Source organism: Fringilla coelebs (genome assembly GCF_963513975.1).
Source record: "Fringilla coelebs genome assembly, chromosome: 23".
NCBI lineage: Eukaryota > Metazoa > Chordata > Aves > Passeriformes > Fringillidae > Fringilla > Fringilla coelebs.
In genome coordinates, this window is record NC_140049.1 from 5,396,087 (window position 1) to 5,536,121 (window position 140,035).

The following is a 140,035-nucleotide window of genomic DNA, read 5'->3' on the forward strand; positions in this document are numbered from 1 at the left end:
AGGGAGCACCCAGATGGAGACAAGCAAAAGCTTCACTGGACACACTCTTGCCCCAGATTTTGGTTATATAATGGACACAGTATCCATGCTCACCCTGAGGATGATGCCAAGCCACACCAATCGTTTAAGAATGGAATTCACAGAATGAGTAGGTTGAAAGAGACCCTCAAGATCTAGTCCAACCCAATTCCACTGGCAGGCCAAAAATTGTTGGAGGCAAGATGGATTTTGTGGCCACAAATGGCAGATCAGGTCTTTGCAGACTCCAGTTCATTGCTGGCTTTGCCAGGGTCACCCACTGCTCTGCCCAAACCATTCTGCCTTGGTGCCCTGCCCCAACACTTTCCAGTTGGGTCACTGGGAGAGGTGGCCAGAACTCAGCTTTTGTCAGAGCGAGCGGCGCCGCCAGCCCACGCTGAGCCCATCCTGACACATGCACATGAACACCACATCCCCTGATGGCCACTTCACCACCACCCCTGGCCCAGACAGGGCCTGGGACCTTGGCTCACTGGCACATGCAGAGAAGCCACCTCACCTCTGGTGAGCAGCACCCAGGGCTGAGGTGGCCAGGCCCTGCTCCTCACCATGGCCAGGTGGCTGTGACCCTGTCCCAGCAAGGACTGATGTGACCTGCTCTAGATACACCACTGCTGGGTGCCCTGCAGCCCTGCTCCCCAGAGGGCAGAGGTGGCAGTGCTGGAAGCCCAGCCCTGGGTCTCTGCAGTTGTGTCTGTGCCCTCTGTGGGACAGAGGCAGGAGCCCAAAGCACCTTGGGTTGGGTGTCTCCCACCACTGCCTGGACCATCTCCAAAACTGCCATGTGGCACTCGAGTCCCTGCCAAACCCTGGCCAAGCTCTAACAAGGAGGGAAATTTACATATAAAAAAGATAAAAAAGAAATGTTTTATGATGTGAGAGGTGAGGCTCTGGCATAGGTTACCCAGAGAAGCTGTGGCTGCCCCATCCCTGGAAATGTTCAATGTCAGGCTGGATGGGGCTTGGAGCAAACCAGTCTAGTGGAAGGTGCCTGTATGTGCCTGCCAATGGTAAGGGTGTTGGACAAGGCGATCTTTTAAGATCCTTTCAAACCCAAATCGCTCTGGGATCCTATTTCAGGAAAGCCACACTGTCCATTTTCCTTGGCTCATGTTGACAGAGCTTGCAGCAGCAAGACAAGACCATGCCTCACCCAGATTCTCCTCCTCTTCCAGGAATAGGGAGAAACCCTCCCAGAAAACCTGACACCTTCTGCATTATGAAGGTAAGGAGCAAAGACACACCTGTGGAGGGCCCAGGTGTGCAACTGGAGGCAGAATGAGAACCCACAGCCACCCCCCACTCACACTGGCCCTGCCAGACCCCACTCAGGGGGCACACCCAGAGCTCCTGGGAGAGGTGGGTGTCAGGACAGATCGGTGCAAATGCATCAGAACAACATCACCCTGCTACTTCCTCAGCACCTCTCTGCTCTACCTCCCCAGCAAACCCTGGACACCTTGCACACCTGGAGCTGCACGTTCCCTCCCAGGCTCATCCAGGGCACATCCTGCCCAGGTGGGTCAGCTGGCTGCCCAAGGGGTCAGTGTCTCTCTGAGGAGGGCTGGGAGCAGGTGCTGAGCTCTGCAGTCCTCTGAGCCACTCTCAGGCCATGCCTCCCCTGAGATCCCTGCTGGAGAGCTGGCACCTGCCCCACCATCCTACCTGGAGCCAAACACGAGGCTGATGTGGTTTCACAGGATGGGTCAGGCTGGAAGGACCACAGTGGGGCACCTGATCCAACCCCCCTGCTCAACCAGGACCATCCCAGAGCACATGGCACAGCATTATTCCCAGGGAATGTCTCCAGGGAGGGGGACTCCACACCCTCTCTGGGCAGCCTGTTCAGTGCACAGCCACTGCACAGGAAAGAAGTTCTTCCAAATGTCCAGGCAGAACTTCCTGGGCATCAGCCCCGTCCATTCCTCTTGCTCCAGTGCTGGGCCCAGGGAGCAGAGCCTGGTGCATCCTCTGACCCCTCTCTGCAGACATTGACAAAGGCCCCTCTCAGCCATCTCTTTTTGGCTGTTTGGCTCAACAGCCTCAGCTTCCTCAGCCTGTCCTCATAAGAGACATGCTCCAGTCCTGTCAGCATCTTCACAGCCTCCACTGAACTCACTCCAGAAGCTCCATATTTCCTCTTGCAGCACTAGTTTGAATCACTTTCCAGGCAGGGCTGAAGCACAGGATGGTGCCCCAGAGCCTCCACCACATGTCCAACACCCTGGCACTTGTGCCTTCACTCTCTTGGAAGGCTCTAGCACAGGTAGAAAGCACGTGATGCTAAAAAGTAGCAATGCTCTCTTGTTCTAACCACAGCCTGCACTGACAGGTTTTGGGCCCAGCACCTGCTGAGGAGCTCTCAACACCCTTGAGTTATCCATGGCACCACCAGATTGGACAAAAGGCAGCTAAAAGCCCACTAGCTTCAGGTTAAATCAAGACCAGGTGTGTATCTACAGTTTTCACTTCTCCTTGCAGGAAAGACTTCAAGCCTTACCTATCAACAGCTAGGAAAAGACAAAATAAGTCCTGAAAATCCAAGTTCCCACCCCAGGCAGGTGACCCAGGAGGAGTCACCCTGATCACAGCTGCCTTCAGCAAAGTCCTTGCCTGCCACAAGCACAGCCTGGCTGCTGGAGGGAGCCACCCACCTTCCAGGGAACCAGAGTGCACTTCTCAGTCAGGTGCAGCTACAAATCCTGCAAGAAAAGGATGGTGCCAAACCCCCAGAGCAGCTCCGGTCCCAGAAAGGACCTTCTCCCCTTCTTGTAACATTTCTCCAACACCCCAAAATCCCACACTTCTCCAGTTCAGCTTTTATCCCCCCACAAAACCCAAATCACAGCTAATTCCCCTTCCAACTACCCCACTGCAACACCCTAAAGCCAGGCACCTCCAGACCTTCTCAGGCAGTTCCTGTTGAGCTGGCATTTCCTGTGCCATTCTTCTATTTCACTGTGCCCAACAAGTCCTTCCTTCCAGGATGTCTTCTCAAAACTGGCTGCCCCTTTTTGTGTGCATCTGCCACAAAACTTGAACTTTCCAAATAACTTGAGAGGCCAAACTCAGCACCCTGAGCCTGACTGCTGTGTGAGGGTCACAAACACCTCACAACAGATCTGACAGACCAGCAGGCCATGGTGCCAACTTCAGCCACCTCAAGAGCTGCTGTAATTCCTCAAAATCCCTTCTCCCTGCACCAGCAATCCTGGCTAGAGAGAGTCCCAGTGCATGGGTCCTGCCAGCGGGGTTTTGCCCACAGTTAAAGTGCCAGGTACAAAGTATTTGCTCACAGAAGCAAACCCCACAAAGCTCACACTGAGCCCTGTCTGCTCCAGATGTGGCTGGAAAAGGAGGAGGCATGTGGGGAACACCAACCATCGGGGTTTCCAGCCCTGTGCAGGCAGAACAGTGCAGCAGGTCTGGGATAAAGCTCCATCACCCTTCACAGCTTAACTGGGTGATTAAAACCAACACTAAATTACTTGGCCATTTTTAAGGTAGCCTGGGTGCTCTTAACAGGCACGCACGCAGCACACCAAGAGCAGGAGCAGCTCACACGTGGCACTGCCATGTCCCACCCTGGCATGGTATTCCAAAAATTGACTATTAGACATGCAAATGGCAGGGAGAGGTCTCCCAAAAATAGGATTGGTGCTCAGGGTCACTGCCCCAGGGCCAAACTACTCCCTATCCCCAGATGCTGGTGTTGGTTTATGGGAGGAACCATAAACCAACAGGAGACTGGAGCACTGAGAAGTGACTTCCAGCAAGAGGGCAAGAGTGCCATCATCTCCAGGATGAAAGGCATTTTGGGGTGTCCTTTCTCTGCCCCTAGACCTTTCAGGAGGGACATTTTTGTCCCTCAGCACCTCTCAAAGAGCAATGCCACAGAGCCTCCATATGAGCTGAAAATCCCCTCTGACAGCCCAGCAGCTTCCAGCACCCTGAGCAAGCACCAACAACTCACTCTGCTTTGGAGCCATGGCAGGCACAGACTTCGGAGCACCAGGGGGCAGTGGGGGAACCAGGGCGGATCTGCATCCACCTCCCTCCGTGAAACCCTCGGGGGGGCAACAGCCCAAACCCACCCTTCAGGATCCTCCCGCCTTGCACCATCACTACTGAGAGGCCTGAGCAACCCAAAAAGCCGGAGGGGAGCCTGCCGAGCATCCCCACGGGTGAAGCCACGCCCTGGGCGTGGGGATGCAGGACACGCAGCTGCTGATCCTCTGCTGGGTGCAGGGACCCCGCGGATGAGCAGCGCGGCCGGGAGAGGCCGGGGCTGAGGGGCCCGGGGCGGGGTCGCTGCCCTGCCCTGCCCTGCCCCGCTCGGGCGCTGCTGCAGGAGCAGCCGGCACCCACGGGACGATGCCGTGGTGAAGCACCTCGTGCTTCCCGAGGAAGGTCGGCAGGCAAACACCTCCACCCCGGCCCGCAGGCAAGGAACCCCGGTGGCACGGAGCGCGGCAGGGCCGTCCTGAGGCCCCACCTGCGCGTCCCGGCGGCGGCAGCGACGATGACAAAGCGCCCGCTGCTACGGGTCGGAGAGCGGAGCTCCCGCAGTGCCCCGGGCGGCACTGCCCGGCCCGGGCACCGGCACCGACCGCTGACCACGGCCGGGGCTCCCGCCACAGGGCAGGGCCGAGCCGGACCCTGCCCCGGGGCCTGCTCCGGCGGCGCCCCGAGCACCCCCTCGGCTCCGGGGATGCGGGGAGCGAACGCTGCGGGCCTGCACCCTTCACTGAGTCCCACACTGAGCCCCACAGTGCACCTTGCACCCCACACTGTGCCCCACACTGAGCCCCACACGGCAGCCTGCACCCCACACTGTGCCCCACACTGAGCCCCACACTGCAGCCTGCACCCCACACTGTGCCCCACACTGAGCCCCACACTGCAGCCTGCACCCCACACTGTGCCCTACACTGAGCCCCACAATGCAGCCTGCACCCCACACTGTGCCCCACACTGCAGCCTGCACCCCACACTGCGCCCCACTGCTCCATTCCGCACCCCACCCTGTAACCCCACTGCTGCATCCCGTACCCCCAGCCTGCACCCCCTCCCCAAAGGCATTTTCAGGCTGGGGTGCGATAGGGCGGAGACGTTCAGAGAAATACCCAGGGGTGCGATGGGGACATGCAACGGGGATGCAATGGGGGTGCAATGGAGGTGAAATACGGATGCCGTGGGGGTGCAATGGAGATGCAATTGGGTTCAACGGGGGTACAATGGGGTGCAATTGGGATGCAATGGGGGTACAATGGGGTGCAATGAGGGTAGAATAGGGGGGTCCAAGGGTGAAGCCCTGGGTGGGCACGTGACCCGTCGGGGATGGGGCGATCGGGGCGTCCCCGGGCTCACCGCGATAACGTTGACGAAGGTGGTCTTGCCCGAGTACTGCAGCCCCACCAGGGTCAGCTCCATCTCCTCCTTCCAGAACAGCGCCCGGAACCAGTCCAGCAGCTTGTTGAAGAGCGCCAGCATGGTGCCGGCCGGGCCGGGCCGCGCTGAGCGGGGCCGAGTTGAGCCAAGCGGAGCCGAGCCGAGCCGGGCCGGGCCGGGCCGAGCGGGGCTGGGCCGGGCCGAGCCAAGCGGGGCCGAGCGCGGCCGGGCCGGGCAGGGCCGAGCGAGGCCGAGTGGAGCCGAGCGAGGTCGAGTCGGGGCGGGGCCAGTCGGGGTGGAGCCGAGCGGTGCCGAGCGGTGCCGATGGAGGCCGAGCCGCCGCCGGTATTGTCCGCGCGCCGCGGGCCCTGCTGCCGCACCGGGTGGGGCCCGCGCGCCGCCTCCCCCGCCCCGCTGCCGCGCCCCCTGCCGGCCCGGAGGAACCGCTGCACCCTGCGCCGAGCGGCCGGGCCCCCGGGACAGCCCGGACAGACGGGACAGCCCGGAATATCCCCCTGCCCTGGTCACTGCCGGCATCCCCGACCCTCGGTAACCCAGGGCTCCTCAGGTCACAGTACGGCCCGAGGGAGGGCGGTGCACGCTCGTACCGCTGCCCCGCACAGCCCTGCACATCGCCCCGAGCCCACCCCTGCGCCCCGACACACCTGTGCCCCAGCTCCCCTGCGGCCTGCACCCCGTGCCCCCTGCACCCCCAGTGTCCTCCCAGCTCCTCCTGTGCTCCCAGCATCTCTTCACCTGGTGCCCACTGCACCCAGCACCCAGCATTCCCTGTGTGCCCCCCGTGCTGGTCACCTGCACCCCTGGCAGTGCCCTGCCACAGCTGGCACCAGCACCTCCAGCCATGCCAAGGGGCACCCCCAATCCTGCACCTGCACCTGCACATCAGCCCCCCCCTACACCTGAGAGTGCCAGTGGGACCCCTGGCACACACAGCAGGACCAAGCCCTCCTGTCCCACTGCAGCCCGTTCCACTGTCCCCCCGGTGTCACCTGTCCCCCCAGTGTCACCTGCCATAGGTACAGCCACGGCAGCACCTGGCCAGAGGCCAAGGCAGGAGCTGCCCCTGGCCATGGGTGCCCCTTGCCCAGGGCTAGTGCCATCCAAAGGAGGGTGTGCCAAGGGAACACCAGGGGTGGCGAGGCCCCAGCAGGGCCCGTGGCTCCTGAGGCTCGGGGAGCACCGGTGGGCGAGGGGGGACCTGGAGCTCCAGCCCTGAGCGAGGTGCACCCTGCTCTGATGGGACCCCCACGGGCACACAGAGAACCTCATGCATCTGCTGTTTTCTTCAGTGCTTTGGTGCCTTTGGAGGCTGTGCTTGGCCTCAGGCCTCAGTTTCCCCAGGTGATGTCTGTGTGACGGTTCAGGTGCAGGCTGCAGTGGTGCAGGGGGCAGGGATGGTTCAGGTGCAGGGATGGTTCAGGTGCAGGCTGCAGGGATGCTGGGGGTGAGGTGTTTGAGGGGTGCAGGCAGTGAGGGCAGTGCTGAGTGGGGGAGATGCAGGGCACAGCGGTGTAGGGGTTGCAGAGGTGCTGGGGTACTTGAGGGTGCAGGGTGTGATCAGTGCAGGAGAACTGGGGGTGCAGGAGAGCTGGGGGCCAGCAAACAGGGTGGCACTAGGGTGCAGGGGTGCCAGGAGCCCTGAGCAATGCCACAGAAGCTGACAATTCCCACCTGGAGAATGAGACACAAGCCAAAGGCACAGTTCCCTCAAAGATGTTCCTGTGAGACCTGTACCCAGCCTGCTGCCACAGCAGCCTTCAGCCATCAGGTTGAGCAGCCTCAAAACCCTCTTGCTTTGGCCCAGCTCAGCTCTGCTGGGCTGGGGGGAGCAGAGCTGCCCCAGGGGTGTGCTGGCTGTGCCTTGGCTCTGCTGTGCTCTCCCACACCATGCTGAGCACTCAGGGCAGGGGCTGCCTGGCTGTGCCACTCCGACAGGGCTCAGTTCCATCCATGTGGGATTTAAGCCAGGCCTAAAGCAAAGACTAACACACCAGGCTGTTTGCAGTTCCCTCACAGCAGGTCCTTTATTGCAGCAGCTGCTGGGCAGAGCCCACGTGTAGAGGTTGCTGGTGCTCTGTGAGAGACAAAGTGCTGAATCCACTGCTGGGGCTGCCTGAGACAAATGGGTGTGCACAGGAAATAGGGAAACTGGGTTGGGGCTCAATTCACTTCACAGCCCCTGACAATTAATGGTGGGGAAGTTTCCCTCATGTGCTCTAAGTCACGGGGAAGCTGTGTTGTTGGAGACAGAAAGCATTTTGCTCTCCAAGCTGCTGCAGCCTGCTCAGGATCCCTGTGCTCCTGAAGGGAGGCCTGAGGAAGCAGAAATATTATTGTTTTCTGTAATCACCCCTTCAGAGCTCCTCATACCAGTGAAAAATTCATCATCCCCCACATCGTGCATGTAATTTCTCTTGAAGATTTTTTTTAATAGAATCAGAGGATTGTTCAGATAGGAAAAGTCCTCAATTATCTTTGAGTCCAACTGTGATCTCAGCACTGCCATTGTCACCACTGAACCATGTCCATGGTGACTCCACCACTGCCCTGGGCAGCCTGTGCCAGGGCCTGGCCACCCTTTTGGTGAAGAAATCTTTCCTAGTATCCAATCTAAACTGCCCCCAGTGCAACTTGAGGCCATTTCTTCTTGTCCTGTCCCTGTTCCCTGGGAGCAGAGCCCAACTCCCCCCAGCTCCCCTCTCCTGTCAGGAGTTGTGCAGAGCCAAAGGTCCCCCCTGAGCCTCCTTTTCTCCAGGCTGAGCCCCTTTCCCAGCTACTCCTGGTGCTCCAGCCCCCTCCCCAGCTCCATTCCTTTCTCTGGACATGCTCCAGCACTTGAGGTGCCTTTATTTTCATGTACCCAGCATTCAAGGTGGGGCCCCACGAATACAGGGGGAAAACAAATTTTTAATAAACATTCCAGCCCAAAGACTGTCCCTACACCAGTTTGGGGCTTCCCCCAGCATTCCTGTAGCACTGAAGCTGTTAGAGATTGCCCCTGGATGTTTCTGCAGTCCTTGCCACAGCCACTGCCCATCCAGTGCCCACCCATCACAGCAGGCACTACAGCTCAGTTGTTGACCAGCCCCACACCAGGAGACATGAATAAATGAGTAAAAATGATCATTTTCATGCACTATCCCCACTCCACCCACCCTATTTCCCTTATTCCCATCAAGGGGAGTCAGCCCTGACAGGTTTGGGGACATTTGGCTGTTTCCCACTGGTTTGAACAGGGTCCCAAGCTCTACTCCCTGCAGAGGGTCCATGGTGGCACCTGCAGGGGTCACACAGCAGATCTGGTCCCTGTGGCTGCACCCTTGCAGCACTGTCCCCATGGTGTCATCCCATGGTGTCCATGCCAGAGCTGGGGACTGGGCAGAGTTCTGTGCCAGAGCTGGCACCACCCCAGGGCCTCTCCAGACCTGAGACCCCCAGACCTCTCCAGAGCATGTTTGACATTCCCAGGAGGGTTTGATATGGAAGCTCAACCAAATTCCTTAAGGAAGCAGAGGTCAGGGCTGTGCCAGCCCATGTGGGTGAGGAGAGGCTTTTCCTGGTGCTCCCCTGGCTGAGTTTAACCCTGGCTTACCAAGGAGCAGCACCAAGAGCTGTCACTGCCATGTCCCTCAGTGTTCCTGGTGCTCCCATCCCCCAGTCAAGCCTTCCTCTGGCTCTGGGTGGGTGCTGCTGTGGGCCTCATCCTCCATGGGCTCCCACCTGCTGCAGGTGCTCCCATGGGGCCTTCTTGAGATCCTGGCACCCCAGTGCTGCCTGGAAATGTCAAAATGTGCCCTGAAATGTCTCCTTTCCAGGTGATTGTTTGGTCACTGATTACTTGGAGCCCACGGGTGCTGTTGGAGCCTGTGGTTACCATCACTCACCTGAGAGCAAAGCTGTTACTCATTACTCAAAATGCCGGATTTTGGCACATGCTCTGCCTTTCCAAGGACCTGCTGAAGCAGTGCTGTGATTGATGACATTGAAGCTTTCCACCAGCTGCAAGTGAATTTGGAGCATTCTGAGTGTACTTGCCACCACCAAAGCTGGTGTGTGCCACAACAGTGATGTGTGCCACGTGGCCACCATGTTTTGTTCTTCCTATCCCAGTGAGTTGTTGCAAAGGGAGGGCATGGACTACCAGCCTGGAAAACCTCATGCCAAAATTACAGTCATGTGCATAGGACAGGATCTTATATCTTTATACCTAATATATTTTCTTAGATGTAAGAAAGAAATGCTTCACAAAGAGGGAGGTGAGGCCCTGGCACAGGCTGCCCAGAGAAGCTGTGGCTGCCCCATCCCTGGAAGTGCCCAGGGTCAGGTGGACTTGGAGCAGCCTGGGATGTGGAAGGGGTTGGGACTAGATGGACTTGCAACCCAAACTGTTTCATAGTTGTGTGGAGGAAGGGCTTCTCCTGAGCCCTGGGGACATGGTTCTCAGGATGCTGCAACCCAGGGCCCGCAGCTCTGCCTGGCTGGGCTGTGCCTCCCATGCTGCACAGGAACACTGTGAGCAGGACAAGGACAGCTGGGACCACACCTGGGGTTCAAGTGGGGAACTGAGGAACAGCAGCAGTCTTGGCTGTGCTGACCCAAGTTCAGGGCCTTAATGCTAGCCCAGGGCATGGGAAAGCACAAGATTTTGGAGAGATTCCTTTCCTCTGTCTGCTGGCTCTTTATAGGCCTAAGGCAGTTTCTCAGGACACAGCCAGAGCAGCTCAAACCTGTCACAGCACATGTCACAGTTGAAATGGGCACAATACACAGAGTGTCACCATACAATGTCAGAAGGCTTCAGCCCATACAGAGTAGCACCACACCACTTCAGAAGGCTTCAAGAATTGGCCCTTCTTGTTCTTTAGCCCAACCTTTTACACCCTCATGATTCATGCAGTGCCCCTGAGTGCCCTCTGCTCCCTGGGTGGTTGCTCAGCACACCTGGGCACTCCTTGGCTCATTGCTGTCAGTGCTGCTCACCTGCTTTTCACAGCTGCACCCACTGGGGATGAGGCTGGGCCAGCCCCACTCCCCATCACCACAAACTGTGCTACACAAACCCTGCTGCACCCCTGGTGTGGGGTGAGCCCAGGGAGGGTCTGGCAATAACACTGGGGATGGTTCAGGGGGTCAGTGCACAGAGAATGGAGAGAACTCCCACAGGGGCCAGGTAAGTGTGGAGCAGATGGAGCTGGTGGAAACTGAGATCAAAAGGCAGGAAACCTGCTTAACTGATCATAATCTGCATCAGACAGCTGAGCTGGAAAAACTCTCAGCACCTGATGGGGAATCTGGGAGGAGGTGACAACACCCCTGGCCCAGCTGTGATCCTGGTGCTGCTCCTGCATGCCTTGGGAGACCCTCAGGCAGCCCTTGGCCTCAGCCTGCCCTGAGAGCTCTCCTCTGGACAGCAGACTGAAAGCATGAGGAAAAGGGTGTGTGTCCTGCTGTCCAGGAGTGCAGGAAATCTGTCCAGGTGCAGTTTGCAAGTCTTCAGCTTCTCCTGCCTGATGGCAGTGGGTGAGGAAAGACTTGATGAGGGGAATGCTGAATAAAGTCTGCCTCACAACTCAAACCTCTATGGGTGTCTCAGAGATACAAAGGCAACAGTGTTACACCAAATTACCTGAGAAGACAAAGTCCTGAGCCATGCATTGACCTGCAGGGAGCTTGCAGAAGCTCCACAGCCTCTCCAAGAGCCTGAGCATCACACAGGAGTCCCACAGAGAACACAATTCTCCCCCAGATCACCTGGCTGAGCAGGCTGGGGCATGAGGAAGGGCAGACCTGGCACTAGGAGCAGGGGGATTTCTCTGCAGGATGATGGAAATACAGCAAGTGAAAGGATGTCACTTGAGATCTGCTCCTTTTCCTGCTGCTGGGCCAGGAAGCAGATTTGTTCCTGGTGCCAAGGGAGGGAAGTGGGCAGGGAAGACCATTGGGCAGCAAATCAGCTGCATTTTGGGGAGCCATGGAGTGGGGAAGGGGTCATGCACACAGCCCTGAGTAGGGAAGCTCAGGGAGCCCAGGCAAGCTCAGACTCATTCAGCAGGAAGATTGAGCCTTTTCTCCCTGGATCTCACACTGGGTTATTTCAGAGCTTAGGACATGGGTGGGCACAGACTGGGCAGACCCCATCTCCCTCCCAGCCCTCACTGCCCAAGTGGGTGTTTGATGCCCATTGGCAAGGGCAGCTTTGAATACCTTCATAGTACTTCAAAATACTTCCCAGAGTATTTCCATCTCCATGCTTTACGACAAAATGTTTTCCCATCTTCTATCCCCCCACCCCAGATTTATCAGTTAAACAGACAACCTAATAAAACCAATTATTTTTTTCTGATTTAAAAAAAAACAAAACCCCAAGAATTCCAAATCCCCACCCTCATGTAACAAAAGGCAATTGGGAACATATCACTTGCAAATTGCACTTGGGAATCTCCCCTGCTAGAGAGAGGGGAGGTCTGGGTTGGATATTGGGGAAAATTTCTTCCCTGAAAGGTGCTCAGGCACTGGCACAGGCTGCCTAGGGAGGTGGTGGACTCACCATCTCTGGAGGTGTTCAAGAAACAACTGTACATGGCAATTCATGATGCAGTTTAGTGGGCTCAGTGGGGTTTGATCAGAGGTTGCACTTGATGATCTTGGAGGTCTTTTCCAACCTTAGCAATTCTATGATTCTTCTTTAAGGTGTTGGCTGAAGGTGGAAAGGAAAGCAAGCTGTGGAACACTGTTAGTGACTGTGCACCAAGCCATCAAGGTGTGTCTTTAGCAAGAAGAGTTTAGTGGTGCATATTTGGAGCAAGCCCAGCCCTGCCCACAAAGGATGCACAGCCAGGACAGAGGCTCTGTTTATTTCAGGGTAGTTCCACCAGTGCTGTGTCTGACAGGGTGGACATTTGTGTGCAGCTGAAAGGCAAACCACACTCCCAGCATCTGCCAGCTGCAGTTCCTCCACACAGCTTGCTCTTCTTGGTAAGGATCTTGCACCTCTCAAAAGCCAAAGCTGCTTTCTATGGGTGAAATCTGCCTGGAGCCAGCAGCAGCCAGTGCAGCAGCTCACCTTGCTCATCCCCAGGGTCCAAAGCCACAAAGTCGGGGTCGGCTGGGCTGTGCTCATCCCGAGGGATGCTCACCTTGCTGCTCTGTGGCCTGGCAGCATCAGGAGGGGTTTTGGTGAAGGTGTCCCCGAGGCTGGTGCAGGAGAGGTCAGAGCAGGGAGCCACAGGCCTGGTAGGAGCCCTGCACTAGTGGGCTGCCCCCTCTGGCAGCTGGGAAGCGTAGAGAGCCAGCGTGTGATGGAGGAACTGGTACTGCTCGCTCGTCTGGATCATCCCACCTCTGCAAGGGAAAGGCAGGGCCCAATGACACTTCACCAGACACAGAACCCTGCTCCTGTGCCCTGCTCCCAGGGCGCAAACATTCCTGCTTTACCAGCCACGTAAAGATGCCTCTGAAACAGGCACCAGAGCGGCCCAAAGAATAGAGGGGTTCAGAAGCATTGCTGGGCTGTTCAAAATGAGATTAGCAGCTGTTTTGGTGCTAATTTTCACCTGTACTTTTTGAAAAGTGACCTGGTGGAATGTTTCTGGATTTAGTGGCTGAGCGGGATGGGAGGAGCAGACGGCTGCCAGGTTCATTGCCCCTCTCCTCTCCCTCATGACAGAGCTACAACAGCTCTGACTGCAGAACCAGCCTGGCACTGGGAATTGTTTGCTATCCACACACCTGCATCCCCCAGGCCCCCTTCTGGTTTCCAGCAGAAATAGTGCCCGTGCCCCTTGGGATGCCCATCCCCATGTCTCTGCCACATCCCTCCCACAGCCCTGCTCTTAGGCTGGCACCCAGCAGGACCCTGCAGGGAGCCCCCTGCCCTGTGTACCCACCTGTCTATGCGCAGATGGCACACGATGCCAAGGATATCCACCTCCCCCGTGGCCTGCAGCTGCTGGCACCCGATCCTGGTGGCAATGAAGCAGCCGGTGCGGCCGATGCCCGCGCTGCAGGGCAGACACAGCTGTGAGCACCCTCAGCACCCACTGCCTGCACCTGCATTGCTGAGCTGGTGCACTCCTGGATTGTCATTTCTGCCTAGAGGGATGCTGAGGTCCTGGCCCCAGCTGCCAGACCAAGGTTCTGAGCCAGGCACCAAAAGCCACGGGCTGGGGTCACTCTGCCATGGCAGGGAGTTCTTGCTGTGTGGCACAGCCTGGCTGAGGCTGTTCTACAAACACAAAACCAGTCTTGGCCCATCCTTGCGCAGTGCAGGGGGCTCTGCAGCCCCTCCCCTCCCAGCTGGGCTCTAACCCCAGCACCAGGCTTGCATTCAGCCTGCAGCAGCACATGCTGCATGTTCCCTAGGGACAAACAGGTGCTCTGCTCCACTGTCCCCAGATTCACTCAGCAAGGAGAGAATAGGCAGAGGCCACCTCCTGCAGGGAGGGCTGTCTTGAAACATGGCTCCACATCCAAGCCACAGGCCATGCGGTGGCACAGGGAGCAGGAATGGGTCAGGTTCAAAGGGGCCAGCCACGGGGTCACCTGGTTCCATCTCCCTACTCAAGCAGGATCTTCTAGAGCTGGAGCTGTGGGTGTAGGGTGGGGCTGCTGGCTGGGTCCCAAATGCAGACCCTTCCTGCTCCCACCTTGCTGGACCCCAGTGCAGGATATGCCACTCTAATGCCAGGACAGGAGCTGCTGATTGGCACTCTGCTGGGGGGTGGCTGTGCCCTGGGATTTCTGCACCACTGTGGGACCTGTGCGTGAGGACTCCCGGGGGATTGACCCCGAGGAGGAGCACACACAGGGCTCAGGTGAGGGGCAAGCTCTTACCTGCAGTGCACCACAATGGGCCCTGGGCTGGCTGCAGTCTGCAGAGCCTCCTCCACCTTGGCCACCAGGTGCAGCAGGGGCTTGGCTGACTCAGGTGTCTGCTGGTCCGGCCAGGAGGGGAAGAGGATGTGCTTGACCTTGCGGCATTCCTTCCCAAGCTTTTCCAGCACAGGACAAAGAGAAATGGGGATGTGAGGGCACAGGCCAGATGAAACAGGGAGTTCAGCTCAGCAGAGCTCAAGCAGCCCATACCCATCTCAGCTACTCGCCTCCTGAATCCCTCTTTGAGCCTCAGCCAGACATGAGGGAGAGACCCCTGGGCCAGAGCCAAAGGATGTGTCCCATCCCAGAGGATGAGAACAGATGCAGAGTGCTCCAATTCTGCCACCAGAGTCAAGGCAAAGCAAACCAGATCCTTTAGGCTGGGGTCAGCCCAGGGTGACACATGGGGCAGAGCCCAATGACACAGTGCAAAACCACCAGGCTGGTGGGGCTCTGCCCAGCTGACCCCTTCTCCTTTGCACCCAGGGCTGGCTCCTGCTCCCTCCCAGTCTCCCCAGGCTCTGCAACCCCTCCTCTGGCAGGGCCCTACTGAGAATCATGAACCCTCCTCTTTCCTGTCACGGAGCATTGCCATCTCACCAGAGATGCCAGGGGTGTCAGGGGCACTGCTGGGCCCCAAGTCTCCCTCTGTGCCCCCAGGATGAGGGTCAGACCCACCTGGATGGAGAGATCCCGCTCCACGTACTCCACAGACTCGCTCACCCCCTGCACGTGGATGGTGAAGGGGCCATAGGTGCCCTCCTTCTCGGGCCAGTAGTGGACACATTTCTGGAGAGCAAGGCAGATTTGTGGCTGTAGAGATGCTCAAGGCACCCGAGGACCCTCCTCAAGGACGTTTGAACTGTGCTTGAGTCATTGCTCTTGAGAGGGGTCCTCACCTTGGGGGCAGTTTGGGAGTGGGGAAGGTGGAGGTAGAGTGATACAAAAAGAAAGCAAAGAGAGATCCCTATCCCTGCAACCTCTCCCATGCCCTGTCCTGACTTTCAGGCCCAAAGGATGTGTATCCCTGCTCAGCCCAGGAAGCTTCCAGATGCAGGAGGACCCAGGGCACAGGGAGAGAAGGGAGTAAGGACATGGCCAGGAAAGAGTTTCTAGCTCTCAGTTCCCCCAGGCAGGTGCTGTTGGCTCCCACCCCAGAAGCGGATGCAGTGGGCAGCAGTGCCCCTCTGGCCCCCCAGAGCTCTTCTCTGGGCTGGATCCCCTGGCTGAGATCTCTCAGAGCTCTGGGGGGCCAGAGGGGCACTGCTGCCCACTGCTCCTGCCCCATCCCTGGGGGCTGCCCTAAGCCCTTTATCCTATTATCCAGCTGGTAAAGCGTGCCCAGAGCACATAGCCCTGTGAGGAGGAAAACCAGACAGGGCACCGGGGCTGCAGCCCTGGGGATCTCCTCCTCCACTTGTGATTCATCAGGGAACCCTCTGAGACACAAGCAGAGTCAGAGGGCGCACAGCCCCACATTTGTCCTCACACAGCCTCCGCTGCCATCAGCACCCCCCTCCCGCCGTGCCCAGGGCTGGGCAGGCTCCGTGGTACCTCCTTGCGCTCCTGGAGCTCGGTGATCATGACGATGAGGGGAGCCTCCTCCTGCCACACCATCTGCCAGAAGTCGCTCACGGTGTTCAGCAGGGGGCCCTGTGTGGCGATGTACTCCCGAGGCCGCCCCGCGTAGCCCTGCCGAGCACAGCCCGTCAGGGACCCGGGCACTCCGAGGGCACCGGGGCTGCGCCCAGCTCACTCCAGCCCTCACCACGCTTTTCGCCTCCACGCTTTAGGGACTGAGCTACACGGGCTGTTTCCTACTGAACCTGTCCTTAAAATGCTTTTATAGATCAACTGAGGAGCCACCAGGCATGCCCCCCACCCCACTGGTCCCATCATCCAGGAGCAGGTCCATGCAGCTGGCCTTGCACACCCAAGGTCGCTATCAGAGTGCCAATAGCTGATGGATGCCTTGGCAAGGCAAAGCTCACACAAGGGGCTGCACTCCTCACTGTGGGAATTTCCACAAGGACAAGCAGGAATCCCTGCTTCACAGCTCCAGGCATCCTCTGTCTCCAGACACTTCTCCTGGTATAAAATTGCCAAAGGTATAGAAAATCCAGGCATTACCAGCAATCTGTTAATGGTTTGGTCTCACAGGAAGTTGCACTGGCCCAGCTAAGGGACAGGAATGTTTTCAGGAACATTTTGCAGAGCCCTATTTTCATGCCTTGAAATGATTTATTTTTCCTAGGAAACGTGATTTTCCATTCAGGAGTTTTGGGGGTGTCAACCCTGGGAATTCCACCTTCCTCCCACAGCCATGCTCAAAAATATTTCATGGAACACCTCAGCAGGAAGAGCATCAATTCCAGGAGGGGCTGATGTGATCAAACACCTGCAGAGCCCTCCCAGATTCCTGTGCCTCCCAGGCATGCCCAGGCAGGCTGAGTTGCCAATTTTCTGATGTGCCCACAAATTCCTGCACTGCTGCACCTCTGAGGAGGCAAGGGGAAGGAAGGGGTCAGGAAATACCAGCTGTACACAGGGGGGAGTGGGCACAGGTGTGTGCAGGTGTGTGTGCCACAGGGACAGGCAGTGCCTGTGCATTGCCAGCAGTCAGGTGAGGCAGAGGGCATGCAAAAAGAGGGGGAAATGTTTGAGTTCTGGATGCTGAGAGTTTTAAACTTTCTGTGCTGACAGGCACTGACCCCCAGGGGAACACTGGGGCTGTAGAGAGGGCTTCCAAAATTGATTGATAGCATTAGGATTATAAGTGTGTGTAGTTTAGTTAGCAGTGTGTAATATCACTGAGTAGAAAACTTAGAGTTTAGAGTTTTAGAATACAATAATATATATAGAACTAAATTAGAAGTTTTAAAGCAGTTACTAGTCCTTCTTCTTCGTAAGTTTAAGTAGTGTTTTGTAATTAGACAGAAAAGCCCACATTGTGGACTTTGAGTAATTATTTGAGTTATTGAGCTAAAAGTGAAAATAATTTAGGTGTCATTTCTTAATTAAATAGTTTAGCCTTAAAAGACCTTGTGAAGAAAAGCCCAGCATTCCTGGGTGTCCCACACCCCGGGGTGTAGGACAGGGTGGCAGTGTCACCTGAGGTGCAGCTGCATGCTGCCAGGCTGTCTCAGGAAGACACAGCTCCTCTGCTGCCCGTGGGCAAACTGCCCCTGGAGCTCCCAGCAGCTCTGGGCACAGTGCTCCTGTCTCAAGGAGCTTTCACCCTCCCTGCTGGGTGCTGCTGTGGGTCTGAGCCACAGGCAGTGCCAGAAAAGAAAAGCTCCTGACTGCCCTCCATCTCCACCTCCCAGGGGTTTGTGTGTCATCCCAGACAGCACTTTTTGTGGGCAGCTTTTCCAAGTCCTGCTTTCCCTCATTGCCTTACTCACAGCACCCACAGCCCCCACTCTGCTTTCCAGGCCCTGGGCAGCCCCAAGGGCAGGGTGCTGCAGTGAGATCAGTTGCTCAGCCAGAACCCTGCCTGCTGGGCAAAGCTGGCACCTGGCTCACAGAGATCCCCTTCTGGCAGAGGATGCAGCCTGGAAGGGTTTGCACAGGGATGGAATCAAAACTAGGTTGTCTAAGTAACACCCTAGGATCTGGGGATTTCTCAGTCTCTGGAAAGGAACCCTACCACGTGCCAAGCATAAGTCACACCCCATCTTCATTAGTTCCCTTCCTGGGAAAGTGCAGCAAGCTCCCTGAGCAGAGAGGAAATCCCAGGATGAGTGAGGTTTGAGGATCTCTGAGCTGCCATAACCTGCTGGCATAGCTTGCCTCCCATACCTTTGCCAGACAATGGGCCAGTGTGTGAGGAGCAGATGGAGAAGCCGCTGCAAGGGAGCCTTTTGGGGTGCTCAGTGCACCCAGGAGCTGAGAGCAGCTCCCTCGTGAGACTCTCCCACCACAGGAACAGCATACCTGCCCTGTGCAGATGGAGCCACATCTCCAGCTCCAGCAGGGGTGGCAAGTTAATTCTACTGCCCTAGGGCAGCCACAGGAGAGCAGGTGACAGTGCCCCAGCATGTGTGGCACCTGCAGTGACCCAGTGTGGCACCTGCAGCCTGATGCCCTGAGAGCCCTGGGCTGCAGCCCTGGGAGGACACTCACTGTGATGTAGTTGGCATTTATGTAGCTGTCTTCCTCCTGGCTCCCAGCCCTCCTGAGGCAGACCCGGGTCTCAGGATCTGAAAGATGTCACAGGTCTCACCCAAGGGACTGATCCTGCCCATCCTCCCTCCTCGACCTCCGGGGCTGGAGGCTGAGTCCTCCTGCTCTATGCCATGCCCAGAGCTGTCTGCACCCTCCCTCAGGCCTGTTCTTGTCCCCCTTCAGCCTCGCTCCCCTGGCAGGGCACAGCCCAAACCTGCAGGTGCCAGAGTGAGCAGGTGGGGTAACTCACCTGCAATGATCCCCTGGACATCCACAGAACCTTAAAAGATCTTGTAAAGAAAAACCCAGCATTCCTGGGTGACTAGAGCCCAGCTGAGCCCCTCCACAACACCCTCAGCCTTTACCCTCTCAGGACCATGCCCTTGGGACAAGGAAGGCCCCACGAGTGCTGCACACCTGGGTAGGAGCAGCTGCCCATGTACCTCCAGCACTGTGCACACCCCTGCAACACGGGCAGGAGGAGCAGCAACAGCACCCAGGGGAGCCCACCCCAGTGCCAGGGCTGCTCTGAGCCACCCCTCACCCACAGGCAAACGGGAGGCAAAGGGACACAGTGGCACCTACTGGGGAGAATGGTTTTGTATCTGTCCTTGAAAGCACGCCCAGGGATTTCCAGCTCCTCCGGACTCACAAAGTTGGGTGGGATTTTCTGCAGGGGGAGAAAACAGCCATGAGGAAAAGCCCATTGCTGCCACTTGTGTCCCCTGGTGGTGGCAGACCTGGCTGCCCAGCAGAGCAGAGCTGACCCTCACCCAGGGGCATCAGCAGAGATGCCAGCTCTGGGATGAGCCCTGGCTTTACTCCAGTTGTGGCAGGACTCCTTCTAGAGAGGCAGTGCTGGGAGAAGAGCATGGCATGGCAGGGCAGGACAGGGTTTTCCAGGGACCCCAACAGGAAACGTGTGCACCAAGGAGCAGGTGGCACCTGGGCACCCCTCCCCTCTGTCTGCCCACAACCCCTGCCCTCCCACTGGGGCTGTGGGGCACAGCTGGGCTCAGAGCCTGATGTTCACCCCGTCAGCCCCACCACTGCCAGCCCCTGACACCCCTCCTGTGAGGAGGGAGAGGGAAAATCATCATCATCCCACCGAGAACTCCTCTTGGAGCTGTGCCAGGCTCTGGGCGTGCTGCTGGAGCTCCTGTTTCCTCAGCACGTGGCTGGATGTCCTCAGAAACTTCAGTGTGATGTCCCGTGGCGTGCAGACAGGCTGGATGGGCTCCACGTTCGCTAGAGAGCTCATGTCCAGCACTAGTGACACATTGGAGCCCCTCCTGCAAGGCACAGGGGGCCCTGGCTGACCTACTGCCACCCTGGGACAGAAGGACAGCCCACCCCACTGCATCATCAGTTAAAACAACCCCACACTGAGCAAAGGCCAGATGGAGACCTCAGCAGATGGGGATATTGAGGAACAGGAGCTAGCTGAACATTTTATGATTGATAGCTGAACATTTTGCCTTTCTGCTGGGAAGAAAAGTCCCCTGAAGGACTGAAGGTGTTGGGATTTGTCCTGGGCTGGGTGGGGGCCAGGGCTGTCTCCACACTCAGAGCTGGCAGCTGCCTGTGCTGGCAGGAAGGAATGTCAGGGGAGCCCTGGGGTGAGCAGTGCCATGGGTACCCTGAGGCACACTCACCTCTCCTGGAGTCGCACGTGCTTCTTGGCAGGGGGACTGGGCTTGTCTGCCTTGTCCATGTCCTCTGCAGCTGTCTGGGCTGCCAGGCTGCTCCTATGAACTCTGGAGCACACCAAGCAGGCCTGGACCATGCTGCAACAACCACAGAGCCCTCGTCCTGAAGCACAGCAGGGCCACACAGGGGGCTCTCAGCTCCTGGGAGAGCATGGAGCCATCGGAGGAGAAGCAGCTGGAAAAGAAAAGTCAGATCTGAGAGACACCACAAGGCTGGATGGAGCCCCCACAGTTGGTCTGCAAGCAAGGGATGGATTTTAAGTGCTCAGTTGTCCTGGAAGCAGGAACCCCAGCCCCTGTATGCAGGCAGATATCCTGGAGAGCTGCCAGCACAGTCACCCTCGGGGATGCCTGCAGCACTGCAGCCCACACTGGTGACCCTGGGCATGGCACCAAGGGCCACCTGCCTTTCCTGAGGGGAGGACACCCACCCTGTGGTGACTGGCACAGTCTGGTTTGGGGGAGCCCCAGATGCTCCCCGCCTCCATGGAAGCACATGCCCTGTGTTCCCAGCCCTTCCCCATCACATCCCCCTGCTTCATCCTGGAGACATGGTGGGGGAATGGAAGCTGGAATGTCTGAGCACAGCAGTGACGTGAGGTGGCTGTAGCCACTGCACGGAGCCTGGCCATCTCCTGCTGCAGGGACACACAGACCAGGCACCCTCAACAGCCTCATGGCCTTGGTAAAGCCTCCTCCATCCTGCAGGTCACAGCAACGGTCGAGAGGAAACTGCTCTATCTGGGTGGTTGAGCAAAAGGCCATGGAGCAGCCCAGCTGGGGAAGGTGCCAGACATCCTCCATCACCAGCCAGGGGCTGGGGAGATGCAGGTGACACTGACTCACCCCTGGGCACAGCTCCTCATGGTGCAGGCAGCACCCTGGGATCCTGAGCCTCCTCCTCATCCCCTGCTTCCTCCATGAGCAGGAGACAGACCCAGAGCCAGGGAATGATGCAGGGTCAGAGCTCTTGGTGGGCAAAGATTGGGATCCAGGCAGCCCATCTGCTCAGGGAGGTCTTGTGGAGACTGCTGTCCACATGGTGGTTGGGAACACAGCTAGGGTAGGAGCTGCTCCCCAGGATTCCCTGCTGCCCAGCGGCATTTCTGGGAGTGGCAATGCCACCACTGCCACTCTCACCATCCCCATGCCCCTGCAGGGAGTTCTCAGTCCAGGCAGGACAAGAGCAGCTGCTGACCGGACACAGCCCAGGCTCCCATCCCAGTCCAGCCAGGAAACACCTGGGAGATGCCAGGGAAGCACCTCAGCTCCCATGGTGTGTCCAGCATCCCAGCCTGCTTGGCACTGCCATCCACGCACACATGCCCACCGCCCCTGGCACAGGCCTGGCGCTGCCCGGGGGCTCTCCTGCCCATCCTGGCACTGCCCGGGGGCTCTCCTGCCCAGCCTGGTGCCCTGGGGGCTGTCCTGGGGGCTCTCCTGCCCATCCTAGCACTGCCCTGGGGGCTCTCCTGCCCATCCTGGCACTGCCTGGGGGCTCTCCTGCCTATCCTAGCACTGCCTGGGGGCTCTCCTGCCCATCCTAGCACTGCCCTGGGGGCTCTCCTGCCCATCCTGGCACTGCCTGGGGGCTCTCCTGCCCATCCTAGCACTGCCCTGGGGGCTCTCCTGCCCAGCCTGGCACTGCCTGGGGGCTCTCCTGCCCAGCCTGGTGCCCTGGGGGCTGTCCTGGGGGCTGTCCTGCCCATCCTGGCACTGCCTGGGGGCTCTCCTGCCCAGCCTGGTGCCCTAGGAGCTGCCTACCTGCTGCCCCTGTGGCGAGGGCTCCTCGGTCCCGGCCCAGGCCCGCGGGCACCGCGCGCTCGGCCTGACAGCAGGGTTTGAAAGTGTTCAGGAAGCCGCTTATCAAAGGAGCTGCTGCCTCTGCTGCTTCCTCTCCCTCCTTCTCCCCCACCCCGGCAGCCGCCCACACACATACCGGCCACATCTCCGCCGCTCGGCCCTGCCCGCCCGGCCCTGCTCCCCCCGGCCCGCCTGCCCCGGGCACGGCCCGGCCTCCCCGGAGCCCCGGGTGGCTCCACACGGGGTGCTGGGGTGAGCTCCATGGCCTCTGTGACACGCCATGGCCAGCCCTGGTGCCACCCACGGGGCACGGAGGGATGGGCAGGAGCCTGCCATGGGGGCAGGAGGCGTGAGGCGGGTTGCTTGGCATGGTGCAGTGGGGCTGCTCTGGGGGCACCACACTCCACAGCCCCTCAGGAGGCCAGGACGAATCCTCCCACGCTGCAATGAATCCTCCCACGCTGCAATGAATCCTCCCACGCTGCAATGAATCCTCCAGCCTGCTGTCCTCTCGCCCAGGCCGTGCCCTGGCTGTTCCCCATCCCCCTGGCATGTGCCAGGGCTCGCTCAGTGCCTCCCACCCTCGGTGCCTGCCCGTGCGCTCCTTGTGCCACCCCACTGTCCCAGCCCCTGCCCGCGTGGGGACACCCCCTGCACCCTCCACCACCCCTGGGTACCTCAGGGTAGGACAGGTGGGCTCCCCCTCCCCAGCAGGGAAGGGCAGGGGCGTATTTGGAGTCGCAGGTCCCCGGGGCCTGGCTCAGGTAGGCCAGGTCTGCCCCTGGGACACTGCACATCCTTCCTGACACATCCCCACTGCTCTTCCTGTTTGCTCGTGCGGGGCTCTGCACGCTTCCTTCCTCCTCAGCCCTCACCCTGCCGTGCTGCAGCAGCTCCTGCTGCACCCCAACAGCCCCACGGACCCCAAACCATTCCCTGTATCTGCTCCAAGGGCTGCTCTGGCCACAGCCATGCCAGCCCAGCTCACTGAGATGACTGTGCTGTCACCTCACCAGAGAGCTGCGTGTCTGTGCACACTTCCCTGGGCAGCCCTGCCAGTGCCACCCAGTGCCACCCAGTGCCACCCAAGGGCTAGGATATCAGAGGGCCCAAGCTCCACAGCAAAGCGCTGGGCTTGGCCAGCAGCAGAACAGCCTTATCCTGGAGAAAAAGCCACCAGCACCCCTGGCATACCTGCAGATCCTAGAGTAGCCAGATGACAGACTGAAGAATTCTCTGTGCCGTGTGTAGGATGAGAGCACATCTATAAGACCTGGAGGCAGCCCCACCACACACTGCCCTTCCTTCCCACTGTCCCTGACAGAGCTCAGGAATTGCTGGGATGACCAGCACTGCAGGACTAAACAAGGTGTCTGCAGAAACTTGCTCCCAGTAGGAACCAGAACAAACAAACAAGGATCTGTGCTGGACCACAGGCTGCCAGACATGCAGACACTTCCTGAGGCTGAGACTGTGTCTGTGCTCTAAGTGTGGAGGCCACCTGTCCCATCTGGGTGTCTTTGAGCTTAAGGGGTTCCTGATGATAGAGTGTCTCAGGTTGGAAATAGGGGTGTGTGTTCTATCATCATCTGTCAGAGCTGGGCAGTTCATGGGGCAGTTTTCTTTATCTCTCTCACAGCCCATCCTCCCTCCAGGAGATCTCTTCTGTCCATGGCCACTGAGTGTCCCTGCAGGGCTGATCAAATTCCATCATCCCATGGGGAGATGCTCTGCCCAGGGCAGAGCCAAGCATTCCTACCTGGATACAATCTGAGATTTCAAGCATTCCTACCTGGATACAATCTGCCCTGGAACAGCACAGCAGCCTTTGCCCCCTGCATTCCCAGAGGAGCAGCTTTCTCCTGCCCTGCATTCCCAGAGGGAGAGCAGGCCCATCTCCAGCAGCCCTGTAGCTGCAGAGGAAAACTCCCCCCTTGTGCAGGATCCTGCTGCAGCAGAACCACAGCTGGCACTGCAGGAGGGCTGAGCCCCCATGGGATGGGGCTGTGCCCCTACCCTGACACACAGGGGGTCAAGTTGCATTCTGACTCTGGCAGCGGTTTTTCTTTGTTTTACTGCATTTGTATTTTTAATTTTCCTAGTAAAGAACTGTTATTCCTACTGCCGTATTTTTGCCTGAGAGCCCCTTAATTTCAAAATTATAATCATTCAGAGGGAGGGGGTTTGCATTTTCAATTTCAAGGAAGGCTCCTGCTCTCCTTAGCAGACACCTGGCTTTTCAAACCAAGACATTCCTCTTGCCAGGTGCTGCCTTGGTTATGAAATGCCCCTGCATGCTGCAGAAAAGATGATGATGCACTTCCTTTGCAAAATGGTTTATTTGGTTCCACTTGAATTTGGTCATGACACAGGACCCCACTCAAGGTAAAAAGGGGAAGCTGAGATGCTGGGATGCAGTGTATCCTCTGTCTCTGAAGCATCACAACACCAAGGTCCTCATGCTCAGTGATGTCCTCAGAAAAGCCTTGCAGCACTTTCCCTCTGCTTCTCACTGAGCTCCCCATGCGGCTGGCTTGGCCCTGCCAGTCACACACCTGCCTGTGCCAGCTGCAGCTAAGCAGGACACCCAGGATGTAGCCTCTGGAAACTACACCTGGCCCCTGGGGCTGCTCCTTATGCAGAAAACTTCAGTGGAGACTGAAGGTACTGTCCTGGGCATGGAAATCACCCAGGCTAGGAGGAATGCAGTAGGGATGTTGTGTGGGGGTGTGCCATGGCCCAAGCTCCTAGGAGCAGAGAAGATTTCCCTGCTGAAATGTCCTGACCCTTACACACCTCTGATGGTGCACAGCTGGAGCCCAGTGTGCTCCCACCTGTCAGCATGGCTGCTCTTCCTCCCCTCTGCCAAAGCACCGGCATGCTGAGGAGCTGCATGTGAAGGGAGAGCATGGGAGGGGACACAGACCTGTGGAGACCACAGCAGGAAAATGAAGGTGCTGGTGGAAAATGAGGCATGAGCTGGTAGAGAGAGACTGGATGTGAGGCAGACCAGGAGCAGAGGGAGTCAGAATACACTGCGTGACCCAGGGCATTTTTCAGTTCTCAGTGCCACTGGGCAGCAAGCTGTCCCCTGTGCCTTGCTGCACCCACCTAGGTCTGCTGCCCTCCTGGGACTGAGCCCTGCCCCTCCTGCCCGCTGGGCACACAGCAGGTGCACACCCACACCTGCAGGTGTCCCTGGTCACTCGTCAGTGCCCATCCCTGCTGGTGGGCACAGACCTCAAGCAGGGATGTCCAGAGATGCCCTCCCTCCTTCCATCCCTCCCCTGGAATGCACCTTTGGGCACATCACTTCTGGCCACCTCTGAGCCCCTGCTTGGAGCAGGATGCTGCCAGCTGGCTCCTCCTGAGGGACCTCCTGGCTGGGCTCACAGAGGGGTGTGAGCAGTGGGGAGCAGAGAGCTGGGAGGTGCTCTGGCCAGGACTGTGCCTTTCCTGTGCAGCCCTGCTTGTCCCATGTCACATCACCTGCTCTGTAGCAGCTGCATCAGGCTGGCCTGGGGAGCAGAGCTGCTGGATCCTACAAGCAGGGACTGCTGGGGCCAGGGTGGACCTGGCTTTGAGGGGAGACAGTGTCCAGGCTGGGGGCAGATCCCAGCCCAGGGTCACTTTGCTGTAAGAACAGGACCAGGACACCAGGACAGCCACTGCAGCCTGGTGTGAGTGAAAAGGAACATGACAGTGTCCAGGGACAAAGCCCAGGAAGCAGCACTGAAGGAAATGGCTCCAGGCAGGTCACTGCTGTGCCTCTCACTTTCCTGCCTCCCTCTCCTGGTGGAGAGGGACTGGTGAGGTCCCAGAACAGGAACATCCCTTGTCCCCCAGCATTCCTTTCTGCTCTGACCTTGGTGGCAGTGGGGTGTCAGGGGTGATGGTGATGCCCAGAGTGGTGCTGGGGGGGTTGCTGATGGAGGGATGCACATGGAGGGAAGAGTCCCAGCTGTTACCATGCCAGCCATTCACCCTGGCCCAACCAGGGATGTGCCAAACATGGGATCCCCTGTGTCCTCTGTCCATGGACATCTGTGCATGAGGATTATCTGTTGGGATGTAAGGACTAGAGAGGTCTGTGGCACAGTCTCAGGGGCCTTGAAGAGTCCTTATAGGTGTGGCTTTATTTTCAGCAAGATATAGGGTCCCTATGGAGTTGGTGCTCTGGAAAGGAAGATCTGGATTTGTCCCTGACTGGTGCTTGCTGTTTGTTCATTTGCATTTTAAAACTCCTCTTCCATGGGGTCATCTTGCACCTCTGGCCATGATTTCATAGCCAGTTCCCTCTGTGCAAAGAGCACCTTCCAGCTCCAGACTGGGACCTGTTTTCCCACTAATGACCAGCCAATCCTTATGCCCATTTCTCCCCCCCATCCTCCTGGGGGTGGGCTCCCTCACCCAGCCTCCCTGCCCTGATCCACGCCTCAGCACCTTTCCACCCTCTCCTCACAGCACTGCAGCCCCAAAGTCACCTCAGCCCGCGCAGGTACAGAGCTGGCACCCAGAGCACAGACACTGCCCAACACTTTCACTCCCCAGGGCTGCCACGGCTTTGTCCCACCAGGCCCTGTCACCTCTGGGTCCGGCGCTCAGGAAGGGACGGTTCTGCTTCCGTCGGCACGGCTGGCAGTCAGGATGTCCTGCAGGCTGCTGGAAATGAGCCCATCTCCTCCGCTGCCTGAACATCGCTCGCAGGCTTGAAGGTGAAGCAGCTGCCTGGGGACTGAGCAGGCTCTGTGCAAGCTGCCGGCAGGGCACAGGAGGAGGAGGAGGACGGTGCAGCCATGCCGAGCATCCCGCAGAGCCGCCCGGGGGGCAGCGAGCCCTCGGCACCTCACCTGTGTCCGTGTCTCCCGCCCGCCGGCCGGGGGCCAGGCGCTGCCCGGCGGCCGAGGGCAGCAGCCCCGCCGATGGCTTCTCCCGAGAGCCGCTTCTCGCTGTTCCAGCGTCCTCCGGGGGAGCGCGTTCCCAAGGACAGCCCCGCAGGAGCATCCTCCGGGCGGGCTGCGGAGCTCAGCGCTCAGCGCAGCGCTGCCTGCGAGCCCGGAGCCCCGGCATCCCCCCGGGACCGAGCTGATCCCGGCGGATCTGCGACCGTTCCCCCGTGGCAGGTGCCGGTCTGGGCAGAGTTTGGTCCTGCTGTGCCTGGCTGGAGCCGGGAGAAATTAAGCAATTGCTTGTTTGTTTTGCCAAGGCACTGCCGCTGGTGCTGCCAACCCCTGGGCTTCTGCCCTCTCCTCAAGGAGAACCAGAGGAAGACTTTAGGACCTGGATTTCCTGCTTAACTCTGGATTGTTTTCTTTGAATCACTCGGTTTGTTCAGGCTACAGAAGAGGAGACTCAGGGGAGACCTTGCTAAGCTCTTCAACATCCTCTTGAGGGGCAGCTCCAGTCTCTGCTCTCTCTGACCAGTTACAGGACTAGAGGAAACAGCTGGTTCTGTGTCACAGGAGGTTTAAATGATAAAAGGAAAAATGTTTTCACCTAAAGGATGGTTGAGCACCGGAGTGGGATCCCCTGGGAAGCAGTCCCAGCTCGAAACCTGTCTGAGCTCCAGGAGCATTTGCACAAAGATGTCAGACACAGAGTGGGATTGTGGGGTGTCTGTGCAGGGCCAGGCGTTGGACTTGATAACCCCGATGGATTCCTTCCAACTCAGCATATTCTGTGGTTCTATGCCTGCTGAGTAGAATCATGCTTGGTTCCTGGAATTAGGCATTCTGCCATATCTCCTGCAAACAAGCTGAGCTTTCCTCTAAACTTGCCAACAGAACAGCAGAGCTGGGCTGCACCAGCACCACTGGGCTGGGCTAACACTGATGCAGAGCTGGTGCTGCTGTGGACTAAAGAAAGTGCCTTGGCACAGGAACAGTTCCCCTGGGAAAGGTGATCTCCCAGGGTGAATGTGCCTTATATCAGCTTGGTTTGTTCCTCTCCTCATGTGGGAAGAAGCTTCCCCTGTTCATTTTACAGTGGATGACAGTTCCTAAGCCAGGTGTAGAGAATCAGGAAATGACAGAAACATTAAGGTTGAAAAATCCCTCTAAGATCATTAAGTCCAACCATTAACTGACCACTGCCATGTTCACCACTAAATTATGTCCCCAGAGGGTGAGGGTAAAGGGGATCTAAGCCAACACATGGCACCAGTCCTCAAAGGTGCTGAGACTTTGACACTCTAGCCAACAAATGCCAGTGGAGAAGCCACAGAGGGCCAGCAGGGGCCACAGAATGACCTGGTTACCAGGACAGCCTGCTGGGGACACACATCCATGTGTCACTTGAGTTTGTCCTGTGCCTTCCTGGGTGCCTCCAAGAGAGCAGTGCTTTTAGAAATGCTGTCTGGAAAATGCTGTGTGCTTTGGTTTGTCTTGGGGAGAGTAGGCCTTGCTTGGACACTTGTGGGCTGGCCAGGAGGCACACACATCCTCTCGGGAGGCTCCAGGACCCAGAACTGCCGGCAAAAAGAAGTCTCCCAGGAACAGGACAGCCCCCAGCTCCTCTCTGTCCTCACAGCACACAGGGCAAAGCAGGTCTTGTGGGAATCCATAAAATCAGAGGGTTTTGGGAAAGCTGCAAAAGGCAGGCCTCAGAGACAGCAGAACTGAAATTAGAGCTAAGCAGTAGCCATAAGGTTTGTTAGCAGAAAAATTACATGAGAAGTAGAAAGTGAGGACAAATAGAACAATGGTCTGTGTATTAATGCTTGTCTAGAATAACTCCCTAAGCTACAGAAAATCTATCTAGTGAGATATTAGGAAGTTCTAAGCTTAATAATGGAGCTCTGTGCATTGTGTTTTAAGGCTTACAAGCAGGTACTGTATTTGAAATAAGCAAGCATTTTTTTAACCAAAGGTACACGTGCTTATAGTGGGGGATAGAACTACTGTCAGTGTGCTTTTGCTTTGTGTGATTGGTCAAAAAACTTAAGATGTAAGTTGTAACACTGAGTTCTGTGTCTGCTGCCTGGGATGTGGGCTGCTGGCATCTTCTCATTGTCATAACTATGTAATGAGACTGATGCAGGAAAATAAAAAAAGCTTGAAACACATTCCTAGCAGTTTCATCCTATTTGTGATTTGTACATAGACCCCCTGACCAGCAAGAGGTCTCAGTGAAAAAGGCACAGAAAAGCCTGAAAATCCTCATCATGTTATTCCTGTCCTGGGTGCCTCGGCACGCTGCTGTAGCTGGATTCCCCCAGGAATGCTGGGGGACAAGGGATGCTCCTGTTCTGCCCTGCTGCCCCAGTTCCTGGGCTGCTTCCTCAAGGGGACACCGAGCCTGGTGACCTCTCAGCAGTACCATTATCAGTGACAGGAAACGAGCTGGGCAGGAGGGGCAGCAGACAGAGCCCCAGAGAGAAAGGAAGCGGTTAGACAGCTGTCACTGCTGCACGAGGAGCTGCGCCCACGCACCCAGGGGCACGGAACGGCGCTGCCCTGTGTGATGTGTGCTATCCAATAGCTCCTGCTAAAGGAAAGTAAAACCACGGCATCTTGTTGTTCCAGACTGCAAGGCAAGATGTATTCTATTACCATCTGTATGGCAGTTGTCTTGTGTCAAGTGGGCAGTTTGCCTTATCTCTCTCTGAGTGATCACAATCATTCCTCCCTCTGCGGGGGTGGGGGTGGGGGGGCATCTGCTGATAAGAGGCCATTGAATGTCCCTGCATGGCTGATAAGAGCCACAGCATCCCCCTGGGAGATGTGAGCCCAGAGGGAAGAGCCAAGCATTCCTACCCAGATATAATCTGAGATTCTGGAACACCAGCACGGCTTCTCCACTGGATTCCCAGAGGAACAGCAGCTGCCTCTGCCCCTGGATCTTCAGAGGCAGACTGCACCTTTCTCCAGGATCCCTGCTCCAGCAGAACCACCCCTGGCACTGCAGGAGGACTGAGCCACAATTCCAATGGGACTGCTGCCCACAGGGCATCAGGTTGTGGTCTGACTCTGTCAGTGTTGTTTTAGTTTACTGCATTGTTTATTTTATCCTTTTATTTTCTTCCCTATTAAAGAACTGTTATTTCCTGCTCCCATAATTTTTGTTGCCTGAGAGCCCCTTAATTTAAAATTTATAGCAATTTGGTGGGGGGGGGGTTTAATTTTCTCCATTTCAGGGGAGGCTCCTGCCCTCCTTAGCAGGCATCTGGCTTTCCAAACCAAGACACTTGTGTACCAAACCAGTGTCAGGCAACAAGCAGTAATAGACTGTGATAAAGAATGCAGATTCCAACACCAGGAGGACACTGTCTATGGGGATGTATATTTCAAGGGATTTCTTTCCATCTGACAGGACCTCAGCAGGAGGCATTTGATAGGCATCATCAGAAGTTTATCCCAGAAAGTTTTCACCTGACAGGATTCCAGCAATTATCCATTGGTTCTGGGAAACGTGGCAGCAAGAAAGAAAAACTACAATAATATGCTAAAATATGCTAAAGAAGAGCTCCTTCCAGAGCTCAAAAGACTGAATGAAACAGATCCCTTAGAAATGACATTTTGGAGACCCATGGGGACTTTGGTGTGATAGAGGCCAAATCCTGAGTCTCCCCGACCCTGATTGCCTGGCTCAGAGTTGAAGTTGCTTGTGGCCTTTTCCAAATTTATACTTTGATAATTTATTAATTTCCTAATTATTCATTTATAACACCCTGTTACAGTCATATTTTCTGGAAAAATCTCTTCATCCGGGATTTTCTCCTGGGAAGCTGAGAAGCCTCAGAGAAAAAGGAAAACAATAATTATCTGATTTGTTTCTCCTGTGTTTTGCTCGTTTAGAATATGTTTAGAGAATGCTTACTAACAGGTGGTTGTTTCATTAGTTTCATGTGAATTGTTTTGATTTATCGGCCAATTAGTGCCAAGCTGCGTCGAGGCTCTGGAAAGAGTCACGAGTTTTCATTATTATCTTTTTAGCCTTCTGTCTGTATCCTTTCTGTATTCTTTAGTATAGTTTAGTTTAGTATTCTTTAATATAATATAGTATCATAAGATAATAAATTATCCTTCTAAAATCATAGAGTCAAATTCATCATTCCTTCCTGCCATGAGACACCCCACAAATACAATCCTGCTCTCCTGCAGGCTGGGCTGCTCTGGGATCTCCAGGGAGAGTTTGTGATGAAGGCACACATTGGAACCCTGGCTACTGCTGAGAATTTCAGACTTTCTGTGCTGGCAGGCACTGACCCCCAAGAGAACTCTGCATTGACCTGAGGCCGTGGAGAAACTTCCAAAATGGAATGACAGAACTGGGATTGTGGGTGTGGAGTTTGGGTAGAAGTGTGTGATATCACAGGGTGGCAAACTTAAGAGTCTAAGGTTTTGGAATATAGTAATATAGTAATATAGATAAAGCAAGATGGAGGTTTTAAAGCAGAGGCTGTTCTTTCTTCTTCATCTTATCCTTCATAAGTTTAAGTAGTATTGTGTAATTAGTTAAAAAAGTCCACATTGCAGGCCACAGGTATTTAGTTATTAGTAAATGAGTTATTACTAATTAATTATCAATTATTATCAGTATTAATTATTAATTTTTATTAATTATTTTAAAAATAAAAATAATTTAAGTGTCATTTCTTAATTAGACAGGTTATCCTTGAACAGCCTTGTAGAGAGACAGGGCTCCATTTTTAGTTTGTTCGAGTGAAGTGCTGTAGAACTCAGGGTTTGTGAGACTGGGACAGAGATAAGAACTAATAAACATCTGAGTCCCAACAAAAAAATCACACATTTAATCCTGACCCTAGCAAAAAGAATTTAAAACTCAACAGGCACAGATGCTCTCTAGGCTTTGACAGCAGCTAGAAAGGTGCTTAAAATAGCCCATTCTCAGCCAGAGAATCTGCTGCAGAAATAGGTGTGGAGTCTGGCCAATGGCAAGTTGTGGGAATTGGAAAAACAGAAACTTCTACAGATACTGGAGGATTTGTTTTGTTATAAAAAGTTATTAAACTTAAAAGTTAAACTCTCATAACTTTATTAAAAGTTATAATAAAAGCACATGTGTATATCTGAGTTAGAAGCCCATTGAATAAAAATAGCAGTAATGCAATAATACAGTATAAGTAAGTAAAAGTGATGAGCTTAAAAAAAAATAAACCCTGTAGCAGCTATCTATTAGTTTTAAAAGTTATATATTACCTTATAACAAAGAAACTTGTGACTACTTTAAACTATAACCAAATACTTATTCCTTTAAAATCTCACAAACTCTGAGACTAATATTTATCTAAACAATAAATCATTCTTAACCAAAAATAATCCCATCCCTTCATTACTAACAACAACAACAATAACAAGTGAGTCACTGCTCAGGGGTTAAGATTCTTGACCTTGCTAAGGACAGAGTGCACATGATGCTCCCTGGGGCCAAAGGGCCACAGAGGATGTGCCAGAAGCTTCTATTAGAGGGAAAAAATCTTCACTGAAAGGGTGATCAGACACTGGCACAGCCTGGCCAGGCTGGAGACAAAGCAGGTCAATGTGGCTGGTGTAGATGAGATGGTGGCTCTCAATGGAGGGTGAACATTCTGTGTGTGTTAAGAGAAGTTTGTAGATGCAGAGTTGTGTTACTGTAGTTTGGCCTCCCCCTCACTGTTATCATGGGATGGCCTTGGTACTCTGGGAGGGTTGGCTCGTTACTATGGCAACACCTGAGCTCCACCCAAGGGGTAAGAAAGTGACCCCCACCCCTGGACAGCAAGGAAGGAGTTAACTGACAGGACTTTAAGAGAGGCTAGAGGTATAAAAAGCAGAGCAACCATTTTGAAGATGAGAACGTGGCTGGTAGTCACTGGGGCTCCCAGCACTGTGATTTTTCCTTATTTAGTCCTTTTGTTGTATTTTTTTGTTAAAGTTTAATAAACTTTCAAAAATTTTAAAAAGTGAACAGTCATTTCTCACATGGCACTTAGGGACATGGCTTAGTGAAGCACATGGCAGTGCTGGAGCAGTGGTTGAATTTGCTGATCTTAGAAGGCTTTTCCAACCTGAACAACTCTGAGATGACTTTTCCAACCTGAACAACTGTCTCTTCTTGCATGTGTGAAAAATGCATATTTCATGATTGGCTTTTTGCAAATATTAAAATGAATGTTATATGTGTTATGTTAGAAAGTTATGCTGTATTAATTTTCTTAAGTAGTGTGTTAGATATAGTTTTAGGCTATAACATAATGTTAAAATAGAAACTGTGTTGAGTAAGATACTTTTTTTGAAAGAGAGGAATGACATACTCCCAAAGGGCTAGCAGCCACAGGAAACCTAAATCTTTCAGAGAAAAAGAATTTATTTCTCTCTTATCAGGAGAAATGAACTTCTTCCTGCCTCGCTCAGCCCTGAAGATGCCATCAGGATTCAGAGGAAGAAGCTGACACTGCCCTGACAGAATCCTGTGTGTGAATGGAATTTATGCATCATGTATGAGGTGTATGAATATGCAACAGGCTGTTGCTTTTAAGGGTTAATCCTCTGTTAACATGGGTCCTTTTTCAGGCTTCTTTTGCCCAGAAAAGGTACCTGGATGTCCATAACTCTTTGTTCTTATTGTCTCATATTGTCTTAATCCAAATCGTCCAAATTTTTATTACTATAATCACATTACTATTTTTATAACCATTTTATTACTATTAAAATTTTAAAATTTTAAAAACAAGTGATTGGTGTTCTTCACAACCTTCAAAAATTTTAAAAAGTGCGCGGTTGTTTCTCACGTGGCACTTGGGGACATGGCTTAGTGGTGAGCAGGGCAGTACTGGGGCAGTGTTGAACTTGGTGATCTTAGAAGGCTTTTCCAAGCTGAACTCTGTGATGATTCTTGCATGGCAAGAGGCAGAGCCCTGGCAGGCCCAGGTCCCATCCCTGCAGCTGCAGGAGCCTGGCCTGGATAGGCAGAGGCAGCCAGAGGGCAGCAATGCAGAGCTGATAGATCTGCCCAATGCTGCTCCTCCAGCTCCCAGCCACACCAGAATGTGGGCCTGTCTGCTTTGAAAGCTGCTCTGGATTGTGCTTTCTGGCCTCAGAAATCCAGGGAGCTGCCAGGTTGGGCCATGCATGCTCCTCCTGTGATTCCTCTGAGTCCTCCTGGTATTGTGGCCGGAGTGTGAGCCACAGGAGCTTGCAGCACATGGGGTCTGCTTTGTCCCAGTTCCAGGTGTCAGAAATATTCCTGTCTGCTCACAGTGGGGAAGCCGTGGTGCTTGGTGACAGAGATGCCCCAGATCTGGAGGAAAAGCAAAGAAACTGTGAGCTTTTTAGTTTCTTTTCTCCTGCTGTTGGGGCTGAGAGGGGTCCCTAGCTGCTCCGGGGCTGAGAACACCTTTCCTGCCAGCAAGTCCAAGGATGGAGCCATGGAGCTTTCAGCACTGGAGGAGAAATGCAGGCAGCAGCTGGTGTCACCAGGGCCCCAGATGCAGCAGAAGTGTTTGGCTTCTTGCCCATGAGAGATGTGCCCTGCCAGACAGCAGCTGTACCACCCCCAGGGCTGCTGAGCACCCTGCCCTGCTCCTGCCAGCGGGGCACGGGGTCAGGGCTGGCACCAGGGTGGTGTTTGTGGTGACCCTGAGCAAAGCTCCGGGCCTCCCACCCCTGGGGGCAGCAGCAGATCACAGATGTGGTGCCTGGTGGGCAGTGCCAGTGGTCACTGTGCACTGCTGCAGCTGCTGGTTCACTGTCCTTCTACCCCCACACCTCACCTCTGGCTTTTGAGGGGCATTTTGGGGCAGAGTGGGTTCCTCTGTAATGCTGAGCCTACCTTGGTGCTGAGGCCCAGGTCTGTGGTAGCAGGAAAGGGCAGCAGGGGTCTGTGCTGCTGGCCAGTGGGGCAGAGGATGAGAAGCAGCAGCTGAGCACCCACAGGGCTGCAGAGGAAGGGCAAAGGCAGCCAGCTCTGCTCCCAGCTGGGGCAGGCACCCTGCCCTGCCGTGCCACCCCTGCCAGCTTGACATCATGGCACTGTGGCAGATCACATCCCACCTGGGCACTGCTCCTGCCAGGGGCACCTCCAGCTCCTGTCACAGCCCCCTGGGCAGCTCTGCCTGCCCCTCTCCTGGGAACCTCCTGAGCCTGTCCCCAGAAGCACATGGGGGGACACCTGAGTGAGCTTTGGGGTCGCTCAGTATTGGGGAGTCCAGCTGGAGACCCCACAGAGCCCTGATGCAGCAGCATCCTGGGCAGGAGATGTGTGGGGCTGGACCCTGCAGAGCTGCCTGGCTCTGGGGCTCTCACAGGACCATGTCTGCCTCTTGCTCCATCCCTGCAAAGGGCTGGTGCTGTGTTTGTGAGGTCCCCAGGATGAGGTGAGAGATGAAGAATCTGACTCCATGTTCTCAGAAGGCTGATATGTTATGCTATGTTATGTTATACAAAACTATACTAAAGAAAGAGAAAGGATACAGACAGAAGGCTTAACAAGAATGATAAAAACTCATGATTGACTCCTCAGAGTCCAACACAGCTGATGGTGATTGGTCATTAAGTAAAAACAATTCACATTAAACCAACCAAACATGCACCTGTTGGTAAACGAGGTCCAAACCACATTCCAAAGCAGCAAACACAGGAGAAGCAATCACATAACTATTTTACATTTTTCTCTGAGGCGTCTCAACTTCCCAGGAGAAGAAATCCTGGTGAAGGGATTATTCAGAAAATATCACAGTGACAGGCTGGTTCAGGTTTCTGTCATGGTCAGGGATGACTGAGCACATAAGGATCCAGGGCTGGACCCTGAGGAGGTCCAGATGGATCCTGTTTCCCATGAAGAGCCAGGACACATCCAAGCAGTGAAACGCTCCCTGTGTGGCAGCATCCTCTTTGCTGCCCCTTCCCCAGGGATCAGCCAGACCCCAGGGCTGACAGTGCACACTCTGCCGTAGCCCCTTTTAATAATGTGCACTAAAGGAGGGAAAAGGTTTGTTTGAATGGAGAAAATATCTGTGTGCTCACCTGCTGGGATGGTTCCAGCAGCAGCCCTGGTACCCTCCAGGGCAGAGGGGAGTTTCAGTGACAGGCAGGGAAGAAGCAGAAGAGCTGAGCAGAAGGCTCTGGGCTGGAGGAGAGGGGCAGTGGCAGGAGCTGGGTGGGCACCTGTTGCAGTACAAACTGATTTGTACTGAACATTTATCCTGGTATAAATCAGAAACCCAGCCCAGTTCCATAAACCTGCCTCTGGGCTGACTGACAGAGGTTTCAACCAATACCATCTCTCCTAAAATACAAGGATTTGGCTGGCTCAGAGTGTGGGAGGCGTGGGGATTAAACCAATGGCTGCTTAGAGCTGGGATCTTTGAATTACCTATAAAAGCAAGCCCTGAGCAATAAACCAGGCTGTTTAGCTGATGAACAACATCAGCTGTTGTGTGTTATGAACATCACCAGGCACCACTGGGCAGGGTGAACTTACCTGTGTGCACCCTGCAGACAGGAGCAGGGATGGAACAACACTGAAACTGCACAGGACCTGCTCAGCACCAGTCAGGGTGCAGGGCTGGCTGGAGCAGGAGTGGGGAGATGGAGACAAGAGGGGTGTGCCACAGGGGATGTGCCCTTGTCTCTGCCTCACCCTGCAGGGCTGCAACATCGAGCTGTTCCTGCTCCCCACAGCACCAGCCGGAGTGTGCTTGAGACATGGGTTGGGAATTAAAGGGGTATTGATTAGAAATAGATATTGAGATGAAATATTGTTTAATATTTGCTGCATTTTACTGTGCTAACTGCCTGTAAAGGGAAAACAGGGTATACATGAGAGACAGGGTATACGTACTAAAGCAACATGAGAGAATGCAGGGATGTGTGATAAGGGAAGGATGATGTTCATCAAAACAGGACAAAGTTACGAAGCTACCAAAATAAGAAAGCTCTTCTGGACCTGCAACTCAAACCAACATCAGATCAAACCAACCTCATGGTCTGGACTGTGACCAAAGGATCTGTTAGCATGCTCAAGAAGACAAGGGGAGAAAGTCAGCTTTGATGAAGACTATTTACTTCATCCCCCTGTGATCCCCAAGGACCCCCAAGACGACCACCAGACACAAGTACACAAGCACAAAGGACTGATAAGATAATTAACACACAAAGCAGAACAAGGGAGAGGCAGGAAATGAATATGCATTGATGTATTGCATATTGATGAATATGCATTGATGTATCATTACATGTGTATGTAACATTTTAGAGGATAAAAAAGAACACTAAGAACAAGTAGATGCATGTCTTTATAGAATTATCCCACATGCATCCAACCAAAAATACATACCTGCTTTGTAACTCACTTTGAGTTTTAAAGTTTTCCTGTGTATTAAACTAAGCCCAGGAATGGCACTGCCTGGGCTGGGCAGCCTGGGGAGCTGCTGGCCATGCTGAGATTGCCAGGCCATGGGAAGCTGTCCGTAAGATTCACCAGCCAGGCTGGCGCAACCACACATCCATGGATGCTCTTGGCCCAGAGGGGAAGGAATAGAGCTGTCTCCTTGTGTTGGTCTGAAGTACAGGTGTCTGCCAGGGAAGGTGGGAAGCTTCCTTGGAATGGACAATATGGCCCCCTTCCCTCTAAATTATAATAAATTTGAAATTATGGGGCTTTCAGGTGAAGATATGGGAAAAAGAATAACAGTTCTTTACTAGTGTGTATAAAAAAAAGACAAATGAACAATCACACACTGGCAGCAACAACAAACAGAACCACAAACACAGTGACCCAGACCCACAGCCCTACTGACCCAGTCCCAGTCCCATTCCCATTCCCATTCCCATTCCCATTCCCAGTCCCAGTCCCATCCCCACTCCCATTCCCATTCCCATTCCCATCCCCATTCCCATTCCCATTCCCATTCCCACTCCCATCCCCATCCCCATCCCCATCCCCATCCCCATCCCCATTCCCATCCCCATCCCCATCCCCATTCCCACTCCCATTCCCATCCCCATCCCCATCCCCATCCCCATCCCCATTCCCACTCCCATTCCCATTCCCATTCCCATCCCCATCCCCATTCTCATCCCCATCCCCATTCCCATTCCCCACCGGTCTCTCCCGGCTCAGGCCCTTTCCCCTCCGCTGCAGTTCCGGGTGCAGCCGCCAGGGGCGCTGCTGGCTCCCGGCAGGACGGGGTGGGGGCGGTGATTCCCCCGCGCCTGCAGGGGGCGCTGTGCCGCGAGCTCGGCCACGTCCGCCTCAGGTGGTGATGGCGGGCGGGGGAGAGGGAGAAGGGGCTTCCTCACACACCCATAGGGCAGCGAGGCCTGGTGCCCCTCCGGATGGCGGGAGAGAGATGGAGAATGGGCTCCCTCACACACCCACGGGGCAGCCGGGCCCGGTGCCCCTCAGGGTGGTGGCAGAGATGGAGAAGGGGCTCCCTCACACACTCACAGGGCAGCCGGGCTCGGTGCCTCTCCAGATGGTGGGGGACATGGAGAAGGGGCTCCCTCACACACCTATGGGGCAGCCGGGCTCGGTGCCTCTCCGGATGGTGTGGGACATGGAGAAGGGGCTCCCTCACACACCCACGGGCAGCCGGGCCCGGTGCCCCTCAGGGTGGTGGGGGACATGGAGAAGGGGCTCCCTCACACACTCACAGGGCAGCCGGACCCGGTGCCCCTCAGGGTGGTGTGGGACATGGAGAAGGGGCTCCCTCACACACCCACGGGCAGCCGGGCCCGGTGCCCCTCAGGGTGGAGGCAGAGATGGAGAAGGGGCTCCCTCACACACCCACGGGCAGCCGGACCCAATGCCCCTCAGGGTGGCGAGAGGGGCTGTGCAGGAGCCTCGGAGCGGCGGCTGGAGCGGCAGAGGCGGGCACACCCGGGGTGGCAAACGGAACGAGGCAGAAACTCTGAGCCGTAGCAGAGCCGCAGGTGTCCCGGCAGGCACGGGATGCTGCGTTAAAGTGTAGTGAAAAAACCCAGAGGAACGGCTGAAAACAGCGGGGCTGGGCAGTGGCAGCCGGGCCAGTAGACGGTGAGGGCCTTTTCCAGTGAGGTCGGTGTTAGTAAGGTCCCAGTTCAACGCCATTCTTACACCAAGGCTCACCCACAGTAAAGAAGCTGAGAGGAAAGCTAATGTCTTTAAAAACAGTTTGATAGGTGAAGGTATGGGTGTTAACATCTTTGAAATGGGTCTTAATGTAACTTTGTAAGTAACTTTGGGCAGCAGGTTTGTTGTAGAGCGCAGACAGCTTGGCTCCTGAAACAGACAAGTGTCTGCACAAGCCTGAACTTTTGAACTTTGGGGGTAAAATAGTAGGTTCAAGGGGGAATGTGCGGTAGGTGGCTCGAGAAGGCTGTACCTTCCTAGTACCTCGGCCAGTGAGGAAAGGAAGAGGCAACATGTGGCCGGGACTTTGGGATAAAAGGAGGCCGTGCCCTCCAAAATTCGGGAGCTAATAGCTTGCTGGTGGACTCTCTCCCTTTATTCGAATAAAGGTGCAGGACTCTTCTCTCTCCTCTTTGAACATAAACCTCTGGCATTTGTGGATTTTCCTGACAAAGCAGTACAGGGCTTGACTGTGGTGGCAGTGAATTCCCCCAACAGTGGCAGCAGCTCGACCGTTCCCCTCGGATCTGACCGCGAGAGGGCCAGGAACTGAGCCCAGCCCCTCACCCCCTGCCAAAATCTTGGGGTATCTCTGGCCTTCCCAAGAGAAACCCCCCAGCTAAGAAAGTAGCCAGCTGCACCCTTTCCCCCACGTTGGCCACTTCTTTTGTCTCTTAGGTACTGGTTCTTATCATCTCTTAGGCAACAGATGGGACAAAATTCCCTGAGAGAAAGAAAAAAAAAAAAAAAAAAGGAAAAATCCTAACCTCCAGCACTCCTGCTCTCCTGCTGCAGGTCTCTGGCAAAGGTCGCAGCCGATCTTTTGCAACCTCTTCCTCTGCCAGATGTCAAGCAGCAGAACTTGCCTCCCAGACAGGGGTCTGCTCTGGGACCAGGCTGTGTGCAGGCAAGTCCTCTGCCCCAGAGGTGCTGGAAGAGCTCCTTAGAAAACAGGAAACCACTCAACCAGAAGAAGCAGTGAAACATTCCCTCATTCTGCGATGTTTGTTGTTTTAGGCTCTCCCAGCCAAGTGGCTCAAGCTGAGCAGCAGCCCGGCTGATCCCTCTGAGCCTTGGGGCTGTTCCTCCAGGCCTCGCAGCGAGCCCAGCCCGACCCAACCCAGCCACCACCCACGAGGGATGCAGGACAGCGTGGCTTTGCAGCCCAGATGCCAAACATGCTGCTAATGACAGCCCAGGAGGGGATGAGGAGGCTCAGAAAAGCTTGCTGCATCACTGTTACCAGTCTGCTCTCCCTCCCCTCCAGCAGCAGAGCATCTCTGCTTCCAGGTGTGTGGATGGTAAACTGAGGCAAGGCACGTGTGTTCCAGCTCAGATGTGAAAATAGCTTCTGCCAGTGCTTTGGGTAGGAACCAGCACTCCAAGTTTGGCATCTGGGCAAGCCTCCAAGCCTTACAGATTCTCCATGCCCCCAAACCCTCAAATCAGAATGTCCAATTCAATGGACACTTTGTTGGGGACTCCTGGAGAGACAAGGCTGAGCTCTGTGTCACTATGGAGGAGCTAGTGAATGGTCCTACTGACCCTAGTCAAGCAGCAGAGGTTGTGGCTGAAAAGACAGACAAAATTGTCAGCAAGCAGCAGTGGAGGGTGCTGATCCTGCATCCCTCTGTGGCCGCCTCACCCCTGCTCTGGAACTGCAGCAGCCTCCGGCGAGGCTGAGCATGTGCCAGCAGAGCCTTTGGCAACCAGTGGCTGTGGGAGCTGTGCCTGTGGGAGATGTGTCCCAAGCAGCAGCTACTGCTGGGATGTGTGGCTGCCCACAGCAGTGCCCTGGGGAGGAGCCAGCCTGTGCCAGCCCCAAACGTGCCTCTGCCTGAGGAGAGTGGTGCTGGGGCTCCCTGCAGCTGGGCTGGGGGAGTAGAACCCAGAAGGGATCCACCAGCTCCTCCTGTGAGCCCCCATCCAGCTGGGGGCTGGATGCAGAAAGCACCAGGCACTGCTGACATTCTTCAAAATGGACTCATGTTGTGTTTGGCTTCAGGAGCTGCAGGAGATGCCAGGAGAAGTTGAGGAACTGCATAAGCAGGCACTGCCAGGGCTGCAGCCACACTGCAGGGACAGGAGCACCCCTGTGTGCCACGCTGCAGCTTCCCAGGACTGCTGCAGTGCAAAGGCCAGTCCCCATGCCCTGGGACACTCAAAGGTGTCACAGCCACAGGAACGGGTATAAAAAGCCCAGTCCAGGGCTTGCCACTGGATATGGTGGTGGCATTGGTGGGGGTGTGGGTGTTGGCACTGCACACAGGCCAAGGCACAAGGGAGAGAAAAGCAGCCAGGCACTAAGAGGGGACAATGCCCTGCCTGTGACCTGAGCTGCTAGGCAGATCTCCTTCCTACCCTGTGACATGAAAGATGGGCAGGCTTTGTGTTTACTCCTCTGAAAAAGAAACCTTCCTCCTGAAAACAAAACCTTTTGTGTGCAAATGCAGCTGTCTGTAGGTTTGTTTTTATACAGGAAGTTTTGAACTAGAGGCTGGGGCTGGTTTCATTTTGACTCGGGATTTTCAGCTCATGGCGATATTTGGAAACTGAGCTGCTTTCCAAATTTGGAGGCTGGGTTTTCACATCACTGTTGAGTGTGGCAGCAGTGTCAGGGGCTTCCTGTTGCTGTCCCTCTCCCTGTCTGCAGAAATCTTAGCCCAGACAAGGTAGGGATGGGTGCCCTTTGGGGGAAGGCTGAATACCTTGAGTGGCAGCTGAAATGTGGGACCCTCCTTTGTAGGACTGCCAAGGGTTGTGAAATAAATAGGGCAGGAGATCTTTCTCCTTTTATAATGCCTTTATTAAAAATCAGCTTGGGTGGGGAGGATCGACGAGTCGCACACACGCCGCTGCTGCTCCCAGGAGGGCATGGAGGAGGAGGAGGAGGAGGAGTGCAGCTGTGTCCGCTGGTGGGCAGGCAGAGCTGGGGCTTCTGTCCTCACAAGAGCACCAGGAGATTCCCCATTTTTCAGTTTGACATTCAAGGTCCACTTTAGAGCTGACATCTTTTTTAGGTTAGGGTGAAAGGTAAAAAGGGTCTTAACAGACACTGGATTCCGTTCCTCACATCTAGACATCACTTCAATCTCTAAATTCCATGGGGGTTCATTGTTTTAGGGGTTTTTCCTGCTAGATTTGGTGAGGGGTTTCCTCATTTGCATGTCAACCCTGTTGTCACCTCCTCCTCACTGTCCCGGGTACCATTTTCCAGGAATCAGTAGGGTGATACTGAACAAAGGGGGATTTCTAACCATCAACAACAGGTAATTATAGGAAAACTATTAACAACAGGTGATGGGCTCGCCCTGCCAGCCTCTGCCAAGGAGATGGGACCTGTGAGGTGCAGACCTTGCCCACAGCTGGGACTGGAGGAGACAGGAGTCCTCACACTCAGTGCCAGGGCTATTGCCCCTCCTCCTGCCACATCCACCAAGATGGGAGTAGGAGTGCCTTGGGACCTGCTCCCAGCTCTGCTCCAAACCCCCTGGCTAGACCCTTCTCCTTGTCCCCATGGACCAGCTGCCCCCCATTCACCAGGGTGAGGATAAGCGCCATTCTGGACAAGCTCTTGGAATGCTCTGCACCTCCTGAGCCAATGCATCAGCTCCTCCCCATCTTCCCTCATGAGGGACTAAGGGGTCAGGATGCCTTTGCTCTGGGATGGTGCCTGGTCTGATGGGACTCCAGGAAGCAAAGCCTTTGGCAATCACAACCCACAGACACCTTCAGGGCTGATGCATGGGCTGGATGCCTGTGCTGACTTCATCACTGTCCCGGGGCTCTCCCTGATCCTCTTTGCAGCAGAAGCACGAGGGGATGCTCAGTACAACCAAGATCCCCAGCACCGGGCTGAAACCACAGCATGTGGGACAAACTCTGCCAAGGTGCAGGGAGGAGTGAGCCATGCCCAACCTGCAGTGTTGGCACACAGCTCCTGCCCCTGGGGCGCAGACCCTTGTCCTCAAGGGGCCACGGGAGACATCCCTGTCCAGCTGATCCCTCCTCCCCAGCATCCTGCAGCTGAGAGCTGGGCGAGCCCAGGCGGGCCTTCCCGCCGGTCCAGCCCAGACTTGAACGTCAGGGCCGTGCACCAGCAGAGTAAACGGGTGAGTGTGAGCGTGCCAAGTTGACACCGCACGCGCCAGCGCGCAGGAACGGGCTGTGGACCACGCCAGGGACACCCTCCAGGTGAGGTACGGGTCCCATTCCTTGTCCCTCTCCCTCTTCCCAGACACCTGGTTGAAGCCAGGATGTGTGCACGGGGGAAAGGAGTGCAGAACCTCCTGCGCCCTGGCACGGTGCAGGCAAACCTGGTGCCACAGCCCCGGGGGGCGGCAGGGGAGGGGCAGCCTCTGAGCATGGCTGTGCCAGGAGCAGAGCCTGGCACTCGGTGGCTGTCCCTGCTCAGGGGGAATCTCGTGCCTGGGCCTCTCGCCCTGTGTGGCACAAGTGGGCACTGGGAGCTGCTTCATGGCTACTTCTCAGCTCTGTGTATATGGCATCCTTGCAGCATTGGGCACCCTTGCTGCCAGCCTGTGCTAGCACTGCATCACAAGGTGGGAGCAGAGCCCCACAGGATTCCACAGGCTGTTGGCGACAGGGTGGGTGATTTTGGAGCCAGGTGCTGCCCCAGCACTACTGTGCAGTAGTTCTGGGACCGGCACTATCCAGGCTGCCCTCAGCCCTCCCCAGTGAGTGCCTGTTGCCTGGCCAGGGGAAGCAGAGCCTGCTCAGCCCCAGGGGCGGCACCCACACCCCGGGGGTGCAGAGCAGGTCTGCCCGGCTCTGCCGGCTTTGGGCGCGCTCTGAGTCACCGCAGCTCTGCGCTCCCAGCTCTGCGAGGCGCCTGGCTCGCACCCGCAGGCATCCCGGCTCAGCTGCCAGGGCTGCGGCAGCGAGTGTGGGGAGCCAAGAGCATCACCCAGGTGATGGTGACACAGTCATTCCTGCCACTCGTCGCTGTCCCCCAGCCTGGACAGCGTGGCTGTGTCCTGCTCTGCAGAGGGGTGACGTCCCCCACTGCCTGCCTGCCCTCCCGCCTCTGTAAAATGGGAAGAGCTCCAAGGTATCAAAGCGTGGGTCAGGAGGCGGCAGCGGTGCTGGCAGGGCTCCATGTGGGAATGATTAAACGCTTGCCAGGGGTTGGAGAAGGAGCATCTCAGTGCTCTAGGGTGTAGGGTTGGAGAACCATGGCGTGTGAACTTTGGAAAGCGAGAGGTCCCATTGGCACCTGCATCCTCTGCAGGTTCTGCCCTGGGAGCAGCCTGTTTCTCTTGTTCCTCCCTTGCAGCCCTGGGCAGAAATCACCTCAGAGTATCAGAGGGGAGAAACTGTGGCCTGGGGCAGTTCACAGTGCTGGTAGGCATTGGGAGGGACTGAGGGACAGGGACCAAAGGGTTGGTGCTGGCCTGAGGCAGGACAGGAGCCCCAGAGCTGTTCCCAGCCCAATCCCAGGGGCATTAGAACCACATATCATGGGGCCCCTGGGCATATGTTGTTGTATGGTGCCAGGTTGAATGCACAGAATCCTGCCCAGTGAGGGATGGCAGAGCTCTCACAGGGCTGGACATCAGGGCTGTATGTCCAGACAGGAGTAGAGTCTCCTCTGTGCAGTGCCAGCATTGCCCACAGCACCAGGTCATGGCTGTGCCCTCGGAATGATGGGTTGAGCCCTTGTGGGAGTGTCCCCAGCCGCATGCTGTCCCTTGGCAGGGGCCCTGCAAGGTTCTGCCTGTGCCCCACCTTGGGAGCATCACCTGCCACTGTCACCTCATACAGACCCTGTGACACAGCTGGGACCCTTAGGTGAGGTGGGCACTCTGGTATCCACCCTGCGCATCCTCACCCCAGCAGGTGCTTCCCAGGGAAGCCTTGACTCCTCCAGGTGTACAGGACCATGCTCAAGTCAGGAGATGCCTTAGCAGGGACAAACCCAGTGCTGCCAGCTCCATGCCCAGGGCACCTGGAGAGGAGGCCAGTGCATGGAGTGCAATGTGGGTGGGCCCTGCCCTGCTCTGGGGTTGGCTCTGCTCGGGAGGACAGCCCAGAGCCTTTGCCAGGCAGGGCCTTTGCGCTGCACTGAGGCTGTTGTTCCTCACCTCAAGCAAGACCTGACACCACAGTGATGGGCATGCTCTCGGGGGTCCCCTTTCCCATCTCTGCTCCTGGGTGATTCCCCCGGAGCACAGGGCATGAGCAGTCACTCCCAAGCCGGGGCTCTGCCCCTTGCCAGAGGCAGTGGCTTGGCTACACAGCCCCTGTCCCCTCCCAGCCCTGGTGGGCTGAGCCCTGGAGCCATCCTGGTAGCCCTGGAGCCACCCCGGGCAGGGGGGTGTCCCCATCCCCCCGGGCTGCGGGGCGTCCCCATCCCCCTGCTCCTTGCGGTAGCGTTCGCTGCTTCGCGGAAAATGTGATGACTCGGCAGCCCCTGAGTTTCCAGGCCTGGTTCCAGCTGCTGGGTGGAGAAACTTCTGCAGTTGTCTTTAGGTTTGGCACAGCTGAAATCTTCATGGTCAGGGGGGACTGGAGGGGAGATCTAGCATCCGCAGCTGAAGGAGGGCTCTGTCTCTCTGTGTCCCTACCTGAGGTGGCACAGTATCACTGAGGTGGCTGTGGGGAAGGCAGGGCTGGCACAGGATGAGCAGCTTCTGTCCCGTGGGGAGGCTGCTGAACCCTGCAGCGCCAGGGACAGGGCCTCAGCTTGGCTCCCAGCAGTGCTTTGGGCTGTTTCCACTGCAGCCACAGCCCAAACTCCCTGAGCTGAGGGAGCACAGCCACTGGGACCCAAGGTTAAATAAGCGGGGCTGGTATATGTCCCCATGGCAGGGGGTGACAGGTCACTGTGCCACCAGGACATGCAGAGGCTCTGAAAGCTGCTGGGATGTCTTCTGGTCCATGCTCAGAGGCCAATACCATCCTGGTGAGCAGCAAGGCATCCCCCAAGCCTGTCCTCCTGCCGATTGAGGTTACCTCTCCTCCTGGTTGGGGAGATGCACAGTATGGCAGCAAGATCCAAGGGAACACTGTGTTACAGAAATCCCTGCTTGGCTGCCCAGCTCAGAAACCAGAACAGGTAGAACAGACCCTTTGCTCCTTGGGCAAGCCACTGTCCAGAGAGGCTGCCTCAGTGGGGGAACAGTGGCCCCATGCAGTAGCAGAGGTTGTGGCTGGAGGTGGAGATGGCTGGCTTTGCAGGGGCTGGTGCAGGGGCACCGAGGCTGTGGCCAGGCAGGTGCAGTAACCATGCATGGACTCGGATTCTCTCCAGCTGGGCCAGGCAGGCACAGCTCAGCTGGAGTGTCCCAGTGGCTGCGTTTGTCCTCTTGCTGGCCTGCAACTGCTCTTTGGTATGCTTGGAAGCTGCAGTAGCCCCACCTTGACTCTAGGGAAAACCTCCTCTTCATGCAACCACTGCAGGGACACTGCCTTTGACACTGGGGCATGCAACATCTTTTTCCAGGATTTTCCTTCAAAATCTAGGGTGCTTCCTGTCCCATGTCCATGGATCACAATTCTCAGCCCAGCAAGGCCCTCCATCCTTACCTCCAGCCCCTGCTTCATCAGCCAGGGGCTCCCTGAATTCAGTTCTTCCATCACCTGCCAGACTCCAGGGACATCAGAGTCCCCAGCACTGCTTGCACTGCCTCTATCCCAGCCACTCTGCAGGTGACCCTCCAGGCTGCTCATGGCAGCAACAACCCCTCGCTCCCCATCCACAGTGTGGTCACCTGTGCTGGCAGCCTGCACCCCACAAGGGACCTGTGAGGGGACATCCAGGGAAAGCCCCTTAGCAAACGTGTTTGGGGAGCAGCCAGCTGTAACCTCCTTGATCCTGCCTGGGCCCCCCGGTAAACCTGGCAAACCCTCCCTGCAGTGAGGAGCTCCAGCCTCCTCCCAGCTGGCTGCAGCTGCCCAGCTCTGGAAAGGGGCCTTTAAAAACAATCTCCAGCCCACTGGAGATGGCAGCAATCAGGCCCAAATCTCCCCCTGTCTCATTTCTGGGGAGGTACTCCATCTCGGGGGCTGGAGGACCTCACCCCAGTCCCTGTGAGCACTCACCTTGCACTAAATGGGGAGTGATCTGTGCCCAGCAAGCCGGTGCCCAGAAGCAGGAATGGGTATCCCCAGAACTGGCTGTGGCACTGGTTGATGGGTCAGCCTCATCACCCCAGGTGCTGGTGGATCTCAGTCCCAAGGCTTATCAGGGATCTCTAAGAGCCACAGCTGTTACCCTGGGCATCCATCACTTGAGCAGACGCACCCATGGCATTTTTGGCATGGAGCTGTGGGCATTAAAGGTTAAAAATCTTGCCTGTGCTGGAGCCAAGGCATTGCCTTCTGCTCCCACCCTGATCTCTGTGTTCAGGGTGCAGGGGAGGGCAGGGTCTGGAGTCAGTGACACAAAGAGGCTCTGGTGGTAGAACTGTACCTTTCTGCTGGGGGAACATCCGAGTCCTAGACAGAAGTGACAAACAGGCCCTCTCTGCTGGGCTGAGCTGCAGGGCCAGGGCTCCTTTATCCTCAGTCCAGTCCAGGCAGGGACCTCTACAGAGACGTGACTGTGACCACGGACCCAGACTCCTGGCACCAGTCCCATTTGGCTGGGACCTGGGAAATTAACTGTTGCCCGTGCAAAGGGAGGGGGATTCATGTTCCTGGTCCCCTTTTCCAGCTGACTCCATTAGCCTGGGGGTTGTCAGAAGGGTTGGGGTTAGAGATGCATCCTAGACCAGGTCCCCTGTGTCCCCCTTTCTTCTTAACTGCATACAAGAGCTGGAGCTTTCCCGTGTCCTTGTCCAGATACTGGGGGTTGTTCTGTCTGTCACAGGTCCCACCTGACAAACTTCTGAGCCTTTTGTCGAAGGATTCTGGTGTTCTAGAAGACAGGTGGGGGATGTGTCCTACTGTGACAGCTCGGTGGGTTGCAGTAATGAGCAGAGAGCTTGAATGGCCCTCATAGGTGGCCGTGCTGGCCACTGGGATAGACTCCCACGGCCACAAAGGCTGTGCTGGCTTCCGGACTGATGCATCACTGAACCTCTTCCAGCACTGTCCCAGATCCCCAGCGCTGATGTGAAGCCAATGGCATCTCTGCTCTGAATGAGAGCTGGCACTCTGCCACGCATTGCACAGACACGGCAGAGCACCGCCCTGCACGCAGCCCGGGGCACAGCCTGGTCCCCGGGGCAACCCCGCGAAGTACAGCGCCCTCCCACCCTGCACAGCTCGCTTCAGCCACCCCTCAGACGGGCAAAGCGTGGTTTGGGCACCTCTGTGCCCGTGAGATGCCACAGCAAGAGCCGCTCGGAGCGCGCACTGCCGCCACCGCAGCCTGCGGGCCGTCGTGCCATGGGCACGGCACAGAAACACCCCCGTGCCTGCCCTCGGCGTACCCAAACCCCCCTCCCCAGCCGCACCTGCGCAGCAATTAGAGCACTCCGAGCTGAAGGGTGCCCGAAGGTGAGGCACAGAGAGAGCAGAGGGTGCACAGCACTCCTCACTCTGCACTCGTGCCCCGGCTCCCTCCAGCACCCCAGCCCACCGCTGCGCCCTCCTTCCCTCCCTCCCCGCGCTGGGCTTGGTTCGGGCGCGCCCTCCCAGCCTGGAGCCGCCATCAGTCCAGTCCCGTCTCCTCCCCTCCCGCTCCTCCCGCCCCTCCCGCTCCAGCTCCCGGAGCTCCCGCTGATGCCAGAGCGGGCTCCTGCCCCGCAGAGCCCCCGCCGCAGCGAGGTCCCCCGAGAGCCCGGCCAGCAGAGCCGCCCACCCCGGCCGGCAGCTCTGCCCGCAGCCCGCAGCTGCTCTCCGCGGGCCAGTTGCGGAGTCACCGCAGAGGACACGGACCTGCGGCGACAACAGCAAATGCGCCTGGCGAGAGGCAGCCGCCCCCGCTGGGCTTCTCCCAGGCTGGAGGCGAGCTCTGCCCCCGCCCAGGGCCAGCGGGCCCGGCCGAGGTGCCACGCGCCGGCCGGTCCCCATTGATGTCATCCTGTCACCCGCGCTCGGAAAGCATGCGGGGACACGGCTCCTGGCTGCCGTGGGACAAGGGGCTGGCTGGGGACAGCCGCTGCTGAGAAACTGCCCCCCCACACCCCAACTTTGCCATCCCTCTGATCTGCTGCCACCAGGTCCCCATGAGGTCACTGCTGCTGCCGCTGCTGGTGCTGTGCGTGCCGCGGCTCCCGGGGACCCTGGCACAGGTAAGCGCTCGACTCCCCAGCCCCCGCTTTGGCTCCGCGGCTCTCGGCTGCCAGCTCGCTGCCGCAGGGCTGCCCCGCCGGCCAGCATGGGGGTGCCTCTCTGTGGCCGTGCTGCTGCCCCACACCAGCGGCTGCGCCATCCCCAGCGGCGCTTCCCCCGCTGCCCCTCGGCCCGGGACCTGGGCCCGCTGCCTGGGACCGCGGCGTGTCCCTGTTGCCGTGGCTGCGCGGCTCCTCGCCCGGCACTGGCCCGGCTGCTGTTCCCAGGATCCCCAGCCGCTTCGCTCTCCTCTGCCAAAAGCGCCGCGATCGGCGGGGAGCCGACACGAGTCTGCCCGCAGAGCCGAGGGAAAAGAACGCCAAGAAGATGATGGTTCTGCTGTGGCTTGTTGCAGGACAGGGAGTGGGCAGGAGACATTTCCTTTAACGTGGGGGGAACTGACGCCAGTCCAAAGCCGGGCACACCCTGCTGGGAGCAGGCTGTGAGAGAACGGGTGTTGCCGGTGCCGGGGGGGTGCCAGGGGCTCCGGGGATTCTGTTCTGCCCGTTGGCGGTGGCAGCTGGACTGAGGTCTGTAGTCCCTCCCTTCCTTTGATGGTGGGAAGGAGGTGTGCCTGCAGAGGGAATGAGATTGCCAGGCCCTGTCCAGAGCTCAATCCCTCCCTCTCTCTCCAGAACTTCTCCTGTGCCCTGGCTGGTTTGCTGGCCTTTTTCCCTGTGGTCATGGCCCCGTGTTGTTTGCAGCCCCAGGACCCCTGCAAAAGGCCAGGGCAGCCCACAAACTGCATCTGCCAAGTCTCTCTCTTTGCCTTGGCTAAGGGAGGTCTGAGAAGTGACTCAGGCTCTCCTAGGAAAAGGGGTCACAGCCCGCAGATGCCTTGTCAGGGTGGGAGCTGGACCTGGCACTGGGCACCTCTCCCAGGTGTTGGTCTCAGCTCGTCCTGCCTCTCACTTGACACTTTCAATCCCCCAGGGCGAGGGATGCAACCACACAGCCCAGGCAGGGCTGGAGGGCCAGGATACACGTGGTGAAAGAGGTGAGTCACAGCAAGGAGGTTCCTAGGCTGAGGAGGGCAGGATGGTCTCATGCCTGGAGGAGTGAGATGAGCAGGTGTGCTGGACCAGGACTCTTGGAGTTAAGAGTAAATATTCTGCTTTAGGCTAACTACAGGCTACAGGGAAGGGGGAGAGTCAGTCCCATCCTTCTCCAGCAACCAGCTGTATGGGGGCACTGTGAGAGATAGTCAAGGCTCCAGAGCTCTCTGCTTCCACAGAGCACCAGCTGTGCTCAGTGGCAGCACAGCCATAGGTGCCCTGCTCAGAGCCTTGGAGTTGCCTGGGTAAGATCAGAATGTGTAAAGCAGCCCCATGGCTGCTCTAGGCCTGGAGCCATCACAGTGCCCTCATGGCATCAGTCTGTGCCGCTGAGAAATTACCTGGATGATCCACAGGCACCTGTCAGGGCATGAGGTGCCAGGGATGTGCTGTCTGTGCTGTGGTTAGTGGGAACATGAGCAGTGCTGGGGTCACAGGCCTCTGGCCCATTTTAGGTACATTTGTGCTGCAGATGTGAGGAGGGTGACAGAGGGATGCAGGTGATGAAGCTGCTGGAAAGAGAAGCAGGGAAACATGGGCTGAGAACTCACACCTTCAGGAGATAAGAAAGAGCTTGCAGTAACAAACCATCCCTGCCTGGTGCCAGGCAGGACAGCAACCTGTGAGTTGCCTTCAGGTCAGCTCTGCCTGGTCCTCTGGGTGTCTGCTGAGAGCGAGGGTAGCCCAGGGCACCTGGCCCAGGTATAGACACCTCACCCATGGCACCCAGCTGCATTTAGTTAGCTAAATGTTACCCTGAGCTGGCTGATCCTAAATGTGCACTTGAACTTCTCAGGTATGACCCTGTGGGGCACTGCGTGCTCCTGTTCATGTCCATCTGATGTCCTCTGGTCCTCTTGCCCTCACCAGCAGGCTCCAAACCACAGCATTGCATGGAACAGAAGTTGCACATAGTACTGAAAGTTTTCAGCTCTGGCAAAGACACACACAGAGCTCCTGAGTAGTGCCAAGGGTGTCCCTGCCCCGGGCTCACCCCACACTGCTCCTCCCTGGCTGTGTAAAGGGTGCCCCATGGCAGGCCTCTGGGGCAGTCATTGTGCTTGGTTCCTGCTGTCTCCCTGTGCCAGACTCTATGTAAGCCTGTCATAACATGCTGCATGCCATAAATGTTATGTGCTCATTATTTCACAAATGTCTTATTAACACTAGAGCTGTTCTGGCATTTTCCAAAGGCTGAGTGCCATAGAAAGGTCATGGATGTGGCACCTGGGGACTTGGGTTGGTGCTGGACTTGGCAGTGCTGGCAGGACTCAATGATCTTAAAGGGCTTTTCCAACCTAAGTGGTTCCATGACTGACAGCAAGGCTGAGGGTGGGGGTGTGTAGCAATCTGCTGGAGACACTGTGAGGCAGAGATGGAGCCTGCCCTGGTCACACCACCAGCTTGGGCCTGACAGACAGGCTCTGCTTGGCTCATGTTGTGTAGGTGACTCCTGAGCAGCTCTAAGGGCAGGAATTCAGTAGCAGTTTCAGCCACTGACCCACCAATTAGGCCAAGCCTTGTATGCCACTTCCCTGTCCCCAGACACTCCATTGGGATGCCACAGCCCCAGTGCACTGTCCTCACTGCTGCAGCACAGCCAGGGCAGGGACACACCTCAGCAGGGGCTGGGGCCACTCTGCTCCCACATTTCCTCCATGCATGCAGTGTCCCACTCCTCCCATGTCACCTCTGAACTGGGCAGGATGGGGGTGACTCATTGTCTGGATCTCCCCAAAGCAGCTTTTGCCCCTCCTCTGTCAGAGTCCACACAGAGGCAGAGACTGTTGCAGGGAGCATAATGGTCCCCCTGCCATATCCATCCTGCCCCCTGTCTTGCCTCTCCATGGTGGACCCAGAGCCTTCAACATCTTTTTGGGGGGCTCAGGCCAACAAAGGTGATGAGCAGTGGATTATAGCCAGCCAGGGAACTTTTCTGCCTTAAACCAGGAGTTTCTGGACAAAGCCCATGGTGACTGATGCCTTCTGGTCTTTGTCCAGTGGAGCAGATGCTCCATGCTTAGAAGCATCTCTTTGACAGCTTTCTTTGACCAGTCCATGAAGGTTTCTGAACATTCTTGTGTTTCCCAAAGGCTCGTCAGAGCCCTTGGGGTCAGGGTGGTGGTGTAACCCAGCAAGGGGTGGTGGCTGGGAGCTGGCCCTGCAGGCTGGCACCCAACACCACCAGTCCCTGCTGAGAGTTTTGGATTTGCCTCTGCAGGCACCCTCCTGAATGTCAGTGTGAGTGACCATGACCGCTCAGACTCCCTCCTTCTGTCCTGGGATGAGCCAGAGGGAGGTGCCAGGGGATATTTCCTTGCCCTGTCCCCCCTGGGGTCAGGCATGCTGCTGCAGAATGCCTCTGCTGGACCCAACACCACCAGCTTCTGGTTCCATGGGCTGACTCCTGGCACACGCTACGAGATCGAGGTGACAGCCACGCTGGCCTGCATGGACACCACCAGCCAGACCATCACAGCACAGACAAGTAAGGGCTCCCCAGGACCTCAGTGCCCTTCCAGTGATTGTTGTGCTGTTGGGAGTCCTACTAGTTTTTGGGAGGTTGGGCTTTACCTCACTTTCACAAGAACTAGGGTCCTTCCTGGGTCCCCAGAGTCTAAGGGGTCATTCCCTCATCCTTGTGGAGGAAGGGTCCTGCCCCTGTGCCTTGTATGGGCTGGGTTCATGCTGTGCCTTCTCCTCCTAGAATAATGGAGGTAATGATGGACCAGCCCATGATGTGGCCCACAGAGAGCTGAGGGGTGGAAAATGTCATGCCTGGAAGTCTAGAAATAGCTACAAGGAAGGAGCATCTGCTCCACAATTTTGGCACATCTCTGTCAATCACTGCTCACCCCCAGGCCTTGCTCTGTGCCAAGGGCTGGAGAAGAGGGCAGGGCTGGTGGTTCTACATCTCAGGTGGGGATGGCAGCCCTTGCCTGCACTTCTCCAGAAGATCCTTGAGTAAATTGGTGCAGGTGAAGGTGGGAAACCTAGCAAAGGAGAGTAGAGCTGGAGGGAGGAGACTGGGCAGTGGAAGGGCTGGTGTCAGGCAGGAGTGGCAGAAGCAGAAGCTGGTTGTCACAGAAAGGCAGCTGGCAGGACCCACAGGGCCAGCAGGAACAGAGGACCTGTCAGCAGGTGAGCTTCCAGGGCATGATGGCTTCACCTTTATGTGTTGGGCCTGACCAAGCCTCCCTGCTCCATTCAGAGCAACTGCTGAGACTGATCCTGGGGATGGTGCAGCCACACAGCCCATAGGAGGCTGGTGAGAGGTCAGGGAGGTCTTGGGGCTGTGCTTGGGGAGTCACTGCTGGAGCCCCTCTGCTCTGGAGACAGGCTGAGAGAGCTGGGGTTGTTCAGCCTGGAGAGGAGAAGGCTCCAGGGTGACCTTGAAATGCCTTTTAGTACCTAGAAAGGATTTGAAAATTGAGAAATAGGGGCTATTTACATGCCCCAGATGGTGGCAGGACAAAAGGGAAGAGTTTTAAACTGGCAGAGGAGAAGTTTAGATCAAATTTTTTAAGAAGAAATTCTTCTCTGTGAAGGGTGGTGAACATAGGTTGCCCAGAGAAGTGGGCAATATCCCTGGAAGTGCCCAAGGCCAGGCTGGACAGGGCTTGGAACAACTTGAGCTAGTGGAAGGTGTCTCTGCAGAGGCTGCCCAGAGAAGCTGTGGCTGCCCCATCCCTGGGAGTGTCCAAGGCCAGGCTGGACAGGGCTGGAGGGCTGGAATAGGGGAAGGGGGAATGAACGAGCTTCAAGATCCTTTCCAATACAAACCATTCCACAGAAATGGATTTTTTGTGCTCTTTGGTTGTTGTCAAAGATATGTTGTGGTAGCAGCTGATCACCTCATCCTGTTGGATGTTCCCAACATGATGGGTGCTGTGCAAATACAGCCAAGGAATCCAGGAGCCTCTGGCAGGTCACAGTGAGGGCAGCCCTTCCAGAACCCACTATTGCACCATTCCCCCAGCCCACTCTCTGCTCTGGCCTCAGGCTGATGAGGAGGGTGGGACTGGATGAGCTTTAAGGTCCCTTCCAGCCCAAACCCTTCCAGGATTCTGTGACTGGGTCCTGTGAAGCTGTCTGGCAGCACCTCCCCAGGCAAAGGCAAGTTCCACCAGCCTGTGAGCAGCTTGCCAGCACAGGCTCTGGCAGAAGCAGCCAGCAGTGTCTGTCCCTGTCCCATGCAGGTCCCTCACCTGTGCTGAACCTGACTCTGAGCAGCAGCAGCTCCTCCTCGCTGCGCGCGGCCTGGGCGCACGGGCACGGCCGGAGGGACGGCTACAGCCTGGCGCTGTGGCACAGCCACTCCCAGAGCCTGGTGAGGAACGTGTCCCTCCTGCCCTCCACCTCCACCTTTCTCTTCGAGGGGCTCCTGGCGGGCAGTGAGTATGCCCTGAAGGTCAGCACGCTGGCTGGGCCCAGCCGGGCCAGCACCAGTGTCCACCAGTGGACAGGTAGGGAGTGATGGGTGCCCAAGGAGGGAGGGGTGGAAGGGAGGGTTTGGCAGGAAGGATGCAGCACATGTGCCGGGCTGGCAAGGGGAGCAGGTCTCCAGGCTTGGGAAGGGAAGCTTGTGAATGGTGGGGAGCAGCTGGAGTGTTTCACATCCCCACTGTGAGCTGAGTGCCTGGGCCAAGGGGAAAACTTTGCACTTGGGCCTGCCTTGCAGCACCCATGGCTTGGATTTGCCTGTTCCCAACAGAGAGGGGAGTCTGGTGATCCTGGATCTCCTCACTGCTGAGAGCTGCAGGAGTGCTGCAGTACCCAGTCTGCCACCCCTCTGCCCTGCAGCCTGAAAGAACATGACAATGTGGAGGGACCTCAAGGGCTCTCCAGCCTGTGTGGGAGGGGGCACGGGAAAGACATCCCTCAGTAGACCCCCACCAGGCCTTCACCCCCATTGCACAGAGAGCAGCTCTGGGCACAGGGGGAGGGAGGAGGCTCCAGGGACCACCAGCCCCAGTGCTGACCCTTGCTGTGTCCTCTCTTCCCCTCAGCTCCCTCCATCCCCACCCAGCTGAGGCTCAGCCCAGGTTCCAGCACCACCCTCGTCGCCTCCTGGGCAGGGGCTGCAGGGGCTGCCTGGCTCCACCTGGAGCTCCACAACCTCCTCACCCAAAAGGTCAGCACGACCCTCTCAGCCAGGAGGGGCCTCAGCAGCTACACCTTCCAGCATCTGCACCCTGGCACTCACTACTGGCTGGGGCTCAGTGCCACAGCTGGGCCCTACACTGCCCTGGGACCCAATGCCACTGCCTGGACATGTGAGTATCAGCCTGGGGTCCCAGCTTTCTCCCTTACTCTGGTCCAGCCTTGGAATCCAAAAATCCTTGGCTGCACAGGGTGATTTGCTTGGACCTGGCCAAAAGCTGCTCCAGAACTCACTGCTGTGGTGGGGTCAGTGAATCCCCTGTGCTGGCCTGCTTCTCCTTGGGATGCAGTGGGAGCAGCCTGTGGGCTCTCCCCTGGGAGGAGGATGGAAGGGCAGCAGATCCCACTGGTGTTCAGTGCTGCTGGGGCTGGGCTCTCATGTGCCTCAGGGCTGCACAAGGGCAGCAGAAAAAATGGGGCAAGGGGCAGCAGCTGAACTGGTTTGAACTGGAGGCCTCTGGAAGGGGCTTATAAAAGAAAAGAAAGACTTTTTTACATCGGCAGACAGTGATAGGACAAGGGGTGAATGGTTTTAAACTAAAATAGGAGAGATTTAGATTAGATGTTAGGAAGAAATCCTTGCCTGTGAGGGTGCTGAGGCCCTAGCACAGGCTGCCCAGAGAAGCTGTGGCTGCCCCATCCCTGGGAGTGTCCAAGGCCAGGTTGGACAGGGCTGGAGGGCAGGAATAGTGGTAGGGAGAATGAGTGAGCTTCAAGATCCTTTCCAATCCAAACCATTCCACAGTTCTGTGGTTCTATGAAATGGATTTTTTGTGTTCTTTGATTGTTGTCAAGGATATGTTGTGGTAGCAGCTGATCACCTCATCCTGTTGGATGTTCCCAACATGATGGGTGCTGTGCAAATACAGCCAAGGAATCCAGGAGCCTCTGGCAGGTTAAAACAGTGAGGGCAGCCCTTCCAGAACCCACTACTGCACCATTCCCCCAGCCCACTCTCTGCTCTGGCCTCAGGCTGGTGAAGGCCTTGAACAAGGGGGACTTTGCTGGTGACACCATGTCCATAGCCCAGTAAAAAGTTCCAGTCCTGAACTGGCTCTCCCAGATGTTTCCAGAAAAAAACAGGAGGGAAATGAGGAGGGCAGAGCAGATTCACTCTGAACACCAAGGTAGCGTTGGCCCTCACAGGATGGAGTTGCTGTGGCCAGTGACTTGTCCTGGCCCTGGCCAAACACTGCTCATGTGGATGCTGGGAGGAGCTGGGTGCCACCAGGTGTCAAATCTCCAGCTCTTTCCTGCTCCACCTGCCAGACTGGGAAGCTGGAGCCTGCTCTGTGCAGATTTTGGAAGGCCTCCAGAGCTCCAGCTGGTTTCTTTCTGCTCTGGAGTGAGGCTGATCCCTGCTGTTGCTGTCTGCAGCCCTGACCTGCTCCACTGAACAAAATTCCCCCATGCCAGACACACGAGCCAGGGGCATCTGGCCAGGAGTTTGGTCCAGGCCAGTTCCTGGGAATATCAGCAAGTTCATGGTGGGGTGTGAATGGAGTGGAAGGAGACTTTTAGGAATTTCTCAGCAAGGCTGCCAGCTTTGTCTGGACTCTGTTAGTCCAGGAATGCTTGTGCTGGGGAGTGCAGATGGCTCACTCCAAAAGGATGTCTAAGGCTGGACGTAACCCTGCAGGAATGAGGCTCAGGAGAGCACGGGGTACAGAGTACCCCCCAACCCTGACTCACACAATCCTATTCCCTTCCAGACCCCCTGAGTCCTGACAATGTGACCCTGAGCAGTGCAGAGGAGCAGAACTCCTTACAGGCTCGCTGGAGTGTCCCAGGGGGACACAGGGACTTCTACCTGGTGACCCTGCAGGAGGGAGAGGACAGTGCTCCAACGAGGAACATCTCCGTTGGTGGGGACAACGACCATGTCACCTTCCACGGGCTGAGCCCTGGCCAGCAGTACTCTGTCCAGGTGGTGGCGGTGGCAGGGCCCTACAGGGCATCAGCACAGAGCACAGCAGCCTGGACAGGTGAGCAGAAAGCTCATGTGTGGCTCTTGGGGCTGTTCCTGCTGCCTGGAGGGGGCTGGGGGTGAGGCAGGCACCGGGAGAGGCCACCTGGGAGTAAGTTGTGGGTCAGAGCAGGAAATTCTGCCTCCCCACAGCTCCTGGTGAGGGTGGGCTCAGAGGTCTTGGGCAGGCTTGTGCCAGCAAGTGTCAGGCACAGATCAAGAGCAGATCCTGCTTTGTGCCTTCTGGATTCTGCTTGGCAGGTTGCAGGCAGCTTCCTGCCTTCTCCTCGGCACAGCTGGGTGGGTGGGCAGGGAAGCACCCCCAGCCCCCCAGAGGGGGCATCTCCCTCTGCTCAGCCTTTCCTGGGAGACCTTGGAGCCACAGCTGGTGCTGTCCCACAGCTGCCACTCTGGGAAGGGACAATTGGAGCTGCACACAGTGTGGGGAGGTACCCACCCAACCCATGGTGCTGAGGGCACTGAGAGCTCTCCCTGCAGCCCCTTCTGCCCCTGTGTGGGATGGAGACAACTGCAGAGTCACAGAATCACAGAACTGCTAGGGTTGGAAGGGACCTCTGGAGATCATCCAGTCCAACCCCCCTGCTCTAGGGTCACCTAGAGCAATTTGAAAAGCAGAAAATATCTTGTGAAAGCCATCTTCCTGCCTGATGCACTGCCCCATGTCATGTCCTTGTCCCTTGCAGAACCACGAGCACCATCTGGTGTGAGCCTGTCGAGCCAGGGCAGCCCCCACAGCCTGCTGGCCAGCTGGGAGGAGGCCACAGGGGAGGGCTACCTGCTGCTCCTCAGCCTTGCAGAGCACCCTGTGAAGAACAGCTCCTTGCCCAGGGGTGTCACAAGCTTCACCTACGAGGGCCTCCAGCCTGGGAGCCTGTACACCTTTGAGGTCAGCACTGTGGCTGGTCCCTACACATCCTCACCCCGCTGCATCTCCAACTGGACATGTGAGTGCCACAGCCCCTGATGTTGGGACTAAGCCTTTTGTCCTTGGGTGTGTGTGGCAGCCATCTCAGCATCTTCAGTGTCATGCTTTTTATAAGCTACAAGAACGTTGAAGTTTAGTGGATGATTAATTGATGATTTGTGATCATGATTTATATTTTTGTTTGGTTTTCTTTTTGCGGGGGGGAAGAAAAAGAAGGGGTTGGGTTTAGGATTAGTTCTGTATTTGTTTTGGGGTGATTGTGGAATGATGAGGATTGATTGTTTAGTTTTTAATACTAAGAAATATAGAAGAATCCCTTTCCCTGATGTCACACCTCAGGGCACTGACAGCACACGTCTTCCACAGCTTAATCCAATAACTGGGCAAAAGACTCAGCAGGAGGCAGAGGTGCTGCTGATGTGTCTGACAGTGCTGTTTACCAGTCACCAGGCACAAGGGGAGCTGAGCCCAGTGCCCTTCTCCTCCTTCCCCTCAGCCACCCTCCTGTGGCACTGCTCAGGCTGTCACTGCCTTCAGCCACCCTCTCCACCACCCACCACCTCCTCCAGCACCAGAACAAGTTTTTCTCTGCCAGTCTGAGCTGTGCTGGCCCAGTCCCTGCCAGACTGGTGTGTGGGTGTCAGCTGGGGTGGCAGAGGTCCAAGCACCTGGATGCAGGTTTTCCCAGGGAAGGGACTCCTGCCCCAGCACATTTGGAGCTGCACTTCTGCCAGGTGATTCTAGACCTTTCCTTTTCTAGACCCTTTGCCCCCAGAGCAGCTGACCCTCAGCAATGGGGGCCACAGCACCTCTCTGCAAGCCTCCTGGAGAGCAGGTTCCTCTGGCAGCACTGGCTACACAGGGACCCTCTGGGAAACCAAGTCCCAGGAGCCGGTCAGGAATGTGACTGTGGGGAGTGACTGGACCAATGTCACCTTGGAGAACCTGGTCCCTGGGCGGCAGTACACGCTGGAGATGGCTGCTATGGCTGGGCCTTACAGATCCCCGGTGAGATCAGCCACTGACTGGACATGTGAGTGTGACAGTCCTACCTCACCTGCTGCAGGTCACAACTGCCACCTGCCTCTGAGAGCAGAATGCTCAGTGTGGCTCAAGTGTGGGGAGGTGGGGAATCAGAGACAGGGGTGCATAGGCAGACAGAATGGATGATCAGCTGGAGCCACATTCAGCCATGTTGGAAGTGAAAGGGTCTGCAGTGCAGGAGGAGCTCATCACTGAACAGGAAACGTTCCCAAATGTCACCCAGGGGAAGGTGGGGACCCACTCCCGTGTCTGCTGTGGAGCAGGGGCTCTGGCTGCTCTGGGTTTGGTGTGCTGACTCCTGACCTAGGCCCAGCAGGCACAGACAGGGAGGGTGCCCAGGACAACCCCACAGCGCAGCACAGCCTCCTCTCACTGCCTGGCTGTCTCTTCTCTCTCAGACCCCCTGGCTCCCTCCGGCGTGACGCTGACCAACACCCGGCGCCCAATGGGGCTCTCGGCCTTCTGGGACAAGGCTGCTGGTGATGTGGACCAGTTCCACCTCCAGCTCTACAGCAAGAGCCATGCAGCACAGAGGAACACCTCCGTGGGGCCAAACACCCACAACTTCACCTTCCTGGGGCTGTCCCCTGGCACTCAGTACTTCCTGAAGGTGACTGTCCTCGCTGGCCCATACAGATCCTCGTCGCACTTTGCCACTGAGTGGACATGTGAGTCAGAAGTATTCCCAGTGTCTTGCAGGGATGGGACATCCTGGCACTGCCTGTAAGACTAGCAGTGACACAAACTTGTCTGGGTGGAGGGAGGGCTCCAGTGAGACCTGCATGCTCCCTGTCCTGGAAGAAAGAGCACGTGTCATAGGTTAGGTACTGTGTGTTGCGTCCCAAAAGACCCTTTTCCCCAGCTTAGGTTTTCCCCAGTCAAGTTGAACCTTCTGCCTAGATCTCTGGTGATCTGAAGGTCAGCCAGGGACTGGTGGGAGAGGGATGTGAGAGAGGAAGCACAGAGACCTGTATAGGCTTGCTGCTCCCGGTCTGTGGAGCAGAGCAGCCCACTGGGAGCTGGGTGCTCTCAGCACCTGCCTGTCAGCAGCACCCTGGGGACATGCACAGGCAGCTTGCATGTCCCCCAGGAGAACAGGAGATGCAGTGGTCAGGTGCCCCCACTTCTCTTTCAGCCCTGTGCAGAGGTGCAGGCTGTGCCCTGGCTTCTCCAGGTGGCTCCTCCACCACCTCATGGGTGTCCATGCTCTGCTTCCTTCCAGATCCCCTGTCCCTGGCTAACGTGAGTGTGCAGCCTGGCCGGGAGCCCCAGGAGCTGCACGTGAGCTGGGTGGAGTCCGGAGGTGGCAGAGATCACTTGGTGCAGCTCTCAGTGGCTGAGTCCCTGTCCATCATCAGGAATGTGTCTGTCCCCCGTGGAGTGACCCAGCTGGCCCTGGAGGGGCTGGTGCCAGGCTCCCGGTACCGCGTGGAGATCATTTCCCAGGCTGGGCCTCATCGCATCTCCTCTCAGACTGCCATCGGCTACACTGGTACAGCACAGCTCCCCTGCTCCCATCCACTTTGTGCATGCCCACAGTCCTGCAGCTCCCAAGCTAGAGTCAGTTCTGCCCAGCCCAGGTTTGTCCCAGTGACGCTGTTTCTCTCCCACAGTCCCACTGCCTCCTCGTTCCCTGTCTGCCAGCCCTGTCAGCATGGCCCGGGCTCTGGCTGTGCACTGGGAGGCTGCTCCTGGGCACAGGGATGGATACCTGCTCAGCCTGCTCCAGGAGGGCTCTTCTGCACGGCCAAGGAACCTGGAAGCGGGGAAGGACAGCACCAATGTCACTGTGCCACAGCTGGAACCAGGAACATGCTACCTTGTGAGGATCTGGGCACTGGCTGGGCCTTACCGCTCCCTCCCTGAGAACATCACCGGCTGCACAGGTCAGCAGCTGACAGCCACGGGTGATGGCATCAGTGTGGGCACCTGGGGAGAGGAGAGGAGAAGGAGAAGGGGGAGAGGGAGAGGGAGAGGGAGAGGGAGAGGAGAAGGAGGGCACCCTGGCCTGGTTCCTGGTGAAGCTGACTTGTGGTCACATCCTGCCTCTCTCAGTCTCTGTGTGCGAAGATGGCTGCATGTTCAGAAGTGGATCTTTACCTCTCTGACTTGTGTGTCTTGTTTTTCCTCACAGTTCCTGCTGCACCTACAAACCTGAGCCTTACCAACCCAGGCAGCTCCTCAGAGCTTTACACATCCTGGAATGAGCCCCCTGGCAGGAGGGACCACTACCATGTTACTCTGTATAGCCTCAGCACCCAGAGCAGGATTCAGGTCCAGACCTTGAGTCCAGATGCCCTGAACGTCACCTGGACTCAGCTGGAAGCAGGCAGCAAGTTTGCTGTGCAGGTCACTGCTGTGAAAGGCTCGTTAGAAGCCTCTTCCATCAACGTCACCCAATGGACATGTGAGTCTGACTGGCTGGGTTGGGCACCCCACTGTAAGCCTCCACCTGATCTTTCCAGAGCAGCCACCGCCACCTTTCCCATCCCAAGCTGTGCCTGCAGCTTCTGTGTGATGGTCCCACCTTTCTGCTCACTGCTCTCACTCCATCCTGGACACAGAGCCAATCCCCCCATCCACCCCAGAGGCTCTGGTTATCTCCCCTGCCACATCCAGCAGCACACCCCAGGGATGATACTCTCAAAGCCATGTGCCCTGCCTGGCCCTTTGTGCCCAGGCTTCTCTCCAGAGGATCTCTGCTCCAGCCTGCCTGGAGGAGCCCTGGGCACAGCAGCCAGCACTGAGCAGGAGGGCTGACTGTCTCCCTGTTGCCTTGCAGATCCCTTGGCCCCTGTGAACCTCACCCTGAGCAGCCCCTCAGGCTCAGCACTGGTGGTGTCCTGGGCAGTGCTGGGCCGAGGGGCAGAAGGCCTAGTGGTGGATGCCCATGACACAGCATCTGGCACTCCTGTGGGGCACACACTGCTGGGTGGGCATGCCAGGAGCCACATCCTGAGGAGCCTGAGCCCTGGCACCCGCTACAGCGTGGCAGTGAGGGCCACAGCTGGGCCTTTCCACGCCAGCACCCCCAACCTCACCCACTGCACACGTGAGTGTGATGCTCTCCTCGCAGTGTTCTTCTCCAGATCTCCCCAGTTCAGTCAGGGACCATACTGGTGCAGCTGTCCTGCTTACCTCTGCCACCCATGCAAGTACCCAGTGCTTGTTCTCTGCTGATGCAGCATGAGGAGTCTGTGCCTGTCCCTGGTAGCCACCCACAGCCAGCAGCCAGGCAGGATGCAGCTGCCACAGAGCCACAGCCAGCCTGTGGCACCCTGCTGCTGCCCCAGCTCCTGCAGCACAGCCTGGCACAGACGTGGAGCCTGTCCCTGTGCTGAGCCCAGCCGTGGCTGCTGGCAGTGACCTGTGTTTCCTCCGCAGGCCCGCTGCCCCCGGCCGCCGTGCGCCTGCTGAGCACGGGGCACCCCGACAGGCTGAGCGTGGCCTGGGGGGCCCCAGCTGGGGGCAGGGATGGATACAGCCTGAGCCTGTTCCGGGCACCCCTGGGCACTGTGGCAGCCACAGCCTCGCTTGGCAGAGACAGCCACAACTTCACCTTCACGGGGCTGGCCCCGGGACACGAGTACTCCCTGGAAGCCACTGCCACAGCTGGACAGTACCAGGCAGCAGCACCCAGAATCAGTGGCTGGACATGTAAGTACCTGAAGCAGTGTCCTCTGCAGAGGGGTGGGAAATGTCACACCCCTGGGCTGTCCTGGGGAGAGTTGGGAGGTTCATGGGGGACCTGGTGGCTTTGGAGATGTGCAGACATCTCTGCACAGGTGTGACACTCAGCAGTTAGTGCAGGGACCTGGTGGCTTTGGAGATGTGCAGACATCTCTGCACAGGTGTGACACTCAGCAGTTAGTGCAGGGCCACACTGCAGGCTGCATGGCAGTGGCATGTTCACCTGTAGGCTTGCACAAGGGCATGCTGATGAAACAGTAATGCAGCCCCTGCTGGGTTTCAGGCTATCCCCAGGGGCTGCAATGGATCCGGAGAGCCCAGCCCTGCTCAGCCCAGCCTGTCCCAGTTCCCAGGCAGCTCCCAGCCACAGCCACCTCAGCAAGTTTAGGTGATCCCAGCTCTAGTGATGATCAGCTTGTTGTGATTTCAGCTCTCAGCTTGCTAAGTGCCTTGGGCAGATGCAGGGAGAGAGAGAAGGCTGTGTGAGCTTCCACAGGAGTGTCTTTATTGAATCTTCTGTGAAGGGTCTCAGGGACAGCTCTTCTGCCAAACTGGGCAAAAGTAGAGGTTTTTATAGGATACAGGGGTTTTAGAAATTGTCCATTAGCAAGGGTCAAAGGAAAGTGACCTGTAGTCTTACAGAGAGATAAGCCCCTTCTGAAGGCAGAAAAAGGGGCTTCTAAGGTCCAGTCATCATCACCAGGCATTTCCCATCTTGGGCTGCTGAACACCATGGGGACGTTGCAGGCTCTGGGCCTGCTACAAAACAGGGCTGCCCAGATGTGCCTGTGCTGGGACAATCCCTGCCTCCCTGCCTGTGCTGACCCATCTCCCTGTGTACAGGGCAGCTGTACTGTACCTGTGTACAGGAGGCTCACCGAGTCCTTTCCCACAGGCAGAAACCAGCTTACCATAAAGGTTTGTGAAATGAATCAGTGTAGTACAAGAAATCACTCTACAGTCCTCCCAGGAGAACAGGTCTTTGCTCTGGAGATGGGCTAATCCAGCTCTTCTCCCTACCCAGAAAGGTTCTAGGGCTGCTCAGAGAGCAGAGGCTGTGTTGTGCTGTACCTGCACAGCAGCTGGGTGTGGGAACACACCTGTGCTCATGGCAGCATGCAGGTGTTCCCACTGGGCTGTGGGAATGAGCGTGGCCTAGATGAGGAGGGCTTGGCATGTGAGGGACCAGTCAGGATGAGCATCATTAAAGGTGAGGTGAGATGGGAGTGCAGAAAAGTGAGGATGAGGAGGCATTTCTCAGAGGGGATCCTCCCTCGGGGAGCACCTGTCCTGCTCCATCAGGTGTGTGTGTGTCCTGCTGCTGGGTGTCCTGTCCCTAACACGAGGTGTGGTGGCTCCTCAGCTCCTGCAGCACAGCCTGGCACAGACGTGGAGCCTGTCCCTGTGCTGAGCCCAGCCGTGGCTGCTGGCAGTGACCTGTGTTTCCTCCGCAGGCCCGCTGCCCCCGGCCGCCGTGCGCCTGCTGAGCACGGGGCACCCCGACAGGCTGAGCGTGGCCTGGGGGGCCCCAGCTGGGAGCAGGGATGGATACAGCCTGAGCCTGTTCCGGGCACCCCTGGGCACTGTGGCAGCCACAGCCTCGCTTGGCAGAGACAGCCACAACTTCACCTTCACGGGGCTGGCCCCGGGCAGCAAATACCTGCTGGAGGTGGCATCTGTGGCTGGCTCCTTCAGGGCACCTGCAGGGAATGTCAGCAACTGGACCTGTGAGTACATTTGTGAGGGGATGTGTGTGGGTTTTCTGCTTGTTTTATCTGCCTCTCTCGGGGTCAGGATGGAAGGCACTTGAGATGATAGTTTGCACTCACTCAGGTGTTTATTGTTTTTATCAGTGTTACAGTCTCACAGCAGTGAGTTCTGCAGTCTTTCATTAGCAAGGCACAAAATGGCTAACTATCTCGTTATAAGGTCTTTTAGGCTAAACTATCCAATTAAGAAATGACACCTAAATTATTTTCCCTTTTAACCCAATAACTGATTCCTCAAATCCCTCAGTGTGGACTTTTCTGTCCAATTACAAAATACCACCCAAACCCATGGAGAAGAAGGAAGAAGAAGGTAAAGATGAACAACCTGTCTCTGCCCTAAAATCTCCATCTTGCTTCATATTTATTTCTATATTCTAAAACCCTAAACTCTAAGTTTTCTACATCGTGATATTAAACACTTCTAACCAGCTACACACCTGTAATCCCAGTTCTGTCAATCAATTCTCCACAGCCTCAGGTCAAATGCAGTATTCTCTGGTGGATCTGTGCCTTTCAGCACAGCAAGTTTAAAATTCTCAGCATCCAGGGCTCCAGCAGATGTGTGCCTTGCTGGGCAGTCAGGAGGCTCGTGGCCAAGGCCATGGCCCTGCTGACCTTCCCAGCAGAGCCCAAGCGATGGCAGTGAGCCGGGCTCTGCCCATCAGCCCCACCTGGGTGAGGGCAGCTGGAGCTCCAGAGCCATGCTGCAGGGCAGAGCCCGGGAGGAGGGGGCAGCAGTGGGGAGTTCACCTTCCCCTGTCCCCAAGCTGGCTGTGTTTTCCCTCCTCACCCCTCCCCAGGTGGGGACAGGGCTATCCCTGCTCAGACAAGCTCAGAGAAGTTTGCAGAAGCTTTGGGCTGCCTCTGGGCTGGTGGGTGGAGCCACACAGTGGAGGCTAAGGGCGCTGTCCATCTAAAAGACCTAATATATATATATTTTTGATTTATTTTATCTAGATTTTATTACCTTTTGTGTTAACAGTATAAAAATAAGTTAAAACATTTATAAATAATAACCTTTCAATAAGTTGATAAAACATAACCATTCAGTAAGTTGAATGTTAATAAGATTAAGTAGAGTTTCATTATATTTAAGTACTCTTACTAGTTAAATACTTTAACTAACAAGCACTTAAATACTAAATACTTTAAGTACTAAAGTACTAGTACTTTAGGTACTCTTGAGTTAGATTTTATCACTTTACTATTGTATTAAAATTAAGTTTATTGTTCTTTGTGATTATAGTTTACTTGTTCTAAGTTTAAGTGCTGTTTAACATAAATTATCCTAAATCTTGTTAAAAGTATTTTTTCTAAACTGTAAGATACATAGTTAGTTTTCTTGGAGAAATCAGTGTGGTGCATCCCTTCTGCAGGCACTCCCAAGAGCCCCAGGCAGTGTCCTGGGGCCCTTTGCTGACGTGTGTCCCATCCTGTCTTGGCAGACCCCTTGGCACCCCGCAATGTGTACATGACCAACCAGGGCTATCCCAACAGGCTGAGTGCATCCTGGAGAGCTGAGCCCCAAGGACAGGACAGTTACAGGCTCCTCCTGTACCACTCAGGCTCAGGCACTGTGGCAGCCAATGTCTCTGTTGGGAAAGGCACCAGCAAATTCACCTTTTCTGGCCTGGCTCCAGGACACAAATACCTGCTGGAGGTGGTGTCCATGGCAGGGCCCTATGCAGCCTCGGCAGGGAACATCAGTGACTGGACAAGTAAGTGTCAGAGCTGGAGATTCTGCATCCTGCAGGAAGCTCAGCCTTCCTGTCTGGGTAGGGGAAGGGCAGAGAGTCAGCCAGGTCTGCTGCCTGTCCTGGGAGCTGTAGGGTCAGAGAATGGTTTGGGTTGGAAATGGAAGGGACCTTTTAAAGGGCATCTAGTCCAGCCCCACTGTTCGTGGCAGAGACATCTTCAACTAGATCAGGCTGCTCAGGGCCCTGAGCTGACCTTGGGTATTTCCAGGGATGGGATGAGATGGGGTGGGAGGTGCCAGTGTAGCAATGGGGTCATGAGCTGGGCAAGCCCTGGTGGACCGGAGAGTGGGGCAGGGCCTGGCAGCCACCAGTGCTGTTCCAGGAGGCAGCCTCTGACCCACAGCCCCAGTGGCTGAAGTCTGGCTCCTCCAGGCACGGGTGAATGAGCAATAGCACAGGATCCCATGGCAGCAGTGCTGCTCTGGTAGATGACACCCACGGCCTGGGGGGACCATGAGGCCTCACAGCTGGGGGGGACACCCCAACATTCCTGCTGCAGTTTTTCCAGGCATTCAGAGAATTGCTGGCATGGGGTATAAGGGGAGGATGGGCCTTTTTTTCTTTTTATGGAATGTGGAAATGCAGATAAGCACAATAAGCCTTTTCATGTGCTCATCCCCACAGTCCCCATACTTTGCTTGGGGAATCCAGCAGTCCCTGCTCCCACGCTCAGCCATCCCCTGGCAGGGTGCAGGGAGTCATGTGCAGAGCCCTTCGGGCAGGTTTCTAATGAAACTTGCTAATTAGCAGGAAGAAGAATCCATCTCCTCACACTCCTCACTCTGTATATCCTTCAGCTGCCACTTAAAGGTCATTTCTGGCAATGTTATCACTGAACATGTGGAGTCTCCTTGTGTCACCCACCTCCTCCTTGTGTCTCTGTAGAACAGAAGAGAGGACAGGCATACCAATAACTGCTCCTGGTGTGGTTTTTGTTGCAGCCCCCTCAGTTCCCCAGAATCTCTCGGCGGTGGCTGAAGGGAACAACACCATGCTGATCTCCTGGGGCAGTGTCCCTGGCCAGCAGGACGACTGCCAGCTGTGGCTGCGGGACCCCCGGAACAGCTCCCTGCCCTGGAGGCACTCCCTGGCCCGAGGACAAGTCCAGCACCTCCTCCAGGGGCTGATCCCAGGCAGGAACTACTCTGTGTCCTTGAGCTGCGTGGCTGGGCCCTACTGGAGCAGCACCAAGCCCTTGGCAGTGCCCGTGGGTGGGTACACGCTGCCAGGGGAGGGAGGGGGCACGATGGAAGAGGGAGAAACACCTGGGGGGCCTCAGGTCTGGAGGGTCAACAGAGGCATGGGAGGTCTTATGGTGGGAGATGGGGAAAGGCAGCAAGGTGACCCTCTGGTGGCCATTGGCTCCCTAAGCTAGCCCCACCACAGAGATCTCCTGGCTACCTGTGGAGCAGAGCAGGCTTTGCAGATCTCCACTGGTCAATGTCTCCTGTCAAATGTGAGCTCAGGCCCTGCTTGTTCCCACTGTCCTGTGGCCCATGGCACAGCAGGCTCCCAGGCTGCAGGTGTCCAGCTCTGTTCATCTCACTGGCCTGGGAAGAGCTGCTGACAGGGGCAGGATTGGACAGGTTGGGATTCTCTGATCCAATGGCTCCAGAGCCTGCCCTGTCTCCTTTGCAGAGCCAAATCCAGTGAAGGATGTGCAGTGCCTACCAGAGTCAAGGAGCCTTTACTTGAACTGGACAAGCTCTCCTGGAGATGTGGAGGCTTATGAGGTGGTGACAGAGAGACTTTCTGAAGGACCCCCCACCTCCAGGCTTACCATGAGCATCCCTTCAAGCGAGGCCAGTCTGGAGGGGCTGGAGCCAAACTCCTCCTACCAAATCCTTGTGAGCGCCGTGGGCATGAACACACTGAGGAGCCAGGCTGTGACTCTGCTCTGCAGCACAGCAGTGGAGCGTGAGTCCCTTATTTCCACAGGGAAACACCCCAGGAGACCCCAGGAGGAAGCACCTGGTGTTGCTGCTCAGAGCTGGGGGTTCTTTGGGGTGCCTGAGAGCCCCACGGGGCTGCAGTGGCTCGGGGCTCTGGCTGTGCTGCTGGGACCGTCACAGGCTGAGCAGGGGGTCTGGGAGCAGGGACACTCTGACACTCTGTGCCTGCTGGTTGTTTTCCAGCCCTGCCCCCACCCCTGCGTGCAGAGGTGTTCCCAGTGGAGGCCAGTTCCACAGTCATCATCTCACCCGAGCTGTTCAGCGAGGAGAACGGCCAGATCGAGTACTACGGGGTCATTGCCACCACCAACGAGTCCTGTAAGTGTCCCTGCAGGTCCCAGGCTGGGCTGGCTCCCTGGGGGGTGGCAGGACCCTGGACATCACTTTGGTCACTGTCACCTTGCACGTTCCCCTCCAGTGCTGAGGCCCACCCAGGAGATCATGTCCAGCACGTGGTACGACCACTACTACGGGACAGAGGACTCCTACCTGGCAGTGCTCATTCCCAACCCCTTCCATCAGAGGAGCTCCCCCAACACCTGGAGAGTGCCAGTGGGGACAGAGGAGTGTGGCCAGTCCAGGGCCACCTGCAATGGGAAGCTGAAAGCCAACGAGCAGTACAGGTGAGAGGTGTCAGCATCCCTCCTGAGGGGAAGGGGCTGGAGGAGAAAAAGGACTGCACATGTCCCTGCAAGAATTTGCAAGAATGCCACCAGCTCCCTGGATGTCACCTCAGCCTCACACCCCCAGACCCCAGCAGTGGACCCCAAGGGTTTTCCACCAAGCAGCATTTGAGGAAGGCAGGGCTGGCATGCAGGAAATATTTGGCAGTGTAGTGGGCAGGGAGAGGGAAGCTGAGGCTGCCAAGGGCTGTGTGTGTTGTCTCAGGAGCTGAGCAGATGTCCAGCCCTGGAAAGGAACTAAAACAAATGCTGTAATTTGTAGGACTTTCATTTGTGACTCAGAACCATGTGCAGATGGTGCAAAAATGAAACTGATTTGGAAACAGTTCCAGTGGTGCCTACTCAGTGGGAGGTCCAGAGGCTGGGATTAACAAACACTCAGGCTGAGGTCTGAGTTCCTTGTGAGACACACACATGGATCCAACAGCCATAAGTTCAGAGTCTTATTTGACAGTGGGTAGGATCCTACGTATTTTCTTGTAGGGTACCTTTAAAACTGCTGATGGAAAAACAGGTTTTCCACTGCTAACAAAGAATGGTAGCTTTAGTCAGTCCTGTTAATTTAGCAGCTCACAGTTTCATCAAATGGGGACCAAATCCACAGCCTTCCTTCCCTTCCTTCCCTTCCTTCCCTTCCTTCCCTTCCTTCCCTTCCTTCCCTCTCTTCCCTCTCTTCCCTCTCTTCCCTCTCTTCCCTCTCTTCCCTCTCTTCCCTCTCTTCCCTCTCTTCCCTCTCTTCCCTCTCTTCCCTCTCTTCCCTCTCTTCCCTCTCTTCCCTCTCTTCCCTCCCACTACTGTTCCTGTGTGCAGACCTGGAAAACTTTACCTGATTCTGAGTTGGTTTAATATAATATTTAATCATATATTTATTTAATATAATGTTTTATATTATAAACCTGTGCCAAACAGGGGCTCTTAAGCTGCTGGTTAGGGCAACACTGGCCCAGATTGGTGATAACACCCAGGGGGTGGGAAATGGCTTTTTTTCCCAGGGGAAAAAAAAAAAAAAAATTAAAAATGGGGAGTTTCCAGAGAGCCATTGCCTGGGAAATTCCAGCCAGAGTGGGGTCATGGAGAGCAGAGAGCAGTTCTGTGTGCTGTGTGATCCTGCCTGGCAGGAGAATGGCTGACAGTGCACCCCCATCCCGTGTCCATCCCAGGTCCCTGGGCTGGCAGGGGATCTCAGAAGGTTCCAGAAGCCTGGAGACTGATCCCCTATGCAGTCTGTCTGTTCTGTCTTGCTCATGCCTCACCCTCAGGGCAGGACTCGCTGGTCCAGCCCTGAGCTCTGCAGGGGTAGGGAGGGGTCAGCTGGGATGGGGAGGGAGCAGCAGGGCAGGGATCTGTCAGCAGCCTCGAGGGGGCTTCAGCAGCAGCACCATCACCCCGGCACTGCTGAGCCAGGCACAGGCTCTGTACCTGCCCCACGCTCTGGGACTCCTCACCCCAGCAGGACCTCCCTGGGGGAGCAGCTTTTTCAGGGACACCAGGCCCTGTCATTAATCCTGCCCTGATTCAGCCCCATGAGTCACCAACACGTACTGAAACTGAACTGTCCAGTTAGTCAGGACTAGAAGGTACTTTGACACCACAGCTTTCTTACTTTTATACCCCAGCTTTCTTTCAGTTTGGCTGCCCTAAAAACATAAATGTTCTCAGTACAGACAGCACTTGACCTAAATATCCTAAATATCTGACCTAAATATCCAGCCTAAATATTCTCAGTACATGGAACACTCAGCCTAAATATCCGACCTAAATATCAGTTATAGACTGTGCTGCTGAATTAATGATTGTTAGGGTGGTGAAAAGCTGACAGCTCATTCCCACTCAGAATTTCTGCTCTTGTTTCCTGTCTTTCAGTGAGTTATTCATCCACAAGCCCTCATCTTCCATGCCTGCACCTGCAGGCTCATTTTCAGAGGAGGTCTCTGCCCTGGCAGCTGGGTGTGGGGACCCACACAGAGGCAACAAACCTTGGCTGCTAAAATCCAGTGCTACCTTTAAAAGCTTAGTCTTGGCTTCAGGGCACAAGAAGGGGCCCTCCCAGGTCACCTGCTGAGAAGGAAAGTCAGAGAGCTGTGGGCAGGAGGGGATGAGGGGCAGGTCTGCACAGGGCAGAGGATGCACCAGCCTCTGGTGTGGGTGCAGGGAAGGGTCTGGGCAGGTCTGGCCCTTCCAGCTGAAATGCCAAACAGGGCTCAGCTCTTTCCTGTCAACCCTGCTAACCAGCTGACATGAACTATGTGCTTTTAATTTTTTGTGTCCTGTAAGAGACCAGTCTCTACCTTTCTGTGCTGATAACCCTTTAGAGGAGAGCTGCTTCCTATCTGTGCCTCCTGAGCAATGTCTCATGCTTTCCCAAGTGGAGCAAACTTGTCCAAGAGGCAGAAAAGGGAGGGAAGACCATTTCCACACATCCCCTAAATCCATAATAGAAATCCAGCTTTTTCCAGTCAGCAGTTCTGTTCCCCTGGGTCCTGCCTGCTGGGTGCTGTGCCCAGCTCAGGCTGTCCTGACTCAGGGCTCTGCTTTGCCTTTAGGTTCAGCATTGCTGCCTTCACCAAATATGACCCAGTAGCTCCTGCTGTGACATTCACCATGTTCTCAGGTAAGCATGTTCTCTTCCCTACCTGGCTGTGTCAGGTTAGAGGTAATGAACAGCCAGAGGGAGCTCACAGGCTACAGTAAATATAATAAATAGAATAAATGCAGCCAGATATCATAGAATTATGAAATGGTTTGGGTTGGAGGGGACCTTAAAGCTCATATAGTTGCACTCCCTGCCTCAGGCAGGGACACCTTCCACCGGCCCAGGGTGCTCCAAGCTCTGTCCAGCCTGGCCTTGGACACTTCCAGGGATGGGGCAGCCACAGCTGCTCTGGGCACCCTGTGCCAGGGCCTCATAACTCTCATAATAGAAAACATTTTTACTGATTCTTCTCTCTATACTTTCCCCTTTCAATTCCAGCTGCTGGATCCAGTGCAGACACAGCTCCACTCTCAATGCCAATAATTGCTGGAATCATTGTGGGGTTTCTTCTGACACTTGCAGCTGTTTTTGCTTTGGTTTACTGGAAACAGCTCAAAGCAAAGAGGTGAGCATGAGCCATATCTTACCTGCTGATACCCAGCCTTCAGTGCCAAGCCTGGAGGAGAGCAGGGAGAGGGTGTTAAAGAGACTTGGACAAATTAGCATGTGAGCTGGTGGAATTGTGCCTGGCAAGCTCAGAAGCCAAAGGCTGAGGGGACAGAGGAGCTGCCCATGTGCAGTGAAGTCACAAAACCCTACAGGTGTGCAAGGCAGTGTGCCTGCCAGTGCCCCATGGCATCAGTCTCTGCTCTGCAGGCAAAAGTAACAGCTCCTGTGTGCAGCTGCAGCTCACTTCACAGAGAGCACCAGGCACAAGGTTTTAAGTATTTCTCTCTGGGAATGGTAGTGAGAAGCAGAAAGAAGAGGAGAAAACAATTCTTATCTTTATTTACTGGTTTTGTTGTTTTGCACATGTGGAATGTGTTATAGAGGTTATTTACTAAAGTGATTTGTTAATCAGACACTAGTGAAAGTTGCTTTAATTCCTTGACTGATTAAATCTACGTGTATCATGATTGTCTGGAGACAGTCATGGGTTTTTTTTAGTATTTCTTTAGTGTAATATTCTTTAGTATAATATCTCTTTAATATGTAATTTAGTATAGTATTAGTGGAATATAGAATAGCTTAATAAAGCAGTTATTCAGCCTTCTAAATCATAGAGTCAGAACACATTATTCCCCAACCCTGTGCTTTGATTCTAGAACCAAGAAGAGCAGCCCACCCCAGGAGATGGTGACCTACAGCCTGAGGTGAGTGCTGGAGTCTGCCCTGCATGGCCCCACTGCAGCTCCCACTGTCCTTTACCTACTTCCTTTTTCATGCTTTGACTCAGGAAAAGTCCAGCTCCCCTCAGTTATTTTATAAATCAGCCTTTCCCAAGTTCAGTATTTGCTGCCCAGCTCCATTCCCAGTCAATGCATGTCCACACCTCCTCTGTGAGTTTCTGCAGCAGGAGAATATTCTCATCACCTTGAAAGCCTCCAGTGTTTAACCTGTTGGACCTGCCCTGGGCAGTGAGGTGGCTGTAAACCCTCCCTGTGTGCATCCAGGTCTCCAGCAGGGCTGTCCCAGTGGCCCCTGGCAGGCTGGCCAGGCCTCCCAGTAACTAAGGCAAGTTTTCCACTGGACTTCATTTCCTGCAGGAACGTGCACCGGCCAGTTCCCCTGCAGAGCTTCAGGCAGTACTATGAGATGAAGACAGCAAGTGCTAACCATGCTTTTTTCCAGGAGTTTGAGGTGAGATGAGACCCTCCTTGGTGGTGTTTGTGGGTCCCCAGGACGAGGTGAGAGATGAGAATCTGACTCCAAGTTACCAGAAGGCTGATTTATTATTCTATTCTATTCTATTCTATTCTATTCTATTCTATTCTATTCTATTCTATTCTATTCTATTCTATTCTATTCTATTCTAGACAATGATATACTGTTGGGGAAGATGAGACAGGAAAGCCTTATAAATATGATTGCCTGGCAATAGATTTTGAGAATATGGAAACTATAAGTGAGATTGAAATGAAAGCAGCTTTGAGATCCCTCAGTTACTGAACAACTGGAAAGCAATGGTGTGGCCAGCTGAAGGGGATCCCCTTTTGATGGAACAACACCCTCTGCTTGCAGGCAGCTCCAAGGGGCAGAGCAGACCCTGCTAGCCTGGCAGAAGGGCCCAAAGAGGAGTTTTTAGGGTTTAAAATGTAACACAGTGTGGTAATGTAATGATCCTTATAGGCTGTATGTAAATGCTATAGGATTTGTATCTTGGGCTAGGTTGGTTAGTGAGAATTAGAATATTCAGCACAGAAGAGGATTTATGGTATTATAACAGGAACCTCACTCTGTTAATCTCTTATCCTCTCTTTTACTCTCTCATCCTCTTTACCACACTCTTGCCTTCTCTGTCTTTCCCACTCTCTTTACTTCTCTCAGGGCTGCTCTGAGCTGTGGCTGGCAGCTCCCAGCAGGGCCCTGCACCCTGGCCCTTTGCAATAACCCACAAGTTCCAAGCCCTGGCTGCAGAGATCTCTGCTCTCCGTCTGTCCCCACGTTCCTACCTCTGTTGCTCCTACAATATACTAAAACTATACTAAAGACAGAGAAAGGAGACATCAGGTGGCCAGCAAAGAATGAATAATAAACTCTCATGACAGAGAGTCTGACCCAGCTGGCTGTGATTGGCCATTAATTAAAAACAATTCACATGCTGGGTAAACAATTCTCCACATCACATTCCAGAGGGGCAAAACATGGAGAGGCTGAAGCTTCCCAGCTTCCCAAGAGAAGAATTCCTGGTGAAGGAATTTTTCAGTAGATATGTCAGTGACACCTCCTAGAGATGATGTTTGGTTTCTGCACTCGGTGGCTCATGCTGTTGGGTGTCCAGTATGGAGTGCTGCTCTCCAGGGGTGGTGACCCACATCCAGCAATCCAGCCAGCCTGAGGAGCAGCCTTGGAGGCCAAAGATGGGATGGACCAAGTGACAAGCATTCCTTTGCTCAAAACCTGTTTTGTTCCAGTTCTGCTCAAAGCACATGTGGCATGAGGTGAACTAGCACAGAGCAGAGAGCCCCAGGCCTGACTGGAGGTGAAGGGGAGAGGGGTGGTGATGAGAACCACCCTGGCAGTGGTAGGAAAGAGCCTGCAGCCAGGGGGAAGGTCGAGGAGCACTCTCAGACCTCAGGGTCAGGCTGTGAGCTTCACCTCAGGCTGCCTTCCCTGGCTCCCTCTGCCAGCACCTGCAGCCTCTGGACTGTTCTGCTGCAGCATCTTCAAATTCAGCAATTTCAAACCCTCCCCAGATCAAGCTTTTCTGGCTTCTTGAATGAGGATGGGGACAGAAGTAGATGCAGCACAAGATATTTCTGTTTGCTCAGCAGAAAATCCTCTGAGCTTTGTGGTAGATTTCCAAGGCTTATCCCCCCAGTACTTGTTCTTAGTCTTTTCTTTTAAATATGAACAATGATGTTGGAAATCGCAGTGGGAAAAGGCACCAGGACTCAGAGTGCACAGGGAGAGTGGAGCAGTTCTCTGTGTGAGGAGAATCCTCTTTACCCTCCAGACAGGCCATGAGCAGGGAGCTGAGCTGACCAGGAGCTCTCCAGAGAAATGTTTGTGCTTATCTTTTCCCCTGTCCTACAGGAGCTGAAGGAAGTTGGGAAGGAGCAGTCCAAGGTGGAGGCTGAGCTGCCAGCAAATGTCTCCAAGAACAGATATCCCCATGTGTTACCCTGTAAGTGCTGTCTCCTCCTTCTCCCCCAGCCTCCAGGTGGGAGCTCACAGGGCAGTGCTCAAGGACAGGCTCACCTTGCATCCCTCCAGGGTCAGTGCCTGGCTCCTTTCCTGGGAGCAGCAGGACTCAAAATGGGCTCAGTTTCCATTTTCCTGCTGGAGACTGAAGGCTTAAAGGTTGAGGCAGGGCTGAGCCACCATCCTGCCCAGCTCCTCCAGCTGTGCTGGGTGAGCCCAGCTCAGGATGGGTCCACCAGGAGACCAGAGGGGGTCCATGAGCTTCACTGGTGGCCCTCATGACCCCAGCTCTGTTTGCCCAGGCCCTGCTAGCTCAGCTGGCAGGCAGTGCCCTCCTCTCTGGGGAGAAGGTGCCTGGCAGAGCACAGAACCTCCCTGCTGGGGCTGCTGAGGCTTCTCCCACTGGGTCACCCAGTGCTGTGTCCTGGTAAAGGGCTCCTGAGGGCTCACCCAGTGTCCTGTCCTGGTGAAGGGCTCCTGGGGCTCACCCAGTGTCCCCTGTCCTGGTGAAGGGCTCCTGGGGCTCACCTGTGTGGGGTCTCTTTCAGATGATCACTCTCGGGTCAAGCTGAGCCAGCTGGGGGAGGATCCACACTCAGACTACATCAATGCCAACTTCATGCCAGTGAGTGCCCACGTGCCTTCCCTGCTGAGATGTGGCCACAGGGCTCTGTCACAGAAACTCTGCCTGGGTTCAGGCAGTGTCCCCTTCTGTGAGGGCTGGTGGCCATGAGATGTGCTGCTGAACAGCTGGGCACAGCTGGCACAGGCCAGCAAGGAGCTGGGGGGAAGTTGGAGAGGGGTGGTTGCACTGATGGAGCCTGTGAGATGGCAAATGCTGTGAGTGTGGGAAGTCTCTCTGCTTTCTTCTCATCTATCCTTTCTATCACCTCCCAGCTCACTGCCCTGTCTCTCTGCCTGCTCTTTTCCCTTCTGGTCTGTGCAGCTGCATTTGAACAACCCTGGAGCTGTGCCTTCATGCCCCCTGTGTGAGGTGTTCCCAGGTAACAGGCAGGGCACACTGCATGCATGGGCCACTGTGTGTCCAAGGGCAGAGAAATGCCCTGAGACCTTGCATGCTCACCCTGCCCTCAGCAGGGAAGGGGAAGCACAGGGACAACCCAGATCTGTCTTTCTGTGGTTAGACCGAATGAGGAACTGCTTGGGGGGAAATGGTGAGGGTCACTTTATTCCAAATATGTAGAATGTGTAGTTGGGCAGCTCGTGCTTCCTGTGAAATCAGCTGCTGCTGAGATCAGCTGCCTGGGAACTGTGCCCATGTGGGCTGAGGGCAGCAGGAATTTCTCCTTCTACCACAAAAACAGACCAGGCACTGACTGTCCCAGGGCAGGACCCACCTGCCTTGGCAACCTGCTAACTCATCTTGCTCTTGTCTGCCTCTTGCTCAGGGCTACACATCCCAGCAAGAGTTCATTGCCACCCAGGGGCCCCTAAAGAAAACCATAGAGGATTTCTGGAGGCTGGTGTGGGAGCAGAATGTCTGCAATATCATCATGCTGACCGTGTGCATGGAGAACGGGAGGGTAGGTCCCTGCCAGCCCCAGCCCTGCCCTGCCCTGGTGGTGGGAGCTGAGCTGTGTCCTCCACAAAACCCTGCTCTGACATGGCTCCAGGATGAGCACAGCCCACACAGCTTCCCTGACAGTTTGGGGGAAGAGAGGCTGATCTGTGCAGCTCAGCCTCAGCTTGGGGTGGGAGCTCAGCTAGGACCATGCCCGTCACCCTCAGATATTTCTGCAGAATCTGAAATTGACGTGTCCTCTGGGTGAGCCACCTCACAGGGACTGTTCCTCCAGTCTCCAGGGATGATGAGACCCACACAGGTCCTTTTTTCTGGAGGAGGCTGAGATCCAAATGAAGGGGCTGTGAGGGAGAGGGGTGCAAAGCTCCCAGTGGGAAGGGGAGACACCCCTGCCTGCTCCCCAAGACCTGTCCTGGCTCCCCTCCAGCTGCTGCTCTGTCGATGCTCCCTGGGAGCCGGGTGCTGACCGGGCCCTGTCCTGCTGCAGGTGCTGTGTGATCATTACTGGCCATCAGAGGCTGCCCCCGTGTCCTACGGGCAGGTCAGGGTGCACCTGCTGATGCAGAGCAGCTCTGAGGAGTGGACAGTGCGGGAGTTCAAGCTGTGCCACGTGAGTGCAGACTCCAGGGGCCAGGGGGACCTGCCAGGGGTTTGGGGAGGGCGCTGGCATTCCTCCTCACCTTGCCCTGAGAGAAGACCCAAGCCCTGAGGAGCAGTGAGGGTGACATGGGGGTGTCCAGCACGTGTCATGCTGCTCTCCACCCCTGCTCTCTCATTTCCATGTCCCTGCAGCACGTCCCTGTGGTTTCCAGGCCGTGTTCCCTGGCAGCCAAAGGCAGATGTGCTCCCTCCCACCTCCACAGCATGGCAGGGGCTGGGGGGGAGCACGGAGGAGCAGAAGCCACCAGGCAGTGCAGACCTGATGTTGGCTGTTCCCTGCAGCTGAGCCAGGTGTCCTCAAGTGCCCAGGTGCTGCCAGGGGTGTGAGGCTGCCCTGGGGGCTGCACACCCATCAGCATTCCCCTGCAGGAGGCTCTGGGGGCAGAGCGCTTCGTGTCCCACCTGCACTACACAGCATGGCCCGACCACGGCATCCCCGAGTCCACCACCTCCATCATGGCCTTCAGGGAGCTGGTCCAGGAGCACATCCAGAGCACCAAGGATGCAGGGCCCACCCTCGTGCACTGCAGGTGAGGCTCTGCCCCATGGGGTGCTGGGGGGAGGATGGGAGAGGGCAGGGAGGGATGAGGGTCCTACCTGTGCACAAACTGAGAGGGAGGGAAAGCCCAGGAGGCACAGCTGGAGTCTCCTGCTCAGTGTTGAGGAGTCCAGGTCTGCTGGCCCCAGCTCCAGGGTGTGGGGCAGTGTGGGGACCCAGCACATTCCTCTTGCTGCCCTGGGGGATTCCAGACCCTGGCAGGGGGCTCAGAGACCTTGGCATGGAGTCAAAAACACCTGTGCCTTTGATTTTAGCCCATGGAAACAATTACCAACTTTGTGTGAAGATTTACAAACCACAAGAGTTTGAGTAGAATGATAGTGAATTTGTCACTGGGTGAAAAAGTAGAATTTTGGGGATTTAGAATGGGGGTTCAAGAGGCAAGCTGGAGGAATTTGGGCATGTCCTGTCCTCCTCCTCCGTCTTCTCCTCCGTCTTCTCCTCCGTCTTCTCCTCCGTCTTCTCCTCCGTCTTCTCCTCCGTCTTCTCCTCCGTCTTCTCCTCCGTCTTCTCCTCCGTCTTCTCCTCCGTCTTCTCCTCCGTCTTCTGCTGTGAAGGTGACACTTTTAGATTGGTTTAGAGTAGAGACAGACTGTCTAACAGAGGTGATAGGTATTGGAAAATTATTGTAAATAAAGTACCCGTAGTTTGTAGTGTAAAAAGCCAACACCACCCCAAGGGCAGGGACTGTGCCACAACCCAACCTGCTGGACAGATCTCAGCAGGTCAGAGAAAGAATGGAATAGATAAGGGAAAAAAAACCCTGAAAAGCAGAACTGATGAATCTCAGTTTCTTCAGTTGCAGGGCTGGAGAAAAGACTTTCTGATTCCTGGGGGGTCATCTCAGCCACAGAGCCCCGAGAGGGCAGGGGGAGGTGGTCAGCCCCAGCCCAGGGCAGCCGGGTGCTCCTCAGCCCCATTCCCTGCTGGAACAGTGCCTGGGTGCCCAGGGAGCAGCTTTGGGAGCAGCCCAGCAGCAGGAGGGAGGCAGGGCTGTCAGGCTGGTTTAACCCTTTCTGTCCCTGCCCCCAGTGCTGGCGTGGGCCGCACGGGCACCTTCATTGCCCTGGACCGGCTGCTGCAGCAGATGAGGCAGGAGAAGGTGGTGGACATCTTTGGTGTGGTTTACTCCTTGAGGATGAGTCGGTACCTGATGATTCAGACACTGGTGAGATCTCTGCTCCCTCTTTCCCCTCACTTAGTTCTGTTGAAGTTCACAGGGCTGGCAGCTGGATGAGCTGGCCAGCCAGCCCCAGCCCCCCAGGCTGCTCCTCAGCCTGTCACTGCCATCCTCCTGCTGAAAGCAGCAGCTCAGCTGGAGTGGAAATTGCTGGGGGGGTCTTCAGCTGCTTCATGCCCTGCTAGACCCACAACAGCAACAGTCTTAGAGACCTCCCAGGAGGCTCAGAAACACCCTGGAGCGCTGAGGAACAGGATCAGGCCCTTTGCAGGCAGTTCTTAACTCACACCATGCTGTTGGTCTGTGATGCTCCCCAGGCTGTCTCCTATCTCCAGTCCCTGGGGCTGGGACAAGGTGTCAGCATTGCCCTTCAGGAGAGGGACCAGAGCCCCCTCTGGTGCTGTCTCTGCAGTGTCATGGTCTGTGTTCCTCTCTGCCTTTGCCTTCCAGTCCCAGTACATTTTCCTGCACAGCTGCATTCTGGACAAGATCTTGGAGGAGCCTCTCCTGGATTTATCAGGGACACAGAGGTAAGGCCCTGCTGTGCTTTGCCACTCTGCCCACCCTGATCACAGCCCCTCCCAGTGAGCCTTGGCTGCAGGACAGAAGGACAGGAAGCCCAGCAGCCATCCCAGCTGCTGCTGTGGGTGGGTTATTCCTGCAGCACAGAACAAAGTGCAGTCTCCTGGGCACACCAACACCAGAGATGTGCAGAGCTGTCCTGGGGAAGGCATTTCCCTCAGCCTCTGACCTCCCAGCCCACAGACATGCCCTAGAGATCTGTAAAATTGGAGAGGCTCGTGGCAGCTGGGTGACCTTGGGATGTGCTCCTGATGGAGGCCAAGAGGATAGAGCAGGGTCCAGCTGGGCATGGCTTTGACCACCTATCTCACTGTGCTGGGGTTACATCTGGAGGTCATGCACTTGTCTTTGTGGTCAGATTGTCTCCTCCCTCATGCAGAACAGGATGTCCTTGTCCTTGCTGCCTCTTGGGAATGTGCCCAGGGCTGTGCCACCCCTGAGACCTGCCTCTGTTTAGGGGAGAGCAGGTTGTCACAGGCTGGGCTGGGAGCCTGGGAGCCCCCTGGCATTTGAGGAGTGAAGGTCTGCTCACAGCCCTGTCACCTGCTGCAGGCACAGCCTGGCTGCTGCTCAGTGAGCTCAGCCTCACCCTTGTGCCCTGACTCTCTCCCCAGGTCCTGCCCCATCCCACTGAAGAGCTTTGCCCAGCACTGTGCCCAGAAGGCAGCCAAGTCCCACATGGGCTTCCTGAGGGAGTATGAGGTGAGAGCTGGCCTGGGCAGGTGCAGGGGCTGCTGCCAGGGCTGTGTGTGCTGAGGGGACCTGGGCAGTGACTGAACCTGCTGGGGCTGGAGGACACCCTGTAAGTGCCTCCTGAGTGGGTCCCATGCCCCAGTTCCCTGGGTGTTCTGGCAGTGTCCCCTCTCCATGGCATTGCATGCCCAGGCACACAGCTCCCTCCTGCATTCTGCACTGCTCAGGGTCTGTCCACCAACCCCTCCCTCCCAGGTGCCCTCTCCTGACAGCATGGCACAGCCCTGGCAGCCCACTGCAGAGCTGCTCCCGTGGCTGTGCTGCTCAGGCTGCTGCCTGTGCTGCCACGATCCCTCTGCTGAGTCCAGGAGTCCTCAGGAGGCCCTGGTTCCTCCTGTCCTGACCCTTCCCTCTCTGCCTCCTCCACTCTCTCACCCTGGCAGGCTCTCCTGGAGGTTGTCAAGGAAGAAGCCAGCTCTGCATCACCATCTTCAGGCAGCCAGCAGGCACGGCCCTCCTCCAGCATCCTGCCCTGTAAGTTCTGGGACAGCTTGCATCCTCTTCCCTCCTGCCCCTTCCCCTCCCCTGTGGAGCCAGGCTGGATCAGGACCAGTAGTCCAGAGCATAAGAAAGTATTTTGAGGCTTTGGTGACTCCCCCAGAAGGTTATCAAGGTGTTTGGGATGGAGTATGTGGTGCTTGGGACTGGGAGAAAAGGGAGAGAAGGAAAAGCCTGGAGTAGGAAAAGGGGAAATCCTATTGCTGTTTTCAGCTACCTGTGGGAAGGCACAGGGAATTCATGGAGTCTTCTCAGAGGTGTGCCATGGAGGGACAAGAGACAAGGGGGAGGTTTGGGAGGGCAGTCCAACTCAGTAGAAGGAATAGTGAATTTCCATGGAGGTGGTCAAACCCTGGAGCAGAGGCCCAGAGGGCTCACAGGCAGCCTTGGAGGGAGCAGATCTCCACTGGCTCAGACACTGAGTGAGCTGCACTACAGGAGCAGGGATGGAGAGCTGTCCTGTGGGAGCCAACAGGCTGGAGATGAGCACTGCAGGAGGTAGAAATGGTGAAGGAAGGACTGGGTTTGTGTGGCAGTCAGTCTGCAAAAGCTGTCTGAGCTCAGGAGTGCCTCGAGTCCCTGCAGCTGCTGCTCTCCTTGCAGATGATCGCTCCAGGGTGAAGTTCTCCCTGCTGGAGCAGGGCCCTCTCTCAGGACTGCTGCAGGTCTGGCGTGTCCCGGTGAGTCCCACCCTGTAAGAGCCTGAGTGAGAGCTGTGGGACTGCAGGCTGCTCTCCAAAATGCAGTTTGTCACATCCAGCAGTCCAGGGTGGTGGGTGACAGAGCTGTGCCCACAGCTGTCAGCTCCAGCTGCAGGCAGGCCTGGAGACCCTTTGGGTTTGTTACAATGCATTCTAGACTTTTCTTTGCTGAGCCTCTTAATGCACTAGAACCAATCTATACCTTGACTGTTACCTATAGCCTGTCATAACTGCTATCATTACCATATTCATGTCACTGTTCTCCAATCACTCACAGTCAGTACATTACAGTTTAAGCCAGAAGTTGTTTTTCAGTTTTCTTGCAGTGGAAAATTCTGAGACCTTTTTTCTCCTTGCCACATTTGCTGATTTCTTTGCCTGTGCTATCTTTCTGCTTGGTGAAAACATCTTCTTGTTTGGGGTGGGTTTATCCTTTGCTCTAAGTCATAAAATCCCCTTCTAACTAATATCCCCTTTGCCTCCTTGGTTACCCAGTAAGACTGGCTCAGGAGTTCTTTTCTTCTATATCAAAACTTGCTTCCATCTCTATTGCTTCATCAGATTCTACATTCAAAAATCTTTCTGCTAGACATACATATCTGTGAGACTTTCTTGTCAAACTTTCATCCTTCCCAACATCACCCCCAGCAGCAGCACCCACCCTGTGCTATCCTGGCTGTGCTCCTGCTCTTCTCCACTGCTCCCTGTCACTGTGGTCTGTGGGATTCACATTCTCTGAACCTGAGAGAAGCAGTGAGAGAAGCAGAGAAAAGAATGATCAAAGCAATTCTTATCTCATTGGCTGCTCCTGTGTTGTGCCACAGTAGAATGCAATATGGAGGTGTCTTGGTTTGGAAAGCCAGGTGCCTGCTAAGGAAGACAGGAGCTTCTTCTGAAATGCAGAATTCAAACCTTCCCCACCCCTCCGAATTGCAATGAATTTTAAATTAAGGGGCTCTCAGGCAAAAAATATGGGAGCAGGAAATAACAGTTCTTTAACAGGGAAGGGAAAAAAATAAAAAGATAAAATAAACAATGCAGTAAACTAAAACAACATTGACAGAGCCAGAGCACAGCCTGGCACCCTGTGGGTCAGGGTGCTGGCAGCAGCACCATTGGAATTGTGGCTGCAGGCCTCCTGCAGTGCCAGGGGTGGTTCTGCTGGAGCAGGGATCCTGGAGAAAGGTGCAGAATCCTCTGGAGATCCAGGGGCAGAGGCAGCTGCTGCTCCTCTGGGAATCCAGTGGAGAAGCCGTGCTGGTGTTCCAGAATCTCCAGATTATATCTGGGTAGGAATGCTTGGCTCCTCCCTCTGGGCTCACATCTCCCAGTGGGATGCTGTAGCTCTTATCAGCCATGCAGTGATGTTCAATGGCCTCTTATCAGCAGGTGTCTGCCCAGAGGGAGGAGTGATTGTGATCACTCAGAGAGAGAGATAAGGCAAACTGCCCACTCCATGCAGATGGTAATATGACACATCCTGCCCTGCAGTCTGGAACAGGAGGTTGTTTACCCACAGTGATGGTGTTTTGTTTCCTTGGCCCATCAGGGCAGAGCACTGAGCAGGCTGTCAGTCAGCAGACAGTCATGAGATTCTGGGCAGTTGAGTTGATTTGGGTGCTTGTGCAGATTCAGTTTAGATGTAATGTAACATAGTGCAATACACTATAGAATAATATAGTATAAAAAAGTAATTAATTAGCCTTCTGATATCAATAGAGTCAGATACATCATTCCTCCCAGGTGTCAGGCCAAAATATCACCAGCAGTGGTCCTGTGTGGAGAAGAGGGGACTGCAGGCTCTGAGGACATCCCTTCCCTCCCCTGCCCAGTTTGGGCTGTCCTCACCTGCCTCCCTTGGTGCTTTCCCTTCTCTCCTTGCCCCCTGATCTGCTGAGCTCTCTGCTCTCCCTGACCATTTCTGCAGCCACCTGGGCCAGCTGAGCCCCCTCTCCAGCAGGAGTGACATTCCCATTCCCCACCCAGGGCTGCAGCTCCAGCAGGGACTACCTGGCTGTCCATGGCCCAGACAAGCTGACCATGGAGGACTTCTGGACCCTGGTGTGGGAGCAGGATGTTCACACAATCCTCACACTTGTGCCGTGGCAGGAGAAGGGGGAGGTAAGGCACTGTGCCCACCTGTGCCATGGCAGAGGGGGAATCTGTTCAGGGCAGAGCTCTCAACTCCTCACTGCCTCCTGAGCTCTGGGTGCAGACCCAGCCTAGCTAAAGCTGAACCTTTCCTGTGCCCAGGTGCTCCACAGCTTGTCCTGGGAGACAGGTTCTGTTCTGGCTGGGCAGATTCCAGCTCAGAGCTCTGGGCAGAGCTGCCAGGCAGCTCTGGGTTGCCACCTGAGCTGGCTCAACCTGCTGGTGTTGCTGGAACTCCCTCAGGTTTTAGTGGGGGTGAATGGACATGGAGAGATGCTGGGAGTGCTCTTGGTGCAGCCCCAGCACAGACCCCAGAGATGGTGCCTGGTATGACAGACAATGCCCACCAACAAAAAGCCAAATTTCTGCTTGCACACAGGTCCCAGGTGAGGTGTGCTGGCCCCTGGAAGGAGACTCTCTCTGCATGAAGACACTGACCATCCAGTGTGACACAGAGAAGCTTGTCTCAGGATGGAGATGCACCCAGCTCAGACTGAAACACGTGTGTGTCCGTGGGGCTGTCCTGGCTCCCACCTCCTGTAGGGGCTGAAGGGGCTGAAAGGTCTGTGGGAATTATCCAGAGTGCCAGCAGTTCACAAATGCTGGAGTGAGTCTGGATTGCAACATCCAGAGCTGAGTGGACACAGGAGATACATGGGAGAAGTCCTGGGGTCCTGGGGGCTGAGGGGTCTGTCTGAGCCTTTTGAAGTTCTCAGTTCCCTCTCCAGGAGCAATCCAGGGTGCTGTGGGGAAGGAGAGCAGGTTGCCAGAGTGGGTGGTGGGCAGTGCCCCAGCAGAGATGCCTGGACAGCTTTCCAGAAGCTGGCAGAAAGTTCAGGGAAGCCTCAGAGAGCCTAAGCATGGGATAGCTGGGGCTGCTCTGCATCCAGACTCACCCATCCCTCCCCAGTACCCACATCAGCTCTTTGTGTCTCACAGGAGAAGAAGGCAAAGGAGAGGCAGGTGCAGAGGTTCCTGTACACACTCTGGAGCAGCAAGAAGCAGCCTGATGTGCAGAGCCTGGTGGAGCTGCTGGGGGCTGTCAGACGGGGCAGCCCCCCCCGCAGGAGAGGGGGTCCTGTCCTGCTGCACTGCAGGTACCCCAGGCTGCACCTGCACCCAGAGCCAGCACAGTGCCTTGGCATGCCAAAATCTGTCTCAGTTTGAAAAGCCAGGTGTCTGTTAAGGAGGGCAGGAGCCTTCCTTGAAATGGAGAATGTAAAATGTAACCCACCCCCCCGCCCCTTCAAATTATTACAACTTTGAAATTAAGGGGCTCTCAGGCAAAGATATGGGAGCAGGAATAACAGTTCTTTACTAGGAAAATTAATAATACAAATGCAACAGTACAAACAAACAAACAAAACCACTGCCAGAGTGAGAGCAGTCCCTGCCCCCTGTCTGTCAGGGTGGTGGCACAGCCCCATCCCATGGGGGCTCAGCCCTCCTGCAGTGCCAGCTGTGGCTCTGCTGCAGCAGGATCCTGCACAAGGGGGGAGTTTTCCTCTGCAGCTCCAGGGCTGCTGGAGATGGGCCATGCCCTGGGTCCGTGGGAGCCAGTGGAAGTTCTGAGCCTGGGAGGTCACAGTGCTCTGCCAGGGGCTGGGGGAAGGCAGGGCAAACAGGGCTGGGCTGGGGGAGCCTGGGTGGAGCAGGCATTGCCAGGCTGATGTGCCCAGGCCATCCCTGCTGGGAGCAGCCCACACTTGCACACACAGAACTCACAGTCCCACAGTGCCCACATGGCTCCTTGCACTGGTGCCCCCCTCCAGAGGGGTTCAGCTCAGCCTGGCATCAGTGACCCCCCCTTGTCCCCTGCAGTGGTGACATGAGCCAGATGGGGACCCTGATCTCCCTGGACTGCCTGCTGCACCAGATGAAAGCTGAGAGAACCGTGGACATCTACGGCGTGAGCCTGCAGCTGGCCAGGAGCTGCTGCCTCCTGACCCCGACTCTGGTAGGTGGGAAGGGAGTGGGGTGGGCAGGGTGCAGCAGAGTCTTCTGCTGACCTGCCTGGAGTGGCAGCATCCTGCCCACTCCTGGGTGCTCCCTGCTGCCTGTCCTGCCTCAGCAGGGATTTACTTTGGGCTCCTTCCCCACCCTGTGGCTCTGCCAGCCACCAAGGGCTGAGGGCACTGACTTTTCCCAGGCAAGAGTTTTCCCCCTGCTGGGTTCTGAGTTAAGATCAGTAAAATTGCATGTGAACTCACAGTAAATAAAGCACTCTCCCCATTGCACTCGAGGGAGAGTGGAGCACTTGTGTCACCCTACACAACCTGCCTGCTCCCCCCCTGGCTCCTGGGCATGGCTGCCAGCCTGGGACCCAGAGCCTGCTGGCTGTCCCTTGGCCAGCACCTTTCCTGCTGCAACCCCCAGAGCCTGGTGTCACAGCTGAGGCTGCCTGCCAGGGGGCCAGTGGGACACAGTGCCACGTACAGGTGCCCTGTGGGCTGCAGCACTGTCTGATGGGGCTGTTCTGTGCCAGCCCAGCCCTGGTGTGCCAGCCCTGGTGGCTGCTTGTGGCACCAGTGCCCCTGGCCATGCTTCAGTCGCTGCAGCTGCTGAGTGAGCTGATGCCCAGCCCTGGAAACACTCCCCACAGGGCACAGCAGAACTGGGGAAGATCTCTTCAAGGCTTCCCAGCTGCACAGCCTCCTTCAAGAAGCTAATTACATTCTTAATTAATGTGAACCATGTGTGTGGTGGGAGCCAGAGCAGGGCCAGGCGTTCGCTGCCCCTCTTCAGAGCCCTTTGTGCTCCCGCAGCGCCCGGCCCTGCAGGGACACAATTCCCCATCAAGGCACAGCACGGGCCCATCAAACGCTGCTGTCCTGCTGAAGGGGGGCAGCAGAGGAGCTGCTTCCCCTCAGAGCAGCAGGGCTGCCCTCCAGCCTCCTCCACCCCTCTGGGGTTGGCCAGCTCCCCTTTGTGTCTGGCGGGGTCAGCGGCTGCTGCCGTGCTGGAGGCATCGGATTTTGGGGGGAAGCAAGGGGGAAGGTGAACCTTTGATGGATATTCAGGGCTAACTGTCAGATATTAAGCACCACCAGCTCCAGCACGGTGCCTGTCCCAGGGGATGTGTTCTTGCATGTGGCCAGTCACTGAGTGTGCCTGGGCTGTCACAGCCCTGGGCCGTCCCTGCCCGTTTCACAATCAGACCTGACTCGCTGCAGACACTCTGTGACCCTGAGCCTCAGCCATTGTGTGCTCACCCTTGGTGAGGCTGAGCCCCCAGCACAGGGAGGAGGCTCCTCGTGACTTGTGGCTCAGCCAGAGCATTAATGAGCTCTGGGGAATGCTGCTGGGGCCCCTCTGCAGCCCTAATCCCCCTGGCCACGCCACGTGATTCCAGCCCACACCATGTGCTGGCTGGCCTTGCCTCCAGCTCTGTGCCCCGAGTACAGCCCCACTTATCCTCCTCACATCTTGCCTGCTCAGTCCTGGGTTTGTGGCCTGGTGTCACTGTGGGGCAGAACCTCATTTCAAACACAGGGACCTCAGGGCTCACACTTGGACCCGATGGATCAGTTTGGTGATACTGAAAAGAGACAAACAATGCAGCTGGGCTCAACCCACACAGGTCCTTCTGTACCTCTGTGAGCCTGCAAGCATCTGCCCTGCTCTGCTGCCAGCTCCTGGCTCTGGTGCACTGGGACTGCACCAAGGGAAACTCCTGGTCCAGGGTGTTCCCCATTTTCCCTTGGTGTCTCAGTGTACCAGAGTCAGGAGCTGGCAGCAGACAGGGCAGATGCTGGTCCAGGGGTCTTCCCTCCTGCCCCAGGTCACTGCCACAGCCCAAACCTCCAGCCCCATGCCCTGCACATCTCTGGACTTGCTCTTTGCTCTTGTTTCAGATGCAAACACCACAGCACATCCAAAAGCTACTGGGGCCCTTGGAGGGGAAGCCAAGTGAAATTGTTCCTCTGCAGCTTGGATGGGATGTTCCTCTCAGCCCCATCACAGGGGATGAGGAAGGGGAAACTAGCATGGTAGAACAGGCTTGGGTGGCTGTGGTGACACAGTACCACCATGGGGAGACCAAATCCTGCTCTGCTACCACACACTGCTCCTTAATTAGGATTTTTTAAAGCAAACTGCAAGGTCAATCTGTGACCTGGATGTGTCTGTCAGAAACCTGACTCTGACCTTTCTCTCTTGCAGGACCAGTACATTTTCCTGTACAGCTGCATCCAGGACATCATGGCTCAGAACCAGCCCTAACACCACCCTGCCCTTCTGGCACCTTCTGCCTGGTCCTGTGCAGAGCTGGGGGCTGCTGGGGCACCGTGGGGCTCCTGGCACAGAGGAGCCCTGCAGGAGCAGTGACTCCCTGGGCAGTGTCCCCAGCGTGGTGCCAGCTGTGACTGCTGGACACAGGGACAGTGTCCTGCCACCCTCCACTGCAGCCTCTTGGTGCACACACGGCGAGGGGCTGCGCAGGATCCTCTCCTCTTCTGGGGATCTCCTGACATTTCTGGTGCCTGCAGGGCTCTCTGCCCCCTCAGTGCCCACTGTGGGGCTCTGTGATGCCTCTGAGCCCACCGTGGGCAGGTGCCCCTGGGCTCTCAGGTGTGCTGTGGGCTCAGCCCTGGGAGCTGCCTTGTCTCAGCTGGAGTGGCCTTAGGTACAAACAATAAAGAGCCCTAGGAAGGTGTGTGCTTGTAAGGAGGGCTTGGCTTTTGAGGGGTGCAGCTGAAGTGAAGGCTCCAGCACAGCAGCTGTTCCCAAAAGAGCAGCTGTGTCCCTGTGTCCCCAGCCATGGCACACAGCAGTGTCCCTTGGGCACTCCAGATGCTGCAGTCCATGGCTCAGCAGCTTCTGGTCACTCTCTCTGCTCCTTCCCCTGAGGCAACACTTGTGCAGTGAATGTCCAGCCCACCCAAGCACACCTTCAGACAAAACCTGGGCTCAAAGTTGTGAACCTGCTCCAAGGGCCAGGGCAGAGCCACCTGCTCCAGCTGCACCCTGGGCAGCAGCTGGCAGCCTCAGCAGTCCTGCTGCTCTGGGGGCTGGGCTGGCCAGGCAGGGACGTGGCTGCTCTGCATGCAGGGCTGGCCATGCACGAGCTGCAATCACAAGAAACAGCTCAGTTCACTGAGCTGCAGGTGCAGGACAGAAGGAAGAGTTAAAAAAAAAGATGGTTTCACAAGCATATTCCTCATGTAGAAAAAACTGCACCAGGGGCCCTGTTTGCCCTTGTCCTCCCCTTCAGGCAGGGTGGGGTTGTAGTGCAGTCTCAAAGCAGTGACCCTGTCCCAGTGTGGCCCAGCCCCTGCCCACTGTTCCACGTTCTTCTGCCTTGGGGTGGGGTGAGGAGGTATAACAGGGATGGTAAGGGGCTCCCAAGACCTGGCATGAGGAGCAGAGAGCCCCAGGTGGGTGACTTGAGTTGGCCACTCCTCCTTATGGCCCTGTGATTCCACTAGAAGCTTCTCCTTCCAAAACAAGGATCTGTACCCCAGGATGGGACACCCAGGGTGCCTCAGCATCAGCCATGCCAGCCCTGGGACAAGGCTCTTTTGCAGCTGGGTGTCCTTTTCTCCCTCTCCTAAATCAGGTTTCTCTTTGTTGCTGTCCCCCGTGCCTCCTGCTCCCACCCTGCACCACCCAGCAGTGCTGTGCAGCCCCAGCCAGGTGTGCTGCCAGCTGTGCCCTGCACCTCTGCCCAGCTGTGCCACAGCAGGGCACAGCTGGCTGGGAGCAGTGTGTCCCTGCACACAGGACAAAATCTGTGCCACCCTGCACACAGGGCACCTTCTGTGCCACCCTGCACACAGGACACCTTCTGTGCCACCCTGCACACAGGACAAATTCTGTGTCACCCTGCACACAGGACAAAATCATTGCCATCCCTGCACACAGGACAAATTCTGTGCCATCCCTGCACACAGGACACCTGTGTCACCCCTGCACACAGGACAAATTCTGTGTCACCCTGCACACAGGGCACCTGTGCCACCCCTGCACACAGGACAAATTCTGTGTCACCCTGCACACAGGACAAATTCTGTGCCATCCCTGCACACAGGACACCTGTGTCACCCCTGCACACAGGACAAATTCTGTGCCATCCCTGCACACAGGACAAATTCTGTGTCACCCTGCACACAGGGCACCTTCTGTGCTGCAGGCAGGGCTGCTCAGCCCCCTCTGCTTGCTCCCAGCTCCAAGCTGCAGCACTCCTGGCCTGGGGGAGCCCAGGTGGAGCAGAGCCTCAGCCCCAGGGAGGGCTGGATCCCCTCCCACACTGGACAGGCTGTGTGGGCACTGCTGCCTTCAGCACAGCCCAGACCATCCTGGGCTGCCCATGGGCACCCTCAGCCCTCCTGAGCTGCATTGTTCTGGATGCAGTTGGTGTTTGGAAATGTTTGTGTGTCACCACATCTCTGTGCCAGGGTCAGCCAAGTGTGCTGGGCCCTGTCACAGCTGCTCAGCCTGCCCCAGTGACCATCCAGTGACACTGCTGCTCCTGGGGAGGTGCCAACATGCCAGGGGCTCTCCAGGAGGGTGAGTGAGTACTCCCAACATGAAAAGACCTTGTGAAGCTCAGTGGATGTTCTGCTGTGCACAGAAGGATTTATGATGTTGCCCTGGGAGGAGCCTAGCTCACAGGGAGCCTGATGGCTTTATGGCCTTTGTGTAACCAGTAATTCCTAAAGCACCCTGGGGCTGCAGGGCCACAAAGGGAAATGTTTGTTTCCCCAGCCAGGGTCAGTGGCACTGGGCTGTTCCTGCTCTGCAGCAGCAGCAGCACCTGCCCTGTGTGCCTGGGCCACGGTGGGAGGACACCCCAGGGCACACTGGGTGTTGACATGGAGCAAGCTGCAAAGTCAAACCTGGTCCAAAGCATGAAGTGCCATTTGTCTGCCCAGAGTCTGGTGAAGTTTGGACCTGCCCAGCAGCACAGAAGCTCCCCAGTGCTGGGGGTCTTACCCCAGAGCCCCCAAGCAGGAGTAGTGTCAAACCCCCGTGTCCTGCTCACACATCCCACAGCCCAGCCCACCCTGGTGTCCAGCTTCCACCCTCCAGCTGCATCCAGCCTTTAAAACAATTCTTGGGCTCCAGGACAGCAGCCTTTCTGCCAGGACCTGCAGGTCCACTGCAGCATACCCCTGGAAGAGCAGTGAAAATGCTGATCCTTTCATCCTGGAGGCAATCCCACCCACCTGGAGAGTCCCGGGGTCTCTGCTGCCCACAGTGACCCCCAGATGTGTCACAAAGTCTCTTTTCCCAGCCTGGCAATCGAAGAAGCAGTCAGAGCTCTTCAGTTCTCGGCCTCAAGGTTGTTTATTGTTTCTTATCTATAAAATTCTTTCTCCTGTCCAGCCAAGGTCTGCTCAGCAAGACAGTGAGAGGCATCTGCCTGCCCCCAGGGTGGTGTTATGTCTTTATACTAAAAACTACATGTACATTATTTACAATTACTGCCCAATACCCATCACCTATGTTAGACAGTGAGCTTCCACTCTAAACCAATCCAAAAGTGTCAACATCACCCAGAAGATGGAGGCCAAGAAGAAGAAGGAGAAAGGCTGGACATGCCCAGATTCCTCCATCTTGCCCCCTGAACCCCCATTCTAAAACCCAAAAAAATCTATTTTTCACCCCATGACAAACTGATTATTATTCTACTTATACTTTTGTGGCCTGCAGATCCTCATATAAGGTTGGTAATTTGCTCCATGGGTAATGATCAAAGCCACAGGTGTCCTGGGCTCTGTGCCAGGGTCTCTGAGCCCCCTGGCAGGGGTCCTGGCAGTCCAGGACAGCCAGAGGGATGTTCTGAAGTCTGGCAGTAGAGCTCCTGTCACTGCTTCACCCTCAGCACATGCAGAGCACGGCCAGGCAGAGCCTCCTGTGCTGGAAGGAGTGAGGGAGCTGCTGCTGTGGGGCAGGGCTGGTGTCCTGCCCTCAAACAGGGCAGAGGGGACCCAGAGCAGGATCCAGCTGCAGCTCCACCCTGCTGGTGCTGCTGGGCACAGCCTGTGGCTCTCCTGGGCTCATGCTGAGGCCATGGACCCCCCTGAGCATGGTTACACACCCCCAGGTGTGTGTGGAGATGGGGCTTGGCTCAGGCTCTCCTTCAGCCTGCCCTCAGCACTGGGAAGCGTCGGCCCCTGCGTGTCCCTGCACGGTTCTGCTGTTGGAGCTCCTGGTGCTCCTGGTCTCAGAGGATCTTGGGGTCTGTGCAGTGCCCAAAGCAGGGCCAGCAGTGGCAGTGAGGATGCCATGGGCTAGCAGGAGCCTGGTGAGGGGCACAGAAGAAGCCTGAATGGGGTTTTAGTCTCTTGTGCTGCTGCTGCTCCCCTGCACGGGTGGCATTGTCCCTCTGGGCTCTGCAGGGACAGGTCCTGCCACGTGTCACTGCAGCCCAGGCAGGGCTGCCTCCTCCAAAAGGGGCAGCTGCCAGGGATGAGGAGAGGCAGGAGACCCCCAGGCTGTCCCTGCTGTTCTCCCACCTCAGAACTGCCCTGTGGTGTTCAGAGCCATCGTGGCCTGGGCTTTGCTCAAAGCCATGCTCTGTGAGGAGGGGCTCTGGTCTGGCTCCACAGCTCATGGCAGAGGAGGGAGGCCTCAGGATGGGACAGAACTGATTTCATGGAGAAGAGCAGAACATGAACCTGAGCACACCCCAGGCCAGGCTCTGGTGGCAGGGACCAAGCAAGGGCTGGGCTGAGTTCTGCTGGCAGCACACCAGCTCTCACCCTGGAGCTCAGCACAGCACAGCACTGTCCATCCTCCTCCATGGATGGGCAGGGCACCAGGAACCCTCCACACTCCCTGGGGAAGTGCCCCTGTGTCACCTGTGTGTCTGCACAGAGCCAGCAGTGCCAGGACAGGGCACAGGGCTGTCACCCACAGCTGGTGGCACAGGGCTGGCTGGGCACTGGCCCTGAGACAGGAGGAGGGCAGTTAAAGCCACGGTGGAGGAGCCATGGTGCTGCCCACAGAGCTCCCACAGGTCCAGGAGTGAGGGGTGCCTTGGCCCTCACATCTGGCTGGCACATCTGCACGGTGCTCCCAGCACAAGCTGTACCTGCAGGCATCTGCAGCAAAGCACAGCTTCTGCAGCAGCTGGGCTGGGAGCTCCTCTGCTGCAGGTGAGACAGAGACAGTACAGAGCAACACACTCCATTTTCAGAAGGCTTCAAACTTTTTTTATTCTAGCATGCATGCTTTTTATGCCTTCCTACAACACTCCTACGTTTACACTTTACTCATTGGTCACAAAAGACAAACAAAGTGCTCACTGGAATAAACTGGTTTCTCTTATTTCTTGTTCTTTCTTTCTTGATTTCTATGTCAATGACCTTGCTAGAAAATTCTTTCAGGGGTAAACATGGATCCTCCTCTCAAACTTCTCTCTGGCTCCCAGGAGTGGCTGTAAAGCCTCCTCCACACTCCTCATCCCAGGGCAGCTCAGGATTTGTCACACAGAGTGTCCCACAGGTTCTGCCCAGTGAGCAGTCACAGCCTCTGCTCCGTGCTCCTCCTGCCTGACAGGAGGCCAGGCTGGTGATGCTGATGAATTTATGGCCTCCCACCCAGGGCTGCAGTGCAGGCTGGAGCCACAGATGCTTACAGAGGGTGTTGTGGGAGCTGTGGTTGGGATGAATAATTTTCCAGCCCTGCAGCTCAAGAGCCACGAAACCCAGAGGGGGAGAGAAAGACAACAGAGCACTAAAACAAAACAAGCCTCTGGCCTGAGCTGCCCAGTGAGCTCTGGGCCGTGTTCTTCGTGTTTATCCTGCCCCAGATGAGCAGCATCCAACATCACCCTCCTCCATCAGCCCCAGTGCAGGGTCAAAACACAGGAGATGAGCAAGATCCTGCCTGTTTGGATCCCCCTTCCTACTCCCTGCTCCCCTTGCCTTGGCTGCCACAGCAGGGACAGTCTGGGTCGCTGCTGCCAAGGGACAGGAGAAGGGACAGCCACCCCAGGGCTGGGGGCACAGCCTTGGCAGCCTGATGGAGGCTGCTGGGGCATGTGCAAACCCAGAGCACCACAGGGAATATTTCTCTGTCTGCTCTGGGGTGCCCTCACCCCCAGGGCAGCTCTGACTCTGACCCTCATTCATGGAGAAACTTTCCCAGACTTCAAGATAGACTGGAATCCACAAAAGTGTGAAATAGATTATAGAGAGCAGTGCAGGGGGATCACTGGGTGAGAAATTGAGGGTTTGGGAATTTTAGTGTGTTGTGGATGGAAGCAAGTTGGAGGGCACAGGGTGTTGTCCTGGGTTTCTTCTTCATTCTTCTTCTTCCTCCTTCTCCATGGGTTTGGGTGGCATGTTGTAATTGGGCAGAAAAGTCCCCATTGGGGGCTCTGTGGGATCAGTTATTGGGTTAAAAGGGAAAATAATCCAGGTGTCAGTTCTTAATTGGATAGTTTAGTCTTAAAAGACCTTTTAACAAGAGATTGTTGGCCATTTTGTGCCTTCTAATGAAAAGCTGCTGAACTCACAGTAGTGAGACTGTTTTACTGATAAGAAATAATGAACACCTGAGTGTGAACATGAATTATCATCTCAAGTGCCTTCAGTGCAGACCCAGAGAAACCCAGCACTGGTACCCCCACAACAGCTCCTTGGTCCCACAGCTTCTCCAGCACTGAACTCTCCCCCAGGACAGGGTCCAGCTGCTCCCCAGCCTTGCACAGCACAGTGAGGGGCCCCTGCTCCATCTCACCCTGCCACGGCCCCAGCTGGCATCAGGTGCTGGCACAGTCGTGGCAGGGAGCATCCCCTGCCCAGCTCCTCTTCCAGCTGAGCTGCCCCAGAGCAGGAGCAGCAGGATTGCAGCCATGCCCCCAGGATCTCCTGCATCCTCCAGCAGCAGCTGCCAGCACAGACTGAAGGCAGCTCTGAGCTGGGAGGGGAATTCACAGCCACAGGGCTGGAAGGGATCTCTGCAGTGCAGCCCCCCTGCCAAGGCAGGATCACCTGGAGCAGGGACACAGGAGCACATCCAGGGGGCTTGGAACAGCTCCAAAGGGAGAATCCACCCAGGGACCTCCCTGGGAACCTGCTCCAGTGCTCTGCCACACTAAATGTGCACAAGTTCTCCCTCATGCTGAGGGATTTCTCGTGTTTTAGCTTATTCCTCCAGGGACAGGTGAGCAGTACTGGAGCTCAGGGTCCCCCCTCACCTCAACACCTGCAGGGCTTGCCCTGCCTGTGGCCCCCTGACCCAGCTGAGGGCCAGGTGCTCCAAAAGAAAGGTCTTCAAGCATGTAGGACTGGAGCAGGGTTCTGGTCCACCTGTCAGGCCTCCTACCTGGTTCTGCACCTCTGTCCCTCTTCTCTGCAGGACAGAGCCACAGGTCTGCCCCTTTGGCCAGCAGTGCCTCCCAGAGCAAGGGTTGAAGGGCACCTGGGGAAGGTGCTGCCCTGTGCCCTGGGCACCAGGCTGGAGCCTCCTTCCCTCCTCAGGAAGCACAGACACGAGTCCCTGCCCTGCCCTGCCCCAGCTGGGGCCCCTGCTGCCACTGGCACCTTCTGCTGCCTGCAGGGGTTTGCTGGGACATCCTGGAAAGGCTCTGGGAGTCCTTGCTGGGCCCGTGTGGGGGCGGCTCTCTGGTCACAGAGGGGAACAGAAAACTGTGACTACCAGCCCTGTGCTCATCTTCAAAATGGATGCTCCCCCTTTTATACCTCTAGACCCCCTAAAGTCCTGTCAGTTAACTCCTTCCTTGCTGTCCAGGGGTGGGGGTCACTTTCTTACACCTTGGGTGGAGCTCAGGTGTTGCCATAGTAACGAGCCAACCCTCCCAGAGTACCAAGGCCATCCCATGATAACAGTGAGGGGGAGGCCAAACTACAGTAACACAACTCTGCATCTACAAAATTCTCTTAACACACACAGAATGTTCACCCCCCATTGAGAGCCACCATCTCATCACCCATGCCCAGCCAGCATCACCCAGGGCCCTGGAGGTCACAGCCAGACTGGGACCCTGCTGGGCTCATCCAGAACCCCAAAAATCTGGAAAGGAATGGAAAGAGGGCAGGAGCAGCTGCCCCATGGGAGCAGGGCAGGAGTTTGTGGTTGGTTCCAGGAGCCCCATGTCAGGCCCCTGCTGAGGACAGGAGCCAACAGCTGCAGAGCCTTGGCTGAGCTGCCTGTCCAGGGCAGGGCAGCACCTCTGAGAGCAGCATCCCCTCCCTGCACCCTGCAGGGGAGCCCTGGGAGGGACAGAGCCAAGGACAGCACCACTGTGACCCTGTGGCCCTGCAGTGCTGGGCTTTGGGGTCCTGCCCAGCTGCTGCTGCAACTCTGCCAGCCTTGAGTGCCACCAGCTCCAGAAAACCCTGCCAGGCACAATCCTCAGCCTGTTTGGAACCTCCCTTCTGGTCCCCAGAGGGGACCTGGCCAGGGCTGGCACTCGAGCTCCGGGCTCTCCTCAGGTGCAAGGCTGCACTCCAGAGTCAGACTGTCCTGGTTTAGTGTAAATCTGGGAGAAAACCTCCAAAGGGCCCCTCCAGAGAGCAAACCAACACTGTCCCTCCCCCCACCCAGTTTGGGAAGGATTCCTTGGAGAGAAGTGGAAAGAACCTGTTCATTTAACAGGCACAGCAGGCCCCAGCACACAAAATGAACAATACCTGATGACACCACTCTTTCACCCTTCCGAAAAAGATGGCAAATTCAGAAAGTTTCTCCTGGGAGTGGTCACCCTGTTATCAGTCCCTCCAGGGCTAGGGCAGCTGCTGCAGGACACAAGGTGCAAACTCTCGGTATTTCCCAGGTCCCAGTCCAGAGTAGGATCGAGTGGTTCCAAAAAAGGGAAAGGAAAAACAGTCCAGGGAAAAATTCAGAATGCTTAGCTAAACTAACTAATGAGCAGAAGCAAAGAGCAAGAGCAAAGCAGAAGCCAAGCCCAAGCAAGAGCAAAGCAAAAAGCAAAGCAAAAGGCAAAAGCCGCACTATGTACTGCCCCGTCTGTGTGTCCCACAAGCTGGGGGGGAGCAGGCTGATAACAAACCAAAACCAAACTTTGCTCTCCAGAGCCAGTCTTCACGGCACAGAACATATTATCCACCATAAACAGAACACACAAATGGGCATAACAAGCATCATAACTTCACCTTAGGACACAGAGCCACAGCGTGTGCTGCTGGGGGAATGCAGCCCACCCCCAGCACCCCCATTCCACCCCCAGCACCCCCAGCCCACCCCCAGCACCCCAGCAACCCCAGCCCACTCCCAGGACTTCCATTCCTCTCCCAGATCCCCCAGCCCACCCCCATTCCACCCCCAGCACCCCAGCAACCCCATTCCACTCCCAGCCCCCCCAGCCCACTCCCAGCACCCCCAGCACCCCCAGCATCCCCATTCCATCCCCAGCACCCCCATTCCATCCCCAGGCCCCCCATTCCATCCCCAGACCCCCCATTCCACCCCCAGCACCCCCATTCCATCCCCAGCACCCCCATTCCATCCCCAGGCCCCCCATTCCATCCCCAGCCCCCCATTCCACCCCCAGCCCCTCTGTGCCCCAGCTGAGGTCTGGGTTGTGCCTGCAGCTCACCAGAACTGGACTTTGTTCCCCACTTAGGTCCTATTCTAAATTTCCCCAAGGCTTTTTTTTAATTCCTGCTTTTAAGCAAACTGTAGGAAGACTGTTAGAGGTGTGGAGGCAGCAGGGGAAAGCTCACCTGGGATGTAATCTGCCTCTGTCAGGTGACAAAAAAATCAAATTTATTTTTTAAAACATCATAAAAATTTACAAAAAAATTAAAAATAAAATAAAATTTAAATTATTTTTTTAATTTACCAAAATTCTTTTAAAATTAAAAAATTTATTTTAAAATATTTTAAAACTCTGCATAGATTAATCCATTAAGAAATTCCCAATAACAACCCAGGAATTACAGTGGTAATATACAGCACTATTCAGCATTTTAAAATTATTTAATTGTTATTTTCTTATAAGTTAACAATAAAAATGAGGGTGCACTAGAACTGTACTGAAGTGCATGCTTTCAATCTTTTCTAAAATCAGATTGCAGGTGAATTGTAAGGCCTCAGGCTTGTGATTGTTAAAAATTCCTTGGTTTTCAAGAGGTGTTTTAGCAGTTCCTGGCTGTCTTTGATGGAAGTTCCCACACCTCTTATGCTGCCTCAGTGTATTTTAGGCAGAGAAATCTGCTCAGGTGAGTAGAAAGAAAACAACATGAAAGCAAAACAGAAGCATCTTCACCCCCACCATGAGATAATTCAATAGTTTGTGAAATGCTGCAAACTCTGAGATTTTTCCTGCTCAGGAATCCCACTCAGGGTTTGGTGCCAGGGTCTCAGCTCCATCCTGGAAGAGCAGAGGGAGGGTGCAGAGCCCAGGGAAGGGTGCAGGAAGGGTGGCTGGGGCATGTGCAAACCCAGAGCACCACAGGGAATATTTCTCTGTCTGCTCTGGGGTGCCCTGACCCCCAGGGCAGCTCTGACTCTGACCCTCATTCATGGAGAAACTTTCCTAAACTTCAAGATAGACTGGAATCCACAAAAGTGTGAAATAGATTCTAGAGAGCAGTGCAGGTGGATCACTGGGTGAGAAATTGAGGTTTTGAGAGTTTTAGTGTGTTGTGGATGGAAGCAAGATGGAGGGCACAGGGTGTCCTCCTGTGTTTCTTCTTCATTCTTCTTCCTCCTTCTCCATGGGTTTGGGTGGCATTTTGTAATTGGGCAGAAAAGTCCCCACTGGGGGCTCTGTGGGATCAGTTATTGGGTTAAAAGGGAAAATAATCCAGGTGTCAGTTCTTAATTGGATAGTTTAGTTTTAAAAGACCTTTTAACAAGAGATTGTTGGCCATTTTGTGCCTTCTAATGAAAAGCTGCTGAACTCACAGCAGTGAGACTGTTTTACTGATAAGAAATAATGAACACCTGAGTGTGAACATGAATTATCATCTCAAGTGCCTTCAGTCAGCCCCAGAGAAGCCCGGCAGGGGCAGCGCTCTCCCCTCGCAGCCCTCTCGCTGCCGCTAGAGGACAACACGAACCCGGCTGAGCTGCAGGAAAGCACCGAGCCCGAGCAGCAGCGGGAGCTCCGTGCCCGCAGTGATGCCGCGGCTCCCTCTGAGCCGCAGGTTCAGCCCGACAGGGCTGGAAATTACATTTCCACCCCCGAGGGGCTTGTTCAGAAAGTCCAGGTTTGCCATGTGTAGTGGTGTTGGTTGGTTAATTTGAAATTTTATTAATTTTGAGATTAATAAATTTGGTTTCTTGGGTTTTTTTCATCTTTAAAATGTGTCTTTCGCAGAGGGGTGTTTAGTTTTTCAGTGGTTCAATAGATTGTTAGTTATATAAAAGGTTTTTGTATGACTTCTTTAAATTTTTCCTATGTTAAGCTATGAAAGCATGGAAGCATCCAAGCTCTGTGGTCCAGGTAACTTGGTGTGCAGACCCTCAGTTTGGCCAGGATCCAGGTGACATGCTGGAATTAATGATGCTTTGGATGTTGGCTGCTGTTGTAAAATCTCAAAGAAATAAGATGTGGATATGAACCACTACAACCAGCCTGGAATAAAAAGCAACAGAGAAGTCAAGGTGAGGCACGTGGAGAAAAGCTCTGCAGCACCAGGACATGCAGCTCCACAGAAATGTGAAAACTGCATCCAGAACCTTCCTGAGGAAACAGCCCCACTTCAGCTGAATGATGGCTTCAACAGGAACCTCCTCAGTGGGATTTTCTGCAAGAGCTGCATTGACAGTGGGGTCAGGCAGAGCCCTGGTGCTGAGGACAATTTGCTGAGTGAGGAATTGTCAGGAGGGGATGGATGATGTGGCTGCTGCTGGCTGCTGAGCCTGGAGGAACAGGAGTCCCAGATAAGAGATGCTGCTGCTGCTGCAGCCAGGAGGGAGAGGCCACCCCCAGCTCCAGCTCAGGGGTTCTCTCCTCCCTGGAGAGGACACAAGGATCCAAGGGAGCTCTAAGCTTTGATCCAGCTGCGTTTTCCAGGGAGGATGGAAAAATGAGGATGGAATCTTGTCTGGGCCATGAAAACCCACCTGGATTTCACCCCCACCCACAGCTCAGGGGTTCTGCCCTCCCTGTAAATGGCACGAGGATCCAAGGGAGCTCTGAGCCTTCATCCAGCTGCACTGAACTTTCTCCAGCCTGGCTTCCAGCTCCTGGCTGCTGTCAGAGCATGTCCAGCCTTTCCAGGCAGTGTCCCAGAGCTGGAGGGAAGCGTGCTGAGAGCCCCAGGGACTCATCCCTCTGAGGAGGGCTCCCTGTCTCCCCACCAAGCTTTTGTGTTTTACATTTGGAGCTGTCAAAAGACATTGCAAATGTTTAATTAATGACATCCCCAGCACTGTTCATGATGGAAGCAGCTTAATTCCAATTAAACCAGTTCCAGCTCCCAGACCAAAATCCTCTCTCTCCTCTACACTGGGGGATGATTTTTCCAGTGACTGCTGCAGTCTCAGGGAGTCCTGGAGCTGCAGGATGTGAATGCACTTTGCAGGTGAAATGGTTTCACATCCAGCATCACCAGCCAGGAGCCCTCAGGAGAGTCTGTCCATCAGCCCCAGCCCTGAACTCCATCTCAGCATTTTCTTGGGGAGGAGATTCCTGCTCTCACAGGTCTCAAGGCACCCCAGCCCCATGAGCTGGAGCTGTTTAAGTCTCCCACTGTGCCAGTTCACCTTCCTGACCCCAGGTAACACTTCAGCTCTTTTATCCTGCTATAATGAGGACATCAGGCAGGAACCTCTCATGCCAGGAGGAAAGGCCTGTTCAGAGGAAGCAGGGCTGTGAAAGCATCCCTCAGTCTGTGCCTGGCCACGGGGCACTTTGCCATAGCAGGGGTACAGTGGGAGGGGGTGACTTTTTGGGTGCACTTTGCAGCCACCCAAACCTGGGCCCTTCTTTCTCTGCCCCCTTCACCTCCTCCATGCAGGGCTGAGAGGGAGGCAGAAGGAGGAACAAACCAGGGTCCAGATGCACCTAAAGCCCTATGGACAGCTGTCTGTCCTCAGGTGATGCACCTAAAGCCCCATGTGCAGCTGTCTGTCCTCAGGTGATGCACCTAAAGCCCCATGTGCAGCTGTCTGTCCTCAGGTGATGCACCTAAAGCCCCATGTGCAGCTGCTGTCCCTGTTACAGATGAGGTGCTTGGCTCTGTGCAGACTTGGGGTGGTTCAAGCTGTGGGGCCAGGCTCACCCCTATCCCTCAAACCCCTGCCCTGGCATGGCAGCAGTCACCCCACCTGAGGGCATCACAGTGACACTGAGCAGCTGTGGCTGGTGTCAGAGAGGACACAGAGCTGTCCTTTGCAGCTCTCTCCTGTGCAGCTCCAGCACCCTTTGCTGGGCAGGTGTTTCTGCTGCCCCAGGACTCGGCAGCTCCCTGGCACAGCATCCTGGGCTGATCCCCATCCCCATCCCACACTTCCCAGGACACTGGGAGGCCTGGCCTGGGCACTGCCCCTGCTAAGCCAGGCTGTGGCACAGGTCAGGATGACACAGGTCAGGATGACACAGCTTCAAACCCCCACTCAGTGCAGCATTCCCCTACTTTGGCCACTTCAGCCAGGGTTAGAAAGGGCTCTGGAAGGTTCCCAGCCCCCTGCTCCTGCCACCAGCGCTGGGCAGCTCCTGCAAGCACAGCTCACAGGTGGGCACACCTGGGCAAAGCCAACACAGCACCTCCTTGACACTGCTGCTCCATCCCTGCATCTCCCCTGCTGCAAGGACAGAGCAACAGGGCTGCTGGAGAGGGACAGCTCAGGACAGACAGACAGACAGCCTCGACATGGTCCCTGCCAGCAAAGAGCTGGTCCTGAGCTCCTCAGTCCCTTCTCCCCTGACTTTCCAGTCACAGCTGAGTTTAGCAGCCAGCAGGGACACCGAGTCCTTTATCTGGGGTTGTATTTCAGTGTCCCCAGGTCTGGAGCCCTCGGAGTGCCTGGGGTACTCCTGCCTCACTGCTTACACTGCTCTGCCCTGCTGGAGCCAGCTCTGCCTTCCCCTGCCCTGCTATCTCACAAAAACACGGTTACAAAACAAGCCTGCGTCCTGGAGCTATGAACAGGTCTTTATTTGTTGAGGTTTCTTTTGGCTTCCCCCCCCCCCCCCCTTCTTCCCTTTGAATGAAATTCCTGCCAGCTCTAAGAGAGAGAGAGAGAGAGAGAGGGAAAGAGTAGAAAGTTTAACTCCTCCCATTGGAGTGTCTCACGCCCCTGCCCAGCCCTTGAAACCCAATAACCAAGATCATTCAGCGATGCCTCCCCTTGCCCGGCCGCATCCCCAGCGCAGCGGGACCTGCCGGAGCTGCCGTGCCCGCTGCGAGCCCCGCAGGGCGAGCATGGCCGGGCTCCTCTTCTGGGGCTTTCTCCTGGCGGGCTCTGCCCGCTGCCAGGCGGTGCCCGCCGAGCCAGGTGCGCCCTCCTGCCCGCCCCAGTGCCACTGCGAGCAGGATGGCATCGTGCTCTCGGTGGATTGCTCCGAGCTGGGGCTCTCGGAGCTCCCCGCCAGCCTGAGCCCTCTCACCGCCTACCTGTAAGTACAGACTCGCCCTAACCCTCGCTGCTTCTTTTGCAAATGCTTCCCCCGGAGCCCTCCGACAGCTGCGGCTTTCCTCCGGCTTGGAAGCCGGTGCCACATATTCCCGAAATTAAATTTCCTGTGGAAATTAGAAACCAAGCAAAATAACAACAAAAAAGGCAGGACCTGCCAAGCTCCCCTCCTCCCGCGCCCCTCTGCGAGCGCTGTTTATACTGTGATGTTCTGCTCTGCTCCGTGATTGCAGCGGACCGGGGAACCGACTGCTCGATTTTGATTGTCTGAGCACATAATGGAGTATTTTTACACAGCAATTAGCGCAAACTGCTCTGGGATCCTTCTGTCAAGCATTTCAATAGCTGCAATAACTCAGAGCTTTGCGGGGTTTGGGTTGTGCTGGCCACCAGCAGTGTCCGAGCTGCCTTTTTAAAATGAGTCTTTGAGCCTTGGGAGAGGTCTGGGGGGTTGGTAAGTGTTGTGATGATTTATGTATTAATTTTATTTAGGAATTATTGATTATCTGAGTGTTTCACACCCCTTCTGATGTTAATACCCCGAGGGGTTGATTGACAGAGACTGCTGCGTTCATTTCTAGCCCCAGAGGTGGTCTCGGTGCCATCAATCTGGTGATGATGGAGGATCCTGATAAACGGTTGTGGAAAATCTTAACCGGGAGTTTAAGAGTTTAACCGGGAGAGGAAACATCCCTCTCAGGGACACAAGTTATCCCTGAGGAAGATGCTTCCCGGGTTGGTACGCGGCGCTGCAGCCGCCGCTGTTTGGCAGGCAGGCTGGGCAGCACCGCGGCATTCCCAGCTCGGGATGCCGCCAGGGCAGTGCCAGGGGAGCCGTGTGTGCCACAGCCCTCGGGGAGCACCCGCAGCCCCAGACGGTGCGGGGATGTTCCCGCTGTGCTCGCTGCTGGGGGGAGCCGTGCCTGGGACCGGCACACAGAGCATGGGGCGCTTTTCCGACGTCCCTGGATGGTGCTGAGACGCAGGTGCTCAGCTGTCAGAGCAGAGCACCCAAACCCGCCCAGGAAGGGCTTTTGCACAGCCAGGTGGGCGCTGCCAGTGCTGGGTGAGAGCTCCTCCGCTCCTCCCGCTCGCCTGAGGAGCGCAGTCTTGTGCCAGCCACGGGATGGCCCGAGCTGCGCTGGGTTAGCTGGGAGGGAAATAAGGCAGGAAGGGACGATGCTCACTGGAGACCGTGAAAGATGAGAGAAATGTGTCATGCCGGCTGTATTTCCCCTGGGAGAGGGAACCACTTGTGACATGAGGTGTGACAGCACAGAGCTGTCCCTGGGGCCGGTTTGGGACCGGCTGCCCACGAGCGAGAAGTCACAGGAGCTTGTGGGAGATTGCAGAACCTTGCCTGCTGCTGCGGGGACAGGGGCAGCCCCAGCAGGCACCCCCTTCCCCCTGAGGTGCCCCAGCAAGGGGCACCCGTTGGTGCCACTCCTCAGAGAGTGCAGGGCATCCCCACAGAGCTGTCCCTTGGGCTGGGAGCTGTCCCGTGAGCCCGGGACATTCCGGTGTTCCCGGAGCTCAGTGCCGCCCTCACCCTGCCCACGGTGGCTGAAGCAGGGGCACGGAGCGCTGGCACACGGATCCCTGCGCAGGGACCAGCGGGAGGATGCCCGGAGGTGCTGCCGGACCGGAGCGGCTGCAGCCGGTCGCTGTCGGGGCTGCTGGCAGAGCCCCGGATTCCAGCGGGGCTGGATCCTCGGGACAGCCTGGAGCGCCCCGCACTTCGGGATGCTGCTGGTGCTGCCCTTTGGCCGCGGTCCCGTTCCCGGTGTCTGACACGGCCCCGCTCTCCGTGCCTGTATCTCCCGTGTCTGTACCAGCCTCGTTCCCCCATGGGCTGTCCCGGCCCCGCTCCCGGTGTCCCAGCCCCGTCCCCGTGTCTGTCCCAGCCCCGTCCCCGTGTCTGTCCCGGCCCCGTTCCCGTGTCTGTACCATTCCCGTGTCTGTACCGTTCCCGGTGTCTGTCCCTGCCCCGTTCCCGGTATCCCGGCCCCATTCCCGGTGTCCCGGCCCCGTTCCCGTGTCTGTACCGTTCCCGTGTCTGTCCCAGCCCCGTTCCCGTGTCTGTCCCGGCCCCGCTCCCGGTGTCCCAGCCCCGTCCCCGTGTCTGTCCCGGCCCCGTCGCCGTGTCTGTCCCAGCCCCGTTCCTGTGTCTGTCCCAGCCCCGCTCCCGTGTCTGTCCCGGCCCCGTTCCCGTGTCTGTCCCAGCCCCGTTCCTGTGTCTGTCCCAGCCCCATTCCCGTGTCTGTACCGTTCCCGTGTCTGTCCCAGCCCCGTTCCCGTGTCTGTCCCGGCCCCGCTCCCGGGGCTCACACGGTGCTGCCGGTGACAGCGCTGTCCCCGTGCCCGGCAGAGCCCCCTCCCCAGCCCCCGTCGCTCAGGGCCGGCCCGGCCGGGGGGACCCTCCGGGTGCGGGGCGGCCCCGGCGGTGTCGGGGGAGCCTCGGTGTTCGTCCCTTCCCCTTTGGGGCAAACCCACCCGTCTGGTGCTGCTCCACTAAACCTGCCAGCGAGACCCCGAACAGATGTGATGGAGGCAGAGTCGGGGCGAGCTGGGAATGACTGGAGCAGCCCCGGAGAGCTGGGTTTGTCCCTGCTCCTGTCACTGGTGTCAGCGAGTTAGGTGAGATCAGCTCCCCAGGTACAGCTGGGCAGCCAGGGCTGGTTTGTCACAGCAAATCAGCATAAATTTTGTACTAGGTATGGATATTGCAGTGGGATCTAAGTTCTTTGTGGAAATACAGGCTCGAACTCCCCATTCAAATATGTGAAGGAATGCTGGATTGCTTTGGAGACCTACAAGGGCTGAAGAGGGAGCCCTGGAAGGGCGGCAGGAGCACGGAGCTGGTGGGCAGCTGCTCACAAAACTTTCCAGCTCCTTTGCTCCTGCCCTGTGTTGTCAGCAAGTCCGTGGCGCTGTGAGAGCAGCACTCCCTCCGGAGCAAAAAGAAGGATCCTGTAATCACCCTTGATTAGGCGCTGCCTCAGCACTAATGAGCTGGTGCCCGTGCCCCATCCTGCCGGTGCCGCCCCCACCGTGCCCGTCTCCCTGCAAGAATCCTGTCCTCGCTCACTCCTGCCCCTCTGAACTTGGCCCTGATCCCATCCCACGCCAGCTGCTTTCAGTGGTGAAAATTTCATCTGGTGAAATTGCAGCTGTGGTCCAGGAGAGGGGAGAGATTTCCCCTTTAGCTGAGGTGCCAGTGCCAGTCCTGTGTCACATACCCCACCTCTGTCCCTCAGAGTGTGTCAGAGCTGATCTGGGGCTGCAGCAGCTTCTGGAGGCTCCCTGGGAAGGACTGCAGCAAGCTGGGGGTGCAGGAGAGTGCAGCTGCATAGGGGAAGGTTCCTGTGCAGCAGAGGGGCCACTGCACAAAGGGGCTCACAGGAGGATGGGAAAATGGGAAAAACTTCTTGGTGCTTAAAAGATTGTCTTAGCTGTGATCCCTGGCACCCCTGCCCACCCTTCACGGGAGCTGGAGGAGCAGCCCCACCTCAGATTGCCCAGGGAGTCACAGGGCTGGTGCAGTTCTGTCCCCAGCCGTCCCCATGACTGTCACCAGGAAGATGCCTGCAGCTGGGTGCAGGTGCTCAGGGCAGCCCCCTGCCCCAGCATGGGTGAGGAGCAGTTAATGAGAAAGCAAAAGTAGCAATGAAGCAAAAGGGACAAGCAAGTGTAAAACACCAGCCAAGTGTTTTCTAATGTGAGGCAGCTGGAAATTAACTACTCCTCTAGTCACATGGGAATATTTAACATTCAAAATACGTCCAAAAGCAAAAAAAAAAAAAAATCAAAATTACCAGAGAGTGGGCTCTTTAAAAATTAACACCCAAGAGGAAAAAGAAACTCAGAAATATTTTGCTGCTTTGTAGCAATTTATAATCCTGACCCCCTCAGCCCCATGGACCTGGCTACCAGCCCCTGCAAGGGGGACAGGTGGCAATGCTGGGGGTGAGGGAATGATCTCAACTTGATGAGGCTGCTCCTTTTGCACAAAAAAAAAAAAAAAAGATGACACCCTGTTGGTTGTGCCTGCCAGGTCCCCCCCAGAGATGTGCTGGCCTCTCCAGCTGTCACTTACAGGAAAGAAAGGGAGAGTCTGTCTCAGCAGAGGCCACCTTGGGATGGAAAGGCAACACCAGTGGTGCCATGGCCACGTGTGGGCATCAGCTGGCCAAGGAGCACACACACCCTCTCCCTGCACAGGTCCAGGGGGTGTGACAGTGTCTCATCCCCTGCCACGTACATGGGGAGGTACTGGAAGGATTCCCCAGGTATCCCAGGCTGGAAGACACTCCTGGAGGTCTCTTATCCACATTCAAATGGGTCCATCTTGTGAGGCTGGTCAGGATCTTGTCCAGCAGGCAAACCTGCTGGATTATCTGGAGTATCTCTAAGAGTCCCTCACCTTTTTCTCATTTTTTACCATCCCAATATCAAATATCCTAATATCCTAATATCAAATATTCTAATATCCTAATATTCCTAATATTAAATTGCAAATTCCTATGGTTCTTTTGTGCCCATCAGCTCTCATCCTTCCCCTGCACAGCTCCTAGGAGATGTTTGATCCAGCTTTTCTACACCCTTCCAGTCGATAGTTAAAGAGAGCAGTTGCACTCTTTACTATTGCTCCTGTTTTTGTGAGGATTGATCAAACCTCCTGGTGTGGGGCAGAGTGGGGATGTCTTGGTTTGGAAAGCCGGGTGTTTGCTAAGGAAGGCAGGAGCCTCCCCTGAAATGGAAAATGTAACCCCCCCCCCGCTCCCCCAGCTCTGAATTGGTCTATATTTTAAATTAAGGGGCTCTCAGGGAACAAAAATATGGGAGTAAGAATAACAGTCCTTTAATAGGGAAGAAAAGAAAAAGATAATTTACCAAAACTTTTTATCTTCTTAGGGAAGAAGATAAAAAGTTTTAGTAAACCAAACCAGCACTGCCAGAGCCAGAACACAGCCTGACACCCTGTGGGTCAGGGTGCTGCAGCAGGGCCATTGGAATTGTGGCTGCAGCCCTCCTGCAGTGCCAGGGGTGGTTCTGCTGGAGCAGGGATCCTGGAGAAAGGTGCAGTCTGCCTCTGAAGATCCAGGGGCAGAGGCAGCTGCTGTTCCTCTGGGAATCCAGTGGAGAAGCTGTGCTGGTGTTCCAGAATCTCCAGATTTATATCCGGGTAGGAATGCTTGGCTCCTCCCTCTGGGCTCACATCTCCCAGTGGGATGCTGTGGCTCTTATCAGCCATGCAGGGACATTCAATGGCCTCTTATCAGCAGATAATTATTAATATCATAAATATAATAAATAGAAAGAATAGAATAGAATAGAATAGAATAGAATAGAATAGAATAGAATAGAATAGAACATAATCCCTCCAAGAGGGGGGATTGGGTGTGGAAGAGATAAGGCAAACTGCCCACCCAAGAGAAGACAGCTGCCACACAGATGGCAAATGGAATCCAATTTGCTTGGCAATCCAGGAGAGGGGAGCACAGCCCTGTGGGAGAGGGGGAAGGGAGATACTGCAGGGGGAGGGATCAGGGGCACGAACCTGGAGGGAGCCCCACGCCAGAAGCACCCTGGCTCAGAGCTCAGCCGAGGAGCCATCCCCCCCTTCCACGGGTCTCAGGTGTCCCCAGCCCCAGGAGGGGTCAGGCAGTTCTGCTGCTCCGTGCCCATCCCCAGAAACAGCAGTGCCTGCTGTGCTCCTGCCCCAGGCCCCTGCACACCTCGCTGTGGAGCCAGGCACAGCCTGCAGAGCTGGTCTGTGTCCTGGGAAACCAGCAGAGACCTGGGGCAGGACACAGCCCTGGGCTGGCAGGATGCTGCTGGAGCTGGGGGAGGGAAAAGCAGCAGGTCCTGGCTGCTGCCAGATATCACCAAGCATCTCGTGAGGCTTCCCACTCCCCACACTCTTTCCCTTGAGGAGAATGGGACCAGGAGCCTTCACTGCTGTTCTCACCTTGCACAGGCATTTTGAGACACTGTCTGGAATTTAGCATCCCACTGGAAGTCTGGGGCCCTGCTTTACCCACTCTTCTCCTCTGAGCTGCCCTCTGGAATCAGGTGCCCCAGACCCCTGACAGGGATGTGCAGGAGACAGGGATGCTTTGAAGCTGAGGAGACATTCCCAGGTCACACAGTGCTGGGTCCAGCACAGGGCAGAGTGAGGGAAAGATACTTTTTTCTTGATATTTGCATTTTCTAAAGAGCCACAGAGTGGCAGGTGGGTGAGGCAGCAGGTTTGCAGGCTCAGCACACAGCTGGTGCCTGCAGCAGCACAGCAGCAGTGCTGAAGGAGCTCTCCTCAGCCCAAATCCCTCCTCATGTGCAACATCTGCCCATTGCAGCCCCCCCTGTGGTAAGGACAGCCAGCAGACCCCCCCAGGATGGGGAGCACCCAGGAGCTGCCACAGGAGCTGGCACACCAGGATGTGTGGCTGCCCTCTGGAAGCCTGGGCAGGCAGGACAGCCCTGGGGAGGGCGTTGGGGCTGAAGGGGTGATTAAAGCTCCCAAGGATTTGGGGTTCTGCAGGACCCCTGTGTGCCTTTGGGACAGTCACACACCCTAGGGAGAAAGAGGGAGCAGCCAAAAATGCAGAGAGCACAAAGTCCCAATGCAAGGTATCAGTTAAATCCTTCCTGGGGGCAGCGCTGCCCTCCTGCCCCAGGTGATTCTGTACAGACCAGTGAGTCACAATCCTGTGCCCGATGCTTGCCCAGTGCCAGGACCCACCTACAGCTCCTCCTTCATGCCATGGTCACCACAGGAGCCCCACTGCTGCAGCAGGACCCATCCAGACACACCACAGAGGTGCAGACTCACTCCCAGAACCATCCCACTTCTCAGGCCACAATGCACCTCAGGACTACCAAATGCTACTACAGCTGGCCAGCAGACTGGGGCTGCTCTCTGCCTGACCTTCCTTCTGCTGGCAGACTGATAGGAGGAGCCATTCCTGCCCTGTTGTCTTAGCCAGGTGTCTGCTAAAGAAGGCAGGAGCCTCCCTTGAAATGGAAAATGTAAACCCCCTTCCTTGGAATTACAATAATTTGGAAATTAAGGGGCCCTCCGGCAAAGATATAGGAATAGGAATAACAGTTCTTTACTAGGGAAGAAAATTTAAAACAAAAATTTAAAATGCAGTTATACAAAACAGCACCAGACCCTGCCCTGTCCCCTGTGTGTCAGGGTGGGGGCACAGCCCCATCCCACAGGGGCTCAGCCCTCCTGCAGTGCCAGCTGTGGTTCTGCTGCAGCAGGATCCTGCACAAGGGGGGAGTTTTCCTCTGCAGCTCCAGGGCTGCTGGAGATGGGCCTGCTCTCCCTCTGGGAATGCAGGGCAGGAGAAAGCTGCTCCTCTGGGAATGCAGGGGGCAGAGGCTGCTGTGCTGTTCCAGGGCAGATTGTATCCAGGTAGGAATGCTTGGCTCCTGCCCTGGGCAGAGCATCTCCCCATGGGATGATGGAATTTGATCAGCCCTGCAGGGACACTCAGTGGCCATGGACAGCAGAGATCTGCTGGAGGGAGGATGGGCTGTGGGAGAGGTAAAGAAAACTGCCCCATGAACAGCAGAGAACTGCCCAGCTCTGACAGATGGTGATAGAATACACACTTATCTTGCAGTCCAGGACACCTGTACAGTCCAAAGTCCACAATCCCATCCTTGGGAATGCTTGGGAGAAGGGAAACCAAAGCAGGAGCAATGGGAAACTTTACAGGCTTGGGGTTGTGGATGATGGAGATAAAGCTGGTGAGGGGCACTTGAAGAGCTGGGCTCTGCACACTGCATTCACAGGTTTATATTCATCATTTATCAGCTTTGAGGAACTTTTTTCCCCCACACTTAAAATATCAGGTCTAACAAGGGATTTGGGTTCCTTCAAAGGGACTCTACAGAGTCCATCTGCTGACTCCATACAGGCACCCCACAGGGACACAGGTGTGCTCTGCATCCTTGCCAGCAGCATCCCAAAGGTTTTAGGGGCAGGCAGGGATTCAGCTGCCTTTGCCCAGCACCTCAGTCACAGCCTCAGGCTCTCCTGTGGGTGACAGTGTCCCTTTGCTGGCGTGTTGCTGTGAGTGCCCCAGGGGGGAACATCTCCCAGCACTCCTGCACGATGACACTTTGGGAGACACAAATGGGCTGGTCCAAACCCAGGACTGACTTCAGGGAGAGCTGCTGGTACTGAACCCAGGACTCTGGCTGGTGTTTCCCTCTGGAGCAGGGAGATGAGCACTAACCAGAAACAGGAATTCCTGTCCTGTGCTCCCCAGCCTGCAAGGAGGAGAAAATCAAATGGAGAAAATCTGGGACCAGGAAATCTGTTCAGAGAAACTGAACAGCAACAAGGAAACAGCACAGCTCCTGAGCAAGTGTTTCCAAATGTTCTTTTGTGTCCTCTGGGCAAGGTGGAGCTCCCAGCCCAGCAGGAGCTGGAATGCCCTGGTCCCTTGGGCCACAGCAGGGCTCAGTGTGCCTTCATCCCGCTGTTGAGGATGATGAGCATGATTCTGCAGGTGCTTCATGGCTGTGTGTCTGGACTCCAGGCTCAGGGCAGAGCAGTGGAAAGACACCAAACCCCACAGCAAGCAGACAAAATAGTGGTGAGGGAGCCCAGCTCAGGGGGCTGGAGGGAGGGAGGGGTGGGTGGGAGTGCCCAGAGTAAAGCCAGAATTGCAGGACCATTAATCACAGAGCCATAGAACGGTTTGGGTTGGAAGGGACCTCAAAGATCATCTCATTCCACCTTGCCCAGGCTGCTCTAAGCTCCATCCAACCTGACCCCAAACACTTCCAGGGATGGGGCAGCCACAGCTTCTCTGGGCATCCTGTGCCAGGGCCTCCCCAACCCTCACAGGGAAGAATTTCTTATGAACATGTAATCTAAATCTGCCCTCTGTCTGTGGGAAGCCATTCTCCCTAATCCTGTCACTCTCTGCCCATGTAAAAAATGCTCTCCCTCTTTTCTTTAAGCCCCTTTAGGCACTGGCTCTAAGGGGCTCTGAGGTGTTCCCAGAACCTTCTCTTCCCCAGGCTGAGCCCAGCTCTCAGTGTGCCTTAATAGGGAAGTCAGTCCTAGAGCTGCCTGAAGAGCATGTTTGGTAGGATGGTTTTCCAAGCAATGTCTTATTTAATTGAAAAGGAAACCTCAATGGAAATGGACAGTGTTCATGGGGCTGTAAATGGTAGAAATGTAGTAACAAGTTCAATCAGGAGAGATTATTTCAGTGTTTTCATATCATGGTGTCTTTCTAAAAAAGTTTCCATTTACATATTTTCACCTGCTGGTGTTACATTTACCCATAGTCCATTTAATATTCTCATTGCAGGACTTCAAGACTATCAAAGCAAAGCATTTTGCTGTTTTTAAAGCACAGTGTATTTCTTTCTTTCTTTTTTTTTTTTCCTATGCTAAATATTGACATGCTGGCTCTTTGTTCGAGGCCCAAGGGAAAGGAAGTTCAGAAGTCTCTGAATTTCCAATGACTTTCATGACATCTCTTCCCATTTCCTCCTGCTGCTTCATCTCCCAGTCCCCTTTTCTGCCACAGGCTCTGCTCCCCTCTGCTCTCGATGCCATGAGGGAGCAGCACTTTGGGTCCAGCAGTGTTCACTTTACCTGGCTGCTGCTTTCCACTGTGGGTAGGGTTGGCATTAATGGGATGCTGTGCTCTCTGGAGGAAACTGGTCCTTGAACAAGGGGTGCATCCCTCAAGTCCTTCCAGCCACAACAGGCAGTGCTGCAGGTGACAATGCAGGTGACAATGGCTGTGCCTGCAGTGCCATCATGCTGAGACCTCCCCAGGATCTCAGTTCCAAAGGGAAGAGGCGCCTCTTGCAGGGCTGGTGGGAAGTGGTGAGGGTATCTGGATGTGGGCAGATCTCTGACTCTTGGTGGGGGCACTTTCAGACACCGTGGAATCTTCTGAGCTGGAAGGGACCCAGGAGAGTTGAATTCAACTCCTGCACCAGGAGATGCAGGAGGCTCTGCCCCATCCCAAAGCCCCCAGCTGGTGCCCGGGTCGCTGCAGGAGGGGCAGCAGCCCAGCCTGAGCTGCACTCGCCGCGCTCCGGCAGCAGCGGAGCAGGTGCGTGGAGGGAGGGAGGGCTCGGAGCCGCTGTGCCGGAGCTGGGGCTGTGCTGGCTGACAGGCTGGACTGCCAGCACGCCTTCTCCCTCCTCCTTCCCTCCGCAAACCGCTCCAGGACTCGGCCGGGGCTGGCGGAGCGCGGCCGCTCCGCTGGGGCTCTGAGGGATGCCCCAGGTGCGGGCAGCCCGGCCGGGGGATGGAGGGAGGGAGCCGGGGATGGAGGGAGCCGGGGGATGGAGGGAGCTGCTGCTGGCCGGCCACAAGCCCTGGGCTCCAGCTCGCCCAGCCCCGTCCCGCTTTTCCTCTCCTGCAGCCCCGAAAGCCGCGGCGGAGCCCGGCTCTCGGCACGGTCCTTGCAGCTCAAACCTCGCTCCCCCCGCTCCCTGCCCGCCCCCCGGGCTAAGCGATGTGCCACAGCCTCCCCTCTCTCCCGCCCTTTCTTGAAGAATAACCTCATAAATCTGCCCGGGGCAACGAAAACACTGAGCTCATGGCCCTTAGATCTGTGTGGGAGGAGCTCTCGCCGGCGATTAAAGGAGTTGAAGGTTTGCTTTGAAAAGCTCTTTGATTCTGCTGGGGGCTCTGGTGCCAAAGGCAGCGCCGGGGCTGCGAGCGCCGCTCCCCCCCTGCACCTGCCTGGGTCAGGGAGCAGCGGCGGCCCGGGGCAGGGAAGGGGGAGGCAGCGCTGCCGGCTCGGCACGGGGAGCCCGGGGACCCCTCGGGGAACAGGGGGAACCCAGGGACCCCTCGGGGAACAGGGGGAGCCCAGGGACCCCTCGGGGAACAGGGGGAGCCCAGAGACCCTTCGGGAACAGGGGGAGCCCAGAGACCCCTCGGGGAACAGGGGGAGCCCGGGGACCCCTCGGAGAACAGGGGGAGCGCAGGGACCCCTCGGGGAACAGGGGGAGCCCGGGGACCCCTCGGAGAACAGGGGGAGCCCAGGGACCCCTCGGGGAACAGGGGGAGCCCGGGGACGCCTCGGGGAGCGGGGAGAGCCCGGGGACCCCTCGGGGAACAGGGGGAGCCCAGGGACCCCTCGGGGAACAGGGGGAGCCCAGAAACCCCTCGGGGAACAGGGGGAGCCCGGGGACCCCTCGGGGAACAGGGGGAGCCCGGGGACCCCTCGGGGAACAGGGGGAGCCCGGCGACCCCTCGGAGAACAGGGGGAGCGCAGGGACCCCTCGGGGAACAGGGGGAGCGCAGGGACCCCTCTGGGAACAGGGGAAACCCAGGGACCCCTCTGGGGAGTGGGAGGAACCCAGGGACCCTTCGGGGAACAGGGGGAGCACAGAGACCCCTCTGAGAACAGGGGGAGCACAGAGACCCCTCTGAGAACAGGGGGAGCACAGAGACCCCTCTGGGAACAGGGGGAGCCCGGGACCCCTCGGGCAGCGCGGAGCATCCTCTGCCGGGGCGGGGCAGGGGCTGCGGCCGCCCGGGACACCGCACACGCGGCCGGGGGGTGACACGGCTCCGTGCCTCTGGAAAGCGCCGCTCCTCAGGTCCTGCCTCCCGGGGGCTGGGCTGGGCTCAGGGACGGGGGTCCTGCCGGTGGGACAGCGAGCGAAGGGACAGGAGAGGAGTCAGGGCAGGGATCACCAAGCAGCGCTCTGAAAAGGGGTGGGAAGGGATAGGGCAGGGCTGGGCAGGGAATGACTTGAGTTTGGCAGGAGCAGAAGAGAGATCAGAAAAGGTCCCTGTGAGGAGCAGCAGGGCCAAGCAGGAGCATCCTGAGGCAGCCCAGCTGAAACAGAGCTCCAGCCCGTGGGGAGGCAGGAGCTGTGCCAGAGGGAGAGCAGGGGGAGGATCCAGGGAAGCTCAGGTGCTGCCTCCAGTCCTGCAGGGATGCATCAGGGACCCAAAAAGGGCTCATGTAGAACCATTCCCAGTGCACCAGCCCAGGCTTTGCTGGCAGGGATGAAGGAGGGCAGCTCCCTCCACGGATGGACAGGTCTCTCAGGCTATCCACAGCTCTCTGTCTCCTCTGCCTTGTTTGCAGCCTTCCTGTAGCTGTTTCAAGCCCTTTGAAGGATTTGCAAATGAAAAGCAGTCCCCATGGGAGTGGAGCAGTAGAACACACCTGTAAGGGCAGGACATGCTCAAGGGACACGCTGTCTGTGCTTGTGAGCAGCCACAGGTCCCACTACAAAGAGAGCCCGGGAGACAGGATGGTTTCCAGCACTGAACATCCCCGTGGGGCACCAATTAGGAACATTCCCTCGGTTCAAAGGCAAGGTGAAGCCCAAGCACCACGTGTCATCCCATCAGATGTGCCACGCTGGGAACCACAGGGCTGGAAGGGGAGCAGAAATTTGGCCTCCTCTGCCAAGTATGGCAGGGAGAGCAGGGGCAGGCAGGCTGAAAGGCTTGGACACCGAGCCCTGAAAGCCCCTGGGACATCCCCCTGCCTGTGCCACCTTCCAGCACTGGCTGTGCCAGCGTGGAGCAATGGGAACTGTGGCAGTGTGACTTGTGGCAGCACCAGGGATCTCAGGGATCTGCAGGATCAGAAGGCACAGGTCACTTCCCCAAGGATGTCATCTGATGTGAGCATGACTCTGGGTATAATTCTGTCTTGAAATTTCAAGAGAATTCACAATTGTGAGTGTTTCCCAGCCTCAGTAAAGTAAATACTCATCTTTGCATGAAACCTGCAGGAAAGACATTTGCACCTTTAGATGGAAATTCATCTTCTGTCTTTCCCGGAGGATGCAAGAAAAAATTCTGGTTGCAGGAAACAATCTCTGCAGTTCTGCTTTATCCCTGGTTCTGCATCCCTGAAAGTGTCCCCACCACCCCTCAGGGCCTGGGGGCTCAGAAAGGAAACAGCCATGTGAGCATTTCATCTTAGAATGCCAGAATGCCAGAATGGGTTGGAAAGCTCATCCTGTTCCACCCCTGCCATGGCAGGGACACCTCCCACTGTCCCAGGCTGCTCCAAGCCCTGTCCAGCCTGGCCTTGGGCACTGCCAGGGATCCAGGGGCAGCCACAGCTGCTCTGGGCACCCTGTACCAGGGTCTGCCCTCCCTCCCAGGGAACAATTCCTTCCCAATATCCCAAAATCTCTGGCAGTGCAAAGCCATTCCCCCTTGCCCTGTCACTCCAGACCCTTGTCCCCAGTCCCTCTCCATCTCCCTTGGAGCCCCTTTAGGCACTGGAAGGGGCTCTGAGCTCTCCCTGGAGCTTTCTCCAGGTGAACACTCCCAGTTTCCCAGCCTGGCTGCAGAGCAGAGGGGCTCCAGCCCTGTGAGCAGCTCGGAGCCTCCCCTGGGCTCTCTGTCCATCCCAGGCAGCCCTGGCTCAGGACACAAGCAGGAGCTCTGGCTGCTCCCAAGGGAAGAATAAGGTGCAGATCCACAGAGCTGCTCTCTGGCTCTCTTCTCCTGGGCACAGTGGGGTGGCAGTGGTCAGATGTCATCCCAAAGCTGAAGGTCACCTCATCTGCCAAAGGACAGAGATGCACCTTTTAGGCTCAGGGGTGTGGTACTGAAGCAAAGGCACCACAGCCAGGACAGGACCCTGACCAGAGGTGCAGGTGGGGTTTGTGTGCTGCCCTGATCTCCTGTGGCAGTGCTTTCTGTGGATTCATGAGGTCCTGTTGCACAGGGAGGTTTGAGGTGTGCCCTGGTGTTCCATGTGTGTCACTACAGGACACGAAATGACACAACGAGCACACACTGTTGTTTTCAAGGTAAAAAGAGAAGTTTATTTTCTGACTCTAGCATTTATAGATTTCTAAAAGTGACAGTAGATTAGAAAGTGAAAGTGCTACCTCTCCAATGGCACTAAACAAACGAACAGCCCATCAAATTTCTCTTCTTTCATAAACGAATACAAAACAATAAGTCACTTACAGAAAGTGTGTGAGAAAGTTCATTGCAAAAATGTAAACATCAGAAAGCTTAAAAAATCTTAAAAAATTAAAGCAACACATGTGGGGCTTTCTAGAGCATGGAGCAGCCTTCCTTTACCTGCTGTGTAAGTTCTCTGCAGCTCAGGGCCAGGCAGCAGGTTCCTGTGCTGCAGGTTGTGTTTGCAGCTGCGTCCTGTGCAGGGAAGTGCCTGCCAGTTTAGGTATTGTTGTGCTTTCATGTGGTGTAAGACAGCAGAAGATTTATTAGTGACAAAAGCATGAATGCTGGAAGCTGTGATTTATTGAAGAAGGGGGAGAGGAAATGTGCTGCAGCCCATGCTGGTTAGTGTGGTGTGTCTGAGGTGAGCTCGCACACGCTGGGAAAACCGCCCTGCTCCTGCTCAGGGAGCCCTGGCTCACCTGGAGAGACTCTGGGGTGCACCCAGTCCCCTTCCAGGGGAGCCCTAACACTGACCTTGTCACAGATGCTCTGGGGAAAGGGTTTCTCCTGGTGAAGGGACACAAGGGACTTTTGGGGACAGTATCCCACAAGCTTTGGCTCCCGTGTGTGATATAGGTGGGAGCACAAAGGACAGTGCAGCACAAGGAACAGCTCTGTCCCAGCCTTAAGGTTGACCCCAAAGCTCTTTTCTTTTCCTGTGTTTCAGTCTCCCTCTCTTTAAAGCACTACTAACAAACCCTTCCCAACATGCTTTGAGATCAATTGATCAAACCAGCGCTCCGGAAGAGCTGGAGACTCTCTGCACTTTCCAGCCACATGTCTGGACCTCTCAAGCTAAAATACCTTTTAGAAGTTTATTAAAAAGTTCTTGAGCTTTCCACTTGTTCAGCCACAACACGAAGAAAAGCACCACTGAACTCTCAGATTCAGTGCCTGCCTTTCATGTCCGCTGAGCTCATCACTTCTCACTGACAGAGCAGCCACAAGTCAGAGCAGCTACTCAGAAACTCCTCACAGCCACGGCAGCAGCTCCCAGAGCAGAGAGAGCAGCTCTCAGAGCTCCTGGGCAGTGCTGGAGAACCCCATGGAGGAAGTGAACCCAGCTGGGAAATGTCAGCTTGGCCAGGGGTGCTGTAAACCCCAGCTCTGTTTTCTGTAGGAAGCTCCCTTCCTTGCAGCACAATTCTTCCTGGATGGATGGGGTAAATAGCAGCTGGTGCAGCTCTTTGCTAAGCCTAAAAAGGAGGGAAAAGGCTGGCTCAGGTTAAACAAGTAGGGATGTTCTCTTCAGGTTTCCCAAGCAATTAAAGCTAAACCAAACCAAAACACAACAAGTTTTCTCTGACTATCCCCAAACCATTTTGCTTTGACCCAAACCAGAGTACTTTTCTTTTTTGAGTCATCTGAAAATCTTTGAACCCTTTAAATAAAGAAAGGTCTTACAATGAAAAATTCCACCATTTCCCCCAGCCTCACTGATTATTTTGGTGGAACATAATTTTTCTGGGAACTTACTTCTGACCAAAATGCTGTGGGTTCTACCTTGGCTGGAAGTGGCAGTCATCCAGATGAGCTTGTGCTGTCGCTTGCTTTCCCTTTCAACAACATTTCTGTCTTTTCACCTCCCACTGCACAGACACAAAGGTCTCATGGGAGCATCACCCTCATCCCAGGGCTGTGCTGAGTTCCCAGGGAGACTAAAGAGGGGCTGGGAGAGGGAAGGGAAGAACCCATGAAGGCTCTTTTTAGCTTCAGAGAGCTCCTCTGACTACCTCTGGCTACTGCCAAGGCACCTTTGAAACACCTTTGAAACATCTCCAGCATGTTGGGCACCATGACTGGGCTGGAGGGGAAATCCACATTCCCTTTGAAGTCTGGATACTTGAGCAGTCTTAGAATTATAGGGCTGTAATGTGCAGGAATGTGTGGGGCTGTAATTGTGACTTAGATCCTTGGATGAAAGGTGCTATGTACATACAAAAGGTATTATCATTATTGCTACTATTATTACTATTATTATTACTATTATTATTGCTATTATTATTATTATAGGCCTGCAATATGTGGATTGGAGATGAAAGTAGCACCAAAAGATCCTGAAATACAAGATGTGTCTTAAGGAAATTTCAGCTTGGAGTTGGGTTTTGTCTACACAGGAAAAGTGGAGCTGACTGGCTCTGCTGCACTGACAGCTCTGGGGTTTGATGGAAGAACTCCTGCATGCAGGCATGATTCCCAAATCTGAGTTCCTCTGCCCTTTAGAAGGGTGTCTCCAGTAGGAGCAATTCCAGAGCAGTTTTAGCATAAAAAGTGAAATCAGACATTTTCACCATTCTTTATGAGACACCCTGATTGCTCTGTAGACATCACAAATCAGTCCCTGGAGTTTGGGCCATTTGGTGTGAGGAGTTTGGGAGCTGGTGTCCTCACAGGGCTCAGTGTCACTTCCTTATCTTCTTCTCTGCCTCTGTCAGGGTCGGGATTGAAAGCACTCAGGATGATATTTTGTGTTCAGGCTCAAATGTTATTATTTCTTATCTATAGAGAAGTCCCACAAGTTGTGAGTTCTACAGCATTCTACCAACAAGCTACAAAATGGCTATCTTTCTCTATGAGGTACTTTAAGGATAAAATGTCCAATTAAGAAAGGACACCTAAATTATTTTCACTTTTAACCCAATAGCTAACCACCCAAAGCTGGCAATGCAGACTTTTCTAACCAATTACACAATACCACTCAAACCCATGCAGAAAGAAGGTGAAGAAGAACAACCAGCCACCACCCTAAACCTTCATCTTGCTTTATACATATTGCTATATTCTAAAACCTTTAAATCTAGTTTTCCACCCTGTGATATCACACACCTCTATTCAAACTCCACACCCACAATCCCAGTGCTATCATTCCATTCTGGAAGCTTCTCCACGGCCTCAGGTCAAGTGTAGTATTCTCTTGTGGATCTGTGTCTTTCAGCAGAGAAAGTTTAAAATTCTCAGCATCCCGGGCTCCAACAGCTCAGAGGCTGCAGGGGAGGCTGGAGCAGGCTCCTGGTGTCTCTGGGTGTGGAGAGAGCTCCTGTGCCCTGATCCTCCTGCACTGCAGCAGAGCCAGGCCCAGAGATGCTGTCCTGCCCTCTCCAGCCCCTTCCAGCACCCAGCACGCTCTGCCAGGGCAGCCTGGATGCAGCACATGGAGAATCACAGAGTCACAGAATGACAGAATCACACAATCACCAGGTTGGAAGAGACCTTCAAGATCATTGAGTCCAACCTGTTCCGTGATACCTGAGCTCAACCCTGGCACCCAGTCCCACATCCAGGCTTTGTTAAACACATCCAGGGATGGGGACTGCACCACCTCCCTGGGCAGCCATTCCAGAACTTTATCACTCTTTCTGTAAAACACTTTTTCCTAATATCCAACCTATATTTCCCTTGGTGCAGCTCGAGGCTGTGTGCTCTGGTTCTGTCAGTGCTGCCTGGAGAAAGAGCCCAGCCCCAGCTGAGCACAGCCACCTTTCAGGAGCTGTGAGAGTGATGAGGGCAGCCCTGAGTCTCCTTTTCTCCAGGCTGAGCACCCCCAGCTCCCTCAGGGGTTCCTCACAGGGTTTGTGTTCCCAGCCCCTCTCCAGCCTCGTTGCCCCCTCTGAACATGCTCAAATGTTTCAATGTCTTTCCCAAACTGAGGGGGCTCAGAACTGGACACAGCACTCCAGGTGTGCCCTCAGCAGTGCTGAGTGGAGGGGGACAGTGACCTCCCTGCCCCTGCTGGCCACACCATTCCGAGAGATCCGGGATCCCTCCTTACCGTGCTGTGGGTCCGTGCAGCCTTCGCCATCAGCCTCTCGTGGTCCTGCCCTGTTCTCATTAACGGGAGCCCATAAGCCAAGCCAGGCACTGCAGGGGACTCCCCAGGACAATCCCCCAGGGGTTTTCTCCTGTGTCACAGGCTCTGCAGAGCATCAGGTTTCACTTTCTACCTGAACCGAAATCCCTGACTCACGTTGGGGAGCGGGGGAGGATGAGTCAGGTCCATCCCCAGCACTTTCTCCATCGCTAAACTCCCACAAGAGCGACCTGGCTCCTCGCAGGAAAAGTAGCATCAAAAGATCCTGACATACAAGATGTGTTTTAAGGAAATGTCAGCTTGGAGTTGGGTTTTGTCTGCACAGGAAAAGTGGAGCTGAGTGGCTCCGCTGTGCTGACAGCTCTGGGGTTTGATGGAAGAACTCCTGCATGCAGGCATGATTCCCAAATGCGAGTTCCTCTTGCCCTTTGGAAGGGTGGGACGGATAAACCCAGGGAACCTCCTCGCAGGAGGGTTCAGCGCCGCCGCCTTTCCCAGTGGCAGTGCCCAGCGGAGCTTTGCCCCGCAGCGCCGGGAGCGCCGGTGCCTCCCCGGCGCGGTGCCGGCGGGTGCGGGCCGGGGGAAATACCAGCCAGGCTCTGCACAGCAGCTGAAAGGCTGTTCCCGGTGCGTGGCTCTCGGGTTTTGCGTTGCTGAAATGGCTCCCAAGGTATTAAAGAGTCTTTTTTTTCCCAGCCCCGAGACAGAAGTCGTCGGGATTCCTCGGCTCTGGTTTTCAAGGTTGTTTTGTCTTGTCTATTCCATTCTTTCTCCAACCTCTGAGATCTGTCCAGCAGGTTGGGTTGTGGCACAGCCCCTGCCCCTGGGGTGGTGTTGGCTTTTTATACTAAGAACGACATGTGCTTTATTTACAATAATTTCCCAATACCCATCACCTCTGTTAGACAGTCTGTCTCTACTCTGAACCAATCCAGAAGTGTCACCATCCCAGCAGAAGATGGAGGCCAAGAAGAAGAAGAAAACAGATGGGACATGCCCAGATTCCTCTATCTTGCCTCTTGAACCCCCACTCTAAAATGCCAAAACTCTACTTTTTCATCCTGTGACAAATTCACTATCATTCTACTCAAACTCTTGTGGCTTGTAAATCTTCACACAAAGTTGGTAATTGTTTCCATGGGCTAAAATCCAAGGCACAGGTGCCTTTGGTCTCTGAGCCCCTTGCCAGGGTCTGGAATCACCCAGGGCAGCCAGAGGAATGTGCTGGGTCCCGACACTTGGGGACCACCCAGCCGAGGAATAGACAAAGCAAGAGCTCTGATGCCTTGTGGCTTCCTGGTGACAGCGTGGGGTCTGCCAGCCCGCTGCTCGGGGGAGCAGGCATTGCTGAGAGGAGCCAGCTCCCAGCACCTCTGACACAGCCTGGCCCTCCTGAGCAGCACCAGCACTGCCAGGCCATGGCTGGGCTCGGCTGGAGAGCACCTCAGCCCAAATCCCTGCAGGCAGTGAGCCTGGTGAGGAATGCAGCTGGGATCCATCTCCCACCTTGGGCCCCGACCCCAGCCAAGCTGCGAGTGTCAAACAGCGCAGAGCTGCTCCCTGCTCTGCTGGCCCAGCCCAGACTGTGTGGCTGTAAATCATGGGCTGGTTTTTGGGAGGCAGGGCTGTGAGGCTGCCTGGCCACAGAGATCCAGGCTGCTCTGGCTGAGGTGCTGGCAGGAGCAGCAGCTCCCCGGGGAAGGGCTCAGAAATGCCTGGATTGTCAGCACTGGCACCGCAAGGGACGCCTGCCCGCCTCAGAGGGGAGGAGTGACAGCGCCCTGTCTGCCATGTGTCCCCACAACCAGGATGCATCCTTTGGGTTGGAGCCTCAGCTTCTTCTGGCTGAACTTCACAGCTGCTGTTTTTGAAATGTCCTCTTGAGAAGGCCAGAAGTCCAAAAGGCATTTTTCAAAAGCTTTCAGCCATAATGTTTCATTTTGGGAAATCTTTGGTCTGAACACAGATAATTATCAGCCAAAAATTACTGAAAACCACCAGCAATTTTCAGTTCTGATAAAAATGCTATTCTCCATTTTACAGTGTCAACAACTGTTTTTGGTCCCTGTTCATTACAGTTTCCTGCAAGACGAGTCAAATATCTCCAGGCAGCTGTCCCCTGGGATCCCAGCAGTTTATCCATCTCTGTCACTCAGCATAGTCCCTTCTCCAGGACTCTTTCTGTTCCCTCCAAAGAGATGCAGAATGCTGCTCTGGCCCAGGGTCTGAGCTCTGTGTGGATGGCAATAACATTTATGGAGCTGCCTGGATTGTGCTTTGCTCCACACTAAGGCTCAGCTCAGAGAGGAAGGAAGGGTGAGCCACAGCTCAGAATGCTGCTGGCTGACAAAGTCATGGCAGCAGAGGGCAACAGATTAGGTGGGGAAATCAAGTAATAAAGCCCATGAGCATCTGTGAGACTGCAGGAGCAGGAAATCTTGCCTGATGAAGCAGAGGGGGAGCAGAGCCTCTCCCTCTGTGTCCTTTTCTTTGCAGGCAGCCCTCTTGTAGTTGAGACAGAGACAATATGGAGCAACACACTCCATTTCCAGAATGCTTCAAACTGTTTTTATTCTAGCATGTATGCTTTTATACATTCTTACAAAACTCATAAGTTTACACTTTACTCATTGGTCATGAGAGACAAACAAAGTGCTCATTGGAACAGGCACTTGCAGGTTTCTCTTTTTATCCTTCTTTCTTTCTTTCTTGGTTTCTATCCCAGTGACCTTGCTGGAAAATTCTTTCAGGGATAAACATGGATCCTCTTTTCAGACTTCTCCACAGCTCACAGGAATCACTGTAAAACCTCTTCCACACAGCCCAAGATCAGGGACTGAACTGCAGCTGGTGGGGCTGCCCCAGAAGGAAGGCAGCCTGGGATGTTGAGTGGTTATTGTGCTACAGCCCAAGAAACAGAAGAGATGGTGTGGATTGGGACTTCTCAGAAGAGGAGCTCTCCAAACAGGACAGCACAGTTCTCCCTCTGGCTGCAGGGTTGCCAAGATGAGCTGCAGCCAGTGCAAGGCTGCAGAGAGCTCCCCTGTCCCTGCAAGGCAGCTCCTGCCTGCTGCTCCCACCCGGTCCTGCCGATCCCTCTCCCCAGTGGGAGCAGGGACAGAATCAGAAAGGCAACACTGGGAACTCCCATGGGTCAAGACAAAATTTAGGAAGGAGAGCAAAGCTGGGTGAGCAGGAAGAGCAAACCAAGGGAATCATGCACTGCTTCCCATGGCAGGCAGGTGTTCCCAGGGAAGCAAGGCTTTGTCACACTCAGGGCTCCTTGGGAAGACAAATGTCACAGCCACAAATGTGCCCCCTTGCTGCCCTTTTCCCCACAGCTTTCAGTGCTGGCCCTGGTGCCACAGGAGGTGGGACATGCTCTGGGCCAGCTCAGATCACAGCTGTCCCCTCTCACGTGCTCCCAGGCTCCTGCTGGGGCACGGAGGGGGAAGTTGCTGTGCCAGCCCTCCTCAGCACAGCCAGGACTCTGGTGGGGAATCAGCACAGTCACAGACCCAGACTGCAGCACCCCAGGGGCTGCCTTGAGCAAAACCCTCCATCCCAGCCAGGACCAGTTCACATCTCCACCAGCTTGCCCAGCTCCAGCTGCTTGCACTTCTCCCTGGTGGGTTTTTGCAGGCTGGTGTGGAGATCGAGGCTCTCTTCCCAGATCCTGTTATCACCATGCTAATTCATGGCCACAGCAGATTAGGATCATGCTTCAGCTAATCTGACTGCTGGCCTTGATCTCCCAGAGCATGCTGTAGATGCTGGTTGCTCTTGTGGGCAGGATTCTGCTCGATCTTGATAAATCAATCCAATTCTGATAAATCAATCTGATTTATTCACTTTATATCTGGTTCTTTCTGTAATGATTTTCATCAGTTATGTGACACACCCCCTGACCATTTCTCTCACAACAGTTTGGGGGTAGAGAGGTAACATTGATCCTGTAGCTCCAGTCCCACAGTCTTTCCCAGAGTCCCACACAACAGCACCAGCCTTCTGGGGCAGAGCCCAGCCATTCCATCATTTCTGTAAAGGTCCAAATAAAAATGAATATTTAGTTATGACATTCTTTTGCTTGGCAGATGTGAGGGAGTTTTGGATCTGTGCAGTTTTGTGTCTGAGGTTAGAAGTTTTCCAGGGTTCCTTGGCCTGCCCTTGCTATTCCTGACAGAGACTGAACTTTCACCAGCCCCACCAGGCTCATGACTGGACATAAAAGGGTTTTTTGTTACCCTGAGACATTGAGGTATCTTGGCTGGGGGTGGCCTCTCCCACCTGCATGGCTGCAGTTCTTCTTAGCACAGGAGGGAGCCCTCAGGTTGTGCTGGAGGAGCTTTGTCCCCCTTTTGCTACCCATTGTTTGTCTCACAATGCTTCTCATTTTTTAAAGTTCCACCTTGGCTAGCCCAGCTCTGGGATATGTGACAGACCTCCAGGGCTGGGACCAAAGTCCTCTGTGTTCTCTGGAACAGAGCTCCAGGTGCTTTCTGCTGAGGTTGAGATCCTCAGAAGGAGAGCACGAGCAGAGATGCTGCTGTGCACCCAACATTGCACCATCCAGGGGAAGGGTCTGGAGCAGCGGTCTGGTGAGGAGGGGCTGAGGGAGCTGGGGGGACTCTGAGGGATCTGGAGGAAAGGAGGCTCAGGGGGGACCTTCTGGCTCTGCACAACCCCCTGACAGGAGTGGGGAGCCAGGGGAAGTTGGGCTCCGCTCCCAGGGAACAGGGACAGGACAAGAGAAAACAGCCTTGAGTTGAATACTAAACAATATAAGGCTGAATATTAGGGAATATTAGGGGAAAACCCTCCCTCAAAGGGTTGCCCAGCCCTAGCACAAGATGTCCAGGGCAGTGCTGGAGTCACCATCCCTAGAACTCAAAAGATGTGTGCTTGTGGCCCCTGGGGACATGGTTTAGTGGTGGCCTTGGCAGTGCTGGGTTAATGGATGGACTTGATCCTAAATGGCTTTTCCAGCCTCAGTGATTCCATGATTCTGTGATCAAGCAGACCTTAGAGGAGAGCTGGTTTTGCCCTTGCACAGCACTGAGACCCCTGTGAGGCACTGGAGTGCCCAGATGTCACACAGAGACTGCACATGTCCTGGGGGCAGGAGGACAGTGTGACACAGCCTGTGACAGTCACACCTGACAGGTCACCTGGAGAGCCACAAGCTGTGTGCCAGAGCCCCTTCCCCAGTGCTGCTGGAGAAGCCAGAAGCAAACCCTGCCTGCTCAGGGAGGAGGGAGCAGAGGAGGCACCTGCCCAGCATCCCCAAATGCAGATCCCAAGCTGCTGGGAAAGGAGCAGGGAAAAGCCCCTGGGCAAGGAGCCTCTGTGGAGGCCAGGGATGAAGCACAGCAATCTTTGCCCTGTGGCCAGTGCAGCAGGGACCTGGGGACAGGAGGTGCAGGGATCAGCAGAGTGCCCTCCTTCCTCCTCTCAGCCTGTTGGGTGGTACCTGCAGTGCTGGAGGTGCTGTGTGCTGCCATTTCACCTTCCCTTGGCCAGCTGCTGCTGGGACTTCCCCACCTGGCACTCAGCAGGTGTGCACAGAGCTGTTTGCCCTGTGGATTTTGGAGTGGTGAGGCTGCAGGATGTGGAACCTCCATCAGCCAGGAGGCTGCCATGGTCTTGGATGGCTTTCTGTGTGCCAGGAAAGGGTTTCACTGCTCACATTCCTTACAGGGTGCCCACCAGATGTTCCCTGAGAACACCTGGGGGCTGTTTCCCACAGGTGGATCCTGTCAGCCCCAGCCTCTCAGATATTGTTATTTTGGAATATTGCTGCCTTTTGCTGTTGCTCATGCTGGTGAAACTTGTCTGGACAGGACAGATGATCTTTTGGTGCATGAGCAGAGGGAATGCCAATGAATCACCCACAGGGCATCTGATTTCCAGACGTGGCCCACATGCTTCATTGCCTTTCTCCCAGGAGACCAGGCCACAGGTTCTGGGCTCGTTGCACCATCAGCTAAGGGAGGGAGCAGAGCTGGCACTCAGGGCTTTCCACCAGAGCAGCATCTGCTGCCAGCAGGCCAAGGTTCCATTCTGCAGCTGCCATGGGAGCAAAAGGGGCTGGTGGGACACCCTCTCTCATTGATGAGGAACATCTGGGTCAGCTCCCTGCCTGGGGCTGTGGGAGGAATGAACAGCCTGGTGCTGTGGTGGGGATGGTCCTTGGCAGCTCTTTCCACCTGGGAGCCCCTCTTGGTGGCTGTGTGTGGTGACAGTGTCCCTGGGCACTGTGAAGATGGCCAGGGCTCTGGAGGGCAGCTGCATGTGGCATTAGGCACACGGGGACATGCAAGGACTGGTCAGAGCACGGATTAGGCAGGGACTGCCTCACCCCAGAGCTCTGCTTCACACCCCTGCTCTGCCCCCCTGCTGTCCCACCCAGTTTGCCCTACCTGCACCAGAAGGAGCTGGGTAGAACCAGTGCTGAGCCCTCAGGCACTGGTCCAGCACGTGGCAGCCAGAGGTGGGAGCTTGCACAAGTTCTGCTCACGATTTCCCAACCCAGGAGAGCACCAGGGCCTGCCCCAGCTCTTGGCCACTGCCAGGGTAACCCCCTGCAGTTCCAAAACTCCCTCTAATTAGTGAACCTTCCATTACAAGTCACAATGGAACAATTCATTATTAGTGATGTGTGCAGGCTCTGCATTCCTCTGGCTCTGCTGCTTCTGCAAGAATGTGGGGACTGATCTGAAGAGATGAGCCCGGCTCATCCGCGTCCTCCCGGGTGATTTAAGAGTTTGGCTCTCTAAGTCTTTGGCAATTACCTGCTTCTTAATCCTCCACATCCACCAGCTTCCAGGTCATGCAGCCAAGTGGATTTGCACTGAATCACATCTGTCAAAAAAAGGAATTAGAAACACTGTGCTGGAGGGTCCCTTCACTGTTGACCCCACAGCGACCAGCAGGGATGTCAAAACATGAGCTTCCAAATTTCCTCCCAGTGTGAGCACTCAAACCCAGTCCTGCTGGCAGAAACTTGTTTCCCTTCAGAGTCCTCATGACTTTATGCTGCCTGGGAATTTCTCGTGTTTTACTGAATTGTCGTTTGCAGCTGTGAGGGAGCAGGTTCTGGATGGCTGGGATGGAGGGGAGCACGTCCCAGCCCTGGGGGATGCACAGCCAGAGGGGCTGCAGCTGGGTTTTCCACAGGGAACAACATCCTCTGATCACAGCAGGGAGCTGTGTCCCAGGAATTACTTTCTTGTGTATTCCAGGGTCCCAGGAATAACTTTATTTTCTCTACGTGGAGGGCACCATGCCTAGGACAGAGCAAGGTGACACTTACTAAGTGTTAAAGTTCTGTTCATTTGCTCTCCTCCCACCAGGGAATTGCCTGTCTGGCTTCTCCTGAGCTGAGGGAGGTGCAAGCACTCCAGCATGGACACCTGGGACCATTTGTGGTCCTTTGGCAGCCTGACACTGACTGGGTGGATGTGCCTCAGCCCTGTGCTCCCACCTCAGAGCCCCTCTCATGCAGAATGACCCTGGGGACAGCAGAGTCCCTGCCATGCTTTCCTCAGGGGGCTGTGCCTGGGTCAGGCTCTTGCTCAGGAGGGTTTTTACCTGTGGCACAGGTTTGCTCATGTAGCACTCGTTGTGCCCCTGGATCCTGGCTGCCAGGGGGGTGCAGGGGCAGGGGCATGCCTTCCCCTGGCCCAGGCTGCTCCAAGCCCCATCCAGCCTGGCCTGGGACACTTCCAGGGGTGCAGGAGCAGCCACAGCTTCTCTGGGCACCCTGTGCCAGGGCCTCAGCACCCCCAGAGCAAGGAACTTCTTCCATGTATCTCACCTTAATCTTTCAGCTGGAAGCCATCCCTCCTGTCCTGTCAGTGCAGTCCCTGATGAAAAGTCCCTCTCTGGCAGGTGGTTTATTCAGTCTGTCCCTGCAGAGTGGTTTATTCAGTTTGTCCCTGGTTTATTCAGTCTGTCCCTGCAGAGCTCGTGGCCCTCCCAGGGCAGCCTGTGCCTGCCCTCAGAAAGGCATGGCCAAGGACTGGCTTTGCCAAGACTGCTTGTGTAGGCAGCTGGCCCTTCCTATTCCTCCTTCCCAAGCAGTTTAGATGTTTCTAGTCTGTTTTCCTGAACGTGGAGAGGGGAAAAGAGCCTTCAAGAACCTATCAGACACTCACATGCTGTGCTGTGGGTCTCCACTGGAGCAACTGCTGGAACCAGAGCAAAATAGAAACAGAGATGTTTTTCCAGGCAGAAATAAGGTCTGTGGGACAGGAAAAGGTTGGATTAGAGCTCAAAGCAGGAATCAGTAAGAGATGATTAATTAATTATTAAGAGGGAGCAGAGGTTTGAGGAGCTGTTGGCAGCTGAGTGTAGGAAGCTTTTGGGATTATTGGCCCATTATTTTCCATTGCTGGGGAGGGGTTTCCCTGTTCATGGAGCCTCTGCAGAGACTCCAGCTCCCACGGTGTGTCCTGCATTTCCCAGTCTCTGATGGATGGCACATTTCCATGAGATTTCAGTGGCTTTCCAGGAGTTCTCCAATGTGCACAACTCTCAAAGCAAAGAAATGCTGCCCTGTGAGCTCTCTCATAATCAGTATATTTTTGGATTTGACACTCTGGAAGGTCACCAACGTAGATGAGAGGGAGGGAAGTGCTTTTTCAAATGTGTCTTCATGGGGATTCATGAAACAGAGGCAGAAGTCAAAGCAGCAAAGATGTAATTTATTGGGTGGATCTGGGCAGAAATTGTGAAAGGTTCCCCACAAAAACAACAGTTACATTTTTAGATGAGAGTGAAGTTTGTAGGTGTTTTGTCTAGACTGTCTCTTCTTTTGATGAAGTTGGAGACTCCCAACAATGAAAATCTGGCTGGGCTTTAAAGACTTCCTTTGATATTTTCAGAAGGGACTGTAAACCCTTCTGAAGACAGAAGGGTACAGAAGGCACAGTCTGGCCTAGGTGAGAAATTTTGTAATTTAGTGGGGCAGAGATTGAAATAATTGATAGACCTCAACCTGTCAGTCCAGACAGTTGTACAGATAAATGAAAGGAGGAATGCTATGGGAAGCAGGATAAAGTACACCTGGTCAATCAAACAGTGCAAGCCCAAACCATCATCCCAGAGTTTAGTTTCGTTTACTTTCTATATTTACCCTTTACCTTAAAAAGAATAGACAGCAGTGAAGAACCCTTTTGTTCCCAATATGATAAGAAGTTCTTTCCAAAATGTGGATTAAATCTGAGGCTTGCAGTGAGAAATCCCAGCAGGCAGCAAGTTTACAAGTTAAGGAAAGCTGAGCTGCTCCTTAATAGCAGGAGGGTAGGTGCACAGTAGAAGGCGCATTATCTTAATTAAGCTGATTAATGAGGCCAATAAAAAGCCATTCTGATTCTGTGGAGGTAGGAAATGTAAGCTTACATCAAAACATCAGCTAAAGAGAGCTGGTGTGATTACAGATGCAGAGGCATCTCCAGTTCCTCAGCCTTGATCTATTTGCAGGGTTTGGCCTATAAAACACACTCCTGGCTGTCCCCAGGCATGATAGGCTGGGCAAAAAGGATAGAGTGAGAAGCTTCTAGTCTCTGAACAACCTCCTGGGTCAGAAATGTGCTTTGTTCATACCTTGAACCAAGCACTCCACTGTGGGCTCCCAGCTGTCTCCCAGCCAGGGCAAGCAGGCTGATGTGTGCATCACACATCACAGAATCAGGGACCTCCTGGGCTGGAAGGACCCACAGGGACCATCCAGTCCAACCCTGCCCTGCACAGACACCCCAACACTCCCACCCTGGGCATCCCTGGCAGCGCTGCCCAAACCCTCCTGGAGCTCTGGCAGCCTCGGGGCTGTGCCCATTCCCTGGGGAGCCTGGGCAGTGCCAGCACCCTCTGGGGAAGAACCTTCCCTGATATCCAACCCAAACCTGCCCTGGCACAGCCCCAGCCCTTCCTTGGGTCCTGTCCCTGTCACAGGGAGCAGAGGTTGGAGCTGCCCCTCGGGGGGAGCAGCAGCCTGAGATGAGATGAGCTCTCCCCTCAGTCCCCTCTCCTCCAGCTGAACGAGCTGAGTGACCCCAGCTGCTCCTCGTGTGACCCCTCCAGACCCTTCACCTTCCCAGCACCCCTCCTTTAGATGCTGTCTAACAGATTTAGATGTTTTCATATTGTGGCGCTGGAAACTGCCCTCAGCCCTTGAAGTGGGGCTGCCCCAAAGCAGAGCAGGAGAATCTCCTGTGGCAATCACATGTCCTCTGAACAGAGAGAGACACAGCTCTCTCCCAGGATTTTCCTGGGAAGCTCTGAAAAGCTGTGGGAAAGTTCAGAGAAAAGAATGAGAAACAATTCTTATCTCCACTTGGTGCACCTGCTGTAGTGCACATGTGGAATGTGTTATGGAGATTGTTTATCAAAGGGTGGTTTCTTAACTGGACACTGGATGGTGTTTGGATTGATTGACCAATTAAGTTAAAGCTGTATTGGACAGTCTCTAAGGGTTATGAGTTTCTTAATAGTAAAGTATAATATAGTATAGCCTAATAAAGCCATTGATCAGCCTCCTGCAATCATGGAGTCAATGCTAATGACTCATTAGCATGAATAATGCCAATTATTCCCTGTTCAGGGGACTGTTGCCACAATAACCTCCTCCCTGGCACTGCTGGTCCCCAGGACCCTGTTGGCCCTTCTGGCTCCAGGGCACTGCTGTCTCATTCACCTTGCATGGCCCAGGAGCCAGGGTCCCTTCCCACGGGGCTGCTCTCCAGCCCCTCCTTCCCCAGTGTGCTCACACATCCAACGTGCTCCATCCCAGGTGCAGAATCCAGCACCTGCCCTGGTTAAATCTTCATTGTTCAGCACGGAGAAGGAAAGCCTTTGGGGGTGCCAAAGCTGGGGCCTTCCAGTACCTTAAGGGAGGATGATGGAAAGAGGACTGCAAGGAAGATGGAAAGAGACTGACTGAGGGCCTGGAGTGACAGGATGAGGGGAAACTGCTTCAAACTGACAGAGATTAGGTTTAGATATTAGAAGAAATCCTTCTCTGTGAGGGTGGGGAGGCCCTGGCACAGGGTGCCCAGAGCAGCTGTGGCTGCCCCTGGATCCCTGGCAGTGCCCAAGGCCAGGCTGGACAGGGCTGGGAGCAGCCTGGGATAGTGAAAGATGTCCCTGCCTGTGGCAGGGGGGTGGAATGAGATGAGCTTTAAGGTCCCTTCCAACCCAAACCATTCCATGATTCCATAATTGTTCTGCTCTCTCATCTGTTGAGCTCTCTGCAGGCCCTCTGTGTCCTCCCAGTTTAGTGTCACCAACAAACTTAATTATACCTTCAACTGCTGCCTCTGAGTCCTTTATGAAGACATTGAAGGGTGCCTTGCATGGGCACCTGTCTTTGCTTGAAGACCGTGAGCCACGAGTCAGCAAAATCTTCTTGAGGGTGGCTGAACAGCTCACACTGACAAACCCCAGGTGCTTTTAGGACTGCAGACCAGAGCTGGTTTTAATCCAAGCCCACTTTCTGCATCTTTCCAACAGGCAAAAGGCAAGATGGTGAGCAGAAAGATGATAACCAGGAGACAGAGTGGGTTAATAGTGGCTGAGCTTTGTGACCATGGCGTTCTGTCCTCCCCAGTGTTCCCACCCTGGCTGGGCAGGAGTGGCTCTGCTGCAGGAGCTCATCAATTGCAGCTAATTCTCTTGAATTCAGCTGCTGTCATCACTAAGAATGGCTCATGTAGGGAGCAAGCTGTGGCTGAAAGGTCTTTACCTGACTAGAGCTGCTCCTCCAGCACAGTGAGAAAGAGCTGCTTTCACAATGACCTGATGGGAAGGGTCTGTGGCTATTATGAACGGGACAATTATAAAAACCTGTTCAAAATTATCCCATATTTCCTCAGCAACCAGGGCGTGATTTACCTCCACCTAAAACTCCCATCTAAAGCAGGCAGCATGAATCACACAGTGAAAGGACTGGTTTCTCCCCATGGGACTAGAAAGGAAATCCAAAGCCTAGCTCAGATGTAGGCAGGTACATCGCAGGCTTCTACACTGAGGCGGTGTGATTCAAACATCCCCCTCTTTAGTAAGTCCAGAAATGGGAAGATTATTTGGTGAAGTCTTTAATTAATTGGTGATAAAAGCTAATGAAGCTAAGAAAGCACTGAAACCTAGTAACTGTCTTTGGCGTGGCCACTTCTGTGATTTCTCAGAGTTCATTTCCATTGCCTCGGGGGAGCTGAAGCAGCCCAGGAATTCCATGGAAGACCTTTCAGAATTTTACCTCTCTAATTTGGCATATGAATTTGTGACAACTCAAATATTCTGGGACTGATTTTACAAGCTGCTCAGGTTGGTTCATGTCCTGTGAAAAGAATAATGCTGTTGTCCAAGAACATTATTATAAAGGAATTTAGTAAATCTCAAAAAAACATAATTAAAAATTTTGCAAAGTAACTGCAGCATTACATAGGCGAAAGGGCATCACCAAATACTCAAGTTTGTTTCTGGTCCAAAAGATAATTTTTGTTTTATCTTCTGAGGATTCTCTTGCCAAACTTCAGATGTCTCTGAGTTGCAGTTTTGTAAAGACATACCCTACAATCTAATTTGCAAGATCAAGAGTAAAGCTCTCTTTTCTCATCACTCTTAGCTGATTTCCCAAACCTTGATGTACAATGGAAATAAGCCATCCTACTTGCCCACAAAGAGAATGTGGCACAGCTGAGGGACACACAACCCCTCTGGCTTTCAGAGCTGTTCTCCAGGTGCTTTCATGCTGGTCTGACAATGGATGAAGGAAGCCAAATCTGGCTCCCAGGGCAGTGTGGTCACCTGCCCAGAGGTGGAAGGAGCAGCGTGGTGTCTCCACAGCCAAGCCTTGTGTTGGCACAAGCAGGACTTGTTTGACTCACCCAGGCTGGGGCAATGCCAGGGACCTTCCTCCCAAAATCCTGGCTGGGATGACATCACTGCTGATGACAGGCTGATGGAGACAGACATCAAACATCAATGTTATCCCCTTCCTCCTAATGGCTTTGGGAATTTTATGATTGTGCAATGGGAGTCAGTCCCTGGTACCCCTTCACATGATTGGGAAATGGGGCAAATGAGCCAGACAACTCTTAATAGCTAATTACTTTTTCTCTGTAATTGCAGCCACTAATAATAGTTCTAACACAGGAGATGCAGGCAATCCAACAGGCCAAAAGGTGGCAGGGATGGGAAGAGCTGCTCAAACACCAGGCCATCACCATAAAATTAAATAATTTTCTTTGTTTTTTCCTGAGAACAGGCTGTGGGTGCTTCCCTCAAAGTCATTCTTAATGTGGACAAATCTGAAAACAAATGGGTAGGATGAATAACAACAAATATCAGGTGGTATTCACACAGCTCCTAAAGGCACCCAAATTTGAGGCTATTGACCTACTAACCATTGTGCTTAGCCCAGTGCTTAAACCAGTTCTGCTGCCTGAAAAATGCAAGGGGACAAATGCAACACCAGCTTTCAAAAAGCCTCCAGGGGCAACCCAAGGAATCACAGACCCTTAAACCCATCAGATGGAGCGAAGGTAGAAGTAAGGAATAGAATTAGTAGACTAAATTATAAAGGGTAAATGTGGTAGGAGATAAAAGAGGAGGGTCTGAGAAAAGGAAGCCATTCATTGAAGGTGCCAACAGGCATCTGGTCCAACAGAAATTAGTGGTTGAATTTACAGAGTCTCCAAAATGAGCCCACATCAAACTCTCTTAAAGGGATTCAGGTGGTGTGGGCTGATAACTGGTCCAGAGAAAGGAAATGAGAAAATGATCAGTGGGCATTTGGGAGCAGAAGGCAGGAGGAACCAAGAACTGGGAGAGTTTCACAGAAATCTCTGCCTCTGCCGGATGCCAGAGCTTTGCCAGGAGAACATATGAGGGAAAAATCAGTTTTGAGAAACCCAGAGACAAACTGGCACCTGTGTGCACCCAGCAGTGGCTGCAGGGGTGTCATGACCAGCCAGGAGCAGTTCCTGCAGGCAGGTTGAGAAATGTGCCAGCTTGGTCCTCAGGATGATCAAAAAGGCAGCGTGGAGGGTTGGGAGGAAGCCACAGCAGACCCAGCCTGTAAAGCCCAGACTACAGTCTATAAAACTGTGTGGTAGGTCTGCTGAATGGTCAAAAGGAATGACCCAAAGTGGTGCCTGCCCTCGTTCTGATCTGCAATTAAACACAAATCTCACAGGCTCGGGGTCCAGAGCTCACAAAGGAGATGGCAGAAGAAAGAGAGAGAAGATGGGATTCTCTGTCATCCCCATGAATCAGTTCCGTGCTCTGGTCTCAAATCCCTGCTTCCCTTGCTGACTCCAGCAGGTCCTGCTTTACTGCCCCAGCCAGTTCCACATGCTTTTGACTCAGGAGCTTAGGAAAATGTTCATTTTGCCAGGCCTTTCCTCCCTTTGCTGCTCAGAGCAAGTTCCCACGCTGTGAAACACTTTTGTCAAAAAATTCAACTTCAGAAGTTTTCAAGCCTGTTCTGGGTGCAGGGTTCTCTGTGTGTGTGTGAACTGACAGTGATATGATTATAAAAGTGAATATAACTGAGATACAAAATTGGCATAAATGAAATTATAAAAGCACGGGTTCTGATCCCATCATGATGATATTACAGACTAATTCTGGTAACTTATGTACCACTTCTCTGACTCTTCTGCCTTTCCAAAATATCATTAACTTCACAGGAACCATGTCCTGCTTCCTTCCTCCTGTTCCATCGTGGGTCAGACAGACCCAGGCCCCTCTGAACGATCTCTCTCTAGGTTGGTTTTGCATGTCTTGGCTTTTGGTAGCAGAAGGCCACAGAGGTGACTTCTGTAAGAAGCTGCTGGAAGCTTCCACCATGTCTGGCAGAGCCAGTCCCTGATGGCTCTGAAGATGGACATGCTGCTGGCCAAAGCTGGGCTAGTTAGAGAGACTGGTGACACCTCTGTGACAACAGAGTTAAGAAAGAGAAACAAAAATGTTGATTGAGCAGTTTTAATTTCAGCCAGAAAAGAGCCACGTGAGACCATGTGAGAACAGCTCTGCAGACACCAAGGGCAATGGAGAGGAAGGGCCAGGAGGTGCTCCAGGCACCAGAGCTGAGATTCCTCTGCAGGCTGGGGTGATGATCATGGTGAAGCAACTGTGCCCCTGCAGTCCATGGGGATCCACGGGGATGCAGAGATCCACCCACAGCCCATGGGGATCCAGGGGGGATGCAGAGATCCACCCACAGCCCATGGGGATCCACAGGGATGCAGAGATCCATCCACAGCCCATGGGGATCCAGGGGGATGCAGAGATCCACCCACAGCCCATGGGGATCCAGGGGGGATGCAGAGATCCACCCACAGCCCATGGGGATCCACAGGGATGCAGAGATCCACCCACAGCCTGTGGGGATCCAGGGGGATGCAGAGATCACCCACAGCCCCTGCAGAGCCCACACAGGAGTGGGTGGATGCCTGAGAGGAGGCCAGGATCCCCTGGGAGACCTGTGGAGGCAGGAGCAGCCCATCCCAAAGGACTGACCCTGTGGAAGCAGTCTGCACTGGAGCAGTCTGCACTGGAGCAGTCTGGGGAGGGCTGCTGTCCCTGGGATGACCCAGTGCTGCTGCCCAGGCCACAGGGAGCTGCTGCTCAGGGATGGACTCACACTGGAGAAGTTCATGGAGCAGCCTCCCCTGGGAGGGACCCTGGGGTGCAGCAGGGGTTGCCTCCTCTCCCTGAGCAGCAGGAGAAGCCACAGGGCATTAACTGACCCAGACCCCCATTCCTGGTCTCCCTGCACTGCCAGGGTAGGAGGCAGAGCTGGGAAGGAAGAGGGGTGGGAGGAAAGTGTTTTTAAGGGTTTATTTACTTCTCATTATCCTGCTCTGATTTTGTTTGTAATAAACTAATTTCATATTTCTAATTAGAGCCTGTTTTGCCCATGACAGTTTTTGATGAGTGACCTCTCCCAGTGGATGGCCTCATCCCAGGGGATGCAGTCTGTGAGCTGCCCAGCAGATGCTCCTCTCCAACCATGGAGAGAAGGGCAGCCAGCTGTGCAGGGGGGGGGACATGGGGACAGTTTTGAGAGGGAGATAAGGAGGTCTGAGAGCAGCAGAGCAGGAACTGGGAAGAGGACAGTGTGGGCTAAGAGCAGAAGCAGAGTGGGTGTCTTGGTTTGAACAGCCAGGTGTCTGCCAAGGAGGGCAGGAGCCTCCCCTGAAATGGAAAATGTAAATCCCCTCCAAACTGAGATCAGCGTGATCTCAAGCCATGGACCCTTCATTGAATTGTATCTTCCTGCCCAGCTGCAAAGGGGAGTGAGTGAGCAGCTTTGGTGGGTGCCTGGCCAGGGTCAACCCATGACAGCTGGATTTTAAGTGCTCAGTATATTTGGTGCTGGGGTGTTCAAAAATTGAGTCATTATGTCAACAGGAACTGCTGGTGCTACTTCTTTATGAAATCCAGACTGTACTGAGGTGCCTACAGGGAAGCTGAGCTCTTCTGAAAATCTGGCTCCAAAACAAGCAGCTCCTGGCACTGTTTCTCCAGGCAGGAGCTGCTCAATGGGAGAGGGAAGTTTCTGGCTTAGGGATTTTTTAAGTGGTAAAATGCACTTTTGTCCTCAAATTGAATATTTCCTTCAGAACATGCTGGTGTTTGCCAGAATGTCTCAAGTTTCCATTGGGAAAGTGAATCATGAAAAATTGACTGGTGTCCTCCAGTGCCCAGTCAAGGAACCTGGCTGGGTCAAACAAAACCATGTTTGACTTCACAAAGACACTGAACTGCATAATGGGAGGCACTTGCTTGGACCTGTAGCTCAGATAATCCTGCTAACAGGTTTTCTAATTGGAGCCCCAGAGTGTCTGTGATGTGATAGAGACATTGCTGCTGGAGAACTGCTCTCTAGGTAGAAAACAGAAAGCAAATATTGTATTTCAGGCTTTGCTGCTGTTCTGAAAAAGACACTGGGAATATTTCAGTCAGCCTTGATCAGATTAGCTGGCTTTTCACCAGGTCCTTTCTGATTCCTGGCTGGTGGTCTTTCTAAATGGAGATGGACAAGCTGTAGGAAACAGGAAAAAAAATCCTAGAACAATATATTCCAATTGTTCTCACAAGCTGAAAAGCAGGAGCATTTGTTCTCAGTTGAAGACAGTGTTTTGTCTGAACTGATTTCAAGCAATTCAGTCTATTTTACTACGTCAGTTTGCATGAAGAATAATGTATTCCAAGGGTCTTTGTAAAAGCAGAGCATTTCAGTATTTCCAGAGTTTTTGCAGCCCTTGCCTCCACAAATTAGAAAACCTAATGCTGACTTGCCAAGTCTTGAATTTTCATTCTGTAAGTTCATTGGCAAAGAAAATATCAGTCAAAACCTCTCCTCTGTCTCTGCAATGGGTGCATTGCTTTGTTCCATCTTCTCCCAGTACAGCTCAGAGGGAAGCAGTGACTGCCCAGCACTGCCAATGGCCCAGATCTTCTCTGGTGAACACTGGGGTGGGCATATGGAGGTCCTGAGCAGGGACTCTTCATCAGAAACGGTAGTGACAGGACAAGGAGCAATGGGTTTGAGCTGAAAATGGGGAAATTTAGGTTAAATATACTGAAGGAATTCTCCCCTGTGAGGGTGGGGAGGCCCTGGCACAGGCTGCCCAGAGCAGCTGTGCCTGCCCCTGGATCCCTGGCAGCGCCCAAGGCCAGGCTGGACAGGGCTTGGAGCAGCCTGGGATAGTGGGAGGTGTCCCTGCCATGGCAGGGGGTGGGATGGGATGGGATGGGATGGGATGGGATGGGATGGGATGGGATGGGATGGGATGGGATTTAAGGCTGCTTGCAACCCAAACCATTCTGTGATTCTCCTTCTAGGACAGTCAGTCTGGGTAACTTGACATAAATTTTCCTTGTCTTAAGCTACTGTCCAGATCTTTACACAGATCTCCTCAGCAGCAAGCCAAGGGTGACATTTTAATTTTGCTTCTCCTTTGACTTTTTTTGTCTATACCCAAAACTGACTGTGCAACCCAACATTAACAGCAGCTGCCTCTCGTGAGCAGTGATGATATCCAGGAGGGTTCTGGTCTGGAAAATGGCACATTTGGAGGGCCCTGCATGGCTGGGCATGGACAGAGCTGGAAGCTCAGCAACAAATGTGGGAAAAGCTGCAGATATTTTGTTTAGTGAGTGTGGTAGAAAAGGAAATTGAGGTTTTGAGTGTGGGGATGCAGTCTGTGAGCTGCCCAGCAGATGATCCTCTCCAACTATGGAGAGAAGGGCAGCCAGCTGTGCAGGGGGGGACATGGGGACAGTTTTGAGAGGGAGATAAGGAGGTCTGAGAGTCATTGGCTGGCAGCAGAGCAGGAAATGGGAAGGGGAGAGTGTGGGCTAAGAGCAGAAGCAGAGTTGGTGTCTTGGTTTGAACAGCCAGGTGTCTGCTAAAGAGGGCAGGAGCCTCCCTTAATGGAAAATGTAAACCTCCTCCCTCGGAATTATTATAATTTTGAAATTAAGGGGCTCTCAGGCAAAGATATGGGAATAGGAATAGCAGTTCTTTACTTGGAAAATTAAAAAAGAAATAAAAATACAATAGTACAAAAAGAAAAACCATTGCCAGAGTCAGAGCAGTCCCTGCCCCTGTGTGTCAGGGTGGGGGCACAGCCCCATCCCATGGGGGCTCAGCCCTCCTGCAGTGCCAGCTGTGGTTCTGCTGCAGCAGGATCCTGCACAAGGGGGGAGTTTTCCTCTGCAGCTCCAGGGCTGCTGGAGATGGGCCTGCTCTCCCTCTGGGAATGCAGGGCAGGAGAAAGCTGCTCCTCTGGGAATGCAGGGGGCAAAGGCTGCTGTGCTGTTCCAGGGCAGATTGTATCCAGGTAGGAATGCTTGGCTCCTGCCCTGGGCACAGCATCTCCCCATGGGATGATGGAATTTGATCAGCCCTGCAGGGACACTCAGTGGCCATAAACAGAAGATAATTAATAATTAATGTCCCATTAACAGCAGAGATCTGCTGGAGGGAGGATGGGCTGTGGGAGAGATAAAGAAAACTGCCCAGTGAATAACAGAGAACTGCCCAGCTCTGACAGATGGGGACAGAATTCACAGCCCAAGCTAAGGTGATGCTGCAGTGCCAGCTGTGGGCACTGCCCTGGGAGCTCTCTGTGCCGCTGCCCCACGGAGCCCCCAGAGACCCACAGGGAGTGTTGCTCTCCCTCTGGCAGAGCTGAGCTCGGGGTTTGTCCTCCCCTGCTGTCAGCAGGATTTACAGCCTGTGGTAGGAAGGCAGCAGCAGTATTGGTAGTGGAGCAGAGGCCTTTGAAAGCACAAATGGAATGGAAGGATGGTCTGGCATGGCTGGGCCTTGCACCCTGCAGGCAAATCCTCAGAGTCTTCCTCCAGTTGAGCCAGTGAGCCAGGACACCTGCAGCACCAGGGGCTGCTGCTGCTTCCAGAGAAAAGGGAGTTTCTGCTGAA

At 55.2% G+C, this 140,035-nt stretch overlaps 4 protein-coding genes across 4 annotated transcripts in view; 2 read left to right on the forward strand and 2 right to left on the reverse strand.

Moving 5' to 3' along the window:
• The window catches only part of ARL8A (ARF like GTPase 8A), a 16,598-nt gene extending 10,783 nt beyond the window's left edge, over positions 1–5,815 (reverse strand). The window contains exon 1 of the mRNA XM_084220649.1: positions 5,410–5,815. Coding sequence (XP_084076775.1) covers positions 5,410–5,532 — 123 coding nt within the window. The 5' untranslated portion in view covers positions 5,533–5,815. The remainder of the gene's footprint in view (positions 1–5,409) is intronic.
• A 6,883-nt stretch (positions 5,816–12,698) lies between these two features.
• PTPN7 (protein tyrosine phosphatase non-receptor type 7) lies at positions 12,699–22,051 on the reverse strand (the record flags this gene model as incomplete). Its single annotated transcript, XM_084220604.1, has 10 exons — positions 21,966–22,051; positions 20,148–20,376; positions 19,601–19,784; positions 19,078–19,162; positions 18,451–18,527; positions 15,880–16,017; positions 15,004–15,114; positions 14,284–14,441; positions 13,338–13,451; positions 12,699–12,792 (listed from the first exon to the last, which is right to left on the reverse strand). The coding sequence occupies exons 2-10, from the start codon at positions 20,276–20,278 to the stop codon at positions 12,699–12,701; spliced, it is 1,092 nt and encodes a 363-aa protein (XP_084076730.1). The 5' UTR covers positions 20,279–20,376; positions 21,966–22,051.
• A 27,141-nt stretch (positions 22,052–49,192) lies between these two features.
• LOC311162402 (receptor-type tyrosine-protein phosphatase V-like) lies at positions 49,193–88,603 on the forward strand (the record flags this gene model as incomplete). The annotated part of the gene is made up of 39 exons (XM_084220732.1): positions 49,193–49,258; positions 50,232–50,295; positions 52,575–52,841; positions 54,553–54,819; positions 55,363–55,629; positions 57,229–57,501; positions 58,187–58,447; positions 59,189–59,461; positions 59,871–60,140; positions 60,695–60,964; positions 61,086–61,358; positions 61,607–61,879; positions 62,255–62,524; positions 62,857–63,129; positions 64,617–64,889; positions 66,377–66,649; positions 67,630–67,899; positions 68,327–68,605; positions 68,824–68,958; positions 69,059–69,263; positions 71,867–71,934; positions 72,295–72,421; positions 73,122–73,169; positions 73,563–73,656; positions 75,553–75,643; positions 76,209–76,285; positions 77,070–77,204; positions 77,691–77,813; positions 78,233–78,393; positions 79,455–79,590; positions 80,053–80,132; positions 80,799–80,886; positions 81,321–81,411; positions 82,039–82,115; positions 84,123–84,257; positions 84,667–84,789; positions 85,227–85,384; positions 86,109–86,244; positions 88,449–88,603. 39 exons carry the CDS (start codon positions 49,193–49,195, stop codon positions 88,506–88,508), a joined length of 6,810 nt encoding a protein of 2,269 aa, XP_084076858.1. The 3' UTR covers positions 88,509–88,603.
• Positions 88,604–102,556: 13,953 nt separating this feature from the next.
• The window catches only part of LGR6 (leucine rich repeat containing G protein-coupled receptor 6), a 163,247-nt gene continuing 125,768 nt past the window's right edge, over positions 102,557–140,035 (forward strand). The window contains exon 1 of the mRNA XM_084220828.1: positions 102,557–102,792. Within this exon, the coding sequence (XP_084076954.1) occupies positions 102,599–102,792 (194 nt within the window). The 5' untranslated portion in view covers positions 102,557–102,598. The remainder of the gene's footprint in view (positions 102,793–140,035) is intronic.